We start from the raw sequence: 144,179 nt of genomic DNA, 5'->3' as shown, positions 1-144,179 counted from the left end.
CAGAGACTGCATGGCTGGCAAGGCCTAAAATATTTACCCTTTGACATTTTACAGAAAAAATTGGCCAATCCCTAGTTTAGAGGTAAAGTTTGGGCTGGGTAGGTCTCTGTGGAAGTTTGTAATAAGTATATATCAAAAGAGAAAATCCTTTTTATATTAAAAAAATTCATGAGAATCTTAATTCAATATGGAACTCAATGAAACTACTATTGCTCCAGTTAGAGGAATTCTAAAAATTTTTAAAAATGTTTTTGGCAGTGAAAGTCATGAAGCTTCTCTATGTTCAGGTCAGGCTATTAGTGATGACTGCAGGAGTGGAGAAAGAACTGTGGTTTAAAAATAAGGCGTTTATATTCTTTGTACACCTCTTTATTGAGACTGCAGTTAAGATAGAATGAACTTACCCTCCTCACCCAGAGCTGGGGGGCTGTTGAAAGTGCAGAACTACTTTCTGTATGAGGGCTCCAGGGCCACCCTCATACGCTGCTGCTCCACAAGCTTAGGTCCTGCCTGCATACCTTTTTGGTAAACACTTGAATTCAGCTCATCCATCTACCTTTCCAGTGTCAGCAACAAACACTGCTCCCTACGACCCCATGAGTGAGTGCACATCTGTGCATGTCTGTGTGTGTGCACGTACAGACACACGCATACAGAAACATACACACACACACACACGCATACAGAAACATACACACATACACACACACACACACACGCATACAGAAACATACACACATACACACACACACACACAGAAACATACACACACACGCATGCATGCACTGGACTGGCTGCATGAACTTCACAGCTCTCTGATACTACTACATGTGAACATCACGTTATTAGCTTCCTAGAGCTGCTGTAACAAATATCCCATGAACTTTCATGTCTTCTGTGTCTTTATTTTTGCTATTTTTGTGCCTTTTATGCCTATTGAAACTCCACTCATTTGCCCCAAAAATCTGGTTGTGGAGATCATTAAACCGCATTTATTTTCTCTTCCTTGGAGCATGTTTGAGAAATGCACCCTTCTGTTTGAGTCTGCTGTTTCTGAGCTTGCTTTCTGCATGCCTTTGAGTGAGTGAGAAGAAATTCAAAGCATTCAATTAGTGGGCTCTGGCACCTGGGCCTTCTAAACTACATTTTTAATATTATATTTTATTTAGATTGTTGTATGGCGTCAATGCTTGTCCCTTCTGAAACTCATGCTCAAACTTCATCTCCAATGTGGCAGTGTTGAGGGGCGGGGCCTTTAAGAGGTGATTGGGTGGTGAGAGCTCTGCCCTCATGAATGCATTAATCCAGTCATGAGTAATGGATTGTTGGATTATCATGGGAGTGGAACTGGTGGCTTTACAAGAAGAGGAACAGAGGTCTGAACTAGTACCTGAGCATGCTCTGCCCTCCCCACATGATGTTCTGACCCATCTTGGGACTACACAGAGTCCCCACCAGCCAGAAGACTCTCACCAGATGTACCTCCTTTACCCTGGACTTCCCAGCCTCCAGAACTGTAAGAAATAAATTTGATTCCTTTATAAAATTACATAGGAGAAGGCCAGGTGCGGTGACTCATGCCTGTAATCCCAGCACTTTGGGAGGCTGAGATGGGTGGATCACGAGATCGGGAATTTAAGACCAGCCTGACCAAGATGCTGAAACTCTGTCTCTACTAAAAATACAAACATTAGCCAGGCATGGTGGCAGGTGCCTGTAATCCCAGCTACTTGGGAGGCTGAGGCAGCAGAATTGCTTGAGCCTGGGGAGCAGAAGTTGCAATGAGCTGAGATCGAGCCACTGCACTCCAGCCTGGGTGACACAGCAAGACTCCATCTCAAAAAAAAAAAAAAAAAAAATTACGTAGGAGACTCCAAACAGATAAAATGTGGACATTCTATTATAAGCAACAGAAAACAGACTAATACAGATGTGCTGCCTGACATTTTAGTGGCATATTAAATGACTCTGACATGTCTGACAATTTCTCTTAGCTTGTTTGTCATCATTGCATTCTCTTCAGCCATTACAGGGCTGCTATCTTGCACAATCAGGTACATTCTGTGCACAGGCTGACCTGCCTTGTGCAGCTGGCCTGAGCTAGTGCTCAGTGCATAGGTTGCAGGGTACACTTTCCCAGATTGGATTCCCAGCTTCATTATGTGCTAGTTTATCAGTACTCTGAAAGTTCCTTGAAGTTCTTCAGACCTCTATTTCTTCCTCTTGAAAACTGGGAGAATTAGACATCATCATGTTGTTATGAGGATTAAATGAGGTAAGGTATGACACCCAAGGCAATGACAAATGTTTAATAAACCCGCTTTTCATGGCGTGTGCTTCTGGTTAGCTGTGACTCTTCACTAGGGACACTTGCCACTGTAAAGGATCTTAGAACAGAAAGGGTTTTGATGCTATTATATGTGAATGTCACTGTATTAGCTTCCTAGAGCTGCTGTAACAAATTGCCACAGACTAGGGGCTTAAACCAGCAGTCCCCAACTGTTTTGGCACCAGGGACTGGTTTCATGGAAGACAATTTTTCCATGGGTGGTTGACGGGGGATGGTTTCAGGATGATTCAAGTGCATTCTGTTTACTGTGCACTTCATTTCTATTATGATTACATTGTAATATATAATGAAATAATTATACAACTTGCCATAATGTAGAAACAGTGGGGGCCCCTAGCTTGTTTTCCTGCAACTGCAACTTGTTTTCCTGCAAGCTAGGATAAAACACACAGCTTAAAAAACAAAACAAGACGGAAAAGGTCCCATTTGGGGGTGATGGAGACAGTGCCAGATCATTAGGCATTAGATTCTCATAAGGAGCCGCAACCTTGACCCCTCACAAGCGCAGTTCACAATAGGGTTCGTGGCCCTGTGAGACTCTAACGCCTCTGCTCATCTGACAGGAGGCGGAGCTCAGGCTGTAGTACAAGTGATGGGGAGTTGCTGTAAATACAGATGAAGCTTTGTTTGCTCACCTGCTGCTCACCTCCTGCTGTGCAACCCTCCTGCTGTGCAGTCCATTATGTCCATGGCCCCGGGGTTGGGGACCCCTGCTCTAGAGGAGGATCCTCCCGTGCCTGTTTCAGCATCTGATGGTTGCCAGCAATGCTTGACTTGTAGCTGAGTCACTCTTATCTCTGCCTCTGTCACCACACAGCCTTCTTTCCTCTGTATATCTGTGTCTAAACTTCCCTTCCGTTACAAAAACGTCAGTTATTCTATTAGGGCCTGTCCTGCGGTATGACCTTATCTTAACTTGATTTAGTTCCCTGTTTCCAAATAAGGTCACAGTCATAGATACCAAAGGTTAGAACTTGAACATATGTTTGCGGGGGACACAATTTAACCCACAGCAGTCAGTGATTATGAATATGGTGTAGGGAGGTGGCAGGGAGGAGAAGATTCTCCCCAAGGACTTGCACTATGACCTTAGACGCATCCTTCAAACAGCTTTAGCCCTCAGTTTCCTCTTCTGTACCAGCTGTGAAATGCCCGCTAATTGGATAATGTGCTTGCCCGGATCCCTCCACTTTAACACGTGGTGATTCCATGAATGATCTCAAATTCTGTATATGCTGAACCTGAATTCATGAGGTTTCTCTGTAATCGGAGCCTGACTACTGAAGAAAGCACTGCGCCTGGCGTGCAGAGGCAGGATCAGCCAGGGTGCGTTCACTTGCTGTGCTCGCCTGCCCGGTATCCCGGGAACAGTACCCTGACAGCAGCCTGACAATGGTGGAGGCCCTTCTCACACCGAAACATGTTCTCTCTTTCTTTCTTTCATTCCTCAACCACTGAAATTAAAACACATTTTATTTTTACAAAACCTGCCTCCATTTTAGCAGATTACTATACGGTCCAGCTTTGTTTCAATCATGACTATTGGCAACCTTTTTTTTTTTTTGAGACAGGGTCTCATTCTGTTGCTCAGGTTGGAGTGCAGTGGTGCAATCATAGGTCACTGCAGGCTTGACCTCCCCAGTTCAAGCCATCCTCCCACCTCAGCCTCCAGAGTAGCTGGAACTACAGGTGCACAACACCATGCCTGGCTATTTTTTTTTTTTTTTTTAGTAGAGACAAAGTCTCACTATGTTTCCCAGTCTGGTCTGAAACTCCTAAGCTCAAGTGATCCCCCTGCCTCAGCCTCCCAAGGTGTTGGGACTACAGGCCTGAGCCACTATGCCCAGCCTATTGGCAACTTTCGAATGCTATTAAGAGCCAGGATAAAACACACAGCTTAAAAAACAAAACAAGACAGAAAAGCTCACACAGGAACTTCAGATGTGTTTGTATTCATTCTATGTCTTTTGAAGCCCAACTCTTCCGGGGGTAACACTGATGTCCATGTGGTTCACTGGCTAAAAATGGACTCAGAGATTCATATCTCATGTGAACCTGAAATAAGGGGAAAACATCCTTTAGTCTAGCAAACAATCCATAAAGAAAAATATTTGTTTCAAACTTATAAGGCAACTGAACATACTTTATAGCCTGGAAGAACCCTTAGGGTTTCCCTAGAGCTTTATTGTTAAATAACTTTTAAATTCCAATGCTATTGAAGTCTTAGAAGTTACAGTTTTTATTATGAATGATGTTATTACCTGGGAAATAACCAGCAGAATCACATTCTTTGTAAGAATAATATTGAATACAACACAAAGTGTAGATTTTTCTGTATACAGACATTAAACAACATAAACTTATAACAAATTGATTATGCAATTTTTTTAAATAACCAAATCAAAAGGCTTTGCTGTATAAATATATTTCTAGTAACTATATACTGTATTACACACAGTAAGAACTCTATTTTGCCTTTCTATTAAGTTTTACAAGTGTGGCTTAATATAATCCTAGTCAAAATAGAAATGTAGAATTTTAATGGAGAATGATAAAATGCTCTAGAATCAAATAATGAGTAAATCTCACAACTGTGTAATTAATTTCTTGATTTATGAGGAAAGGGTTTGGAAAGGTAAAATTCAGCATGGTTCCTGTTAATTTAACACTGATTATGAACTGGGGCATCTGAATTAATGAGGTTTAATTTTGAGTGAAACTTTATTTTTGAAAAAATTTGTTTTGATTATATTAATTTTTGTGGTTGCATTCAGGATGTCTCCCCTAACTGAAAATGCTCACTCATAGTAACCAAAGAAATTACCCCAAGGATCATAATATCAGGGGCACAGCTTTTAAAGACATGCCCGACTCTTATATTATTTGTGATTCTTGTGGGTTACTTTAACCTCGAGTTTGCAGTTTGTTCCAGAGCAGTCCACTCACTCCCGATAGCTGGGCGGTAGAGTGGTGCAGCCTAGAGAACTTGCACCCAGGTCAAACAGACCTGACTCCAAGTGCTCTTTCCATGGCTTCCTAGGACATAACCTTGGCCTTTCTTAACCTTGCAAAGGGTTGTGTTTCTTATCTGTAAAATGTGTCCAACTTCATAGGATAGTTAACAGGATTAAATGAGATAAATCCGGGAAGCGCTCTTTAGTGACCCGTATAAATGTTAGCCAGTGAGATAGGCCACTTCTTGCTCTTCTATCCCTGGCAGTGTCTAGCACTCATAATTGGCTTAGAAAATGTTTATTGAACAAAACTGAGTCGCCATTATATAGGCTGGAGGGTTCATGGAGGTAAAAGGAGATGGGATAGTTGGTTTGTATGAGATGATCTCACAGAGCCCCTTTAGGTTTAATGCTAGAGGAGCCTGTGTGGTATAAGAAGAAATGGAAATTTGGTCTTTGCTCTGGGTTCCTGGCACAGAGCTCTTAAAACTCTTGGGATCTACCGAGTGACACTGGTGATAGGAAACTCTTGTGTTATTCATAAGAAGCCTCTTTCAACCATACCTGAGTTTATGTTGATGACATAATTCTTGGTGGCCCCTAGATGGGAACTGGCTACCAGAAAGTTCAAGCCTGGATTAGAAGGTTGGAACTTTCAGCCCCATTCCACAGCCTCCAAGGGGATGGTGCATTCTGACTCCACAGGGACAGAGGCTCCCCAGCTAGGGACACTTTCAGACCTCACCCTGTGTAGCTATTCATCTGGCTGTTCATTTTTATCCTTAGAAGAAACTATTGGTAAGGTTAGCATTTTCCTAAGTTCTGTGAGTCATTCTCACACATTATGGAAACTGAAAGCAGGGGCCACCTAAGAACCCTGCAAATTTGTAGCAAAGCCAGACAGAACTGTAGCAAAGCCACAACATTCCATTTGTGATTGGTATTTGAGGTGAGGACAGTCTTTTGAGACTGAATCCTTAAGCCTGTGGAGTCTGATGCTGACTCTGGGTGGTTTGTGTCAGAATTGAATACGACTGTTGGACACCCACTTGGTTTTGAAAAGTCAGAGAATCTGAGAGCCTCTGAGGCTCATTTCTGCTAAGTTTTGTAACCATTACCTCTCGGCTGGGACCGGGGCAGGTGTGTGTGTTTCTTCTTGGGGTCTCCACAGTGTGTGTGCAATTGCATTGATGGGGGGCTGTCTTTCTCTTCTGGACTGCTGCTATTAGACGGGCATTTCAGGGTGAAAAATTAGTGGCCTAGATGAGCAATGATAGAGCTAACAGTCAAGAAAATAGGGAGGTTGGCTCCCATTGCCACGGTCACCCTTGAACTGCAAACATGAAGCTGCACGTAAACCACCTCACATGATCATAGGTGCAAAACACTGCCCAATCCAGACTGAAAATATCCCCCTCAGCCACTCGGATTTTCTCTTTCACTGTGAATCTTTTTTTGGTAATGGACAAGGTGCAGTAAATGTATGAATAAACACATGAATAAATAGGTCTCATCTTCATGTCAAGACTCAACTAGGATGAGTCTTGTTCTAAGGAGTTTCTATGTCCCCAGAAATCATGTCTCACCTCATGATTCATATTTTCCATTTTGAAATGATTTCCCACAAGCCATTTGCTTTCAGGTTCTGGGCCTATGAAGCGAAATTCATTTACTTGCCTCTTTTCTGTGGTGTCAGCTCAGCCCTGTTAAGTTGGATGCTAGAGGACATGTGTTACAACGCTCCATAAGAACTAAAAATGTTTTCCAGCTTGTAAATTGCTTTTTGTTTATTTAATTGTGTCTTTCATGGACTATATATTCAGCATATTCCTCTGAGGTCTCCTGTAAGTTAACAATTCAAAAACCACTGACCTATAATCATATTAAAACTCCCATTTTGTCTCCAGTTTACCCATAATAGAATCCTCATACAGGAGCTGGGCAGAAGTCTTGTGAATAGCCAATCTTGCCTCTAAAACACTAGTGCTTTGTGGAGTAACTAGGGATTGTAAATTCAAATTGCGAGCCATTTTATTATTGTAAATACTGTCATTATCATACAATTGCAAAACATTCCAAATTTTATTAATCTAGGTAGTCATCTCCTGATCAGTTTATTTATTTTCTTTTGGTCAGAGTTATAGACCTTTCCAACAGGTAAAAATGAAAGTAGTTCCTAGTGAAAAAAAGGGCTTCCAGGTTCTTTGCGGGTGATGAATGAATCCTGGTTCTCTCAGTGATTCAAAATCAAGAGGCCATTCTCACAATCTACCTGAGGGACTGGAATACATCACTTAAGCAGCTTGTCCTCTCAAAAAGTAGCTTAAGCTTGGGGCATTTGAAGTGTTAGTCGAATTTGTTTCCCTAGCTAAACTTTGTCCCTATTAATCTTCCAGGTTAGTCCCTTAGCCTGTTTCTGAGTAGAAAATTCAAAGTATTTGTTTAAAACAACAATGATGCTGAATGTCTGCCAGGTTTTGATTACCTAGACAAGTAATAACGTCTGTCATGTTAATGACAGCATGATCTAAATTTCATAATTCAGTTTTATTGTGAGTTATATGATGAAAAAAAAGGACACAAGTTGAAAGCTGCAGGTATACACAGCCGTTCATCCAGTCAGTCTCTGTGTGGTGTGGTTGTTTAGACTTTTCAACGATAATTAAGGTTGATTTTTGCACAATTATTTGGATTACTATGTGGTTAAGCCAATTCAGTCATTATGACTGCTAAGATAATAGACTATTCTGTTATATTTATATTGGCCATGTTAGGACAAATGAGGCTATATTTTAAGGAAATGTAACTGGCTAAGTGGGATGATCTCAGTGGATACAAAAGGAATACAGAGTTATTTATTTTTCTCTTCATGGCTTTGTCCAATCTGTGTTCCCTGACCCAGGATAGCACCTTAGGCAGGTCTCATTGCTTTTGAATGGCTCTCAGTTGTAAGAACAATCTGAGGTAGCTATGATTCACTTTCAGGAGTTATAATGTCTCCTCGAGTCTAAATCAAAACTTCAATCTCTCATTCCATCCAGAGCTTCTTCCCTTCCCACCCCTGGCCTCACCCTGGCTCAGAGACACAGTGTGAGGGGCCAGCTCCTTCTCTCTTTTTCTCCCTCTCCTTGTCCTTCCGACCTCTTCTTCAAAATGCCCTCTCTGGCCTCTGGGAAGGGGTCTCTTGGGACCTCCCACTTTGGGCTCAGGGCAGGAGGAAGAAGCTCTCGAACTGGTGCTTGATAACATTCTCTAATTGCTCTTTTCTATCTCTGGCCTTTCTTACATAAGCTCGAGGTGGACTTCAGGAATTTTTCTCCAATCGTTCTCAGCATTTGGGCTGTACTCAAACTATGTGATAAGAAAAGTCCCATTAAACATCCTTTTACAGATGCATATCTCACAGCACAGATATATGCCAGTGTAGAAACTTGTCTTTATATAATCAGAGACTTGTCTCTTCAGAGACAAACATTAGTCCTAGAAGTTCTTTAGTAGAGTCCCTAGAAGGGACTCTACTCTAGGGAGTAGAAAAGAATAGCCAACATGGAGCTTGGGAAACGACTGCTTTTCGCTTTAGGGCCTGGATGATCTGTGTGTCTTGTTAGATTGTGTCTGTCATGCACATGGTAAAATGATGCTGGTGTCCATATTGACACGGTGGTCCCCATTTGTTGGAAATAGAATTGGGACCATCTAGTTTTTCTTGGTACCACCTCTGGGGGAGAAGGTGGGTGGTCTGAATAATGTGGAGAGAAATTTTGAGCTTTGTGCTAATTTAATTTGTTTATATTTTCATTTAGCTATTCTGTTGGAAACATTAAATCAATGCAGATGAGTTTTTGAAGAATATAGTCTAGAAAATTCAATTATTTAGTGCCTGGAAGGGTTTTGAAGATTAAAATGCTATGTAAAAATGTGTAAATATTTATTATTACAATTAAATACATGTTTGCTCCATGCAATTAAATTGTATTGTCAAAATGGTTTGCATAACTCAAAACACATTTTGCATTATTCGTGTTTCATCTTTTCCTAATGCTCCCAGGCAGAATTAGAAATTGCTTTCCTCTGTTCCCATAGCTTTTTCGTTGTACCTTCATTTTAGTTAGATTCAATTTCATTTGATTTCTTTTCATTTCAAATAACACTTGTTAAGTGTAAACTATGTTCTAGGTACTGTGCTAGGCCTTGAAGAACAAAACATTGAATCATACCCTCCAGCAAGCATCGTGTGTGTGTGTGTGTGTGTGTGTGTGTGTGTGTGAACTTTAATGCAATTAGTTCCATGGTAGGAACAAAATTAAGGGAGGCAGTGGGGAGGGGATATTTATCATTGTTCCTGGTGCTGAAGAGTTTAAAGGTAAACAATTTTGAATGCTTTCAGCAAAACTGCATCCTTTCTTTTGTGAAAGGATTCAAATCTTTGTGGACAGATGGAGAAAGTTCTCCTCTTCTCCACTCCTAAAGAAGAGGCATAAGAGAAAACTATGGTGGCAAAATTTTCCTTTCACTAGTTTTGCCCTTGAACTTGATGAACACGGTTTTGCAAACTGGAAATATTTCTGAGGTTTCCACACTGTTCAGATTTCCAGCAGGTCTTGCCAATGGTAATGGCAGACTTCTTCCTGGAGTTAGGAAGTTTCTTCAGTTGCTCATAACTCTGGCTTGTTTACTGAGGAATTAATCCTGAATATTAAACAGTTGGTATTCTAGAGAAAATCATTGGTAAGGAACAGGACTTATGAGTATGGAGTCACTGCAAATGTAAGAATTAGAAAATCAAGATATGGGCTGGGTGCGGTGGCTCACGCCTGTAATCCCAGCACTTTGGGAGGCCGAGGCAGGTGGATCACCTGAGGTCAGGTGTTTGAGACCAGCCTGGCCAACATGGTGAAACCCCGTCTCTACTGAAAATACAATAATTAGGTGGGCATGGTGGTGGGCGCCTGTACTACCAGCTACTCGGGAGGCTGAGGCAGGAGAATTGCTTGAACCTGGGAGGCGGAGGTTGCAGTGAGCTGAGATCATGCCATTGTACTCCAGCCTGGGTGACAAGACAAAACTCAGTCTCAAAAAAAAAAAAAAAAAAAAAAGAAAGTCAAGATTTGGACATAGTTCCTTAAGAGGATTAGCAGAGTTTTTAAAGGGGAAGGACCTTAAATAGACTAAACTAAGCAAAATATATATATATGTATATTAAAGTTAAAATACAAAAAGGAAGGATGATAATTACAAACCATTTGTCTTTGTTTAAAAAGCAAGATAGAAGTCACCCACATTAAACATATTTATTGTTGAAATGTTAGATTCTGAAGAGGATAAGAAAAACACTTTTCTGCTTACTTCTTGTCTATAAACATGTTTCATAACATATTAAAAGCTCCTTAGAAGCAAAAACCTTTTTACACCATTTTGGTCAGGCAACAAGTTTGATGGAATATGGGGTTAACTGAGTGTAAAAGACCAATAAAATAAATAAAATGATGAAAGATAGGAACAAAAGAAAGTGAAGGGAAAAATTACAGAATAAATGGAGTAATTTTCATTTCTTACATGCCCTAAAACAAATTATAGACGATACAAATTTTTATTCCTCGAGAATTTGAAAAAAATCTACTAGCAAAATGATCTGGTTCCAGATCCTTTTTTGATAAGTAGTTCTTTGATTATTTTTTCACTTTATTTTATTGTTACTGCTGTAGCATATTTTACTGTTTCTGGTTTCAGTTTTGGAAATTTGTATTTTTCAGACAATGTCCAGATTCTGGAATGTATTAGCATAGGGTTAAACATGGTACAAGAATTGCATATACAAGCTTATACTAATCTATTTAGACAAATTCTCTTCCTATGAATTGTTGCATACTCTACCATTTCTAAATTTGTATTATTACTATTATTTGTCTTCATTTAATTCTTCAGACATGATTTATTTTGCTTATTTTTTCTTAAGTATAAAGTTCTTGAATTCGTTGACCAATTCCTAATGTTACTGAGATTTCTACCTCTATTATTTTCTTTTTTCACTTTATTTTAGGTATATGTGATGTTTTTATAGCTTCTAGATTTCAATAATTAGTTTTTCTTTTTTCAGCCTTTCTTGAATTACAGTGAAAGCTTTTAAAACTTCGAATTTGTTTCTGGGTACAATTTTGAGCAAATTCCTTAGGTTTTAATATATACAGTTCTAATTTCTGTTTCTTCTAAATAGTATGCATTTTTATAGTAGCACAGTAGGATGTATATTAAACATACATATACAAATACACATGTGTCTGTGTGTCTATATTATAAATCTCCAATAGACACTTATAAGCATAGATATATTGTTAAAATTTTATCTTCAGGGGGTGCATGTGTGGGTTTATTATATGCATGTATTGCCTGATGCTGAAGTTTTGTTTTCGATTGAACCCATCACCCAAAAAGTGAACATGGTACCCAACAGGTAGTTTTTTTCCTCCCCTGGTAAATATATATTCTTATTTATTTATTTATTTATTTACTTAATTATTTCGAGATGGAGTTTCACTCTTGTTGCCCAGGCTGGAGTACAATGGCATGATCTTGGCTCAATGCAATCTCCACCTCCTGGTTCAAGCAATTCTCCTGCCTCAGCCTCCTGAGTAGCCGGGATTATAGACACCCACCACTACACCTAGCTAACTTTTTGTATTTTTAGTAGAGACGGGTTTTTGCCATGTTGGCCAGGCTCGTGTCGAATTCCTGACCTCAGGTGATCCACCTGCCTTGGCTTCCCAAAGTGCTGGGATTACAGGCATGAGCCACTGTGCCTGACCATAAATGTAAATTCTTAAATGAATATAGACAGGTATTAAATTAAATATATTGGTCAAATATTCCTGGGCTTCTTTTGTAACTTTACAGTATCTCCCTCCTTCTCAGTATGTAAACATATTTGACCTTAGAAATTCTTCTCTCAATGCTGGTACTTCTTTGAGGAAGTGCTGCCTCTCCCCTTACATGCACTGTATTTAGAAGTGTTGGCCACACCTTCACATACCAGGACTTCATTACTTGCTCCCCTGAAGCAAAAGGTTTGCATCCTTAAATTTCAAGCCTTTTAGCATTCATTGAGAATCTACTCGAGGTAGGCAGTAAAGGTGTGATGAGATCTGTGATCTTAAAGAGCTTGCACTGGGTTTGAATTCCACGGCTCACATCAAGGTCCTCTGACTTTGCTTGGTAGGAGACAGCCTTATTCTGAAGCTAGTTAGGAAAAATGGAGAACAAAGGCAGAACAGTGGCTTCTCTGAGCAGTGGCTTCATTACGCTTTCCTCTTCTTACCCTTTTCTAGCCCAGAGAGGTTAAGAGTGGCGAGAGGAAATGTCAGGCTGACAGGTTTGAGCAACTCTGGCTTTGAGGTCAGAAGCATGGACAGCAGGACCAGTCTCCATGAATCTGGAAGGTGAATGCCATGACCAAGCTGCCAAGAACTTTTGTCTCTTTAGCAAGGGGTCAGTGGGACCCAGAGAAGGATATCCAGATGTTTGGCTGATAATTTGTAGCTGTCAGGTCTTCCACTCAGAGTGGGGGCCCTATTTCCTCTCCTTCTACTTATAGGAATGCAATACCCTTTTTAATGTACTCTGGAACCCCCACCTTAACAGATTATTCTATCTAATGTTACAGATCATGTTTTTCTGGGCACCGTCTTATCCCTTGTGTGACCCCCGAATTTTTAAGCCACTGCACTACTCTGCTGTATATAATCCAAAGTGCTTTCTAATTTAAAATCAGCAAACACAACAATTTATATATACAACATTTATTTATCTTGCCCTCCTGAAGCAGAGATTGATTATTATAGAATATTGTGGCTAGAAAAATGGCATCCCCTATCAGGGGAAACCCCACCTCCAATATTCAACATGGGTACTTTACTATTTCCCTAAGCATCAGCTGGTCTGAGAAATAAAGGGAAAGAGTACAAAAGCGAGAAATTTTAAAGCTGGGTGTCTGGGGGAGACATCACATGTCGGCAGGTTTCTGATGCTCCTTGAGCCGTAAAACCAGCAAGTTCTTATTAGCAATTTTCAAAAGGGGAGGGAGTGTACGAATAGGGTATGGGTCACAGAGATCACATGCTTCACAAGGTAATAAAATATCACAAAGCAAATGGAGGCAGGGTGAGATCACAGGACCACAGGATGGGGCAAAATTAAAATTGCTAATGAAGTTTCAGGCACGCATTGTCATTGATAACATCTTATCAGGAGACAAGATAACATCTTATCTTGAGAGCAGACAACTGGTCTGGCCAAAATTTATTAGGCGGGAATTTCCTCGTCCTAATAAGCCTGGGAGTGCTACAGGAGACTGGGGCTTATTTCATCCCTTTGTCTTCGACTGCAAAAGACAGCCGCCCCTAAAGCGGCCATTTTAGAGGCCTCCCTTCAGGGATGCATTCTCTTTCTCAGGGCTGTTCCTTGCTGAGAAAAAGAATTCAGCGGTAGTTCTCCTATTTGCTTTTGAAAGAAGAGAAATATGGCTTTGTTCTGCCCAGCTCACGGGTAGTCAGGGTTTAAGGTTATCGCCCTTGTTCCCTGAACATTGCTGTTATCCTGTTCTTTTTTCAAGGTGCCCAGATTTCATATTGTTCAAACACACATGCTCTACAAACAATTTGTGCAGTTAATGCAATCATCACAGGGTCCTGAGGCCACATACATCCTCTTCAGTTTATGAAGATGATGGGATTAAGAGACTAAAGTAAAGACAGGCATAGGAAATCACAAGGGTATTGACTGGGGAAGTGATAAGTGTCCATGAAATCTTCACAATTTATGTTCAGAGATTGCAGTAAAGGAAGGCATAAGAAATTATAAACATATTAATTTGGGGAACTAATAAATGTCCATGAAATCTTCACAATTGATATTCTTCTGCCATGGCTTCAGCTGGTCCCTCCGTTCGGGGTCCCTGACTTCCCGCAACAATCCCCTCTGACCCCGACTCAGACACCCGACCTTTCCAGTGTTTGGGGTTCAAGGCTCCTTTGCCATTCAGGTTCCTCTGCTCTTCCCTCTCACTGTCCAGCCGGGCAGCCCTGCACGAGCCATGCAGGACTTCTTCTGGGCTCTAGATCACCTGACTTTATGTATTTGCATCTTCTTTTCTTTCTGACATGCCTTTGAAGCCTGTTTTTACCTACATCTGACAAACTTCTGCTTGGTCTGCAAGACCCAGTTCCCTACATCCTCCTCTAGGAGCCAAGCCTCTGTTGAATAACACTGACAGTCATTGATCTCAAAGTAGCTTTTAGCAAATAAAAATAACTAAATGCAGAGGTGCTGTGACTTCAGAGAATCCCAGAATTGGTGAGGTCATCAGGACAGGCTTCTTCTCCATCTCTACTTCCCTCCATGTGGATGTCAGTCTCTCCAGGTCACGGTAAGGATGCTTGCTGGCAGCTCCACCAGGCTTGCATGTCCCTATCTCAGAAGAAGAGAGGAACTCTTCCATGAGTTCCAGCAGAAGTCTCTGAGGAGTGGTTTGCATTGGCCTAGCTTGTGTTATGTACCCATCTTTGAACCAGTGTCTATGGCAGAGAGACACTGTGTCCAGGGTGTAATTGGAAGGGTTCCTTCAAATGGTATAAAAAGAGGCACTGGATTACCAGAAGGCAGGGGAAAGGGTGCTGACTATGCAGAAACAACAAAGGTGAAACATTCTACACAAAACCTTTCCTGACTCTCTTATATTTAGCTACTTCTATCTCTGTTCTCCCATTGTACTTTCTTATTTCCCTCTCAGAGCACTTACTGCATTGTACAGCAATACCTACTTACTTGTTTCACTTTGCTATTTGTAGAATTAAGTGAAGGTTCTCTCTGTTATTTTTATCTATCACAATGCAATGCACATGACAGGTGCTCCATAAAGGCTTGCCAAATAAGCCTTGTTTTGAATTAAAAGACAAGAGAATGTAGGGAAGATTATGGCAAGTGAATGTGGTGGTTTTAAATACAGATGCTCCTCGACTTAAAGGGGGTTATGCCCCAATAAATCAACTTTAAGTCAAAAATATCGTAAGTCAAAAATGCATTTAATACCCCATAAACTCATTATGAGGTCAAAAAAATCATAAATGGAACAATAATAAATTGGAGATCATTTATATGTCCACAAATTCTTTAACACCGTTCCCTTCCAAAGCTGGAGCCAATTCCCTTTTTCTTGAATGTCGGCTGCACTTAGTGACACACTTATAACAAATAGAATAAAGAGGAAATATTGATGTGCAACTTTGGCAACTTTGGAGACTTTAAAAGACAAATGGCCTCCTGCTCTCTCTCTCTCTCTCTCTCTCTCTCTCTCTCTCTCTCTCTCTCTCTCTCATATCAGATGCTCAGGGGAAAGCCAGCTGCCATGCTGTGAGGATACTCAGGCAACCCTGTGGAGGGGCTCATGTGGCAAAGAGCTGAAACCTTCTGCTCAGGCCAGTGAGAAGCAGTGGCATCCTGTCAGCAGCCATGTGAGTGAACCATCTTGAGAGTAGGTCACCCAGTCTCAGTCAAGACTTCAGAAGAGGGCGGCCTCAACTGACACCTAAGCAACCTCATGAAAGGCCCTGAGCCAGAACCACCCAGCTAAGCCACTCCGTGCTTCCTAACCCCCAGAAACTGTGAGAGATGATAAATGTTTGACTCTTTTAAGTTGGTAAATTTGGGGTTAATTTGTTATGCAGCAATAGACAACTGTTACAGTGCATAAGAGTTTCACAGAGAAGTGCAATGAGGGTTAAAGAAGGGAGAGGTGATATCCACACACGAGGATAGACAGCAGAAAACTCTCCAAAGGAGAGGGGGCGTTGGAGATGGGTCTTTCAGAGGACTGACCCCCTTGTGCATCTGGAGAAGAGAAGTAACATTTCAGGAGAAAGAACAAGGAGATGGAAAAGTGAAGATCATGCTCAGGGCCTAGGGACAGTCTCAGTGATTTACCTCAATGGTACAAGTAAGAAACCAGTGGGAGATGATCAGGAAAGGTGGTGATACTCAAAAGTAAAGCACCCTGTGTGCATCCTCTTTCTCACTCAAACCCCTAAGGACAACCGTCTCTACTGTTTGGTCCTTGAACCTCTTCTCTTTCATTACTGAGTTGCTTGTTGATCTCCCCCACATCTGAGATGTTAATCAATTTCTACTGAATTGTTTAAGATGCAACCCAGTGATTCAGTCTCACACCACCAACGGTTTGCTTGTCTTCTGCACCTGCATATGCTACCAGCAACTCAAATACTTTGTCTCTTAAATCCATCTTCCCTTCCAGCCATCCTGCCTTCAATCTCAAGAATGGCCCTGCTGTGGTTGACATCTCCCAGGTTGTTACCCCATGGGCTATGAATCTGGGTATAGATGTGGAAATCCAAGAGGCAAACAGTCTCATGGAATGTTTCCAAGGACAGAATTTAGCACCACTGGATAGAAGTCTGTGGGACACTTCAGGGGAAGCATTGTCCATATCACTTCCTTTAGAGTTTGCCACCTCCAGCCCCAACTGAAGAACGTACATTTGTCGTTCACATACCTACGCTGTTTACCAGCTGTGGGATGGATGCCTGTTTTTGATCACATTGAAAGCAGCAACTTTCCTTTTATTCTAATCCTGAATGCAGCTGCTCCTAGGCATATGTGTATCCATCCTGGTCTGGTTAAAGATGAGGTTAAAGAGGTAGTTAGTCCCTGAGGCTAAAAACCTCATTGCCTTGGCATCTCTCTGCAGTTCAGTGTCAAGTCTCATCAATTCTGCCTTCCCATGGTCTCTGGCTTTCAGGCCCTGCCTTACAGCCAGGCTGTGCCACAACCCACAGGTTCTCCACCTGGCTACAGCTGAGAGTCCCAGAATGTTTTGAAAAACTCCCTTGCCTGGATTTCACCCAAGACCAATTAAATCAGAATATCTGGGGGTGGCGTCTAGACATCTCATTGTTTGAAAGTTCATCCAGCAACTGGAATGTGCGGTCAGGGTGGAGGAGAAAAAGACTTGCCCATGCAGACCTGACCTGGCTGCGCTCGTTAATTACTCCCACCTGGGAAATCATTCGCACTTTCCGAGAATCAATTTGCAATTCTATAAAATGCAATAATACTTTCCAAGCAGGATTACTGAAGGAGCAAATGAAACAGTGGTGTGAAAAGATGTGAAAATGTAAAGAACTAGGTACTACTGTTGTGATGATCACACTGTTACTGCTACTTGGTCTAATTCTAGTCTAATCACCTCCATGGGAACTGGGGAAATGGCTTTCTAGCCGCATGCTTTTCCTCCAGTAGCTGCTCTCCAACTCACCCTTTATACCAGGGCCAGGTCAGCTTTTCTAAATCATCCTTTTGCTCAAAAGCAATCCTGCTTTTTCATTTCTACCAAACTAAGTCCACCACTCTACACCTCCTTAAGTTGAAACCCAAAGAATTTTTCTAACCTTATTTTCTATTTCCTAAATATGGCCCATGTATGTCCAACCGTCACTACCCAGCTAGCCAGTCAGCCAGCCAGGGTTTCAGTTCCTATTATATGACAGCGTTGTGCTAGAACTGTGGGAAAATGCAAAGATGAACCACAGGCACATGAACCAAGAAGCTGACCATCAGAAGCTCATAGAAAAGATCAATTTTAGATCAATACAATCCCTGAAGCCATCTTTAATCTTCCCATCTCTCTGCCTCTGTATTCTCTAACACAAACGTGTGCCCAATGCTCACTGGCTCTTGAATAATTCTTGAAAAAGCTTTGAAAGATGAATAGACACAATGTTCAATTACCAAATGGAAAAATAACTTGTGTCTGTTCCCCAGATCACAATAGTTGGTAGACCTGGCTTCATGGGCATGTGACCTGAACAATCATACAAGGTCCCACACTCAGAAGGGTTCAACATGTGGTTTAATGCTCTGCTGTCATCATCTTGAAATTCTTAATAACTTTTGGGCAGGCACCTTATATTTCCATTTTGTATTGGGGCCTACACAATGATAGTGAGTGATAATTCACTACACAATGATAGTGAGTGTTTGATTATTCATCGATTTTCTTTTTTATTGTTTTAAAAAGGATTTAAGGCAGTATTAAAAATGGCTAAAATGAAGGAAGATAAAATTTAAAAGTAGTTCTTTAATGAGGCAAAGGAAAAACAAGATTAGGAAGTTAAGATGGAGTGGGGACTGAGTTCACTCCCTTGGAAAGCATGTCAGGATGGCCAATTCACCTGCTAGAAATTGCCCATGGCAATCCCAGCAGCCATGGTGAGAAGGAAGGAATGACCAGTTATAAGATGTGCATTAAACATAATCAGTGGCTAAGGAAGAAGCACAAATATCCTTGACAGGAGACCAGTGGGAAATTTCTCTCATTGGTCTTCATAATTGGGATACGCTAAAATACTCTTTAGGGACAACGTGACTGGCAACTTCCAAACCGTGAATCCAGCAACAAGTGGCACAAGGTCAGTTCTTTAGATGTTCCTCACACTGGAGGCAACACATAATTTAGTAAAATTGCTTAGCATAGCTTTGCCCATGGCAGGGGCTCAGCACATATGTGCCCACTGAGTGAATGAATGAATAAATATGATGGGGTACACAAAGCAAAGTAGGTGTCTGTCTCTGGTGGTCTGACTTAATTCCGGGATAGAGTTTAGAGTATTTGAAGAATGGATGGGGTCCATATTCTTTAGAGAATCCTCCAAAGAGAAATTCTGCTTCTCTTTTGTGTTTCAAAGGATACTATGCATCCTGCAGAATGGGAGAAATGTTTGCAAATCACATATCTGATAAGGAATAGTAATCCAGAATGTATAAAGAATGTCTAAAACTCAACATCAACAAAAACAAACAATTCAAAAATGGGCAAAGGACTTGAGGAGACGTTTCTCCAAAAAAGATACGAATGGCCAGTCAACACATGAAAAAATGCCCAACGTCACGAATCATTAGAGAAATGCAAATCCAAACCACTGTGAGACACCATGCCGTGTCCATTAGGATGGCCATTATTAAAAAATGAAATGAACAGGTGTTGTCAGGGTTGAGGAGAAATTAGGACCCTTGTGCATCGTTGGTGGGAATGTAAAACGGCATTTCTGCCATGGAAAACAATAGGAAGTTTGCTCATAAATTTAAAAGTAAAACTACCATATGATCTGGTAATTCCACGTATGGGTATACTTGGAAGAATTGAAAGCAGGGACTCAACCAGGTATTTGTACACCGATGTTCATAGCAGCATTATGCGCAGTAGCTGAAAGGTGGAAACAAGCCAGATGTCCATTGGCAGATGAACGGATAAACAAAATGCGATACACACATACCATGGACTATAAGCCTTAAAAAGAAGGGAATTCTGATATGTGCTATGGCATGAATGAATCTTGAAAGCATTAGAGGAAAAAAATGAACTACATATAAAAGAAAAATATTGCTATGAGTCCACTTCTATGAGGTACCTAGAGAAGTCAAATTTATAGAGACAGAAGGGGAAATGGTGGTTGCCAGGGGTTGGAGGAGGCAAATAGGGAGTTACTGTTTAACGAATACAGAGTTTCAGTTTGGGATGATGAAAAAGTTCTGGAGGCTGGGCATGGTGGCTCATGCCTGTAATCCCAGTATTTTGGGAGGCCGAGGCAGGCGGATCACCTGAGGCCAGGAGTTCGAGATCAGCCTGGCCAACATAGCAAAACCCTGTCTCTACTAAAAATACAAAAATTAGCCAGGCATGGTGGCCCATGCCTGTAACCCCAGCTACTCAGGAGAATGAGACAGGGAGAATTGCTTGAACCCCGGAGGCGGAGGTTGCAGTGAGCCAAGATCGCACCATTGCCCTCCAGCCTGGGCAACAAGAGCGAAACTCCGTCTCAAAAAGAAAAAGGAAAAAAAAAAAAAGTTCTGGAAACGAATAGTGGTGATGGATGCATGACAATGTAGATATACTTAATGCCACTGAACTGACACTTAAAGATGGTTAAAATGGCAAATTGTATATATTTTTTGACTAGCTTTAAAAAACACACAAAGTGTTGTTTCTCTCTGTTGGACCTTTGAAACTCTGTATAGCAGTGAATCTGAGGTTATTTATTTCTAATACTATGATACCTAAAAACTGCTCTTACTGTGGAAAATCAAAGCATATTGGTAGAAAAATCATATTGAGATGATTTCAGCAGCAAATAGCAGAAGACAACACAAAATGGCTTAAATAATAAGGAATTTATTATCTCACAAAATGAAAAATGGGGGTGGGCGGGAGCACCTGTAAGGTTGGTGAACTCAGGCAGAGTGGTATGATTGGTGCTGTCCCCTCTTCTCCCTGTATAATGTTCTTTGAGGAAACTCCGCTCTTTGCTACGAGGTGGTTGCCGACATCCTACCATCATATGCGGATTCGGTAACATCCAGCAGCAGAAGAGAAGCTGCCGCTTTGCGCATCTCTTTTCGATAGTGAGGAATGCTTTCTCTAGAAGCCTTCTAGTCGACTTCCTCTCATTTCTCATGATCCAATACTGGTCACATCCCATCCTTAAACCAATCATAGCACAGGAAATGGTACCATCAGAGGTTACTGCATAACTAGTTAGGATCGTCTGAGGCACTTGGGTTGGGGAGGACACTGGAACAGAAAAAGGAATATGCCACATGGGGGAAGGGCAAAATAGACAACCAACAGGACACAGCCAAGCCTTGAAGTTCACTGGAAGTATAATCCTGGGTGACTTGCATTAATATCTCTGAGCCTCAATTTCCACAACTGTGAACTGAGGCTAACAATACCCCCTGCCCCCAATTAGGTGGCTGGGAGGATTGAGAGAATGTTTGCAAAGCACCTAATATAGTGATTTCTACACATTACTGTACTGAATATCATCTCATTGTGGACATACACAATAATGCTTCATAATAATAGCTATCATTATGATTTTTCTTCTCCCAAAAGGGAGAACACACGATTTCTTGGTTATCTTCTTCGATTATCCAAGGAGGTAAACACTCAGAAAATAAATGGCATCTAGAGAAAGAACCGCTGCAGGTTGTGGAATCCAATTCTGTGTCAACCAGAGTCCTAGGACATATTCACTTGTAGGGCTACCATGATAAAATGTCACAGACTGGGTAGTTTAAACAGCAGAAACTTACTGTCTCACAGTTCTGGAGGCCAGAAGCTTGGAATCAAGGTGTCAAAAGGATTGTTTTCTTCTGAGGGCTGTGAGGGAAGGATCTGTTCCAGGCCTGTCTCCTTGGCTTACAGACTGCTGTCTGCTCTGTCTTCACATTGTCTCCCCTCTGTATTTGTCTGTGGCCATAATTTCCTCTATTTATTTATTTACTTAGAGACAGAGTCTCACTCTGTCACCCAGGCTGGAGTGCAGTGGCACGACCTCGGCTCACTGCAACCTCTGCCTCCCAGGTTCAAGTGAATCTCCTGCCTCAGCCTCCCAAGTAGCTAGGATTACAGGCACCTGCCACCACACCCAGCTGATTTCCTCTACTTATATGAACATCAGTCCTACAGGATTAGAGCCCATCCTACTGACCTGATCTTAATTCGATGATCTCTAATCTCCAAACATGGTCACATTCTGAGGTACCGGTGGTTAGAACTTCAACATTTGAATTTTGGGGGACATAATTCAACCTGTCACATAAGGTGAAGATTGGCATTGGGAAGTCCATATTCCTTAAAACCAAGAGTGAGAACTCTCATGTCGTGTCGTAACACTTTACCCTACCCACACCCATCCTTTTCTCTAATCTCTGTTTTAAATGAATTTGGAAAATAATCCTAAGTCTCACACTGACAGAGCTGGATCAACTGGGTTGTGATAGATTCGTGAAGAGACGATTTAGGGATAATTTCCCTAGAGGGGCATAGGAAACGTGACTCTGGAAGAGAAAATAGGAAGTCCCAACTGGTCATTTTAAAGAATGTTTTTCTTTTCTTTTTTCTTTTTTTTTTAGACAAAGTCTCACTCTGTCACCCAGCCTAGGCTAGAGTGCTGTGGGTCACTGCAACCTCCACCTCCCAGGCTCAAGTGATTCTCCCACCTTAGGTTCCCAAGTAGCTGGGATTACATGGAGCCTGGAGGAACTGAGTTGTAACAGATTTGTGAAGAGACAATTTAGGGATAATTCCCCTAGAGGGGCATAGGAAACGTGACTCTGGAAGAGAAAATAGGAAGTCCTGATTGGTAATTTTTAATGGACTTCTTTTTTTTTTTTTTTTGAGATGGAGTCTCACTCTGTTCCCCAGGCTAGAGTGCAATGACGTGATCTCGGCTCACTGCAACCTCTACCTCCTGGGCTCAAGTGCTCTTCCGCCTCAGCCTCCCAAGTAGCTGGGATTACAGGCGCTCATCGCCAAACCCAGCTAATTTGTGTATTTTTATATGTTGGCCAGGCTGATCTTGAACTCCTGACCTTAGGTGATCCACCTACCTCTGCCTCCTAAAATGCTGGGATTACAGGCATGAGCTACTGTGCCCAGCCCATTTTAAATGAACATTTATTAAGCACTGAATGCGTGCAGGGCATGAACACTTTATTCTGCATGATGCTGTGGGGTGTGGGTGTGCGTGGGTGGATGAGATGGGTAAATAACAGCTTAGGATCTACTGACCATTACAAATGTGTGAACAGCTAACTATGATATTAAGGCAGAATGCAAGTGCAAAATAAAACAGCAAACAATGTGTTATAAGAGTGCAAAGAAGGTAAAAATGAATCTGGTTGGGGAAATTTGAGTGAGCCTTGAAGGGGAGAAGGTCAAGGTGAGAGGCAGAGATGTAAATGCCCTCAGAAACTTTGAAATTACCATATCTTTTGGGATTGACAAGTACAAATGTGGGTTGCGCTGCTGCATAAGGAAAGGTACAAAGGAGCTGTGAGAGTGAGGATGAGGAGCAGATCCACTTGAAATCGTGGGGGAGATATGGGGTCCTAAAGTACCGTGAGCCGCAGTGTCAGGCACCCTGACCTAAAATAGGCATGGCTTGGAAGAGACTGAGTTGCATTTTAAGGCAAATCAAGTGCAATTGCCTGGATACTTTGGTCCATGGGAGGAATCAGTACAGCAACTAGGGGAAAGTGCTTTGGGTTCAGCAGGCCTGAGTCAAGTCCATGTTCACCATTTACTGGTTACATCATGTTGGGAAAGATGCTTAAATTCTCTAGGCATTTGTTTTCTCATCTGTAAAGTGAGGATAATCAAATTACTTCTAGTGATCTTGCAAGGACATGTATGGAAATACACAATCTGGTACATAGACTCAATAAATGTTTGCCAATAAAAAAGAAGTTACAGTCATCTATTAATTTTGGACATGGTTGATATGCTGAAGTTCCCTTGTCCTGTAGCAGAATAATTTGTGTCCTTTAAAACCATCAAATCTGCTGTGAACATTTAAGGAGCTGTGAAGAAATAGAAGGAAAAGGTTTGAGAAATAAACAGGGGGTCTTTCCTCCATGCCCTCTCCCAGCACACTTCACCCACTGGGAAGGCAGGGAAAGAATAGCAGAGGAGAAACACTGAAGTCAGAGTTAGAGGAGGTGGGTTTGTGTAGACGTCTTCCTCGGCATTTCCCTGTGCTGACCTCGTCAAGGTCTGACCTGGGTGGTGTGCAGAGGCTGCCACTTCTCCTCTTGACCACTAGAGGGTGGACTGACTTGATCCCCTCGATACAGGTGCAATATAAACAGATGCTCGGATTCCTTGAGCTTGAATGATGAGGGTAGGCAGTGGCTGAAAGCAGAGGCAGTGGGGAGGAAGAACTGCCTGAAGCTAGGTCTGGGCTTGGGGCAGGTACAGGGGTGACAGGTCCACTTGGATGGGGTGCAGGTGGATTACAGAAGAATAGATCCTGGAGAAGCTGGAGCCAAATTCTGTGGACCACCAGAGGGCAAGACATTGGATTCAGACTTGGGGGTGTCAAAACACAGTGGTGGGACCTCCTAGTTCTTTTGTTCCTTTTCTCCTTTCTCAAAGTGGCACCATTCCATGATCTGGCAGCTGGAGCAGCAGGTTTAGTTTCCAAATGAGGGGAGGGGCCAAGTGGATGCCAGGAATTTGACAGCCAATGGAAAGGAAAGATAAGGAGGACAGTTGGAACCACATGGGTGACAGAAGGTCAGCTGGAGGGAAGGTGAATAGGACAGATGGCGGAGGTGGCAGACAGTGGGGTGAGAGGGGAGCTCCACATTCCAACCCTTCCCTGGCTGATCACATGTGGTCACTCCAATCCATTAGGGAGGGTGAACACTGTCTTGTGTTGATTGTACAAGGAATGGAGCTCAGTGTATGATGATTCTCCTCTATTGTACTTATAGCAAAAACAGCAGCAATTTGCTAGTGGATGTGAGGATCTTACTCAACCCCGAACTGCACAAACATGATAAGAACACAGCAGATACCTGCTGTTTAGGAGGATGTCCAGAGGACTTTGGCATCATAGTCTGAGCTGATGTTTAGCCAGGACACACACCATAAAGGCCATACTGATTGTGTATGGCCATTGCCCAAAATGATAGGTGGAGGCCTATGCCTGCAGGTTGTTAAACATGTTGCATGGTGACTGACCATCACCCTTGGCAATGGTCACATCATTCTAGCCAACTGTTTTGGAATGTGTGTTGTGCATATCGAAGATGAGGTTACAAAAAAATACAGAGGCGGGGTGTGGGGACTCATGCCTGTAATCCTAGCACTTTGGGAGGCCGAGGTGGTTGGATCACTTGAGGTCAGGAGTTCAAGACCAGCCTGGTCAACTGGTGAAACCACGTCTCTGTTAAAAATACAAAAATTAGCTGGGTGTCGTGGCACATGCCTGTAATCCCAGCTACTTGGGAAACTGAGGCAGGAGAATTGCTTGAGCCCAGAAGGCCAAGATTGCACCACTGCACTCCAGCCTGGACGACAGTGGGAGACTCCATCTCAAAAACCAAAACCAAAACAAAACAAAACAAAATAGAGATGGCTTTGTTCAATCCACCACTACTTTTAGAAAGCAGTCTGGGTTATTTCCTATTCAAATCTTTTGAGGTTTCCAAAATACTTGAGTATTTTTTTCTAGATGAAGTTTCATTGTCCTAAGTAGCACTGGGTTCTAAATAGGAAAAAGATTAGATAGTATGTCAAATTAATACCTTTTGCATTCAGAACACCTTACCAGAATAAGAAGTCTGTTGGATTGGTTTATATAGGGCCCCAAAATAAAAACAGTTTTGAAATGTGCACTATATTGAGCAATCATTACTAGTAAACTTTCTGAGGCTAAATAAACTTAAAGATTTTTTTTTTTTTTTTTTTTTTTTTGAGATGGAGTCTTGCTCTGTTGCCTAGGCTGGAGTGTAGTGGTGTGATCTCGGCTCACTGCAGCCTCAGCCTCCAGTGTTCCAGCCATTTTCCTGCCTCAGCCTCCCTGGTAGCTGGGATTACAGGCTCATGCCACCATGCCTGGCTAATTTTTGTATTTTTAGTAGAGATGGGGTTTTACCATGTTGGCCAAGCTGGTCTCGAACTCCTGGCCTTAGGTGATCCACCTGCCTCAGCCTCCCAATGTGATAGGATTACAGGTGTGAGCCACCATGCCCAGCCTAACTTTAAGACTTCTTAGACTTTTTAAGACTTCTTAGACTTTTTAAGACTATATATACTTTAAGGTGGCTAATATCACATATGGGAAAAGTAAATTTGCAGATCAATTTGGTTTAAACATCTATTAGGAAGGATGATAATGTGTTCAGTTAAAGATGACTCTGGCTTATCACTGACAGCTTGTGAAAGTTGTCTAAACATGGGATTCCCACTTCAATGCTTTTAAACAATTTTTTGAGGTATAATTTACACACCATAAAATCCACTCGTGTTAAGTGTAGAATTCAATGATTTTTAATAGATTTACTGGGTTGTGCAACTACCACCCTAATTCAGTTTCAAGGTGCAATTTTAACATGTAAAATTCAAACATGTTGAGTAGAAAAGTCACTCTCAATATTGGGCTGGATTAGGATCTACAGGGATATCAAGCACTGAACAGGGTTTGCTTGTTTCCTCATCCCAGTTCCTCTCTCTCTCTGCCTTCTTGCCCCACTGTCGGCCTTCTTCTTAGTGTGTTAGGTGCTAAGGATCCAAGTTGAAAGATGATCTCTGCCCTCCCAGATCAGGAAGACAGTAATGAAAAGCGACTGAAGTGATCATCACATTCTTTTGTGAAAGTGTCATCCCCGACAGAAGGGCTGCCCTGGGTATTATGGGATCACATTAATCTCAGCTCCATGCCAGGTTCTCAGAGATTTAAGGGCTCAGCTCAATAAACATTTATTGGGCACCTGTGCTCCATGCTGCAGGTACAAAGATGAAGAGCTCATCCCTGCCCCAATGTAAGCAACTCTAATACAACCTCAGGTGACTCAGCATCAATCAATGTTATAGATCTGACTGACCCTGTAACCCAGTTCTAGCATCTCGACCTTTGCCCGTGGGGAAGTGCAGGCACCCCCCACTTGTTCCCTCTGATCATGGGAACAGGCTTTCCCTATTTACTGGCATGACACTTTCCTTTTCTTCCTGCAGTTCTTAGCTCAGAAAACTCCTCTTCAGGGAGGCCCTCCCTGGCCACTGATCTAAAATTTCCCCCAACACACAGACTTCATAATGCCCCAGCCCTGCTTTGTTTTCTCCCTTACCTTTTTCACTCTCCAACCTACAGATTATTTATTTATTATGGGACTAAATTCCAACTTTTTTTTTTTTTTTTTATCTTGCCCAGATTCCTATCTAAGGGGTCTGGGGGAGTCATGCCCTACAAATCATAAATTCTCATCAGATGGGTTTTATTTAACCCTGTATATCATGATTTACTTTCCAACCTGACTCTGGCATAACATTATGAGGCAAAGAAGAAAATCAAAATATTTTACCCCAAAACATGTTTCTTTGCCATATTTTGAAAAGGCCCCGCAAAGCTGTTCTTTGTGGAGGAAAATTTGCATCTGTAAAGAATCTCTGTTAACATAGCAAGATACTTTTCTTCCAGACCCTCTCAATCCTAAAGAGATTAACTAAGATCTTGAATAGGAAACATTTGTCATTTACTGTCTCTATGGGCAGCCGCTATAAGACTTCAGAAGAACTGTGGTCTCCACAATCTTGATCTTAACCTGAACATTCCCTTTCTATCTATCTCAGGTCTTTAGACAAACTCAGCCAATTGTCAACCAGAAAATGTTTAAATTCACCTATAGCCTGGAAGCCCCTGCTTTGAGTTGTTCCTCCTTTCTGGACCAATATTTCTTAAATGTATTTGATTGATGTCTCATGCCTCCCTAAAATGTATAAAACCAAGCTGTACCCCAACCACCTTGGACACATGTTCTCAGGACCTCCTGAGGGCTGTGTCATGGGCCATAGTCACTCATATCTGGCTCAGAATAAATCTCTTCAAATATTTTACAGAGTTTGACTCTTTTTGTCCACAGTTGTATTGTCTGATTCCTCCATTAGAATATAAGTTCTGTTAGGGCAGGAATTTGGGGGTGTTTTCTCTATCCTAACCCTAGGACCAGGTTCCCAGTACATAGTCCATACTCAATGAATATTTGTTGTATGAATTCACGAATATTTGGATCTTTATCTCGGTACCCAGTGCTGGGATCCCATCTTGATGGCCCATCCTTCAAGACCTGGGATGTAGCCTTGATTCCCTCTCCCTCTCCCACACATGGGCAGTGCCCAGTCTCCAGGACAATGCCAGATTCTCCCACCATGCTGCCTGCTGGCTCACAGCTCTAAACACTGCCTGGTCCTAGCGGCCTTGATCCTGGAATTTCTCACTGAAGACTCTGCTTGGACATGTTGTTGCCTGTTCCTCCTCTGACTCAAACTGTTCTTGCCCGCCCCAGTGTTGGCCTACGACCAGCCTTAAGAACTGGCCTATCCCAGTCTGCCCCAGTTAATTAACCTTCTCTGTGTGACAGCTTTACAAGACTGGACAGAAGGCAGAACACCCATGATGCTCTGTGAATTAAAATCCCAGCCAGTGGAAGCGAAAGACTAAGGATGGGGGTGGTTTTTCCACATCATGGTGAATGCTTGAATCCCCCAAATAATTGTTTCAAAAGCAGCTGAATAAAAGAGCTGAAAAATTTTGGAACAATTACTGATCCCTGAAATTAGCTTCTGAAGAGTAGTCTTTAAAGTCACTCTTGTATAATCATAACATTTCTAGGCTGAACTTTCCTAGTAAAATCTTGGGATGTTATAACTTACCTTCCTCATTCCAACTCCTTGCCAACGTCAAAGAGTTTTCAAGACCCTCATTAACTTCTCCTTAAAGTGAATTTCAGGAGCTGGGCGTGGTGGCTCATGCCTGCAATTCCAGCACTTTGGAAGGATGAGGCAGGAAGATACCTTGAGGCCAGGATCAAGACCAAACCAGAGCAACAAAGAGAGACCCCTATCTCTACAAAAACAAAAAAAAAATACAAAAATTAGCTGCGCATGGTGGTACTCCTGTAGTTTCCCAGTTACTTGGGAGGCTGAGGCAGGAGGAGGCTTGAGCCTAGGAGATCGAGGTTGTGGTGAGCCAGGATTTTGGTCACCACACTCCAGCCTGGGCAACACAGTGAGACCCTGTCTCAAAAAAAAAAAAAAAAAATTATCCCTCCTGCCCTGACGTTGAGGCTTAAAATAAAGACTCTCGAAGTCTTCTACTTCAAGATTACCTTAGGCTTCTAAAACGTGGGTACAGCTTTCACTCTTTTCAGGTGTACCAGAGGTTTTAGCTTGGGCAAACAAAGGGATAAGGATCAGTCAGATGACCATAGAAGGCAACGTTTTAATTGGGATCCCAGGGACACCTGATACCCATGCAGCTTTATCTGTTTCTAGATGACCAGTTTTATGTATGTGCTTACGGACAGCACTTTTGGAAACCCCATCAACAGGTCGTAATTGTGGGACATGACAAGGGTGCTCTGAGTACATTGAGAGTTTTATGGTAGGTTACCTAGATTCTCCATTGGTTCATAGGGTTTCCTCTGAAAAAACAAAAAAACAAAAAACAAAAAAAAAACCCCGGCGCGGTGGCTTATCTTTGTAATCCCAGCACTTTGGGAGGCCGAGGTGGGCAGATCACCTGAGGTTAGGCGTTCGAGACCAGCCTGGCCACCATGGCAAAACCTCATCTCTACTGAAAATACAATAATTAGGTGTGCATGGTGGTGGGCGCCTGTACTACCAGCTACTCGGGAAGCTGAAGCAGGAGAATCGCTTGAAGCCAGGAGTCGGAGGTTTCAGTGAACTGAGATCGCGCCACTGCACTCCAGCCTGGGGGACAGAGCGAGAGAAGGTCTCAAAAAAAGAAAAAAAAAAAAAAAAAAAGAAATCTTGGCAGAAGCATTTCAGTAAGCTACTTGGGGGAGTGAAACTGGGAGCTTTTTCCTTGCGGATACTACCGTAAGACAAAGACGGCTCCACTCCAGCAGTGGGGAAAGGCGGTAAGTACCGCCGGAATCCGTGGGGATCACACACAGCTGAGCCCTACGTTCCCTGCGGGAACGTCCGCAGGCTGAACTTCATCTGAGCTCTAGAAGCGAGTTTTAGGTTTTCATTCTGCAGGGAAATCCTTTAAGAAGGCACCAAAGGGCATGGAACCATCTTCTACCAAGGACCTTTCTCCTCCATTCTCCTATTTCGCAGTTAACTCAAGAGGCGGGAGATTTTCTCCGTGGAACAAGACATTCTAAGCACCTTCCTAGGTCGAAGTTAGGTTTTAAGGTGTGGAATAGGGTGGGCCCCGAGTTTCCGTGGGGTTCGCGCTTCCATATAACCCCTAGGACTTGCATCTCCTTACTCCCCTGCTTCTTGTCCCTCATTCGAGGGATTCAAGCAGTGGGGTGTCCATTCGGGCCTCTTTGGAAAGCGGGGCCCTACCCTGACTGGACTAGGTGAACTTTTAGGGGCAGCCAAAAAGTTTCTTCGGTGACGAGGATGCAGGGCAGCTTCTGGAAACCTGATGATCTCAGCTCCTCCCGCTCGCTGTTTGGGACCTAGGCACAGACTGGGCACCCCCCAACCCGCCCACCGCGGCCCTGGGCCCCCACCCCGACCCCGCCCCTCCTCCCGGCTGCCCCGGCCTGCTTTCACACCTGCCGCCAGCTCGGGACCCGCTTTTGCACCGTAGAGAGACGGCGTCGAGATCCTGGCCTAGGGTGGGCACCGGGGGCAAAGCCGAGGGAGCGCGCAAGAGAGGGCCGGCAGCCCCTCACCCCGGGGGAGGTGGGCGATTCGGGACTGAAGGACAGAAGTCCCGGGCCCGCCGGGCTGGGGGCGGGGAGGAGGGGGTGGAGCCGCCGGGGAGGGCGGTGCCGCGGGGAGCTGAGCCCAGCCTCTCCCCCCACCCGCTTTGGTGCCGGAGTCTCAGTGACAAAAAGCTCCCGCACGGTGCCCAGCGCCTGGCGGCGGTGTCCGACCGCGAACGCAGAGGGCGGCCAGGCAGGTGAGGGTGTCGCCCGAAGGGCCCGGCCGGGAGCTGGGGCTGCAGGCTCCGCCGCTGCGCTGTCAGCGCCTGCCCCGTGGCTCTCGGCTGGAGGAGCGGCCGCTGCCGGCCCGGGGCGCGCGTCTGGCTGAGCCGGGCGGGCGCGCCGGGACCACCTGGCGATGCTGTCGCCGCTGCCGCCGCCTCTGTAGCGAGCGCCCAAGCCTGCCACGGAGAAAGGTCGGTGAGTTTCGGTTTGTTTCTTTGCCCGCTCCGGGTCGGGGGCGCACAGAGTGGCGCGCGGGGATGTCTGCGCCCCCACGGCAGCCGCGCCGGAGCCGGGAAAGCGGGAAAGGGCAGCTGCCGCCTGCTGTAACTGGGGGGATCTTCTGGACGGCGGATGGGGTGGCGGGGCCACGGGGTCCCGGGGAGAGGAGCGCGGGGTCTGGCGGGGCGCGCGGGAGGTGGTCCCGGGAGTTGCGTGTCTCCCGAGCGCTGGCGGAGTTGAGCGGGCGGCCGTGGGGCGGGGAGCGGCGCTGTCGGCGGCTCGGCAGAGTCCTCGGATGCCCCCTGGAGCTCCGGTCCGAGGGAGCTTGCCTCGTGCCCGCGCCGCGCGCGCCCCTGGGTGTGCACGTGCGCGCGCGCTCGTCCCAGCTGCGCCCCCGGCCCGCACACACCCCAGCTCGTCGCCCCTCGGTCCCCTTGTCTCGCGCCTTCTCCACCCCTAGAAGTTGCCCCGGGGCCCCTCCTGGAAGGAGAGGACGCTGTGACGGGCAGATGTTGGGGGTCTTTTGTGCAGACACATTCGCCTGGGGCGCTTGCTCCTGAAAGGACAGCGGCAGGACAAAGCCAGCTGGACTCGTGGGGCGCTGCGCGGAAGCGGCGGTCTCCAATCCCGCCTGGGGTGGGGGCATGGCTTGGGGAGCGCTGCCCGGGTCTGGAGAGAGTAGGGAAATCGCCAAAACAGAGTGACGGTGACTTGATGAGGTAGCGGACAGGGGCAAACGAAAGAAAGATGCTCCAGATTGCCGCGCTGTGTGTCTGCGCGGGTAACTAGGCGCCCCGCATTCCCCTATGACCGGGTTACCTAGTAGATTTTGCTAGTGTGTCTTTGCCCCAAGATGTTATTCTCCACCCGCTCCGATTTCTTTTTCCTAGGGCTTACTGTTGCTAGTAGACGCTCTGCCACCAGAGGGGAACTCGTGGGCGGGGGAGACTGCGGAGGAGAGGGGAGGTGGTTATTTATCCTATAGAGACAATTAGGAGCCGTGACGCCCCCTTCTCAGCCGCCAGCCCTCCACACCTCAACCGCCTTGCTCCACCTCCCCAGTGTACCCGCTCCAGCCCCGCCGGCACGGGAGGGCGCTTGGATTTCCTTCTCTGAGGCGCGTATCTAACCCCTCCTGCATGTATTTCACTGCAGGCTGAAGAAAGCTCAGTCTCAATTGTGTTTCCTGCCTGTCAGCCTCTTGCCTCCTAAACACGTACCATTTCCACTTGATGTCATCACGCAGAAGGGGGTGAAAGAGACTCGGTGACAGATTCAGGTAACCCCCCCCACGATCTGGGTAGCCGCCTGGGTGTCTCTGGGTCATTTGGGCCGACAGTGCTGGCACAGGGCTGTTTGGGTGGTTTCTGCATCAGCATCGTTCCTATCTGTGAGAAGGTGTGGGGGCTGCTAAAACTCCAGGTTCAGAGAAAGAAATTGCAAATGACTTTATACCTTCCCTTTGAAGAAGCCATTGGAGGTAGGTGAAGGGTGAATTTGAGATTGTAGAAATCCCACCTGGTTTCCTTTGATGGGAATTTTGATATAATTAATACACAGGCGGTTGTATCTGAATGTGAGGTTTCCATAGATGCCTGCTTTCTTATCTGTAGTAATATATTTAGGCTTCAGTCTAGAGGTGGGGTATCCTTTGTTGAAAAGATGTCATTGGAAGGCTGATTGTACTTTTGCCCAGTGCTCTAATTGAGCACTGGTCAAATGAGGTGACCTTCTTATGAAATACTGTCTTTCTCCTGTTCCTTCATTGTAATAGTGTTTGTAATATTAAGAGAGACACGCTAGCAGTGAGTACTGGGAGGTGGAAGGAAGGGCTGTTGGGGGCAGCAGAAAAAGAACAGAGAAAACAGCTTGAGTGAAGTTTCCATTTAGATAGCCATGAACCAGTAGACTCTCATTCTGCATTTTATCTTTAGGTTATTGGGGCTTTTCCAAAAACTCTGGCCTGTTCTTTTCTTTCCAAGGATAGTTCTGTTTTGATGTCAGCCTAACCGGATCTGGGGTTATCTTGGTAAGAGTGCAATGAAAAAACATAACCTTCAGACTTAGCAGGACACTCCGGCATTAGCATTTTCTCCTAGAGGGCAGAGTCCTACGCATCCTACACTAGTAGCAGGGAATAAGGATGGTTATGGAAATGGGCTTTCGATTTTTCTTGTAGGAAGACAGATTGCTGAGGGCCAAAGGCTCCTGGTATACTCTCATTTACACTGCAGTAGCACCTTGGTATCTGTGACAGATTCTCTCTTCACCATTTTCCTCCAAATCCCTTGAAAAATGAAGTTAAAAACTTGAAAGATTTATTATTCACCTCTAATATAGTTTTGTTTTAGAAGGTGACTTTAAAACCATAGGTGACACTAGCATTTATCCTTCTACTACAAGCATTCAGGAGTCACTAGTAAAAGTAGTTGGGTTATCTAGTTCCAGGTGAAACAAAGGCCAGTGCTTTGCAAAGATCAGATGAGTAATATGGTGCTAAGCTAGAGGTATTTTTGACAAGTAATTTTTATGTCAGCAATAGTACAGGGTGTGTACTGTGTTGCTGCAAGAAGAAAACACATATGATGGGATAATAAGGAATATAATAGTGCAATAGAAACAAGGGTGTGGTTTTCTTTTAATAGAATAAACACTTCACACACAAAATTCCATATGGCAAAACAGTAGCCTGCGCATGTAAATGCACGTCCAAGAACAAAGATAGCCACAGTGCAGTGTTAGGTTTCATTGTGGTTTTAAATTGTGTACAGTGATAAATCATAATAAAGTGTCCATTGATGCTTAATTTTTTTTTTTTATAAGAAGGAGGCTCCCCACCCTCAGATGTGTTTAGCTTTAGGCTGGAGGATCCCTAGACACTATTAGACTGATCTTTGCCTCCAGTGCCTGCTTCCTTTCTACAATGCTCATTTATTCATTTCGCAGATGTTTATTGGCACCTGATAGATAATGGACTCTGTGATAGGTAATGGACTCAAGGGGTTGGGATTGGGTGTAGGGGGAGACACAAAATTCAACTCCCTATAGGAAGACCTGATTCTAATTAACTTCAATGGAACCTCAAGAGAGGTAGGATTGGACTTCTGGGGAGATAAAGTATGGTCATCCAGCCTTGACTTAAATGCCTTTTTCACTGAGGAGCTCACTGCTTCATAAATGGCTGTTCCTGTTGTCAGAAGGTGGCCTTTTCATTGTAGTCTTTTTAGCTGAATTCCATACAGTTCAATCCTTACATTGTTGAGGGTCATTCTGTTTTCATTTCTAATTCCCTCAGAGTTGTTTGAACCCACCTATACTGTCAGCACCCTCTGCTTTTCAAGATAGTGTTCCGTTCCTGATGAAGTTGAATTTTGAAACAAATGCTGTTTTTCCCTATTATCTGATTTAGAAAACAGATTGATGGGATGCTTTTGCAGATTTTTCTCTTTTTTAAACAGTGACGTGCCAGCAAGATAGGTGAGGTTATGCTGCAGTAACAAATACCTCCAAGTCTCCATGGCTAACTAGTTTCTTTCCTTCCCGTGCTGCATCCTGTGTGGTTGGCAGGTGGACCCTGCTCATCGTAGTCACTCAAGGACTCTGATGGAATCTTGGTCTTGATGTGAGCTTGCAAGATCATTGCAGCATTGAGAAGGAAATGCTGCAGGGTCTTGTTCTAGCAATTATGTGATCTCACCTAGAGGTGAGTTCCATCACTTTGGCCAGAACTCGACATATGACCCTGTTTAATCCCAATTCAATATTTCTTGTGCTGAAAAAGGGAGAAGTGGTTATGGGTGAGTAGCACTAGTGACTTCCACAGTGATCTAGTCTAGGTGAGGTTAGAAAGTGTGTCCTACGGGACCTAGCTCAGTGCTTGGTAGGTACTGGATATCACAAGAGTATTGACTGAATCAACAACCTGTAATTTACAACCTGTATATTTACTACTCCAACCTGTAATTTACTAATATATGGTCCGACCCCAACCTGTAATGTACTACTAATATGCTGATATATTATTTACTAACATGGTTGTACACCGGTCATCAAATAAAATAATTATAATCCTCTTTACTGATTTCAAGTGCATGTTTACTCTGAAGTGAAAGGCCATTAGGTATTTTCAAGGCTGATTCACAAGGAGGTTGTGAGCTTAGCATTATGTAATAGAGAGGTGTTACTTACAGACTTTCTCTTCCTCACCATCTGCCTCTTGTTTAAGGCTTCCTGAGTTTGTTTGGAACAGCCCAGGGTAGAAAAAGAGTGGCAATGGGCCTAGGGCCACCCAGGAGGTGGCCTCCTGCAGCAGAGACCACAGGGCAACAGATAAGATCTAAAGGGGGCAGGAATGTGTTTAGGGTAAGCTTGGGTCACCCTTTTGTTACTTTGATGTTTACAAAAAGAAATTTGGACAAGAGGTTTTTTCTGGTCACAGGACTAGTAGAACACCCAGAGAGTTTGGGGACATTTGTGCTTCCATCAGCAACTGTATTGACTAGGAGGGTGGTGAGTTTTAAAGCCTTCCTTACCTCACTCTCCCTAAAAAGAGTTGGATGCTATGGAATAGGCATTGCAAGGTGCTCTGGATTCAGCAGTTGGTGGCTTGCAGAGATTTTGCTTGGGGAAGAGCTTTTCACTCATACATCTTTGTTCACATTGTGATAACTGCATGCACAGATGAGCATTTTTAAGATTTGATAAATACCTTAAGCATAAGCATAGAATTTAACAAAATGATATTGCTTTTGGTTCAGTAATCACCTTGGCAAAGTCATTTTTATAAAGATAGCTCTCCAAATAAGGAAGTGGTATGGTAAACTATGTTAGTCTCCAAGTCACAGTGACTGAGGGGATATCAGTATCAACCTAGGGAGGCTGAGACCACCCGGCTTCATTCAAGTGATAAGATGTGGCACCCAAAGGGTTTCTGAATTGGGAGATGAGCAGCTGGGGGACCAGCAGGAAAAACCAGATATAGACCATCCAAAAACCCATTCAGGGTGCCTGGGGTTGGGCTGAGGGCCAGGCACAGACTGAGGGAGAAGGAAAATGAAGCCCTGAGGGATAGTCTTGAACTATATTTGGGAAGCCCCAAAAGGTATTTCTATATTTTCTCTGGCCTCTGCATCCCTACCACTTTAATTTCATACCCAAGTCAGCTGGTCAAGTAGAGGACACTTGTGGCCTGAAAGTGGTTTCTGGCACTGCCCATTGTGACGTCATGGAAACCGGAAAGGAAGAAGGCGTTGGTTTTCCTGCTCCTTTCCCCATGGCTTCGAGAGTTACACTGTGTGATCCTACAGTCTGACTCCATGATTGAAATCACAACTGGGATAAAGTTGGTAGAGACGCTTCTTAATTTACAGTGGGGCTACATCATCATAAGTTAAAATAAGTTAAAAATATTGTAAGTGGAAAATGCATTTAATACACCTAACCTACTGACATCACAGCTCAGCCTAGCCTACCTTAACTGTGCCCAGAACATGCACATTAGCCTACAATGGGGGCAAAATCATGTAACAAAAAGCCTATTTTGTGTTAAAGCATTGAATATCTCATGTAGTTTATTCAAAGTGAAAAACAGATGGGTTGTATAGGCACTCAAAGTACGGTTTCTACTGAAAGTGTATTGTTTTCACACCATTGTAAAGTCAAAAAATCAAAAGTCATAGGTGAAACAGTTGTAAGTAGGGAACCATCTGTGTTTGTTACATGCTTAAGGATTTTCTATTTCTAATTGACTCACTGTCATTGTAGGATTTAAAGAGGGAGGCCTCAAATAGTGTATCTGTGACCTGCATCTCCTTTGGGTGGTTCTTGACATCCATGATTTCTTGGCCTAGATCATGTTTGGCTGCTGAGGCCTGGACTGTGTTCTTTGTGGAGTTGTGAGGGGCCTGCTTGTGATCTCCTGGGAGTGGAGAGGATGGCTTACTTACCCCCTCATTGCAAACATCCTGCATGATGAAACTTACTCAAACATCACATAGACTTCCTGGGTACCTGCCTTTCATGCAAAGAAGGGGTTGAGCAAATGAAGATGTGCTGCTGGTGGGAGCAAAGTTATGAGGAAGTGGAATCTCCAAATGCTGTGTTCTGTGCTTGTATTTTCTCTTTCTACAGCCTCCTCTCTCCTGCCACTGTCGCATTCCCACCTACCAAGGAAGTGTAACCTTCCCGGCTCAGTTCTGATTTAGACATCCAGATAATCACACTTAGTGCACTCCTCACTGAGGTTTGACAAGAATTGATGAGATTTTGGTGAAAGCTTTGACAGATACTATGGAAATACGGAACATTCTTTTTTTTTTTTTTTTTTTTTTTTTTTTTTTTTTTTTTTGAGATGGAGTCTCGCTGTCACCCAGGCTAGAGTGCAGTGGGGTGTGATCTCAGCTCACTGTAACCTTTGCCTCTGGGTTCAAACAGTTCTCCTGCCTCAGCTTCTCAAGTAGCTGGGATTACTGGGATAATTGTTTTCTATTTTTAGTAGAGACAGGGTTTCACCATGTTGGCCAGGCTGGTCTTGAACTCCTGACCTTGTGATCCACCAGCCTTGGCCTCCCAAAATGCTGGGATTACAGGCGTGAGCCACTGTGCCTAGCCAGGAGCATTCTTTTTAATATTGCTGTTCTGCTCCTTAGCAGATTTACTGTTCCCCCTTAGTGACAGTTCCCACTGCCGCATCTTAGTCAAGAACCTTGTTTCTCTCTGGGCTATGACAGTGGTCTTGCTCACTTTCTGGCTTTCCCACCCTCACTCCAGTTTGGAAAATGCTGCCACTCTTAGACCACTAGGCTGATGAATCCTTCATCCCCTCACTTAATAACTTTTCGTTGCTCTTGTGGGAGGAAGCTCATATTGTTCAGTCTTGCTTTTCAAGTTTCCGCAGGTTGACCCCAAACTTCCTTTCCAACCTTGACTTTTGCTCTGCCTGACTTTAAAACTGAACATTAGCTGGGATGGTTAATCCACTGTTGCCCAAAATGTTTTTCATCGCCTCTTTCTTATTCTAGCACATTCTGTGGCCTAAAATGTCTTCCTCCTTCCTCTGCCTCTCTCCTATTGTTAAAGCCTCAGTTCAGCTCTGAACTCTTCTGAAAAATTTATCTTGATCACGTTAGCCTTTAGCAATTCTTTATAATCCAAAGTTCCCTGGCAAAATTGCCTCCATGTCTCATTTCATTCAACATTCATTCATTCATTCTACAAAGGGCACTTGTCATAGATTGTCTTGTATTATCACCTAAGATTGAAATGTCTTTTTCTTTCTGTTTAATTGCAAAGAATAGAAATTCACTCAAGCTAGTTTGCATAAAGGGAGGTAAATTGAAAAGATGTCCCAGGATGTCTTGTCATCAAGCCACATTTCCTAAGAGTTCCAGTGAATGGGACCCTTCCAGTTATCGCTCACCCTGGACCTGCTTAGCTGCAGGAGAGGGTTGGGGGCACAGTTCCTTCCAAGGGGGCCTGTGGCTGGCTGATGTAGCAATTGTGACCTGCAATTAACCTACAATGGGGGCAAAATCATGTAACAAAAAGCCTGTTTTGTATTAAAGCATCAAATATCTCTTGTAGTTTATTAACGCTGTATTGAAAGTGAAAAACAGATTGGTTGTATAGGCACTCAAGGAAATGTCAGTTCTCTTACAAGCTCCTTAAAGATGATTGGATGAGGCTTTACGCCATTGTGTATTTGCCAGCATGTTTGTACACAGGAAGGGCTCAATAAACAAATCATTGGTGACTCTTTGACAACACAGAAAATGATTTTGATTTACAGTGATTTAAAGGAATTTTAGACCCGTTAGCTTGAAGTCTCAGAGGAAGTTAAGAAGAGAGAAACTTATTTTTAAGAGCTTCCCCTACTTGCATTCATAATGATTAAATGTTGAATCAAATTAGAATGACCAGGCTGCAGTGAGTATACCAATGTTTGGGAGGTGAATGAGGGTCATCATTCTAACAAAATTAGTTATTATTCAAAGTCTGTTTTTCAACTTCCATTTGCCTCCTACTTTGCCCACAAAAAAAAAAAAAAAAAAAAAGCAAAAGAAAAAAACCTCTCATTGGTGACATATAACAGCAGCTTTAGGACTTTACAGCCCACCAGACCACCCCACAATCTAAAGGAGCAGGCATTGATGTCTGGATTTGCAATGACTGGGTGTAGCTGCCCACCACTGACCACCCCATCTCCCTTTATAATTAAGGCTTCAATGCCTTTGTGATATACATCTGTTTTTCCTCACTTCTTTTGATTGTGGAATACTCATTGACATGATAGGAACTCTTCTTTGATACTCGAAATGCTTGATCATTATGAGAGTGTTATTATGAAAGAGGGAAATAAGTTCAGCTGCTTGAAGAAAATGACCAAAAATACATTAATATTAAAAATAATACTCTCAGCTGGGTGCGGTGGCTCATGCCTGTAATCCCAGCACTTTGGGAGGCCGAAGCAGGTGGATCACTTGAGGTCAGGAGTTTGAGACCAGCCTGGCCAACATGGTGAAACCCCATCTCTACTAAAAATACAAAAATTATCCAGGCATGGTGGTGTGCACCTGTAATCCCAGCTACTTGGGAGGCTGAGCCAGGAGAATTGCTTAAACCTGGGAGGCAGAAGTTGCAGTGAGTTGAGATCATGCTACTGCACTCCAGCGTGGGGGACAGAGCGAGACTTCATCTCAACAAAACAAAACAAAACGAACAAACAAAAAAAACCACTCTCAAGTTTGAAGGGTAGTGAATGGGGTTGAGATAAATGTCTCAGGAACCAAGTATTTGTTGTGATATTCCTTTGTACTTGTGTTGTACAAGTATTTGTTGTGATATTCATTTGTACTTGTGTTGCTCTGGGGTTGATTTGCAAATTGCTTCCTCAAAGATTAATCATATGAGATTAGAAGTGGTTGGTGAGCACGTTGACAAATTTGTGTACTTTGGAGAATTTACTGCTTTGTTGCATGAGACATAGGATTACTGCTGTTTTAAGTGAGTAATAGTTAATTCAACCATGCAGTTAAAGAGGCGTCCTTAACTGGGATAACTACTTCTCCATCCACTCCCACTCCTTCGCACTGGTACTTCAGAAACTGAAGGTACAGATCCATCTATTCACCTGTGGTGGTGTGTAAAGCATCATTTGAAACACTGAGCATCAGGGATTTAAACCACTTATTGGGCAAACAATTGCATTCATTAAATGTATTTGAATGACTGGGTGTGGTGGCTCACACCTGTAGTCCCCGCACTTTGGGAGGCCGAGGCGGGCGGATCACCTGAGGTCAGGAGTTCAAGACTAGCCTGGCCAACATGGTGAAAACCTGTTTCTACTAAAAAATACAAATTAGCCAGGCATGGTGGCGGGCACCTGTAATCCTAACTACTCTGGAGGCTGAGGCAGGGAGAATTGCTTGAACCTGGGAGGTGGAGGTTGCAGTGAGCTGAGATCTTACCACTGCACTCTAGCCTGGGTGACAGAATGAGACTCTGTCTCAAAAAAAAGAAAAAAAAAAAAAAAAAAAAGAATGTTGAATGCCTATGTTTTTCCATGTATAATTCTAACAAAAATCCCTGCCTTCTAGCTTTCTGTATGTATTTAACTCATAATTTGGTTTTCCGCTTTTTTTTTTTGTAATGGCAAAGCTAAAAGGATAGAGAATAAAAGAAATGTATCTGATATTCTCTCAATTCTTGATACCTTAGCATATATGCCTGCCTTACATGGCTCTAATTCAGGTAAGTAATTATGAACTGGAATTTTAAAAAGTAAGATGGGTTTGGGTTTAAATTTCACGTCTGCCGTGTGACCTGAGTGCACAAGGTCTGAATGAGCTTTGTTCTTCAGCTGCAAAATGGGGGAGAACCAACCTCATTAAGTTCGTGTGAGAACAGGAGAGACTTACATAGAAAGTGTTTAATGTGTTGTCCTCCACATTGTAAGACTAAATAAATGGCAGCTGTTGCTAAGTCATTCTACCCAGCATCTACCATCCACCAATCATTGGGCTCCGTTCTGGAAATATCGGGATGAATAGGCATGGTCTCACCTGAAGAAGCTCTTAAGCTAGCCAAGGAGGTAAGGACATCCAAATAACTACAGCCTTCAGCGTTTACATGGGAGCTTCTTTTGCGTGTCATTATTATCAGAGTCTTTCGGTTGGAAAGTCTTTGTAAAGCTTTAAGTGGCTCTGAGTTTAAAATGATAGGCCTTCTCAGGAGGAAGCGGGAAAAAGCTGGAAGCAACTGGAGGAGAGGATTCTGAGAAAGGGTTCTGAGCTAGCCCACAGGCAACCTGGGCCTTCCTTAAGGGAGATGAGTCGCCTTTCTCCTGTGGCTTCACTCTTCCCAAGTGAGATGAAGGACATCCTCTTTCCCAGGGTCTGCTTTCTTGGAAATAGAGTGACTCTCAGATTTGCCCATGACTAAGAGCATACCTGGGTCATGGAACTTTCACATTTTAAAACAGTCCCAGAAAAATTGGGATGAGCTGGTCACCCTCCAGTCTTATTCTGTGATTGTTGTTTGACATCCTGAAGCAGGCTTTGTAGAGATCTAACATTGTTAGTAGAGATACAGCCATCCTACAAGAGAGGAGCAAACGGGGCAGAAAAAGATGGGAAAAAACATCGTGGCTTTGGCAACCCCTTTATTTAGGAATCTGCTTTTTGGAATGGGATATTTATTATTATTATTAAAAAGAAGAGAACTGTTTAATAAAGGCAAGGAAACTAGGCTGTACAATATAAAGTGAATGAGACCTTTTAGAAATTCCTCTTAAAAAGGGGTAGCTGCTTGGGGCCTGGTACACAGTAGACACTCAGTAAAGACTTATTGAAATGGTGGCATCAATTTTTTCTTCAGAAATATTTTTGAAAGCTGCATAGAGAAGTGCAAGGGGCCTCTGAGACCTGCGTTCCAGGACAGGTTGAGTGGCTGAACGCTGTGGGCTTTGAACCACTCTGTGCCTCACTCTTCTGGGCCCTTCCATCACTCATTTGAAAATGCGTGTGTCTAGATATGCTCTGGGTTTCCTGTGCTGATATCTGAGTGTGTTTATGTATGAGCTGATGCTCTTCATGACTGTTTTTTTCTTTCTGGTGGAACCGCATGATGCTAGCAGACAAGTTGCTTTGTCTTTTGTTTGAAGCTAGGATGCCTCTGGAACGTTCCTGGGTTGTAAGCATGATGGCAGTGTGGGCTGGCTGGAGTGGGGCATTGTGTACTCAGCACCCTGTGTTTTCTTTCCAAAGATTCCAGAGGGTTTTTGTGATGAGTCTGTAATACCAAGTGGGGGTTGGGAAGGGAACCAGGCCTGGTTCCACCCTATGGCAAAGATCTTAGAGATCTCAGGAACTGGGCTCCAATTTGCCAGCATTTCCTCTCTCTCTGAGTCTCCATTACTAACATGTGGGATTGATGGAGACTGTTAAGGCCCTTAGCCAAGCCACCGATTCTTCTAGTATTTCACTGATGCCTCAGATGATAACCCTTTGTGCTCTCTGTCTCCTTGGAACCTTAGCAAATTGCCAGCAACAATGATTAGTTTGTCGGTTGCCAGTTCTGTAAACCTCATGCGCAGAGCACCTGAAGGCAATTGCCAGACACTTGCGTGCCTCTTTCCTATGTAATCATCATGCACACCAAGATACTGTATTCACTGTGTTCCTGGCATGCCAGATTTCTTCATAGTCTATTACTTCACCGAATAAAAAGGCAAATGACTTGTTTTTGGAAGGGGAATCTTATAGGCAAACAGAATGCATTTAATAAATTGCCTTTATTTTTACACACAAAGTGCTAAATATTAGTACAAAGAGTTCATTTCTCTGCAGATTAAGTACAGGCTAATCTATGTTTTGGATTTTGGATTTTTTTTGATTTTGTAATATTTGCATTACACTTAACATTCAAACATTATATTTACTGGTTGAGCATTCCACGTCTGAAAATCCAAAATCCAAAATGCTTCAATGAGAATTTCCTTTGAATGTCGTGTTTGCACTAAAAAATTTCTGATTTTGGAACATTTCGGATTTCGGATATATGAATTTGAATGCCCAACTGTAGTTTACTTTTCTTTTTTCCAACAGGAGCGTCAGATCTATTAAAAATTAATTGTTCATACAAGCTACATCTTATAACAAAATAATAAGTTATTTAAGAATGGCATCTCAAGGCAGTCCACACTGCCCTATAAGAAGTCTGTTAATTAACAAGGAAAAATGTCTTCACTGGGAAGGAAATAAGAATATGTCAGATTTCACCCCAAATTTATTTCATCTTATTTGTAGAACTTGTGCATGGAGATGCTAAACCCTCTCTTTGTGCTCCTTAAAATAACATTCTCTTGGGTCAAATCTAGTTTGCAATGAAGATTGAAAAATGGATGCCATCTAGACAATTTAGAATTCCTTATAAATTAGGAGGACAGTGACAATCAATTTTGGATTCTCATCCTGATTCAGCCTACTTATAGTTGCCTCAGCATTCATTTGATTTCATGTCTTTGACTGTTGCAAAGGGCAACAGTATTAGCTTCTGTTGCCGCTTTTAGTAAAGGTGAATGTGATTTTACTGAGACAAAAACCCTAGAAATGGGTTGTTTGCCTGCAATCTGTAATTCTCCTCTCCCCATCAGGGGAAGCAGTTCTGAACAGGCTCTTTGTCCTCTGGGCTCTGGAGTCTGTTTCCCTCATTTTTATTTCTCCCTGGAGATTCTGACTTGTAAAGAAACAAATTTCTTCCTTTTATGAGGCTTTTTAGTACCAGGTGACTGGTGTCGTTCGATATAATCTATAGTACTTAACAGCTAAATACACTTTGTTTTCCCCAAGCTGATTACAGTGAAAATAAGAAAATGAGAGGGAGAAGGCCGGGCATGGTGGATCACGCCTAATCCCAGCACTTTGGGAGGTCGAGGCGTGTGGATCACCTGAGGTCAGATGTTTGAGACAAGCCTGACCAGTCTGATGAAACCCCATCTCTACAAAAAATACAAAAATTAGTTGGGTGTGGTGGCATGCACCTGTAATCCCAGCTATTTGAGAAGCTGAGACAGGAGAATCGCTTGATGCACTTCAGCCTGGGCAGCGAGAGCGAAACTCCGTCTCAAAAAATAAAAAATAAAAAAATAAAAAATGAAACTAGAGAGAGAAAGACAACAGTTTGAGGGAGGAGGAGTGAGTAAAGAGAAGAAAAACGGTAAAGTACTGTGTAGGTGTACAGTATTTTTAAAATTCAATTTTAGTCAAAATGAAGAACAACTGTTGTTTACATAATGGTGTTGGCTTCATAATTAAAAACATTTTTCCCAATGTTTTACAAAATGACATGGAAATTTATCAAATACCTTTCCTTCCCTAACTATTTTGGATTCCACAATGTATTTCATGACAACCAAAAGACAATTTGAGAGAGTAGGGGAGATAACTGTAGTACAAATATAGCCGTAGATAGTGTTTATTAGACACTTGCATGCTTTCAGTTTAAAGTGCTTTAATCACATTACCTGGGAGGCAGTGGAACCTGGAAAAGTCAGGTGGCTTGTCCAAGGTTACGTGGTGAGTTTGTACTGGAGCTGGAACTGGGATATGTGACCCTGGGCAGTCTGGCTTGAGTCCTTCCTCTTTACTGCCTTTAAACCACACTCACAACTGGGATTAGGGTTCAAAAGCATTTTGAAAACTGGTTCAGTGTAATGTAATTTAGGAAGAGATCTGACTTCTTTGCCAATCTGTCTTTGGGAACAAAGATGGACAATTTTGGCCACCCATCTGTTGGATGTGTTTGATGTTGACTTAGAGAATGGGTTGTTTGAAAACATGGGTGTCAAGTTTTGTAGGGAAATTTGCAGCGAGATTTCTGGCTATTACCTGAGCTTTGTCCTGTGCTAATTCAGGTTTCTGTGAAGTCAGGTGGTATGAATTGTTTCTAGAAGGGCCACTTAACTGAACACCAGTGTATGTAGCTATGTGAGAGATTCTGTCAGATGCTAGGCGCTTAGGACTTTTGGGAATACACTACTAAAAAGTGTGAACAACAATTTTTTTTTTTTGAGACAGAGTTTCGCTCTTGTTGCCCAGGCTGGAGTGCAATGGCACGATCTCGGCTTACTGCAACCTCTGCCTCCTGGGTTCAAGCGATTCTCCTGCCTCAGCCTCCTGAGTAGCTGAGGTTACAGGCGTGAGCCACCACACCTGGCTAATTTTGTGTTTTTTTAGTAGAGACGGGAGTTTCTCCATGTTGGTCAGGCTGGTCTCGAACTCCTGACCTCAGGTGATTCGCCCACTTCGGCCTCCTAAAGTGCTGGGATTACAGGCGTGAGCCACTGTGCCTGGCCTCAAAAAACTGTTTTTACAATCCTCCTTCCCTAGTTACTGTTTCCCCCTGACCCCATACCAGAAAGTGGAATAAATCATACCCTTTTGTATTCCCATTCCTTTGTGTAGTTCCCTTTCCCTGGAACACCCTTTCTCCCTATCCTTCCTCTCTGCCCTCCCACAAAACACAGCACAGTGATGGAAAGCTGTAAGTACCACATATACAGTTGTCCCTCAGTATCTATGGGGCACTGATTCCAGGAACCCCCTTAGAAACCAAGATTCATGCATGCTCAAGTACCTGATATAAAATACCATAGTTTTTGCATATAACCTATGCACTTCCTCCTGTACACTTTAAATCATCACTAGATTACTTATAAAGCCTAATACAATGTAAATGCTATGCAAATGTAATGTAAACATGATGTTAATGTAAACGCAATATAAATGTAAGTTGTTATACCATATTGTTGAGCAAGTAATGACAAAATGAAGAAGTCCGTGCATATTCAGTGCAGAGGTAACCATTTGGTATTATTTTTCCTGAATATTTTTGATCCATGGTTGGTTGAATTCACAGATGTGCAAACCAGATATGGAGGGCAGACTGTACTTTCTTCGATACTTCATTCCCATTTCACTTGTCCTATTGATCCTCCTCCAGCTCCCTCAGGCGGACTTACTTTTCTTTCCATTTGTTCTTTCTAATCCCACTTACCCTGGGCGTGATAATTCTGCATATGGTTGCCTCTGCAGCTCTATTGTAAGTTCTTTAGCTGTAGGAACTGCTATCATTTGAATGTACGTGCCTCCAAAATTCATGTTGGAACTTAAACCCCAAGATGATGGTATTAAGAGCTGGGCCTTTAGGAGTTGATTAGGCCATGAAGGCTCTGCCCTTGTGAATGGGATTCATGCCCAAAGAGGCTTCAGAGAATGCCACGCCCTTCCATTTCTTCTGCCACGTGAGGACACAACAATAAAGTGTCATCTTGGAAACAGAGGCCTCTCACTAGACACTGAATCCATGGGTGCCATGATCTTGGATTTCTCAGCTTCCAGAACTGTGAGAAATAAATATTTATTATTTATAAATCACCCAATCACAAGTATTTTGTTGTAGCAGCACAAACAGACTAAGACAGAAATCTTGTCTTGTTCAAGAGTTTGGATGAATGAATGGAGGCTCGAACAAGCAAAGGAACAGACAAATGATTAACGCGTGAGTTTGTTGGGATTGCTTAGGGTGTGTGTTAGTGGACAATGATGTTAGAACTGAGCATGGACCTGTGACTGTGGCAGAGGCTGGCTAGATGCTCACCAGAATCTCGGCATTTTGACCTCTGGGGCTGGATAATTCTTTATTGTGGGAAGACCGTCCTGTGCAGTGTGGGATGTTTAGTAGCATCCCTGGATTCTACTCACTAGGTGTCAGTTGTCCCAGTTCAATCAAAGATGTCTCCAGATATTGCCAGATGTCCCCTAGGGGACAAAATTGCCCCTAGTTGACAATCACTCTACTATACCACTTTCTGTACCTAGGTGGGGCCATGTGACTGGTTCTGACCAATGGGATGTATATGGAAATGAGAGACAGTTCAGAGTGGGATACCTTTTCTACCCTCGTTTCTTTCTAATCTGCTGGTCAGTTTCCAGGGTCCAGGGGAGAAGTCTGAAGTCCTAGGATATGACAGAAGGAACCTGGGTTCCTAAGAGACCTTGTGGAGCAGATCCTCCCTTGCCAAGTGTCATTGGAATACACGGTGAAGAAGAGAGTAAACCATTACTGCATTTGGCCACTCAGATTTGGGGGTGTTCATTTTGGCAGTCTACTGTCTGACCTTCCCTGACATTTGGGACGAAGGAACCTTGCTGAAGCAGCCATGCCAGTGAGTAAAAATAGAGATTCCAAACACAAAAATGGGACAGATTTTGTTTGTTTTTTCTTGTGCAGCATCAGCCTTATTGCTATAATTCTTGTAATTTCTATATTTTATCAGAAAATGAGATGATGATAAAATTTGTTATTCCTACCACTCTAATAATGTTGACGTGTGATTAACAAGCAGCTTTGAGCTGTAAATACTTTTAGTAGAAAGTAATAAAACCTCAAGTGTACTGGCAGTTTTCATTTCACTGTGTATGTATATATATCTGCAACACAAGTTCAAGTTGAGATATTTGCGGCAATTTATGTATAATGCATTTTAACATTTTTTTTGGGAACAGTGACAGATGTGGTTACCCTGCAGTCACAGCTGTTTCCCACACCATTAATAAATACATCACTGTATGATATGGCAGTCTTTGAAATGGACTCTTACATGCTTAGTCCAGCTGAATGCCATGGATTAGTGTCCTGTAAAATGCTGGACCTGAGAACTTGCTTATCAGACTAAATTCAGTGCACCATTCTAAATTTATTCTGCCGCAATCAATTGTATTTGTCATTGTGTCTACGCAGAACCCCTGACCAAAATACGTAAGTCAAATGGTTTCATTTGGTGCCCATCTGGATGACAACAGCCGAGTTGTTTGTGGGAGACAATGGCTATTTGTGGATGAGTCTTTCGGTGGCTGGAAGCTCTGTGTTTGGTTCAGTGGTCTGCATGCCTGCTCTATTTGCACAGGATTCAATCCTTTGTACAAAAAGCAACCCCAGTTGAGTTTCACCATACCTGTCAGTCAAAATCCCTGTCTCCAGGGAATATAGCAAATGTGGCTTGAGGATACAATGGTCAAGTCCCTTTTTCTAGTAAATACCCTGCTAGGCGTCTTAACTTCCAAATATCTGAGTCTAGTGTTTTGTTCCACCGTATAAAGCGTTTGCACAATAATTAGCATAAGACTGACACTTATGCCATGAATCGTGTGCCAGGCTCTAAGGGTTTTGCTACAGTACGTGCATACTCCTCACAGCAATCCTAAGGGGAGAGTAGACAGTACTATTAATATCTCTATTATGTGGGTGAGGAAATTGAAGCACAGAGAGCTTAAACGACTTGCTTGAGGTCACAAAGCAAGTAAAAGCCAGAGCTGGGATTAGAACCCATGCAGGATGTCTCCAGCATTGATGCTGTAAGCCCCTGCAGTGTGCTGCCTCAGCCTTGTCTTTCTGTTAAGGAGATGTGCTTTTCCTGCGATCTCTTGTATTTTCATGACTTTGACTAACATCTGTATATGATGCTTAAAAAGAGTTGTTGATATTATTGCTTAATTTTTGTGTGGGCTGAGTGTACTTTCTCAACTTCATTGTCAGCTGATGCTCTTGTATCTTCCCTAACTCTTGGCATAATGCTTCCATGTTAGAAAGTAGTTCATTAGCATGTTGATTTGGTTATTTTTATACCAAGATGCTCCTTTAGGAGGTTACCCTGCAGGAGTAAGAACATGTGTACAAAGGGATGCAAATGCCAGGTGGCATGGGAATGAAATGGTAGTGGAATTCGAAGGATTCAGAATGCTTTCACAAAAGGTGTAGTATTTGACAATGCCCGTGAAGGGTAGCTAGTAATTGTCTGGACACGTGGCAGTGAGGAATGGCATTGGTGACAGCATGGGGATAGGTGACTCCTGTCTTCCAGACAGTGAGTAATGCTTTATGACTGGGACTGGGAGTATGGGAGTATGAGAGTAGGAATAGTATGAAAAAAGATTGGAAAGGTTGGTGGGAGGGGGACTTAGGGATTTATTTGCCAGGAAGCCATTGATGGTTTGGGGACTGGAGGAGGATGTGGTCATAAAGCTATGTTTTTAGAAGCTTAATCAGACAGTCATCAATATGGATTGGAACAGGAAGGGACAAAGGTGGGTAGACCATGGAGGTGGGTGGGGGAGGTCCAGAGAAGTAGTGAAGACCTGAACCCTTGGAGAGGGTGGCAGGAATGGGAGTGTGAATGAATGCAAGAGACGTTTCAGAGACAGAACTAATAGTAGTTTGGAGATTAACTGAATGAGTGATGAGACATACACAGGTTTTCAAATCTGAGGTATTGGGTGAATAATGGTAACAAATATAAAACTGCGGGGAAAAAAAGAGATTTGGGAGAAATTAAGAGTTTGCTTTAGAAACAGCATTGAGTGGACAGGTCAGAGCTGTACCTTTGTGGGTAATCCACGCCCAAATGGTCATTATGAATGTGAGGCTTAAACACCTTGCCATCAGGGAGACAAGAGCTGACCAGGCATAGGTCTGAAGGATTGTAGGAACGAAGAAAAAAAATGTGTTTTCTGGAACAGAGGACACTTGCATGCACTGACAATTAAATTATATGTCTTATTTAAAGTTAATATGTAGCTTAACTTATATTTATTATCCCCAAATTGGTTATGATTTCAACTGGATTTAAAATACTGAAAATATTTTACAGACTGTGCTTAAGGACTGTTCCATATAGGACCCTGTCTGGAATATTGGGAATCTGGTTGGCAGATCCCTTCTCATACAAATTGGTTAACTCATTAGCCTGCAGATGTTACCCAAGTTGTTGCCTCATTTAGAATGCCTGCCTTCCCTTTCTTCCTCTATCCTTCTATTCAAACCCTAACTCTTCCTTCAGTACCCTGTTCAGATCCCATCTCTGAATCCCTGATTCCGACTGGAAATGGCCTTTGCTGCCTGCAACATCTTGCAGACCATGACATATCACTGGGGATGGCCAGGTGCTGGCCAGTGATTCAGGCGGGTCTTTGAGGGCTGGACTTATCTTATTCATCTTTGCATCTCAAGAATCTTACTTATTTTTTTCACCAGGTCAGCATAAAAAGTGTTTAAGGTCTGTACCTAATAAAGCTAAACTTCATCTAAATTGTAAAAAAGCCCAGGTGAGATAAAATACACTGTGGAAGTGACTTTAATATCCTGAAAACACAAGAGCTAAGAACTAGACTGGGATTAGATACCCCACTATGCTTAGCCCTAAACCCAAGTAGTTAAATTAACAAAATATTCACCAGAGAACTACAAGCAACAGCTTACACCTACTTGGCGGTGCTTTATATCCTTCTAGAGGAGCCTGTTCTATAATCGATAAACCCCGATATACCTCACCATCTCTTGCCACTCAGCCTATATACCGCCAGCTTCAGCAAACCCTAAAAAGGCCTTAAAGTAGCCATGAGAACTGTTATGTCTCTCACTAGTTCTGCCTTCTTAAGGACTGTGGTGATCTAATGCTTTTTAAAATAGTCCCACACTTTTTTGAATATGATTTCTTCGGTGGTCCTGCTTGGTTGATTGAGGGCTCTTTCATCAAGAAACGTTCTTGCCACTCTGTGCATGCTAACTGCACTTTGGTAGCTGAATCCTGTGTCTGTAATCAGAAATGCAATATGTTGGCTATCACCAATGTCTAGGTTTATATTTGTCTGCTCTTCGAAAGACACTGACTACCTTGATGGATTCTTCTCTTTGGTCTGTTCATGCGCTGTTAAACTGCGGCAGCGAGGAAGTAATATTAGGGGAAATTATTATGTCATTTTGCCTTTGGTTTTACCTAAGATGTCAGGGTAGCTTTTCAGGGACTGAAGTACACTCAAGCCCAAACAAGTAAAATAGTAGTAAAGTATAAAATTAGTTTTTGTATTTCTAAAATTAAATTAATTAGACAAAGTACACTTATTATGGTATGAAGAAGGATCATGAATAAGCAGAATGAAACTATGCTTATTAAGATAGATTAGGAAAATACTTTAGAGGATGCAAGGGGTTTACTGTTCCTTTTATGAGATTTGTTTACTAATAAAATTTCATCTCCATCAGCCTCAACAAACTCCCAGTAATTAGTACCGATTAGCTAAGATCTGTTACTCTGGGCTTGGACCGTTTCATTTTCTCAGGAAAACAAGTCCACTTTCCTTGGGTTGTGGGGAAAGAAGTTTTATTTCCTCAGAAAATATGTCAGGTAAATTGATGTTCATAACTGGACTTTTGAATAATTGGAGTTTACTATGTCGGCAGAAGAAGAAACAAATGGTGGTGGTAACCCCACTGCTGTAGGATGTGAGGCCTGCCCGTGTTTAAGAATGGAGACTGAGGCTGGGCATGGTGGCTCACACCTGTAATCCCAGCACTTTGGGCGGCCGAGTGGGTGGATCACCTGAGGTCAGAAGTTCAAGACCAGCCTGGCCAACATGGTGAAACCCTGTCTCTACTAGAAATACAAAAATTAGCCAGGCGTGGTGACTTGCCTGTAATCCCAGCTACTTGGGAGGCTGAGGCAGGAGAATCACTTGAACGCAGGAGTTGGAGGTTGCGGTGAGTCGAGATCTCGCCATTGCACCCCAGCCTGGGCAACAAGAGCGAAACTCCATCTCAAAAAACAAGCAAGAAAAAGAAAGGAGATTGCAAAATTTTGAGTACAATTTTAAATATTAAATATCTCTGATATTCGTACTTGTGTAAGTTAAAAAATTACTAAATACTTGGCAATAACGAACTTTTAAGCATTTTGTGAAACTCTACAGAAGTTACCCAATTTCATTCTCCTAATAATTTAGGAGTAGGGTCTGTCTTTGCCCTGTGTTTTTTGATGGGCAGACAGAAAGCGCAGTGAACTTTAGTAGCTTGCCCAAGATTGTGTTAGCAAGTGGCAGAACCAGAACAGAACCCCAAATCTGGTAAGTAGAAGCATTGATATGTTGTAGTCCATTAAAATATGTTAATCTTTCAAAACTTTGCTGTAAGTTATTGAAAAGTACCAACAAAAGGAAGCTATTATCAGAAACAAAATAAACTAATAATAAACATCTTTAGAGTAATTATTTACTCACTACAAAAATGAGCATGGTATTAAAAATGAAATACTACAAATGTTAAGAGTTTTAATTTCAGTCATGGTGTGCTGTAGTAATAATATAGTTGTAATATCTTATTGTGGCTATTTTGTTTCTATACCAGAAATTCATCAGGAAATTATAGCACAACAAATAGCTGTGAAAATCATGATGGTAGTAATTATACCAATGACATAGTTGTGGAAGAAGAGAATAATGAGGTTATTTTGAGGGAAGTCCACTACAGTAGAATAGCAAATGCTTTTCAAATGTAGAACAAGCCAGAAGGGAAAGAGACCTAACTTTGGGTTTGTAATGTATCATGAAAATGGGGGATTGGGAGCAGGGGGTGGTTTCAGGAATACTTTGGCGATTAAAAATTGGACTGCGAGGAGTTAATTTGGAATTTTTAACCAGACATTTTCAAGGCTGTTAGCAATAGTTTTGGCTCTGATAGTAAAATTTTTAAACAAGCATTGTTAGTCTCTAGCTTGTTGCTCTAGGAAGTTTCCACCTGTAGGACTGGAAGGAACTTCAACCATCAGGTTTGCTACCTGATGTGGTTTGGATCTACGTCCCCACCCAAATCTCATGTTGAATTGTAACCCCCAGTGTTGGAGGTGGGGCCTGGTGAAAGGTGATTGGATCATGGGGGTAGATCCTTCATGATGGTTTAGCACTATCCTTTTGGTGCTGTTCTCCTGATAGAGTTCTCACGAGACCTGGTTGTTTAAAAGTTATAGCACCTCCCCCACCCTTGATCCTGCCATGTAAGACGCCTATTCCCACTTTGCCTTCCACTGTGTTTGTAAGTTTCCTGAGGCCTACCCAGAGCCGAGCAGATGCCAGCATCATGCTTCCTGGATAGCCTGTGGAACCGTGAGCTAATTAAGCCTCTTTTCTTTATAAATTACCCAGTCTGAAGTATTTCTTTATAGCAATGTGAGAACTGACCCATATGCTGCCCTTAATATAGGATCCTTTCTTGGAGGCTCCCTCACAAGAGGTTTTAGTTGTTACCATGAAGATATGTATCTGTCAGAGGCTTACTACCTCCTAAGTAAATTGCTCTTATTTTATAGTTGAAAAACCTGAGACTAAAAGAGGTAATTCGATAGACCAAGGGCTCTGCAGCTCCGAGGTGGACCATGAATTGTCCCTGCCAGAACAAGCCAGGCTGTTCATGCTCCGAAGCCCAGTCTTACCTTCTGAAGGTTTGGCATCGGGATACCATGAACCCCTGCCATACAATCCCACAATCTGCAGAGTAGCCTGGTTTTACCACTAGAGATTCATTTCTCAATGATGTGGTGAAAACAGCATGAATTTTGTTCATTTGGTCAGCTGAGGGCAATAACCCTTCTGTTTATTTTCAGCCCTGTGATCCTAAGTAAATTACTCAGCCTTGCTGAGCCTCTCTGTTCTGGTTTAAGGTGAGACCAGCAGTACCTATCTCGAGAGGTCATGGAGATGATGAATCCTGGTTATTGATGTGGTGGAGCACTTGCAAGGTATCTGGTGCTGTTTTCAGTATTGTATATGTGTTACCTAATTCTCAGAACAGTAGTCTAAGGTGGGAATCCAGAAGCAGGCCCAGAGGAATGAAATGATGTGTCTGAGTCCAGAAGCTGGTAGGTGGACAATTCAGTGTGAATCAATTCCCTTTTTTTTTTTTTTTTTTTTTTTTTTGATGGTGGGGTGTGGGGCGGTTCACTGTCTGTGAGTCCTGTCCTAAACTGACAGTGTCCTTGTGGAGGTAACACGCACACACTTCCGAGAGGTTGTAGTAGCCAATGATTTCAATCGAAGCCTAAGGTAATAGCCTCTAACAGAAAATACAAATGCTTCTAGTAAATTCTAATAGCTCTCTGGGAAGCAGGTGCAGGGCCTTGGGATGCCATTATCAGGATGGGGTTGGGGTAGTCTGATGGAGGGAATGTGGAAAAGACTAAGGTGGCCCATTATCTAGACAGCTGGGCTGAACTGATTTGGGGCTGGAATCATGGGTGTGATGTGTGCGATGGGTTAGGAGTCAGGTGGGTGTCGGAGGTCGAGAAGGAGTTAGGGGAACAGAGAGAAACAGGGATGCTCAGTTTCCCCTGGACTCTTTTGCCTGAACTGGACCTGGCTCCTTATGTGGGTTTAGCTTCCTTTCTTGTTGGGCCCAAAGAAGGGAGGTCCATAAACCATAGTAGGAAAATAAGACCTTGATCCTTTTTCTTTCTTGGTTAACCTTGAAATAACTCCCCTTCTCCCTGCATCCTAAAAAAGGAGAGGAAGAATGCCCTGATGGAAAACCTACAGGGGGTAGCTTTCAGAGTTCATGCTTGGCCAAGAGGCAAACAGCATAGCAGGCTTTGGAACCACAGAGTCGGCAGGGATTTGAAGTCTTCTCTCGAGGGACAGCAAGCTAGGGGGTAATGTGACAGGCGTGGTCTCCCCTTTCTTCTGGGGTGGAAGAAAACCAGAGCAGGGGAGAGCCCAGAGTAAGAAAATACCACGTGGGAGATGAGGCCAGGAAATGCATCAGACATGAAGATTTCCAAGCCTGTGCGTATTTACAGTAATCAATCCCACCCTCATAGGCTGGGATCAGGAGAGCCTGTTTCTCTTTGGAGTGCAGAGGCCACATCACAGCTGCAATGGGATTTGACCACCAAAAGCTCCCTGCTGTGTTTTCCACACCCCCACCCCAACACAGCTTCTTTATAATCCTAAAAGCAGGATATTCGTGATACCTGATGTGGGTGCAGGAACGTAATATTTCCAAGTTTTCAAATTATTTCTTTCCAAGAGAGTGTGAGGTGTAAAAGAAATGGAAATACATTTTTTATGGTATAACAAGTTGTATGGTGACTTGCCTGTCTTTTCCTTCATGGATAGAAATCAGAGTCAACAAGCCCAAGTTAAAAGCCTCTATCAAGAAATGCAAATGCTTCTAGCAAATCCTAGTGACACTGTTTCTCTCATGGTTTCCTGTTCAAGGTACATTTGCTTATAAAGTTTCTGATTTTCCTTTACATCATTGTTGTGCCAAGTTCATGGACGCATGAAAGCTGAGGAAGTTGGTGGGTAGGTGGCTTGTCTGAGTTTATGAAGATGATAAGCTTCCAGGTGTGTGGATATGTGTGCATGTGTGTGTGTGAATGTGTGTGTGTCCACTCAATTATATGAGTTTTCCTTTTCATTCATTTAGTGGACACTCATTTATTTTGAAGTTCCTTCTAAAACCTATACTTATTCTAATGATGTGTGGTGTCTTCCCGGCACCCTGCAGGATCAGCTAAGTTCTTGATGCCAAACTTTGCTGCATCCTTTATTGAAGGTGTGGGTATAAAGTCAACCCAAACAAATGGAAATAACACAAAAGTTTGTGTTCCTTTATCAAGTGGGTCTCTGGGTGTTCGCCTTTAGTGCTGTCTGTAGTGAGGTGACAGGGCATTCCACATTTAGTTCTTTTTCAGTAACAGAATCTCTTTTCAGGTGCAGGAGACAATACCTCCAGGGCCCACATTTATTTGGAAGTAGGGGTTGTTTTTATGTATCCTAAAAGATGAATCTTGGAGACCAGTTTTTCTGAACACTTGAGTTGCTTGGAAATATGACTGGAAGAAGGCCTCTGACAACTTTTTACCCCACCTGGTGATTTTGTGGAGTTAGCAGTTGAAATTTGAGGATAGACATTCCCTATTTCTTTGCATTTTACTAATTAGGGTTTTGTGGTCAGTGAAATGATTAAGACTGGGCTTTCCTTTAGCTCATCCTACTTAAAGAGACATGGTGAACTTAGGAAATTTTATATAACAAATGAGATTACCTCTGAGATGTTAGAATATTCTCAGAATCTTTTCTGATAACCTCAAATGCTTATGAAAAATGTGTGTTCTTACAAATGATGAATGCTTTTTAGTTACTCTAATCATGAAACTGGGAACCCTAAGAACCTCAAGTATGGGCGATTTATTGTCCATTTGATTTTAGGTCATCTATGAAGATGTGTGGATGCCGCTGGTCTTTTCGCACTGTTGCTTTGTGATGCCTGCTCCTGACTTGGCTACATGCTCCACTGCTCTGTCTTTCCGCCACATAACTACAAGGCACGCTACTGATTTATGCTTTTCATTCATTTCCTGGACATTCATTTACTTTGAAGTTCCTTCTAAAACCTGTACTTTTGTTTTTTGAGACGGAGTCTTGCTTTTGTTGCCCAGGCTGGAGTGCAATGACGCGATCTCGGCTCACTGCAACCTCCGCCTCCCGGGTTCATGCTATTCTCCTGCCTCAGCCTCCTGAGTAGCTGGGATTACAGGCGCCTGCCACAACGCCCGGCTAATTTTTTTATTTTTAGTAGAGATGGGGTTTCACCACGTTGGCCAGGCTGGTCTCAAACTTTTGGGTAATCTACCCGCCTCGGCCTCCCAAAGTGCTGGGATTACGGGCGTGAGCCACTGCTCCTGGCCTAAAGCCTGTACTTATTCTAATGACCTCGGTGGCTTCCCAGTGCCCTGCAGGATCCGCTGAGAGGTGGCTGGGCTGGGTTTACCTCTGTCCTGTGGTCTCTGAACTCATACTGAGCAGTGTAGCGGCTCTTGAGACTTGGAATAAGCTGGGAGGAAAAGAGAAATATTGGGACAAATTTTTAACATGCTTTTAAACATCCCTGAAACATAACACAGATATATGCTGTAGGTTTACAGCAACCCCTGAAGGCCAACCTCTACAGTGGGCAGCTTGTTCTGAATGCCTGTGTTGGCTGCGAGGAAAATGGGGAGAGGAGCCAGGAAAAGCTCAGCTGCCCACATTACCGTGAATCTCCTCGTACTGCTTTGTAAGTGAGGAGCTGGGGTATCTGAATTGCCCCTAGGAGGCTCGTTAAGTTCTAAGAAGGTGAGCAAAATTGATTTAATATATTATTTGTGTTAGCTAGCATATTCATTTAAGGTTAAATTTGCATAATAGTAAAGTTGTATTTTTATGTGCGTTTTGTGTATTTTTATAGTACAGTGGGGGTTCCTTATAGAATTAGTGTGCTCTGGACATTTGTGGCCATTTTATAGGATTTAGGAGCAGTATTTTACATTTTAAATGATTACTGTGAATCCAGTTGTTATTTTTATTTTTCCTGCTGCATTGCTGGTAATATCTAGGTTTATCTGATGCTGAGTTTATAGTCAGAAATGTATCCCAGGATGGTGAGGCCAGCGATGTGGAGAGTTCAGCCTGGTTTACATATGGTTCACCCTGGGTTGGGGGTTGCCATACAGTTTCATCAATAGTGGGTGCTCTCCCTCCTTAAAATTAAAAAAAATAAAAAACAGAACATCCAAACTCCTTTCAAATATCTCTTTGACCCTGCTCCGCCTCCTCCCAGGAAACAGCTATAAAAACCAGACCAAGCTGACGATTCAGTTTGTCATCTTTTTTTTTTTTGAGATGGCGTCTTGCTCTGTCGCCCAGGCTGGAGTGCAATGGCGCAATCTCCGCTCACTGCAACCTCTGCCTCCCGGGTTCAAGTGATTCTGCTGCCTCAGCCTCCCGAGTAGCTGGGACTGCAGGCACACACCACCATACCCAACTAATTTTTTGTGTTTTTAGTAGAGATGGGGTCTCGCCATGTTGGCCAGGCTGGTCTTGAACGCCTGATCTCAAGTGATCCACCCGCCTCCCAAAGTGTTGGGATTACAGGTGTGAGTCACCGTGCCCAGTCCCCAATCTCTTTGTATTTGTCATGCATGGGTGACTCTTGAGTTCCCACCTCTTGCTGATTTAAAATCTGCCACAGGCTTTCTTCCTACTTCAGCTGGTGAGATTCTAGGTGTTCTCCCCTCTGTTGATTGCAATGTTTGATGTTTGGTGAGAAAAAAAATTCCTGATGTGCAGTGTTTAATAAGGCCACATAAGCCCCTTCCCATCCCTCCACCCCTGCTTATAAGGGATCTGACAGTCATTTTGGGACAAGCCCCTAAGTCTGTTTTTTTGTGTTGTTTTGCTTTTTAAACTTTCACTGATGATTTGCCTTAATGCATTCTTTGGTGCCAAAGGTATGGGCTGTCTTGTCACATGTTGCTCAGCTGGTGGGGACAGCGGGCAACTGGGGAAAAGCCAGAGCCGCTGCTTTGAGGTCATACCCTCCGTGTCACCGCCAATGTTGGGAGAAAGTAGTGAACGGTTGATGAAGGGATGAATGTGGCACTGTAGGAGCACACAGCGGGGAGAGGAGACACGGAGGAGCACAGGGAACACCATGTGCAAGTAACTGATGGAGATAGAGGGCAGATGGAGGGCAGGGGTCAGATGAGGCTGGTAACATAGCCAAGTCACCAAAGGACACAGAGACCCTGCTGGGGTGTGTGTCCTCACTCTTGGTACTAAGGAGCCATGGGATGGCATGATCAGGTGGCTCAAAGCACAGAAATGCGGGCCGAGAGTGTGGGTGTGAATCTTGGCCTCGTAGATCCTCACTCTATAGCTTGGGGGACTTTTTGAACTATCTTTGCTGCCAGCTCCAGGTCTGTAATAAGACAATGAGGGTGACTTCCTCAAGTTGTCCTGAGGATAAAGGAATCCCCGTGTATAAGACACCTGGTGGGGAGTAGCTGTCCATGGGGCTGCCTGGGCCCAACTTGCTGTCTAGAAGCAGTAGATTGGATGGTTGGCATTGGGGAGAGATGGGAGGCAGGGAGAACCTAGTTTGCAGGGCTTTGTGATGATCTGGGCAGTGGTTACCAGAGGGGATGGGGCCCTGTGCCACTCAGCCCTCCAAATTCCCTTGGAGGTGGGAGTATGTGGCGAGGAATATTCCTGCCTGTTTCTCCACTCAGCCATAAGAGTGAACCCAGGCAGTGCGAGGAACAGACCTGAGAGAAATTTTAGGAGGCAGAATAACCAGAGCTTGATGAAATTTAGGAAGCCTTATATCATCTGTTGGACAACAGGGTAACTCTAGTGCCTGATTGTTCTAACAGGGAGATATGTAATTGACACTCAGCTGACTAGCCTTCCTTGCAGACTAAAAGAAAACAGGCATTTAAAAAAATGGTTTTAAGCAGATTTTTGTAGGTTTCTTTGGGGATTGGGACAGCTTTCATGGGAATATTTGCCTTCAACTTAAAGTGAGTTTCCTTAGAAGTCCATTGGGCTCTACGTCTAAACTCTAATGTTCAGAAAATTCTTTTCTGAGGTACAAAGTATTAGTCTATTGTGAAACTCTTTGTGGCAACAGAGACTCTAAGAACTAAATTTCATAACGGAATGGAAGCTGCTAGCAGGGGATTATCTAGTACTCGGGTTTAGGCAATTTGCAAAAACAATTCAGCAAAGTCTATAAAGGCAATGGGGGACAAATAGTATTGCTTTCTTTGTGCTGCCAACCAGGTTTGTCACATGGATTAGTAATTTAGACAGGAACAGCCATGAATCACTGCTTAGAGTTTTGCATTTAATTTTATCCTGGAAGCAATTTCCTTTCAAATTCTTGAGCTGTAGTTATTAATGAATTAAACATTATGAAACCCAGAGAACTATTAATTCATTTCGAAATAAGTAGACATTTAAATCTGAAGAAGAAACCTTACATTTTGTCAGTAGTGTTTAATATTTTCAAGCTGACAAAATGTGGCATGGCATTTTGTAGATGTGGTTTCCCCAGAATGATTATTGGTAGGTATCAGAGTATATGTGCCAGACAGTTTGGCTGCAGGTTCTACGGGTGTGATGTTGTGATATAATAAGAAACATATATATTTGGTTTTTGTCCTCCATTTCCTGGTACTGAGCTCCTAAAACCCTTGTAATTTCCTGTGTGATAGAGGTGACAGGAATATCTTTTGTTTTTCATCATAAACTCCTTTTTTTTTTTTTTTTTTTTTTGAGATGGAGTTTCGCTCTTGTTGCCCAAGCTGAAGTGCAGTGGTGCGAGCTCGGCTCACTGCAACCTCCGCCTCCTGGGTTCAAGTGATTCTCCTGCCTCAGTCTCCTGAGTAGCTAGGATTACAGGCACATGCCACCACACCCGGCTAATTTTTTGTGTTTTTAGTAGAAACAGGGTTTCACCACCTTAGCCGGGCTGGTCTCAGACCTCAGGTGATCCACTCGCTTTGGCAGGCATGAGCCACCGTGCCCAACCATAAACTCCTTTCAACCGTACCTTAGCTTATGCTAATATGGTGACTCTTGGTGGGCTCTTAGCTGGCCTCAAAGTGCCAGTTGGTTGCCCGAGGAACCAACCCTGTGATTAGAGGGTTGTGACTTTCAGCCTCATCCCAGACCTCCTGGTAGGGAAGAAGGGCTGAAGACGGAGTTAATCCAGAGTGGCCAATAATTTAATTGACCATGTCTACACAATGGAGCCTCCATCAAACCCCTAAGTGATGGGGTTCTGGGAGGTGAACACTTGGAGGAGCTGGGGGAGGGTGACGTCTTCTACGAGGTCATGGAAACTCTGTGCACCCAACTTGGCCCTATGTATTTCTTCCATTTGGCTGATCTGAGTTGTATCCATTATCATAAACTGTTCCTGAGTTCTGCCAGCCATTCTCACAAGTTATTAAACCGGAGAGGGGGTAGTGAGAAACCCCATTGATAGCCAGTCAGTCAGAAGCACAGGAGGCCTGGGACTTACGCTTGGTGTCTGAAATGGGGGCAGACTTGTGGGGCTGAGCCCCTGACCTGTGGGGTCTGTGCTGACTCCGGGTAGTTAGGGTCACAATGGAATTGAATTACGGGACACCCGATTGGTGTTGGAGAGTTGGAGACTTGGTTGTTGAGGTGGAAGACACCCATGTGTTTGATGTCAGAAATGTTCTATGGGTAGAAACAGACTGTGGCTATAAGGGGCAGGAAAGAGAAGTCAGGTTCTCTTGAAGACCAATGACTGGGTGTTTTTCAGAAAGAGAAAGATTAAAATATATGGAAAAGGCAGCTGATTAGAGTGGGAGCTCCCCACCCAAGTTCCTTATCATCAGTGCTGCTCAGCTCAACCCTTTCAGTCCTGTTCTTACCTTGGACACCTGCCACTCTGCCCTGGCTCTGCCTTCCTTACTCTTGTCAGGTGTTGCTTTGGGGAAAAGATTTGTCCAGTCATCAGATGTCCTTGGACATCAGTGTGTAATGCACCCACCACTCAAGCACTCTTCAAAGCCCAGCATCAGGAAAACGTTCTTTTTACGGCATGCTAGTTGAGGACAGGCCATACAGTTAGACAGGATCGCTTGAAGATTTGGAAGCACAAAATAAGACAGGATGCAAAAGCTGAAGACTTGGCTTTTCCAGCCTGGAAAATGTGCTTAGTTTTTTTCCTCAAAGATATTAAATACTTCATGTAAAAAGTCAGTAGGAGAATCTACAGATTGTGTCTGCGGTGATGTTACCTGAACAACTGAAAAAATTCAGGGGACTACTTTTTTTTTTTTTTTTTTTTTTTTGAGACAGAGTCTCACTCTGTCACTAGGCTGGAATGCGGTGGCACCATCTCTGCTCACTGCAACCTCCGCCTCCCAGGTTCAAGTGATTCTCCTGAGTCAGCCTCCTGAGTAGCTGGGACTACAGGTGCCCACCACCATACCCGGCTAATTTTTTGTATTTTTAGTAGAGACGGGATTTCACCGTGCTAGCCAGGATGGTCTTGATCTCCTGACCTACGGATCTGCCTGTCTTGGGCTCCCAAATGCTGGGATTACAGGTGTGAGCCACCGCGCCTGGCCAAGGGACTACTTTTCAAGAGCAGATGTTTTACGGGCAACACATTTGGTTTGTTTTGGACATGGATGGCTTCCAGAACCTTTGGTTAACCTGTCTTCAAAATTTTTTAAAGATAGTATTTTGGGCTGTGTGTAGGGAAAACTCTGTTTTTTTCTTTGTTTTCACACGACAACATCATCAGCACACAACTAGACACTAGCTGAGTGTCCTCTAATTCAGTTCCAACACTGTCTACCCAGGGATAGTGTCAGATCCCACTGGTTAAGGGGTTCAGTCCCCAAGACCGCCCCTACCCACACACCAGCGATAAGTCTGGGCCTCTCTGGAACTTTTGGCCCATGAGCTTCAAGTTGGAGTCCCCAGAACTCCCACTTTGGCTTTGATGAATTTGCTGGAGCGGCTCACAGAGCTTGGTGAAACCCTTACTTATGTTTACTGGTTTATTGTAAAAGATATTGCAAAGGATACCAATGAAGAGAATGTGGGATGTGGGATGCGGGACAGGGTGTGGAGCTTCTATGCCCTCCCTGGGTGCCACCCTCCAGGAACCTCAGCGTGTTTGGAGGCTCCTTGAACCCTGTCCACTGGTTTTTAAAGGAAGCTTCATGATGTCAGCATTCCTTCCTCCAGGTCACAGGGTGGGACCCCCTCATTGGAGGGTCTTAAGACCCTCCATCAGAAAGACAGTAGTGTTCTGCCCTGGGATAGGTGAAAGGGAGGCAGAAGGTCAGAGGCCCGCCCCTGAGACCACACATACCCAGCATTATAACAAAAGACGATAACAAGGGCTATGGAAGTCATGAGCCAGGAACCACAGAGGAAAGCCAGTACGTATCATAACACCACAGACGGTTTCTTACCCTTCCCTGCTACCTTTTGAAAAGCCTCTTGCTCTTACTTCACCTCTTGCTCTTGCTTTGTCAGCTGAAGTTCTTCTCAGGATGGTCATCTCCTCTCTGGGCAGTCTCTGATCCCATCTGAGCCTTAGTTTCCTCGTGTGTGAAATGGGATTGAGAATTTTTGCCTCCTTCTCTGCCATGCACATTGTCGTGAGGATTAAATGAGATGATAGCTGCATAGTATTCCATGGTGTATATGTGCCACATTTTCTTTTTTTTTTTTTTTTTTTTTTTTTTTTAATTATACTTTAAGTTCTAGGGTACATGTGCATAACGTGCAGGTTTGTTACATATGTATACTTATGCCATGTTGGTGTGCTGCACCCATCAACTCGTCAGCACCCATCAATTCATCATTTATATCTTGTATAACTCCCCAATGCAAGCCCTCCCTCCTCCCCCCTCCCCCCTCCCCATGATAGGCCCCAGTGCGTGATGTTCCCCTTCCCGAGTCCAAGTGATCTCATTGTTCAGTTCCCACCTATGAGTGAGAACATGCGGTGTTTGGTTTTCTGTTCTTGTGATAGTTTGCTAAGAATGATGGTTTCCAGCTGCATCCATGTCCCTACAAAGGACGCAAACTCATCCTTTTTTATGGCTGCATAGTATTCCATGGTGTATATGTGCCACATTTTCTTAATCCAGTCTGTCACAGATGGACATTTGGGTTGATTCCAAGTCTTTGCTATTGTGAATAGTGCCGCAATAAACATACGTGTACATGTGTCTTTGTAGTAGAATAATTTATAATCCTTTGGGTATATACCCAGTAGTGGGATGGCTGGGTCATAAGGTACATCTAGTTCTAGATCCTTGAGGAATTGCCATACTGTTTTCCATAATGGTTGAACTAGTTTACAATCCCACCAACAGTGTAAAAGTGTTCCTATTTCTCCACATCCTCTCCAACACCTGTTGTTTCCTGACTTCTTAATGATTGCCATTCTAACTGGTGTGAGATGGTATCTCATTGTGGTTTTGATTTGCATTTCTCTGATGGCGAGTGATGATGAGCATTTTTTCATGTGTCTGTTGGCTGTATGAATATCTTCTTTTGAGAAATGTCTGTTCATATCCTTTCCCCACTTTTTGATGGGGTTGTTTGTTTTTTTCTCGTATATTTGTTTGAGTTCTTTGTAGATTCTGGATATTAGCCCTTTGTCAGATGAGTAGGTTGCAAAAATTTTCTCCCATTCTGTAGGTTGCCTGTGGCACATATACACCATGGAATACTATGCAGCCATAAAAAAGGATGAGTTCATGTCCTTTGCAGGGACATGGATGCAACTGGAAACCATCATTCTCAGCAAACTATCGCAAGAACAGAAAACCAAATACAGCATGTTCTCACTCATAGATGGGAATTGAACAATGAGATAACTTGGACACAGGAAGGGGATTATCACACACCGGGTCCTATTCTGGAGAGGGGGTTGGGGGGAAGGATAGCATTAGGAGATATGCTTAATGTAAATGACAAGTTAATGGTTGCAGCACACCAATATGGCACATGTATACATATGTAACAAACCTGCACGTTGTGCATATATACCCTAGAACTTAAAGTATAAAACAAAATAAAACGAACCATTAAAAAAAAAAAGCAAAAAAAGAAAAAAAAAAAAAAAATGAGATGATAGACATGAAAGTACTGCATCTAGTGCCTTTCTGTAAGCATATGAAGCAGAGAGGAAATAGGGGCGTCAGGATGGGCAGGGCTTTGTATTAACATGTAAATAGGGAGAAAAAAGCCTCAATTCCTACCTTTTCCCACTCATGGTCCTTCCCCAACTTAGTACCTAAATTAGATAGAAGGTCCAGCTTCTTCTGGGAAGGAAGTTTCTTCTGAGGGCCTCAGGGAGTTGTCTTCGTTTTTCCAATTTAACCAAGCCACTGCTGTGAAAGGTGTTCCTTAGTGGTATAGTTTGGATGTCTGACCCCTCCAAATCTCATGTTGAAATTTAATGCCCAGTGTTAGAGGTGGGGGCCTAATAGGAGGTGTTTAGGTCATAGGAACAGATGCCTTGTGAGTAGATGAATGCTCTGTGGGTTGGGGAGTGGGTTCTCACTCTGTTAGTTTCCATGAGGGCTGGTTGTTACAAAGAGCCTGCCTCCTCACCCTTGCTTCCTCTCCGGCCATGCGAGCTCTGCACATGCCAGCTTCCCTTCGCCTGCTGCCCAAGTGGAAGCGGCTTGAGGCCCTCGCCAAATGCCCAGTCTTGAACCTTCTGACCAATGGAACTGTGAGCTACATACACCTGTTTTCTTTATAAATTACCCAGCCTCATGTATTCCTATCTAGCAACACTAAAAGGACAGACACTAAGCATAACATGTACAGTCGCGCCTCACTTGATGACAGGGATATATTTTTAGAAACGCATCTTTGGGTGATTTTGTTATGTGAACATTATGGAGTGAGTACGCTTACACAAGCCTAGGTGGTGTAGCCTAGTCCACATGTAGGCTATACAGTACAGCCATTGCTCCAAGACCGCAAACCTGTTACAGCATATTATTATACCAAATACTGCAAGCAGTTGTAACACACACAGTATTTGTTTATGCAAGCATGGAAGAGATACAATAAAAATATGGTATAAAAGATGAAAACGGTACATCTGTGTAGGACGCTTAGCATGAATGGAGCTTGCAGGACTGGAAGTTGCTCTGAGTGAGTCAGGATGTGAGTGGATGTGAAGGCCTAGGACATTACTGTGCACTCCTGTAGACTTTACAGACACAGTACACTTAGACTACACTCAATTTATAAAAAATAGTTTTCTTCCATAATAATCTTAGCTTACTGTAACTTTTTAACTTTATAAACATCTAAATTTTGTTTAGCTTTTTGACTCTTTGGTAATAACACTTAGTTTAAATTACAAATATTATACAACTGTACCAAAATATTTTTCTTTATATCCTTCTTCTATAAGCTTTTTTTATTTGTAAAATTAATTTTTTTTCTTTTACTTTTTAAACATTTTTTGTTAAAAACTAAAATACAAATACACACATTAGCCTAGGGTTACACAGGGTCAGGATTGTCAATATGACTGCCTTCCACCTCCATATCTTGTCCCACTGGAAGGTCTTCAGGGCAATACCATGCATGGAGCTGTTATTTCCTAGGACAGCAGTGCCTTCTGGATACCTTCTGAACCTCTTGCCTGGGGCATTTTACAGTTAACTTAAAAAAAAAAAAAAAGGAGTACACTCTCAAATAATGATAAAAGTATAGTACAATAAATGCAGAAACCAGTAGCATAGTTGTTAATTATCATTATCAAGTATTATGTACTCTACATGATTGTGTGTGCTAGACTTTTATGCAACCGGCAGCACGGTAGGTTTCTTTACACCAGCCTCACCATCAACATGTGAGTAATGCATTGCAATGCAACGATGCTCTGATGGCTGTATCACCAGGCAATAGGAAATTCCAGCTCCATTGTAATCTTATGGGACCAGCATCTTCTATGTGGTCTGTTATTGACCGAAACATTATGTGGTACATGACTGCATTTTCTCTTTGCTATTTGGTGCTGCTTCTAAATTGGGAGGGTTTTATGATTTCTCAGTTGCTTGCTTCCCCCTTATATGAGTTTTCTAGGGCTGCCTTAAAGTAGGTGGCTTCAAACAACAGAAACTCTGTCACAGTTTTGGAGGCTGGAAGTCCACAGGCATGGTGTCGGCAGGCCCATGCACTTCTGAGACCCATGGGGAGAACCCTTCCTCCCTTCCCTGGCTTCTCATACTATTGGCAGTGCTTGGTATTCCTGGCTTTTGGCTCCTGTCATCACATGGCTGTCTCTCCTTGTGAGTCTTTTCTGTATTGAAGGACACTAGTCACATTGGATTAAGGGCTAACCCTACTCCAGTATGACCTCATCTTAACTAATGACATCTGCAGTGACCCAATTTCCAAATAAGACTACATTCTGAGATATTGGGGGTCAGGATTTCTTTCCTTTTTTTTTCTTTGAGACGGAGTCTCTGTTGTCTAGGCTGGAGTGCAGTAGTGTAATCTTGGCTCACTGCAACCTCCACCTCCTGGATTCACGCCATTCTTCTGCCTCAACCTCCTGAGTAGCTGGGATCATAGGCGCCTGCCACCACACCTGGCTAATTTTTGTATATTTAGTAGAGATGGGATTTCACCATGTTGTCCAGTCTGGTGTTGAATTCCTGACCTCAAGTGATCTGCCCGCCTTGGCCTCCCAAACTGCTAGGATTGCAGGCATGAGCCACCGTGCCCGGCTTAGGTGTCAGGATTTCAACATCTCTTTTTGGGAGATACAACTCAGCCCATTCCCCTGCCCCACACAGGTGGGTGATGCTCCTTTGCTCTGCAGCCTCCAGGCCCTTCTTTGAGGGCAGCATCTCCTGCTCTGCATGGGAATGAAGCTCCCCAACTCTCCAGAACGCTTAGCCTCGCAATTATGTCTCTGACGCATGTGTTGGGAGCCTGGGAACACTGTGTGAAAGAGACGTGACGTTTCTGAAGCACGTCAGGTTTGAATTTGCACCGCAATAGAGCATGCCCTCTCATGCTCTGTTACCTATTTCACTGCAGTCAACTAAGCCTGAAACCGAGGGCCTTTGATGGTACCAGTGGGAAGGACAAAAGTCCTTCCAGTTTTATTTGAAACAATTGGTGTGGTCAGAAGTACCGAGGTGGGAATTTGAGCAAGTGCGTACTCATCCCAGTCTGTGGGGTGGAACAAGTGCACAGTGGCATCTGAATGGTGGTGATGACTTGTAGGCAGCCACCAGCCCTCATCTGTAATAGGGGGTCATGGCTGAGGGACATCAGATGGGCCCATGTGGGTTAGAAAGGGCTTCCTTCACCCTCCTGTAATTAGATATTGACATCACCCAGTGCGTAAGAAACATGGAGTTTCCCCAAATATGATTTATACAGTAAGAACAAAGCCAGGGGACCCCAAATTTAGTTTTTGTTTTGTCTCAGGCTTGCTGACCGAACTTAAGCACATTTCCTATTAAAACGGGATCTCCGTTTTTGTGAAAATAGTGAAATTTGCTGCATCATGATGTCTGCAAGGCAATTAATAGGTTGCTGAATGCAAACTTCTGGCAGACCTCAAGTAAATAGCCAGGGGTGATGATGAGGATGGCCATTCTCCAGCTTCGTCTCCATGGAATACAGAAGTTTTAGGCTGGGACACAGGATTTCAGTAAGAACAAGGCCGACTAGGAATGGGTACTGGGGGAAGTGGAGGGGCTGCAGTAGAGTTGGGGGCCTGGGGCATCCTTCAGGGTGATGGGTTGGGATGTGAAATCTAGGGAGAAGGTATTGGGGAAATATTTCTAGAGGTGGCTGTATCTCAGGGGCAGATTCCTCATCTAGGGTTTATGGTTGCAGGGGAGATAGGTCCAGAGAGCGTGGGGGAGGGAAGGGCTGGCAGGAATCTAACAAGTGGCTGGATCTCAGGGGCGGATTCCTCATCCTAGGGGATACAGTTGCAGGGGAGATAGGTCCAGAGGGCTTGGGGGAGGGAGGGGCTGGCAGGAATCTAACAAGTGTCAGGTTCAAAGAGCTAAGGAATCGAGAAAGCACTCAATGTCACAGAGCTCTGGGCAGGAGGTCACAGCCAAGCCCACAGTCAGCGGGACCTGGGTGGAGTCCCAGAGAGTTATACCAAACTACCTAAATGTCCCTACTAAGTTTAGGGCTGGTCCTGGAAATTGGGGTAGAGGGTTTGCATGTGACTGCAGAGGGGGATTTCAGAAAGACAGACAATTGCCTTTTTCAGTCTCTGCTGGGGTGGCTCTGCTTCATTTATTTAATAGATTATAGCAGAGGAGACCCAAACATAAAGCTAAACCCATCCCCACTACCTCAGATTGACTAGAGTTGTTTTTTGCTCCTGCTGTTATTGTTTTAGTTGTCTGATTATTTATATAATCACAAGGCAAATGTGTTATTTTGGAAAATGCTCTTGAATGTAGATGTTTATACACTTCCATGACAAATTTACTTTAAATGACTATTGATTAACAGGACTGAGGCTGAAAGGTGTTTTGTGATAGGCTATTATCCGAAACTAGAATGAACAAAGGCCCGTAGTTTCTTTTTTTAATTATTATTTATTTATTTATTTTTATTACTGGTGAGTCCCCGGAGGATATGGAACTTGTGGGGTCATTTGCTACTTCTGTGCCCCTGTATTGTTTGAACACGGCCATGAGATGGAAGGTGTGGTCATTTAAAGGAAGTAACAGTGGGTTTGAAGAAAAATTATAGCAATAACGACAGACTGTGGGGAACATTCTCTTGCCTATTGCTGTTTGAAGAGAAAAAGCCATTTTTATGGCTTTTGAAAATTTGCTTCATTCTGCCAGGATTCAAACTAGACTATTCTGAGGCCCTAAAGGTTCTAAAGCAATTCCCAGGCAAAATAGTTGGCAGCTTTTAGTATAAAAATTATTTCAGTTTCACCATGAAAATAAAATCATGTGGACACAGTGCGTGGTTCCCAGAGCAGGTATTGAAGATCTAGGCTTTTGACATGAATTGACTTTGGACAAATCATTTAATTGCCTTAAGTGCCAGTTTTCTCATCTGCAAGATAGAAAAGTGTCTGCACTTTCTCCCTGTTACAGTGTTGGGGGTAATGGAGACAGAGCTTGAACCCTGACATGTAATGCAAATCAGGGTAGGAATTATCAGCACAAAGTAAAAAGTGAGATTCCGCTCTTTTATGCCTGTTCCCCTGCCTATATTTTAATTATATTCACTCTAGAGTTTTGATTGAATAATGCTGGTTTCTCCTTGTTTTACTACTTAATTAATTTAAAATGTTGCCCTGGGTAATAGCTCTGTATCTAAATGAGGGCTCTTAGAAGAGGAAGGATTGTGTGTACAGATGCTTGTAAATAATGCTTAGGTGACACTATTGTGATAATTATAGCTTTTTGAAGATGAGCTTTATAGCTAGTCCTCAATTTTCCTGTCTCTTTTTTCCTGGGCTCTCCCACTTCAGGGAGCACATTTGTTACATAGAGCTAGCTGTTCGGGGAACTGAATCCCAAGAGACGTCAGCAGCTCTGTGAATCCACTTTTCATTTTCTGTGCCTAACTTTGCAAATCCTCAGAAGTACAGAAGATTGCTCAACCAGCCCTCCCCAAACTCCTCACCTCTATTAAGGATGTGGAATGAGTCAGGACAGCAGAAAGAAGGGGTATCAAATCTCCTAAACACTCCAGTTTTCAACTCCCAGGAATAGCCATCCCTGGATCCAAGAGACCTAGAAGTGATGCTGGGTCCTTGGTAGCTAGAAGGGTCCTAGCTATGATCCTTTATGTGGGATTTACATCTCATGACTGTCTTCCCACCCCCTCCCATCCTTTCTGTGCCTGTACTCAGGGGACCCTGAGTGCTAGAGCTGGCATGAAAGAAATAGGCGCTGTGGCAGATAAGTCCCCAACAGGCATCTTCGAAATTAACTCTTGGGACCCCCAGCCTTGTAGTGTTCCCAGGAGAGGAACCCATTGTGTATTTCCCCGTGTCGTTTTCCAGCTTATGTGTCTTCTCCAGCATTTAGTTTTCAAGAGTCTTCGACATTGAATCGCTTTACTCACCAACTCAATTAGAATCTCATTTCAGATAGAAATCAGTCAGTGAATTTTGTTAATGGATCTTTTGGAAGCTTTTAGAGTCAGAATTGGAAAAGACCTTGGAAGGTCATCTCATCCAGCCCTCTCCCCTTGCAGATGAGAACCCTGACACCCAAAGAAATCATGTGACTAGGCTAGTGAGTTAGTGTCAGAGTGGGGACTAGAACCCAGGGTTCTTTAAGTACCTCATTGTAGGGAAACATGGCGTGGTCATATTAAAGTATGTGGAGTAGTGAATACTTAGCAGGTGTACTCTCTTTCAGTTTACTTAGTTTATTTTTGATGCTATTGTCACGGGATCCTTGGGGAGTCGCTTCGCCAACCGGAAACCTCTGTGGGCAACGGCACCTTCTGCCTGACTATTGCTCGTGCCTGCTGGGCTCATTCTGCCCACTTGGCCTGGCGAGCTGCGCTCAGTTCATGCTACTGGCCCAGATCCCACACCTGCCAAGGATAAGCCAGGCATGGAGTGATGAGATTGTATGGTGAGCAAGTGTGGGGTCCAGCCACTGTGCGCAGCCAGGCACACCCGGGGCTGCGGTGGGGCAGGCAGCTCCAGGCTCTGGCACAGGTGCTGGCTCCTTGCGAGGCTGCAGCTGCACCATATGTACTGCGCATGCCTTCCACTGCAGGCACCCATATCTGGACGAGAACGCAGTGGCACCCAGAAGGTTGGAGATGCCAGGAACCACAGAGCCCCAAAGAGGGTGTCACAGCCCTGGCTCGGGGAGCCCCTAAGTCTGGGCTATGGAGTGCACAGTCCTGGCTGCGCCTCCCCCACTACAGCTGGCGTCCCTGCAGTGGCTGCTCCAGACAGGCCACTTCTGCCATCACTATGATATCATCAAAATAATGAATTACATGAACCAGAACTTCCTAATTTTATTAAACTTTTAAGGTTGACTCCTAGTAAACCAGAATTCTCTTACAATGACATCCTTATTGAAAGGCTTTACAAAATGCATTGTTTTAGTTTTCTGAATTAGTGACCACAATTGACTCTTAGATATTGGGGAATCTTGCTGTCCTTCAAATCATTCCTCCCCCTGGTTATAATTGTGTAAGATGATAGCTTCAGAACATGGCTTTGGCGTGAACACAAGTCAGCAGCTCCCTCTCCCCACCACCATTAGCTTATTTAAAATATAATATTTAGGTTGTTTGAATTCTTCCACACGACCTTTAAAAGCCCTGTTGCTGGTATTTTATAGTATTTGAGACAGTCTATGAGTTATCTGGAGTTCAGGAAAGTCATGTAACTTGCTGCTATTATACCAGTTGCATTTTGATGTGACATTGATTTTTTTCCACCCGCTATTTTCAAGTCAGGTCGAACACAGACATAGGCGAAATATAAGCCTGGCAGCGAGCTTTGCTTGGCTTGTTTACTTCTCTCGTTGGTAAAGTGGCCATGATTCAGCACTGGGTTCTTTTCTACCTGATGTGCTAGTGGAAGGAGAGAGAGAGGAAATTCCAGGTTACCAATAGCAGTATGACCATCATAGTAGAAAACTGAAAATTGTAGTCACTACCTTCTGATTACCCCAGCTAAAATATAGCCCATTCAAAAAATGACTAAATGAGGCTCCAGATACCACCTTCCAGCCCTCTTTAATTCCCTCAGTTGAGAAAGAGGAAGAGGGGAAGAAGCTATGGAAAATCATTGAGAGGATGGTTTCCTGTGTAATTTTGAATAGATTGTGTTGAACATGGAAAACACTGGTGTTACCTATTGTGCATTTCCTTCAAGGCTGTTGCTGTGTGGATGTCTTAGCAAATTCAGATTATTTTGCACTCTCAAAACTGAAAGCTTACTTTTTACCCCCATATACTTTCTTGCATGACCAGTCTCTTAGATTGTTGTGACATTGTAGTCTGCATAATGAATTCCTGCCTTGGTGGGCTTTCTGGTTCCTTTGAACCTTAGGGAAAGGCTTGGTTAGTTTTCATTTGGTATGCATTGGCTGAGAAGCAGAGATAACTGAGGGAAAGTAAAAACCCTTCTTGTTAACTGTATAGTGGAAGCTTGGAAAATAAAAAAATATTGCAAACATCACTTTATCACAGGGAGTCAATAAGCAGTGGCAGAAAGAAAGTATGGCTTGGAATTACAAGATTAGGTATCAGCTTGGACCATTTCCATGTGTGGACCTAGGCAAGTCATGCGATCCTGAGCCTGAGTTTTCTCAGTTGAAAAATGGGCAGGTTCACAGGGAGGATGGGCACAACAGGGGTGGCGATATTTGCCTTACTCTGTGGTGAATAACGGACCCCAGAGAAGTCCTTGTCCTCATCCTTGGAACCTCATCCTTGGAACTTGTGAATATGTTACCTTACATGGCAAAAGGGACTTCAAGGAAGTGATTAGGTTAAGGATCTTGAAATGGTGAGTTTATCTTGAAATATCTGGTTGAGCCCAATCTAATCACAGGGGTTTTTATGAAAAAGAGGTAGAAGAGTCAGAGTTAGTAGAGGAGATACAGTGACAGAACAAGAGTAAGGCAGGGAAAGGGCTTGTGAGCTGGGGAACGCGGGCAGCCACTGGCAGCTAAAAAAGGCAAGGAACTGGCTGGGTGCGGTGGCTCAGCTTGTAATCCCAGCACTTTAGGAGGCCGAGGCAGGCGGATCTTCTGAGGTCAGGAGTTCAAGACCAGCCTGGCCAACATAGTGAAACCCTGTCTCTACTAAAAATATAAAATATTAGCTGAGTGTGGTGGCATGTGCCTGTAGTCCCAGCTACTCAGGAGGCTGAGGAAGGAGAATTGCTTGACCCTGGGAGGCAGAGGTTGCGATGAGCTGTGATTGCGCCATTATACTCCAGCCTGGGCAACAAGAGCAAAACTCCGTCTCCAAAAAAAAAAAAAAAAAAAAAAAAAAGACAAGGAACCAGATTCTCCCTTTAGAGCCCCCCAGAAAGAACCAGCTCTGCCAACACCTTCGCTTTAGCACGAGGAGACCAATTCAGACATCTGGGCTCCAGACCTGTAAGATAATCAATTCATGTTCCTTTAAGCTGCTAAGTTTGTGGTAATTTGTTACAGTGGCAATAGGAAACTAATAAACTAGCCTATGCCAGTTCTTGTAGTGGTTATATGTGATGTTGTATCTTATATATTTATACATTTCAAAGTGCTACATAGATGTTACCACTTTTTAAATGGATCTTTTTATATTCATCTAGATTTCCAGGTTGTGATTAGAATGAGTCAGGAAGACCAGGAGAACAATAAAAAGGGCTTCTTAATTAGGCAGTGAACAGATTGTCTCTGAAAATGTTAAACCCATGTTATTGAATGCTTCTTCATTGTGAAATTATTCATGGCCATTAGTACCTGTGAGGCACTTTTTAGGGGAGCAGGCAGGTGTGTGCCTCACTTTCTGTAGCTGTGGATCTCAACCTTGTAAGCTCAGTGGAGTCATCTGGAGAACTTTTAAAAGTCCTGATGTCCAGGCAGCACCCCCAAGACAATTGAATCAGAACCTCAGGAAGTCAAACCACAACAATGGAATTTTTTAAATCTCTCTAGGTGATGGAAGTGTGCAGCTAAGTTTGCAGAGGTATTGTGTTTGCTGAATAAGATTATAAATCAGTTTCTCTTTGAAGACTGACAATCTAGATGTTCTTTTGAGTTTTGGGGGAAGTGGGTGGTCTGTTGAGGACTCTGTCTTATATCTTTCAATGATATATACAGTGAGCGATGACGTAATTGTGGCAGGAAATACAAAAGTATTTGTTACCTAACACTCTTGAGTATGTTCAGCACACAGATTGGTATGTCCTGGTGGCAAACACATTTTTAATCAGCCAACATTTTTCTCTTCTTGTTGCCCAGAGGTTTTTTAAAAAGCAGTAGTGAGGGGAAAAAAGGAAGATGTCTAGGTCTTTTCCTCAAATGGGCTAGTCCCTTGAGACTTGAGGAATATTGTTTTTACTTCTGTCTTATGTCCTTATGTTTCCAGTTTGGAGGAGAAATAATCATATTGGAATGTTTTCCTTTGGAACCACTGTTTCTAGAAGCCACGGTTTTTGAAAATTACCATTGCTGCTGGCCTCATCATATTCCTGGGTGTTTTGAGAGCAGATGTGCCCCCTGGCTGGCCCTGGGCTGCCTGTCACTGAGAGCGCCCTGGCCTTTGACAGTAGGTGATGTCATTTGCCTTTTATATGTCACAGGGAGGATATTATAGATAAAATTGTTTTAATAAGCCACAAGGTGCTCTGCAGATGTCGTTGTTATATTTTCAATGAGACTTCCAGGTTGAGGTTGGAAAGATGATAGAAAGCCTGTAGAATAAGTTTATTATATTCATGTACTGCTGTATAAGAACAGATGGGGATTGTTATTTTCTAGTATCCTGTGGTATTAACCAAGTAGAGGCTCTAGTGCCATGTAACTTCTTACTGGTTATTTAAGCAATTGAGTTTAATTTTCTCAACTATAAGTGGAAACATTAATGCTTGGCTTTTTTAAGGTTGCCCTGGGTGAACTTGGGTGTCCAGACAGTCTGGATTGTATTGTCTCAGTTTAACCCTTGGCTCTGAAACTTACTGTCTGGGGGATACTCAGGTCGTTACTTCACTTATATGTACCTCCATTTCCTCTTCTGTAGAAAATGGATAAATAAGATCCCCTCCCATAGGGCTGTCGTAAGGAAGAGATAAGGCACGGAGAAAACTGGGCACAGTTCCTGAGTGTCTCACTGTAGCCTCACCCCTGAAGCTGGGGCAGCTCAGGCACTTGCGTGTTTTCTCCTCTTTTCCTTCCTCCCTCCTCTCTTCAGTAAGCATTTATTGGACACCTACTACTGGTAGAAATATGGTATAGATGCAGTGTTTATGCAAAGTAGACACCCTTGTGAAGGACTTCAGTGATTTAAAGTTTGATTTAAAAAATGAAAATAAAAAAATAAAGTTTGATTTAAAATATTGACACAAAGTAGTGATGGGAGGGAGGGATGGGGTGAGTACAGCCTGTCTGTTTCTAATGGGTCAGAAAGATAAGACCTCAGAAGGTTTATTTGCACCGACCAGTGTCAGATCATAAGTCTTTTTTGTTTTGTTTTGTTTTTAATCATTGTGTATATCAGCAGATGGTCTTGAGGACCAAGCAGAGAGAGGTTGCTGGCTGATGCACCGGGTGGTAGGTACCCTGGGGAGTGGCCGTGATTCTCTGATTTGATTGGCTACACAGCCAATCATGTATCAAAGCAAACATGGTGATTGGGCATTTCCATGTGCCCAGAGCTTCACTAGCCACTCAGGGGTGCAAGCTGTCTGCCTGGCTGGAGCTTCCTGAGTATCTGCACACCTCACAGCCTAAGGGTGAGGTGCTCAGGGGGAGGATGCAAGGTAGGAGGTGAGTAAGCTCTCATCAGTTCCATGAGCTCAAAGAAGTGGTTTGGATAAACCATAAAACTGTCTATATTTTAACCTCCCTGTTTTTAGAGTAGCATTCACATACAGGTTTACTTTGTTGTCCTGAATTTATATCTTTTTCATAGCAAACAGTCCAAACTGAAATCCTCCTTTTTCCAAGATTCCCTTAGTAAATATTTATTGTGCTCTAATCAAGTATATGGAGCTTGAGTCTGCCTCTCAGTAACTTGAAATTTATTAGTGATTAGAACTGTTAACCAAGTTTGATGGTGATCATAATCACAATGTGTTATTTTTAACTCTGCTTTTCAAGAGTAGAAAAGAATTATTTCAAGGGTATAGAATAATTCTAGCAAATGCTCAAAGAAATTTTGTTCTGTCACCAATTTCACTTAAAAACCACATATGAAAAATGACAGGATTGTAATAATGATAATGATTGCATTCTGCATTCAAGGAGTTATTCTGTGCCAGGTAATATGTCAAGGGCTTTGCACACATTTCTCATTTTATCAGCCAGAAACTGTATGAGGTCGTGCTTTCTTAGTGTTCACGTTTTACTGACAAGGGGCATTGAGGAATAACAAGGTTAGATAACGTGCCCACGTTCAAAAGAGCTTCTCAGTGGAAGGCCTTCCATTTGATTTCATACTCATGTGTGCTTTCAACACTACTGTATTATTGCCTTGGGTAGAATCCACAGTTAGGTGGTTGAGAGAGAAGAAGCTCTAAAAGAGAGAGGAAGAAAATATTGGCTAATTCACCCCAATATGTCCCTGCCAGGTTTGGATGAAGAGGAACCATATTTAGACATCTTAGAGATACTCAGTAAGCACTGAGAAAGAGAATTGCCTCAGGTCACACAGTACTTGATAGAACTTAACCCAGAAGCCAGGTGCTCCTCAGACTCATTTGATGATGTCAGGGCATGGTGGCTCAAACCTGTAGTCCCAGCAGTTTGGGAGTCTGAGGCAGAGAATTGTTTGAGGCTAGGAGTTCAAGACCAGCCTGGACAACATAGTGAGACACCTTCTCTTAAAAAAACCCAAGCCAAACCAAAACAACAACAGCAACAACACTCATTCAATGAGGATTCAGTCCACACAATTGCATGCTTTCAAACTAATTGATAGAGGAGAGATCCATTTTGTTTTGGATAATCTAAAACCATAGTTTTAAGAACTTTCCATTTGAGTTAAATTTTGAAATTTCTTTCTGCATATTTTGGAACACTGCATAGGGTTGGCATCAGCTCAGTGGCACTTTGGGTAGGTTACTTCAACCCCCTTCGTATGGCTGCTGGGAGGAAGAGGCGCTAATGACACCTAAAGCTTTGTAGGTATTGGTTGTAATTGCTCAGGGATTGGCCACTTATGATACTTTTGACATAATTTTAGAAAAGGGAACCAAGTTCTCAAACGTAATTATGGGTCCAGGGAAATTCCTCAGGGTTAACTTCAAGGTAGCAAAAATGTAGATTTTCTAAAAAGGAAAATTTCTGGCCATGCCACAGAGTGATTGGGTCTTGGTTTTTATGTGTTATGTACTGGAGACCATTTGCCCCAGACAAAGGGTTTAGTACTCAGGTTATGAGCTGGTAAAGCCCCGCAGGGCAGTACTCCCCCGATTCTCCACCCATCTCCCCTCAGTGGAGTGAGAGAGAGGAGGCAGGGAGTCAGTCATAGCAGGGGTTGACACAGACTTGGCTCCCAAATCCCAGGGGATTCACAGCTGACAATGATGGGAAAGTAAGGAATGATCGAAGGCCCCCTCCAGGCTCCCCTTCCCTGTTCTTCCCTGGGCTGGTGTAGAGTCCAGGATCTCCATGGGCTATTGGTTTGTGCTGGAGATTCTGCATCCCTGTGGATCATTCTCCAGTCTTGAGACCTCTGTGGGCTGTGTCCTGGTTCTCCTGCCCTCTGGCTTCAAGTTGGGTTAGGCCACTGGCAGGAGACTGAAAGACAGGCTGGAGAATTCTGAGTACTTTCCTCCTCCCTGCCTGAGCCCCTTATTCCCATCTGTACATCATCTCCTGCCCGGCAGGCCTCTTCCATGGCTCCAAACTTTCAATGCTTCTGGTGACAGCTGCTGTCTTGCCCCCTCCACTCTGAGGTCAATAGGGGCTTTCCACAGGTGCTGGTCTCTGGGGGCCTTGTAGAACCATTAACCCTGCATAGACCTACACACAGTTCCTTCCAAAGCCTCTCCACAAATACTACTTAGGAAGGTAACTGTGTTAGGCTTAGCCCACATACAGTCTGGGGGGCTGTGTGTAGAAAGCATACGGATGTTGCTTGCTATTCTCTTACTGACTTCTGATATTATCTGGGGGAAGGTGATGGTAGCAGGGTGGTATTGATTTTTTTTTTCTTTGACTATATTTGACATATAAACTTAGAACTTCTCTTTTAGGCTATGGAATCATTCAAAAATGTGGCATAATTACTAATGGTTAGAAAAATTGTGGAAGCACTGATATCTTGCAAAAATATTGAGAAAGCTAGAAAACTTTAGTTGTTGTGGTGGGTCAGAGAGAGAGGGAGAGGGAGAGACAGGGCAGAGTTAGTTAGAGCCTGCTCTTCCTGCTACTTCATAGGGTTTTACTTAGCTGATATGAGAGGAGCCCAGAGGCACTTTTAAAATCAGGTGTCTACTGTGTGCCAGGCACAGTTCAAGATGCTGGGAACGCAGCCCCAAATGAAATACACAGGGGGCTTATGTTCTGGGGAGATAGTGGGCGACTCCAAGTAAAATCAGATGGGTAGATTACATAAGGTGTTAGAAGATGATCCGTATCTGGAGAAATATAATCACAGAAAGGGAAGCGTGAGTGTTGTGAGAGTTTGCAATGTGTGAAAAGGCAGTCAAGGAAGACCTTCTGAAGAAAGTGGTATTTGAGCTCATACTTCAAGGAGGTGAAAAGGAAAAATACATCAGCATTTAAGAGAAGAGATTCCAAGCAGAGGGAAGAATAGGTAGGAAGGCCAGGCCATTGACTGAAGGGGAGGACTGTGGGTAGAGCAGGTTTGGGAAGTGGATGGGAGGGAGACCAGGAATTCCATTTTGGAAATACTAGCTTTGAGACACCTGTGAGAAACCCAAGGAGTGATCTCAAACGCATGACTGTTGTCGATGTTTAGTAGTTTTAAGTTTCAAATTGTATCACCTTTGGTGGCTTGCTTTCTCTGAGGTGTGTTTTAAGAAACATAAATGTGTACGCCATGGTTTCGGTAGTGATTTTGAGAGTAAGCCTGGGGCAGAATATGCAATGCCTGTATCCTCCCTTGATAGGAAAACCACCTCTGCATAGTTAACAGATTTGAGGACACTTGCGGGAATTTTTTCTGAGCTGAGAGATTTTTGCCACTGTTTGACCAGCTCTTACTGTAACAATACCAAACCCTTTTTTAGAGCAGAGTTGTGTTTTATGGCATTATGCAATGACAGTTTCAAGTCGCCCACAAAAGCAGACCCCATGCAAATAGAAATAGCACATTTCTCAAAGCCCCAATTTGCTTGTGTGTTAAAGCTTTGCTGCCCTTTTAGATGTATTTTTGCTTTTAAATGTTACTCTGGTACTTCTTTTTGTGTGTGTTTTTCTCTCCACTTCTCTCTTTTTATTTATTTCTGAAAGTTCTGTTTTTTTGGTGGCAATGTTGCAGTTGCTCTGAATAGTGAGGTGAGACTAAGTACGGGGGAGGAGTACCAGTGTTGGCTGAACAGCTACTATGTGCACTTCTGGGCTGGATACCTTGCTACTTACCCCCATTTAATCCTCATAACAGTATTTTGATGGAGGTGTGATTGTCCCTGAGTTACAGATGAAGAAGCAGATACTCAGTAAGGTTAACTTGCATAAGGCTACATTACTAATTGGTGACAAGAGTTGAGACTCAAATCCAGACTAGTGGATTTCCAAGCTCCAGAGCTCAAGCAAAGCTTTCTCTGCAGGCGGTTCAGTGCTTCTAGATATCAGTGCATTGCATTGTCTGGCTTTCTTACTAATGAAGGTGAGGAGAGCAGTATTAATATTTCTATGTCTGGTGCTTCTTTCATAAATGTTTCTATGAATTTCCCAGAATGTACAGAACACCTGTCCGGTGCCAGGTGTTTGCTCAGTGTTGAGTTGGTGGCAGCAGGGACTCCTAGAGCTTCCACCCTAGCAAACATTTAGTAAGGAATCACTCAGGAGAAGAGTGTTGCGGGGAAAGGAAGGAGTAGGTGCTCAACGAGTGTGCCTCTGTGAGTTGGGGACCACTTTTCCCCTTACCTCAACCTGTAAGACAATGAATTGTCCAGGTCAGGGAGGTAGAGAAGAAACTCTTGGCAGCAGAAGCAACATGAACAGAGGCTCAATGTAGCGATGAGATTGAATGAGATGAGATTGCACAGGCACAGTGGATAGAGGGAGATGAGAAGGGGGCCTACTATTTGGTAATAAGTGACTGTGTGACTGTTGTACCTTTGACTTTTTATTACATGATACCATGGAAGCTCCCCAAAGATAGTTTTTTGGGATTGTTTTTTATTAAAAAAGAAAGAAAAGATTGAGGAAAAGGCAAGAACAAGAGAGAGTGATTGGGTCGAGAATTATGAAGTGTGTATCTTTGTCCTTTGAGGCTGGTATAAGAAAATACTGTAGACTGGTGGCTTATAACAACAGAAATTTCTTGCTCACAGTTCTGGAGGCTGGGAAGTCCAAGATCAAGGCAGATTTGGTGTCTTGTGAGAGCCCATTTTCTGGTTCATAAAGGGCATCTGCTGTGTCCTCACGTGGTGGAACGAGATAAGTGAGCTCCGTTGGACTTATTTTATAAGGGCACTAACCCCATTCAGGAGAGCTGAGTCCCCACGACCTAGTCACCCCCCCCCGCCCCCCACCCCCTCCCCCACAAAGCCCCACCTCTTAATACCTTCACATTGGTGATTAGGTTTCAACATATGCATTTTGGAGAGACACAAACATTGAGACTGTAGCAGTGTGCATTGACTAAATTTTTGAACAGGCTTATGGTCAGGTTCATCAAACAAAAGTGATTCCTGAGAGGAAGGTTTCAATGAGGAGTACTATTATTCAGACTGCCTCTGCTACGGGAGGTCAGTTCCTTGAAGAATGAAGATGGTGAGTGCATTATAGGGCAGTAATCTATAGCCTTGTTTTGGTGGAAAATTGACTTCACATAAACGCTTCAATGTCTTAAAGTACAAGTGTATCTACCATTTAAAAATGAAACATTATAAAAACTTTCCAAACCTGCTTTAAGGGAAGCAGCTGTTTTGACTATAAACTTCAAACTTCACCTGAATAGGAGAGAGATTGATGTTTTCCTAGCACAGAAGCTTCCAGGTGGCTGAGTAAGTTTGAGCTGGCGGCGGCCTGAGTGGTCTGCTCTGCGTGCCCAGCTGGCTGGGGCTGGTGTGTGGGCTTGGCAAGAGGTCTGGCACTCTGAGCAGACTTCATTGTTTAATGAGGTTTTATTTGAGATCCCTAGCATTGCTCTTCTTACATAGCACAGCCAAAACTGTCACCTCTACAAGTGAATAAGAAAATCGTCTTGGGTGGGTGCAGTGGCTCACGCCTATTATCCCATTGCTTTGGGAGGCTGACAGGGGAGGATAGCTTGAGCCCAGGAGTTTAAGGCTGCAATGAACTGTGATCAGGCCACTGCACTCCAGCCTGGGCAACAGAGTGAGATCCTGTCTGTAAAAACAAACAAAAAACCCTACCACCCACCAAAAAAATAAAATCATCTTAACCTCTGCACTTGTATAACAATCCTACAGTGGCACCAATGTTTTCAGCCCTCATGTCCACTTATGGCCCTCAGGAGGAACAGAAGGAATAAAATGAATGAAATAGGCTCTTTGTTAGTTGCCCTCCATAAATTGTTAATCACTGGGGCTAGTAGGTGAATAAATGCCTTTTTTTTTTTTTTTTTTTAACAAAGCCATTGTGAATATCTAAAGGTCATCAGAACCTTTTAAAACTAGGTTAAAATGCATTTTGCACCTTCCCTTGATAAATCAAGTTTCATCGCATCTTACTGCCCTCATTGGACATACAGGTTTTAAGCACATGTGACCTACCAACCCATGCTGTGGTTACGCTTATTCTCTCATAAACCCCAGTCATTGGGTAGACACAAGATGAATAATTTGTTGGCCTGTTTGTGCTAGTGATTTCAAAAAGGAAGCTTGGCTTTTAGATAAAAAAAAAATGCTACTGTAAATATTCTGCAGTCCTGAACATGTTTCTTACCCACAAACAATAATACCAACAAGCACATAAAACTCACCAGAGCCAGCGTGGCTTTTTCCACCAGATCGACATAATGGATGGTTTTCTTTTGCCAAGGTGAAGGATGGTGGTAAGGTATTGTTTTTATGATTTTCCAATAGTCTGTTACTCATAACTCCTCTCAAGTTTGTTGGTGTGAGATTTTATAAAAGATATTTGCTCATGAATTTGACTTTGGCTTTCATACAAAATGATTAGTATCATCTTTCTTTCTTTCTTTCTTTCTTTCTTTCTTTCTTTCTTTCTTTCTTTCTTTCTTTCTTTCTTTCTTTCTTTCTTTCTTTCTTTCTTTCTTTCTTTCTTTCTTTCTTTCTTTCCTTTCTTTCTTTCTCCCTCTCTCTCTCTTCCTCCCTCTCCCTCCCTCCCTCCCTCCCTTTTTTCTTTCTCTCTCTCCCTTTTTCTCTCTCTCTCTTTCTTTTCGCTCATTCTTCTTATCTGCTTATCTATTTATTTTTACTGTAGCAAAATACAAATAACATAAAATCGAGCATTTCAACCATTTTTAAGTATACAATTCAGTGGTGGTAAATACATTCACAATGTTGTACAACCATAACTTCCATCCATCTTCGTAACTCTTTTCATCTTGTAAAACTTAAACTCTATGTCCATTAAATAATAACTCCTCCTTCCCCATTCCCTGGCAGCCGTGATTCTATTAATTCTTTCTGTTTTTATAATTTTGACTACTCTAAGTACCTCATGTAAGTGGAATAATATAGTATTTGCTTTTTGTGACTGGCTGATTTCACTGAACATAATGTCCTCAAAATTCATCCATGTTGTAATGTGTCAGAATTTCCTGCTGTTTTAAGGCTGAATAATGTTCAATTGTATGGACATACCATATTTTGCTTTGCCATTCATCTGTCTATGGGCATTTGGGTATTTTCCCACATTTTAGCTGTTGTAAATAATGTTGCTACAAACATGGGTGTAGAAATACTCATCGAGACCCTGCTTTCAATTTTTTGGGGTAAATACTCAGAGGTGGAATTGTTAGATGATAGGTTGATTTTATTTTTAATTTTTGAGGAACTGCCATACTGTTTTAAAACAACAGTTATTGCTATAGATTTTTAAACAATAGCCAACAATCCTGAAGAATGTTAATATCTAATTTAGTGATGCTTAAGTTGAGAAACCAGTGAAACTGACTAGAAACACACCACTGACCATAGTCATTTCTAATGAGAGATGGCTATTCTGTAGGGTGTGCAGGAGTTGAAAAGAAAATAGTTTTCTCAGTCATTCAGCAACAGTTGTTCAGGTGCTCTTGGCACATACCTGGCATTCTAAAATCCTTCCCACAAAGCAGGTTATCAGATACCTGGCTAGCTCTGAACTTTAAAATGCAAGACACTTGGAAGGAAAACACATTTAAACCACTTCCATTCTGTAGAGTCAGGTTGCTGTGAATGGAGAGGTTACCAGAAAGAGTCATGAAACAGGATGATATGGTTTGGCTCTGTGCCTCCACCCAAATCTCATCTTGTAGCTCCCATAATTTCTCCATGTTGTGGGAGGGACCTGATAGGAGATGCTGGAATTATGGGGCTGTGTCTTTCCGTTGCTGTTCTTGTGATAGTGAATGGGTCTCCTGAGATCTGATGGTTTTAAAAATGGGAGTTTCTCTACACCAGCTCTCCCTTTGCCTGCTGCTATCCACATAAGATGTGACTTGCTCCTTCTTGCCTTCCACCATGATTGTGAGGCCTCCCCAGCCATGTGGAACTGTAAGTCCAATAAAACTCTTTCTTTTGTAAATTGCCCAGTCTCAGGTATGTCTTTATCAGCAGCACAAAAATAGACTAATACATGGGAAGAACAGAAACTCACTCATGAAGGTGCTCAATAGTCCAGCATTTGACTTTTTGCCATGAAGGAAAAGAAAGGCCAGAGAAGAGTCTCTTGCGGGTCCTAATTTTTGTGAAAACAAGTCTCCAGGGAAACAAAGCCCTTGTGACTACTGGCTTGGGTGTGACAGCTGCCAGCCTTGTTCCAGCAATGACAGGAGCCTCCAGAAGAGAAATGGGCCACTGGAGAACGCGAAAGAATGTGTTTTGCTTTTATGTCTGGTATGTGGTCAGCTGTCAATTAATAGAACTGTGCTGTGAGTTAGAAAACTAGGCCACAAAGGGGCTTTCAGGAAATGTTTATAATGTGGAATTATTCTGACACTCACTGTGATGGCTAGAAAATGGAACAATGGCGTGTTCATGACAAATTGTTCAGTAGGAAAAAATGTCATAAGCAGAATTGCTGGTTAAGAAAATAACAAAGTGAATATGATAAACTTGTGGTAAAAATACATGTGATCCCTTAATAAAACTCAGAGCTGAATTTAGTTTTGTGATTTGCTGTTAGATTCCTTGTGCTAGCTTTAAAGTGATACCTTTTAGTATAGCCCAGGGGTCAAATGCAACCCACCTCATGTTTTTGTAAATAAAGTTTTATTGGAACACAGTCATGTCCATTTGTTACATATCGTTAATGTCTGCTTTCTGTAACAGTGGTAGAGTTGAGAAGTTGTAACAGATGCTATGTGGCATACAAAGCCTAAAATATTACCATCTGTCCCTGTACAAAGAGTGTATTGACCCATGTTCTACAACCTTGCCACTGAAAGCAGGATTAGTGATTCACTGGCATGTTGAAGTTTGAGACCAGTTCTTCACTTGTGGTTTCATGGAGAGGCTTAAGTGATTGCACTCCATGAAATTATACACACAATTCTGTTTTTGTACAAATGTGTATTTTTCTGCATCTCTACCCACTCAGAAGTAGTGGGGTCTGTAAGCCTTATCACTTTCTCAGAGTGACTTGTAACCCCCAAAAGTTAAGAATCCCTAGACTAGAAAGGGTGGCTTTGACTCAGTACAGGTTCATGTCTGAAATGATGGTTGGAAAGATCTTATTCTTCTACACCAAAAATAGATCCAGCTCAAGTTCATTTATTCATTATTCTTAAATAAAGAGTATAAATTTGCAGCACAGCACAGAGGTGGGCTATGTCATTTTGTAACTATTATTAATGGAGAAGGGACTATTTCATGAATATTGTCTCCTTGTGCCTTAATAACTAGTGTCATGTTATGTTGCAGGTCTGGAGATATTTATTACATGCCTCTCCCACCTTGATAAAGTGAAAACTCTCTCATGTCCAGAATTTTAGGACTTTGTAGTGACTTTTAATGGGAAACTAGAAATCACAGCTAGTTAGCTTGACAGTGTTATTAAACTTCCATCATGTATGGAACCCTGCAAGAATTTCTAAAAAGCAGAAGATGAAATCTGAAATGAACCGAGCCTGACTTCTGATCAGCTTCCCCGTGAACTGCTGCTCCGTGTGCCCCATGGGTCTTTCTCACCCCATGCCAGCCTCCTGCAGTAGGTGGTAGGAACCAGATAATTTATGTGTGGTTTTGTGTTACCCAGGTGGACAGATGCTTCTGGAGATGGAAGCTGGGGAGAGCAGTTAAGGGAGGAATAACAATGGTGCTTTTAGGAAGCTGCGGTTTCACAGGTAGGGAAGGGAAAAAGGCTCCGAAATGCAAAACTAGCCAAAGAGAACAGACCTTGCCACTTCCACAAACCTAGAAAGGTACATGCTACACTGTCTATCCGTTAGAGATTAATATAGGGAAAGATAGACTATTGCTATTAAAAACATACATCCTTTTTGGATTTTTCAATGGGAGAATTCTCTAGAACAAATAGGTCCCTGGGTGCTAGGCCCTCATTCTAGGAGCTGGATTCTGGGAGCTGGAATGGAATTGTGCAAGGTTCAGGACTAGTTCTCAGGCTCCCTGGAACCCAGGGACTCCAAAAAATCCATCTGTGAAGCCACAAGCTAGAAGCATATGCACAGAGTGTGGCAAGGATGATGCAGTCAGATAGAACTAGGAGTTTCCAGACTAAAATGTGAAGAGAAGAAGGAGCACTTAGAGACAGAATACCCACCCCACCCCCATCCTCTGCCCTGTACCCACAGCCCCTTGGGGTTCTGGGTTATGAAGAAGAGACGGACCAGGATCCTAGGAGATTTTACAGATGTTGAGGCTTGCCTACTTTGTGGGAGCAAGACTTTGGACACTGTGGTCCATTCAGGCTGCTATAGCAAAATACCATAGACTGGGTGGCTTATCAACAACAAAACCTTATTTCTCACAATTCTGGAGGCTGGGAAATCCAAGATCAAGATACTGGCACATTCAGTGTCTGGTAAGAGCCCATTTCCTGGTCACACACAGTATTTTCTTGCTGTGTTCTTACATGAGGGAAAGAACAAATAAGCTCCCCTGGGCATTTAGGTTACATGTATTTCCTCGCCGTGCCCATGGGCATGCAGGGGAGTAGTGATACCCAGTGGCAGTGAGCACACCTGTTACCCAGGCCTTGGCTTCTAAGTGACATTTTTCACTAAAAGGAACCAGGGCTCCCTGGAGAAATGGCTGAATCTGGGCCTGGGGATGGGAAATACAAATTGAGCCTGAAATATTTTTTCATGTCACAAAGTAAGACAGTGCTCAAAGAATGATGGGGACATATCAAAAGCACACAGGAGCCAGCTTGGAGGTGGTTGCCCTGGCCAAGCACCTTGGCCTGAAACCTGAAACCTGGGACAGTTTCAGCATCAGAAAAAAATAGTGTAATAGATCATAACTCACTGAATAATATGAAATCTATGAGTGCATATCACTATAAATATATAGGAAATAAGTGAGAATGTTCTAACTTCACTAGAATGCCAACTAATAAATGTGGAAGAAAAGATGGGATTTAAAAAATCATTTGGCAATTATTACAGTTGTAATTAATTTAGGTGAGACATTTTTAAGAATGATAGATTAGTGGGCAAAAGTTGGATAAAGAATAGGATATTTACATAGTCAGGGTATTGCTCCACAAAATACTTCTTAAATGTAAAAAGAGGAGGAGAATCCAAGGAGGGACAGGGGATCAAAGTTACTACAACACAACCACCTGCTAGGATGGAGTGGGAACATTATGGCATTGCTTCTGTAATAGCTCCTCCTCTCCAAAATAAAAACAAAAACCAAGGCAAACCTGAATCCATTCATGAGAAAACATCACACAAACCCAAACTGAGGGATATTCTATGAAATATTAATAACTTCTGGAAATCTTTAAAACTGCCTATGTTATGAAAATCAAGGAAAGACTAGGAACTGTTGCAGATTGTGGAAGACTAAAGGATTATGACAAGTAAATGCAACCTGTGATCTTAGGCTCGATCCCTTTGCATTCTTGGAGGAACACTGGGTGAAATGTGGATGAGATCTGTGGTAGTGCACCAAAGTAGATTTCCTGATTTTAATGACCGTACTGCAGTTATGTAGAAAATACTTGGAGCATATGGGCATAACGGGACCTCAGGCCTGCAGCTTACTATCAAATCATTCAAGGAGGGAAAGTTATTAGTATTTTTTTTTTTTTTTTTTTTTGCCACAAAGTGGGATCTGATGGGTGAACATTATGTTTATTGAAGTTATAGAAGATGACGGCCAAGTTCAGCTTGGATTGGTGAAGTGTAAGGAAGGTGAGAGTGAATGGGCAGTTTCTAATATTGTCAGCAGAGAAGCAGGTTCTCACAGGGACAAGGAGGATGAGAGGGCAGGTGGGATGTGCTGTAGCCAATTTAGGGTCAAGAAGCATCAGCTGACAAAAGGAGGGAGTCAAGGAGTCAAGTCATGAGAAAAGGCTGGATGAAGACTGATAGATCTGAATGTGGAGGTGAACAGTGGAGGGAGGTGCATCAGTCTTTGTCAGCCCTCTAGTGCCATCCTGATAAACGGCAGCTCTTCCTTCTCTTCCCGGCCGTGAATGTTAGTGCTGTCTGGGGACCGTCTGTGGCTATCTATAGATGCTTTGGGACCAAGTTGGGGGGTTGCCAGGGACTTCAGAGGAATGATGACTGTTCGTTCTAGAAAAGGAGGTTGGTTTAAGCTCACACTGAGGTCCATTTCATTGAATCTTCATTCTTCGAGATTCATTTCTGCTAATGTTAATGGAAATTTGGCTGGCTGGAAGTACAGATCCAAAATGGGAGGATGTGAGTACGACTCCTCTGTCTCTGGTTACAGGGCTGATCTCTGGAGTCTTTTATGATTGCTACTTTGGTCCCTTGAACATGCCAAAGCAAATGAAAAGCCAAAAGAGGAGTCTGAAATTGAATTAGGATTGTTTGTGTTTCATATTAATTCAATTCACCAAAGGATATGAATGCCTAGTATGTGCTTTGGATGCTGCAGTTTACAAAGATAATGAACATGTGTTTCTTGCTCTACAGGAAACAAAGTCCAATGGGGGTGAGAATGGTGAATGAACAAGTAATTATCATGCAGCATGGGAATTGTGTAATAGAGACTGATAAAGGCTGAGGGTTTGGGAGGGAAGGAACCTCTACTTTTGTGTGTGGGGGCGGGAAGCCTTCAAGTCAGAGGAACCATGTGTGTGTTTCTTTAAAGACTGGCACAGAGGCAAGACTGACGTCAGAGGTTGAAGTGTGTGGAGCCTTGGTGAAGATGGGAGGGCAGGAGATGAGGCCTAGGTTTTGTTGGATCCAGATCCCCAGGACCTTGTGGGCCATCCTTGCAAAGTCTGAAGGGAAGAGTGCATGTGGGTGCTGTGAGCCAGGAACTCTGCTAGACACTTTGTCTGCGCAAAATAGAAATTATATCAAGAACAGCACTAAGTTAGGAAGCGTTATTTTTGTGGATCCTCACACAAGTTGTTTAAAGGGCTATTGGCAGCTTTTCTAGAAGCACAAGAGGCTTGCTATCCCTGTTTTGAGGCTTTCTCCTATCAAGAATCTTAGAAGTAAAAGGAACAGGTGGAATGGAGATCTGTGTGAGGGATTTTGTTATATGGGGATGCAGGTAAGTCCATAGTAATTAAAAAAAATACTTTGAAAAATGTAAAATATGCAGAAATGTGGAGAGACTGGTACAAAGTCAGCAGTCTTAACATTTCATCTCATTTGCAGACATCATGACCCTTTACCCTGGAATACTTCCAGTAAATATCTCCTGATAATAAAGACATTCTCTTACATAATCGCACCATTATCACACCTAAGAAATTCACATTAATTCAATAATATCATCTAATATGCAGTTCATATTTTAAAATGCCTTGTATCACTGTGGGCATTTTCCCCACTCAATCCTGGATCTCATTGTGGTTCGTGAATAAAATTTGGTTTCCATCTTCTTAGTCTCTTAAAATCTAGAACAATCTCTTTGCTTTTTGTTTTCCTTTCCATGACATTGACAGTTTTGAGGACCCAGGACTAGTCCTACATGTCTCATCATCCCTGTCATGACTGGATGCAAGACGAACATTTAGGCCTGATACCTCATAAGGGATGTTGCCTTCTTCCCATTGCATCACCTTGGGAAGCAAGATGTCAGCTCTTCCATTATTGAGGGTGCTAAAGTTGATCTTCGGTTAAGGTGATATCTGTAAAGATAACTCTCTTTATCATTTAATAAGCAATCTGTGAGCTGATACTTTCAGATATGTAAATATCCTGTCTTTCAAAACCTTTAATCCAGTGATTTTAGCATCTATTGATGATTATGCCTAAATTGGTCATTACATTGGAGATGCTAAAATGGTGACTTTCAAAAAGTTTAGTCAATCGTAATCCCCCCTCTATTCCTGCCTTTCTCTCCCCTTCTTTTTCTGTATGTTTCCCTCTTTGAATGTTACTATGGAGTCAAGGATTTTTTTTTAATTCAATGTCTTATAAAACATTACCATCTGTCTTAGCTAGCTTGGGCTGCCCTAACAAAACAACATTGACTGGGTGGGTTAAACAAGCATTTATTTCTCATAGTTCTGCAAGCTGGGAAGTCTAAGATCAAGGTGCTGACCATGGTCAGATTCAGGTGGGAATCTTCTTTCTGGTTTGCAGACAGCCACTTTCTTGCTGTATCCTTACTTGGCAGGAGAGAGAGAGGGTGCTGATCTTTTCTTCTTCTTTTAAGGGCACTAATCCCATCTTGGGGCCTTACCCTCATGACCTCATCTAACCTAATTACCTCCCGAAGGCCCCACCTCCAAATGTCATCACATTGGGGGTTAGGGTTTCAACATATGAATTTTGGGGGGACACAGACATTCCGTCTATAGCACCTTTTTTTTTTTTTTCTTTTTAATATTCAGATGTTTCCAAATTTGGCCACTCCATTGTGAGCTGGCTCCTGGGGCTTTTTGACATGTCCCCATGTCCCCACTTGATGGCACAAAAGGACATTCCAGGCTCACTTTGTATTTTCCCTTCCCCAGACCTGGAATCAACCATTTCTCCAAGGATGTCAGCTTCTTTTTAGTGAGAAATGCTATTTAGACACCAAGATCTAGGAACTAAGTGTGCTCATTGTTACTGGACTGTCACTGTTTCTAGGCCTTTCAGTTGACAAGGCTTAGAAATTTATGTATTATTTTAAATCATGCGCATAATCTGTTGGTTCCAATTTAAATTTAATGTAACTATGTTCCTTCTCACCTTCTCCTATTCTAAAATTTTTGTCTCTCCTTTCACAGTGAGAAAGCCTTGGCCTTGTTTTCTGACAATATTAATCAAGTTGCTTATTTGTTTTAGCATATGGTCTATGCAAAATAGTTTCAGAATTACTACTATACTAGTCTCAATACCAATACCAACAACTAACCAACTAGGTAAAGTTCAAGACTGCTTTATAGTTATTGTTGTTACAGAATGTACCCCACTAAAGGCGTATAGAGTGCTTGTATTCAAAAGAGATTTGAATGTGGTTCTATTGTTGAGTTGAATCCAGTTTACTTGTTTCTGTTTGTATTTAATTTTAGGGTTTGATTTTGTTCATCCTTTTTAATTTATTATGTTTGATATGTAATATATTTACATGGATCAAAAGTCAAAAATTCAAAAAAGGCATATTGAGAGAGGTCTCCCATGCCTTTCCTCTCTGTTCCCACCTGCCTCCTTATTTGTGACCCTTTCCTTTAATTGATTTGTCCTTTCTGTGTTTATTTTTGTAAAAATAAACAAATATATATTCTCACTCTTTCACCTTGAAATAAGGTGAACTCTTTCATGTAACAATATAACCTGGCTCCTATTCCAAAGCCATTCATAAACATCTTTCTCATTCTTGTTTTACAAACACATACTACTCCATCAGGTGGAGAGACATAGTTTAGTCAGATTCCTATGGATTGGAATTTAGAATTTTTTCCTATTGCAAATAATGGTGAAATGAATTACCTTGTAAATACGCTGTTTTGTACTATGGAGCTGTATTTTCAGAATGAATATTTACAAATGGAATTGCGGGGTCAAACGTTAAATCATATATAGCTCTATTGGATAATGCCACATTCCCCTGCTACCATTTTGTCTTCCCATTTAGCAATGTTTGAGAGTGCCTATTTTGGGGCAAATTGTTAGAACCCTTTTTAGTTGGAGTGAGGAATTATCAGTGACTCTCAACCCTCAATTGGCATCAGAATCACCCAGGGAACCTTGCCGTTTTGCAGATCTTTGCAGTGGGACCTTACCCCAGACACTGATTTATCAGGTTTTCTGTGGACATTATGAAGCATGGATTCAGATTATTTTGTGGAAGTACTAGTTTAACATCTAAGTTTAGTTACCTACCTAGTAACTCTTTCTTTTAACTAACCATTCTGCGAGGAGATATAATAAAAGCATACTGATTATGTATGAATCTTACTATACTCATGATTTCTGAATTGCCTGCAAATACTGGTAGCCAGATATGCCTAATTTTTTTAAAAAAATGCCTAATTTCAGTTAGTTTTCACCCCTTCTACAAGCATTTATTGAGCACTTACTGAGTGCCAGTCATTGCCTAGGTACTGCAGAAAGAATACAAGCCAGACCAGATCCCTGTCCTTGGGGTCTTCTTTGTAGCCAAGGGAGATGAAGGTAAATAAAGGTCAATAGAGTCCATCAGGCTGGGCGCGGTGGCTCAAGCCTGTAATCCCAGCACTTTGGGAGGCCGAGACGGGCGGATCACGAGGTCAGGAGATCGAGACCATCCTGGCTAACACGGTGAAACCCCGTCTCTACTAAAAATACAAAAACTAGCCGGGCGAGGTGGCAGGCGCCTGTAGTCCCAGCTACTTGGGAGGCTGAGGCAGGAGAATGGCGTAAACCCGGGAGGTGGAGCTTGCAGTGAGCTGAGATCTGGCCACTGCACTCCAGTCCGGGCGACAGAGTGAGACTCTGCCTCAAAAAAAAAAAAAAAAAATAGAGTCCATCAGTTGGCTAGATGCTGGGTGTGTGTGTAGGTTCCTGCCCTTTAAGGAACTCACTTTTCAGTGTGGGAGACACAAGGACACAGAATATGATCATTCTAGAAAGGGGTCCTAGGAGAACATAGAAGTGGTGTCTAAGCCAGCTGGTGGGGAATGGGAAGGCTTCTTGGAGGAGGTGATAGACATTTGAGCTGAAAGCAATGTACCTTTCTCATCTGTAAGCCATTCTTTCTCTTGGCTTGGGATGCTGTCCTTCTCTTTTTTGGTTCCAGGCCAAAAGGACAGCATCCCAAGCTAAGAGAAAGAATGGCTTAGAGATGAGAAATGCACGTTGCTTTTTGAGATGTGCAAGTGACTCAGAATTGCTGGAGTGTGGGATTCAAGCCAGGACATAACAAAAATAAGATTGAACAACTAACCAGGGGTCATATCTTTTGCTCCAGAGTCTGGTCATATCTTTTGCTCCACCTACTATTTAAGCATAGTAGGTGCTTAATAAAGCACTGGATGGTTGATTGAGTGAATGACGACTTGCTGATTTGTGGAAAAGAGCAGTTTTGCATTAGATTTTTGCTAACCACACATAATTAAAGGAGTTGGTGTTCTTAGCGTATCTGATATTTTATCGTGTGGATAAAACATGTTTTTTTTTTTTCTAAAAAGCCCAAATGGCAACCAGATTATGAAAGTAGCTATAATTGAGAGAGGTCACCTGAGGTGATATATCACCCCATTCTAGATCTATGGACAGAAAGAAAAATCTCTTCAAATTGTTGTCACAATGCTTTTGTCTCTTTATCTGCTTATTATAATCCAGCTTCAGGGATGGATGACATTTTTAAAATGCATAGTCCCTTTGGCCCTGAGAGCTCTTGTAATGTTTCCCATCAACCAAAGAACAACAAACAGATGAGACTAACAGGCGGCCCTCGTGTTCAGTTATGTTAGCCCTAGAATCACTTCCTCAGGAAATCGTGTTTGTGTGTGTCTGTGGTTCTGTGGTTTCATTGATATTCCATTAGGGGGAAACGCAGAGGAGTTTCGACAATTAAAACAATCATTTGAAGGACAGCAGTTCTTGGTGGAAGCTGGAATTGGATTTGCAGCTGTGGCAGTGGGGCATTGTGAATCACCTTAAACTTGGATTTCTTTGAGGCTTTGCTACCTCTTCCTTCTTTCTAATGTAGGTTAAATTTGACCGTGTTTTATTTTAAGTGACTCAATAACTTGATAGTATTAGAGAATTATTTTCTGAAATAGACTGGCTGTCTCAATAAGCCAATTTATTCTGATTCTTGAGAGCTGCATCAGCTAATGGTTTGTGAGAAAAATCTATCTTCATTTCAATCTGTACTCGTTGTTTCACTGCTAGTATTGCTGCATCTCCAGGAAAGGCATCAGAATATGCATAAAGCAAGGAAGTAATAGTTTTCTCTGTTGGTAGAAGTCAGTGAATTTTCGTAGAGACACAGGCTGAGGAGTGGAAGAAAGCACGCTGCCATCCCTTAACTGGCACAGTGACTGAATTAATATATGCCTTACAATTTCTTCTGCTTTGATAAATATCTTGAATTAAGCAGATATAGATTTTCCATGTTATAGGTACTCATAAAATGGGAACAGACTGACAAAAGCCATAGCAATATCCCTGTGTGGAGTGAAGGTCATGATATGCCGAGTGGCAAGATGTATTATCATCTAATTACTATTTGGTGATTGAAACCATGTTCTTTGTATCTGGCAAGACCTAGTAATACAGGTGGGCTCTAAACACAGGGTGGCTTTTAAAATCCTGTCAATTTTATTTGCTGGCCCAGAAGATTCTTGTAAGGATTTTCTGCCTGTAAAATGCATGCCTGTTAAATGAGGCTGTTTTTTAAATTCATAGGTAGAATTAAATATTCTACCTATGGGTAATTAAAATATTTTGGGTAATTAAAAAATATTAACTGATTGATTTTAGATACTTTTCATGACTATTCTGAGAAAGATAAGTTATTGAGAATATTTTCACAAAGAAAATGAAAGCTGAAACTCAAGAAGTTATTTGTGGATTAAACAGGCTTAATTCTACAGGGTATGCATAGCTATTTGGGAAATATTTTTGTCTTACTGAATTAGGATAGCAGTTTTTACCAAGTGAAACTTAATTACTTTAACTAAAATGACTAGCTTAGGACAAATAAATATTATATATTGTAAAAATAGACATTTTTATTTTTAAAGTAGTTTTAGTTAAATAGTACATACATACATGTGCACTTAAAACAAAAACGAAAATCCATATACTGTGAATAACAGCAGTATAGACTTTCCTACTTGTGCACATCTGAAATGCTTTAGAATGAATTCACCCCAATCAAAAATATATCCTTTTGCATTGGTAGAAATTACTATTAAGTGTTGATCATTATCGATTAATTCAGATGTTTAATGGCTCTCAACAGTTTACAAATATGACTTGAATATTTTACTTCCTCTAAAATTGAATACATTTGATGTTATGAAGGACAATTGTAACGACTGTAACAAAACCAGTTCAAGGCTTAGGAACTGTGTCTCGTAGTTTCAAGAAAATGAATTGGATTTTATTTGGCCTGTATGTGTGAGTATGATTATAGATCATGACACACTCCCCTACACACACCCACACCCCCCAACACATAATACCATATTTATAATAATATTTACATTTTAAATAAGTTACATAATTTTTTAAAATGTTCTGGAAGTAAATCGTTTCTTTTTTTCTTTTCTTTTTTTTTTTTTTGAGACAGAACCTGGCTCTCACCCAGCTGGAGTGCAGTGGCCCAGTCTTGGCTCACTGCAAGCTCCGTCTCCCAGGTTCAGGCCATTCTTCTGCCTCAGCCTCCCAATTAGCTGGGACTACAGGTGCCCGCTACCATGCCCAGCTAATTTATTTGTATTTTTATTAGAGACGAGGTTTCATGATGTTATCCAGGATGGTCTGGATCTCCTGACCTGGTGATCCGCCCACCTCGGCCTCAGAAAGTTCTGGGATTACAGGCGTGAGCCACCGTGCCCAGCCAAATTGTTTCTTATTGATGACAGGACTCTAAGTTTTTACCATTTGACAGGACAGTTTTTAAAATAGAAGTCATTAACATGTAAAATTTTTAATTAAATGGATTATTGTTTTCTATCTGACATAGAAATTGTATTTACAGTGGTTTTTGTTTGTTTGTTTGTTTTGCTTTGAGGGTAGTTAGTGACAGTAGGAGGTGAGCATTGTGTTCTAAATTGCTTATTTTTTTTCTTACATCTTAAATACTTTGTGCATAGTCTTGGATATAAAAGTGTGAATAATCCATAACCTCACATTTCAGTTCCTGGATCCTTAGAAAGTTGAATATTCTTATTACGGAGATAATGAGGGAGACAGTAAGAGCAGGACGCATTTTCATCCTGGTGTTATTGAATAAATTAGTGCCCAGTGTGTGCCATCTACTGTGCTGGGCAAGCTTTCATTAGTCTGTAAAATGTGTCCACTCAGAGAGGAGGAAGGCGCTCAAGCTAAATAAGCAGCAAAGGGAAAGATGATGAATCTGAGCTTTTCCCCTGGCTGATTCTGTAATCACAGCCCAGGGTTTAGAGCGGGAGGGATTTACAAGACGAGAAGTGGCTGTGGACTAGAGACAGTGGTGATCTGAGGACCTAAAGACCAGCTCCAGCCTGGTGCACAGAACCCCTTGTAAGTACTTAGCTGCAGCTTTTCAAAGATGAGAAGAATTTGAGTGCTGTTAAGGTTTAATCTCTATAAACATAAATATTTGTGATTCATAGTCTCTTTCATATCCTTTGTTTCTTTCTAGAAGGCCTATTAATGGAAATACCTATTTCTTTATTGTCTAGTAATAGACCTGGTGAAATATAACTTCATATAAATAAAAGTATAGGGTAAAGCTAGTTTTCCAATAGTTGTCTAAATTACACATACAAGTCCAGACTTTGCTAGTTACAAAATCTCAAGGTGCAGGAGAGTATTGGCCATCTCTGTAACCTTCAGATACCACTCTCTTTGCTGAACTTTGTCACAGCTGTGCCCCTCAGAAATGCTTCCTCCATCCAGTTGCCTCACTGGGAAATCAGGGATCTTTTCTATACTCTTCCCTTACTCTCAGGTCTCTGTACTTGAAGCCAGTCTCCAAGCCTTCTTCCTCCTCCTTCATCCCTACCTTCATTCCAGCCTTGCCCCTCTCTCCTTTAGTTTAGCCTCTGCCAATTCATGTCTCACTGTACTGCCAGAGTGGCTTAAAAAGAAAAAATAATACACAATCAAATATTACTCAGCCATAAAAAGGAAATTCCAATACATGTTACAACGTGGGTGGACCTTGAAAACATGCTTAATGAAATAAGCCAGACAAATATTAGGACACTGGTCGAAGGACAAATGGTGTACAGTCCAACTCTTAAGAGGTACCTGGAACAGGCAAATTCGTAGAGCCAGAAAAGTGACAGGTTAGCAGGGGCTAGGGGCGGGAGAAACGGGGAGCGGTTGTTGAATGAGTATGGAGTTCTGTCTGGGATGGTAAAAAAGCTCTGGAAAGGGCCGAGCACTGTGACTCACGCCTGTAATCCCAGCAATTTGGGAGGATAAAGTGGGTGGATCACTTGAGGTCAGGAGTTCGAGACCAGCCTGGCCAAATAGCAAGACCCCCCCCATCTCAATATACAAAAAATTAGCCAGGCACGGTGGTGCGTGCCTGTAGTCCCAGCTACTCGGGAGGCTGAGGCAGGAGAATGGCGTGAACCCAGGAGGCGGAGCTTGCAATGAGCCAAGATCACACCATTGCACTCCAGCCTGGGCGACAGAGTAAGACTCTGTCTCAAAAAAAAAAAAAAAAGAAAAAGCACTCTCGAAATAGATGAGGATGGCAACACATGATGGTGACTTAAAGCCATCAAATTATACACTTTCAAATGGCTAAAAGAGTAAGAATATTAATAGCAATAATAACACAGTTATAACAGTTACGCTTGCCCTCCTGAAGTCTTCACAAGCCCCACAGCCTACAAGACAAAACCCAGATTACAGAATAGGAGGGGACTGACCTTTCTCTTCCATTCCTCAGATTCTCACTTCTCACAACATAAGAACTTCTGCTTCCAGCTCGTCCTGGAGGCCTGGCCTTTCTCAGCACCCCTTAGTTTGGATTGGAAGAGGAGGGGAAAGGTTTGGATGGCATCCTGCCTCTTCTCCCCTCTTCACTCACCTTCAACTGCCCTACGATGTCTCTCACTCTTTCTCTCTCTCCACCATATCTCTCTCTCTCCCTCCCCCAATCTCTCTCTCTCCCTCCCCCAATATCTCTCTCTCTCCTTCTCTCTCTCTCCCTGGGCCTTGTTTTTTTGCTCTCTGCTTCTGCTGCCCCCTAGTGACCTGGCCCATCCCGGCTGCAGGGACAGCCGCTCTGGTCCTTGGGACCACCCCTGCTTTAGAGCGCTGGGGCCAGCAGAGTGGACCTTAACCCCCATCTGGGTCTGTGCCTCCTCTGGCCGAGCTGATTAGTCATCCTGAGAACTGTCACACCGCACACCGCACACCGCTGGGCAGGCCAGTCCTCCAGGCTGTGCCCTGCAGTCTCCTTCCCGCCTCCCCTTATGGTGATATTTGCTGTGAGAAGAGCTAAACCACCTGCCGTGTGCCGCCCTACATGCTCAACATGTATGAATGCATGTTAATCTTAACAACTCTGTTGCAGGGGGATTTGACTTACTGGAGGGCCCAGGCTCTGGTTCCTGCCCGTAACCACCCCAGGCACTGCCTCCCTTCGTCTTGGTCTCTGTGCCTTTGTGTCTTCTGAGTCCTCACCCTTGAAATTGAAATATTTTTTTCTTGAAAAATCCTTCCTGGCTGCCCCAGACAGACATAAATTCTCCTTCTTCCAGTTCAACCTGATACTTCCACGTGAAGCCCAATCACACGACTGCAGTTTCTTCATGTTGAGCACGGCTGTCTGTATTCCCCACTGGCCTTAGCAGGAGAGGATCCTATCTTTTTCTCTTTAGATTCCACAAACCTAGAGTAGTACCTTATACTCAATATGTATTTGAATATGTCTGTGTTAATAGTTGTATTTGTTACTCTATGGCTTTCTCTGGGAAATACAAATATGAAGTTGGATGAAAACTTTGTTTCTAAAAGCACACTAAAGTACCCTGAGAATACCACCACTTTTTTTTTTTCCCTAAACCAATACCTATGGATTGGGTTTTAAATACACAAATTTGCCAGTGAAATGGTGTACATCTGTAGTCCCAGCTACTCCGGAGGCTGGGGTGGAAGGATCACTTGAGGCCAGGAATTGGTGGCTGCAGTGAGCTATGATTGTGTCCCTGCACTCCACCGTGGGCAGCATGGCAAGGTCTCGTCTCTACAAAAAAATGTTTTTTGGAAAAGTAGCTGGGCATGGTGGTGTGCATCTGTAGTCTCAGCTACTCAGGAAGATAAGGCAGGAAGATTGCTGGAGGCCAGGAGTTCAAGGATGCAATGAGCTATGATCGTGCTTATGAATAGTCACTGTACTGGCTTGGGCAACATGGCAAGACCCCGTCTCTTAAAAAAGAAAGGAAGGAAGAAAAAAACACAAATTCAAATTCTTTGGAAAGCAGAGCAGTGATCATTAGTGGCAGAGATAGGGGTAGATGGATGAACTGCATGAGGCACGAGGGAATCTTTTGGGGTGGAGGAAATATCTTGATTGGCATAGTGGTTACACAGGTGAGTACATTTGTCAAAACTGGTTGAACTGTACACTGAAAATATGTGCATTTTATTGCTGATACATTTTGCCTTAAAATAAATTTAAGAAAGCAAGAGGAGAAATCTGTTTTTTTTTTTTTTTTGTTAGGTTAGAAAAGGTGGATTAATGATGGATGGTGTTGGGTTGCACCGCTGTTCCATATCTAGTTTCAAGGTTTGTACTTTTTTCTTTCCTTGTTACCTTGCCTAAATGGAAAATCAACCCTCATTGAGTTACTGCAGCTGGAAGTAAGAAAAAGCAGAAGTAATGAGCAGACTGACAGCTGACTCCCTGTAGTGCTTAATTTTAGTACCAATGCCTTTAGGAATTCTTTGCAACTTCAGTGTAAGGCTTAACTCGCGCGATGAATCATCAATATTGAGGGTAGGTAGAGAAATTGCAGCAATAAACACTCTGTGCTCAAAGAAAATAATGTTATGAATGGCTTTTGAATAGACTTATTTAAAGAGATATCTATAAAACCCACTGGGCTTTTACTTTACCATTCTTTCCAAATGTTCATATAGAATGTTCTCTGGGTAATTTGAGGAAATTTAAAGAAATACATATTTTTTAATGTGTGAAAGTAAATGAGTCTTAACAATTAGGTAGGTTTTTGTTGTTGTTGTTGTTTGTTTTTTCATTGAGCCAAGATTTTCCCTCTATGCATCTCCTTCCAGTCTTAGGGTACCTCAAATTAATGAAGCTCTACTCATCATAAATCTTACGTGTTCTTTAGTATTTTGAAGGAATACTGAATGTGTTTGGGCAATTTATTCAATGTCCCTTCTTGATTGTCAAGGTGAACCACCATACGCTACTGCTGTGTAGAGTGAGATTAACCTGGCCAAATCGAAATTTATTCAGCTATTTTGTAGCCTGCTATAGCTATGCAAGGGAACATGGGAATTATGGCCAAAGTTCAGACTATAAGGAGGATTTATCATCATGTCTTTGTGAAGTTTCATCAAATAAGGAATTAGCTTTAATCTGGAGCTATTATTATGACTTTTGGTATCATTGCACATATTGTTGAAATAATAGATCCCTGTTTCAAAGGATGAAGAAAGCTTGGACCCCTTCCTATATGTTCTCAGTAATGGCAAATAATGGCCATTGTTTATGTTCTTTGCTCAGCTCTTTCTGGTTGTCTGAAAACAGTTACTTAAAAACAAAGTTGCATCTGTAAGCCTTATTGTCTCCAAAATAGAATGCACAATAATTTTGAAACTATTTTGCATTCTGGAGCTTGACAGAAAACTCAGGTAAGGTAACCACTGTTAGAGCAACAAGCTGATTTCCAGGTAGGTGTCTCCAGAGTAATATACTAAATTTAGGAGAATCAGGAAAGGGCTAATGGACAATGGTATAGATCTGAGGTCAACAAATAATAGCCTGTTTTTATAAATGCAGTTTTATTAGAACTGTTGGGGAGGAAAAGTTCTTGTCCTAGGCTCAGTGTCACGGACATGCAAATGAAAGTAACCAAAAACATGTAAAGAGAATAAAAAGTTTATATATGCATACAACATGTGCCCAGATGAATGTAAGGATTACATACCTAACTTAGTAGGGGAAAGGGACGGGGGTGAGAAAGGCCTCTATGGGAAGAACAAATAGGTATCTTTAGGAAAGACAAATGGGTTTTTAGGAGTTCAAGCGGGAGATAAGAATGTTTGTGATTTGTGATAAGATGTGTGTTTGCATGTGTGAGTGGTTTTTCTGTCTTCTTTGTGGCCGTGAAACTACCCTGGAGAGGGGATTTATGGTGGATTTCTCTTGGTTTCTCTCCTGGAAATAGACCTGCCCTAAAGAGGGAATTTATGGCAGTTCTCATTTCTCAGAAGTTTCTGCTTTTGGTTAGATAAGGGATGTTCCACAAGTCTTCTTTCTGCATCTATTGAGTCTCATATGCCTCCAGCTTAAAATAGTCTTTATGCCAACTCTGGGGTTTCCATTGGGTCCCCACAGAACACAGCCGTGCTCATTCCTTGAGATACTGTCTGTGACTGCTTTCACACTTGGATGGCAGCGTTCAGTATCTGTGAAAGACACTGTAGGGTCTGCAAGCCTAGAAGCTGGATACACTACCTGCCCATTTCCAGGAAAAGGTTGTGGGTCCCTGACATAGATAAAATATAATGGGAAAATATTTTTGAAAGCCAACAAATTGACTTAAGGTTTCAATTTGTTCTGGAATTTGTGGTTGGTAAAATAAATTAAGAATATCTCTGATGGCGAGTGATGATGAGCATTTTTTCATGTGTCTGTTGGCTGTATGAATATCTTCTTTTGAGAAATGTCTGTTCATATCCTTTCCCCACTTTTTGATGGGGTTGTTTGTTTTTTTCTCGTATATTTGTTTGAGTTCTTTGTAGATTCTGGATATTAGCCCTTTGTCAGATGAGTAGGTTGCAAAAATTTTCTCCCATTCTGTAGGTTGCCTGTTCACTCTGATGGTAGTTTCTTTTGCTGTGCAAAAGCTCTTTAGTTTAATTAGATCCCATTTGTCAATTTTGGCTTTTGCTGCCGTTGCTTTTGGTGTTTTAGACATGAAGTCCTTGCCCATGCCTATGTCCTGAATGGTACTACCGAGATTTTCTTCTAGGGTTTTTATGGTATTAGGTCTAACATTTAAGTCTCTAATCCATCTTGAATTAATCTTCGTATAAGGGGTAAGGAAAGGATCCAGTTTCAGCTTTCTACTTATGGCTAGCCAATTTTCCCAGCACCATTTATTAAATGGGGAATCCTTTCCCCATTTCTTGTTTCTCTCAGGTTTGTCAAAGATCAGATGGCTGTAGATGTGCGGTATTATTTCTGAGGACTCTGTTCTGTTCCATTGGTCTATATCTCTGTTTTGGTACCAGTACCATGCTGTTTTGGTTACTGTAGCCTTGTAGTATAGTTTGAAGTCAGGTAGCGTGACGCCTCCAGCTTTGTCCTTTTGACTTAGGATTGTCTTGGCAATGCGGGCTCTTTTTTGGTTCCATATGAACTTTAAAGCAGTTTTTTCCAATTCTGTGAAGAAACTCATTGGTAGCTTGATGGGGATGGCATTGAATCTATAAATAACCTTGGGGAGTATGGCCATTTTCACGATATTGATTCTTCCTATCCATGAGCATGGTATGTTCTTCCATTTGTTTGTGTCCTCTTTTATTTCACTGAGCAGTGGTTTGTAGTTCTCCTTGAAGAGGTCCTTTACATCCCTTGTAAGCTGGATTCCTAGGTATTTTATTCTCTTTGAAGCAATTGTGAATGGAAGTTCATTCCTGATTTGGCTCTCTGTTTGACTGTTACTGGTATATAAGAATGCTTGTGATTTTTGCACATTAATTTTGTATCCTGAGACTTTGCTGAAGTTGCTTATCAGCTTAAGGAGATTTTGGGCTGAGACGATGGGGTTTTCTAAATATACAATCATGTCATCTGCAAACAGGGACAATTTGACTTCTTCTTTTCCAATCATTAAGAAGTCAGGAAACAACAGTTGTTGGAGAGGATGTGGAGAAATAGGAACACTTTTACACTGTTGGTGGGATTGTAAACTAGTTCAACCATTATGGAAAACAGTATGGCAATTCCTCAAGGATCTAGAACTAGACGTACCATATGACCCAGCCATCCCACTACTGGGTATATACCCAAAGGATTATAAATTATTCTACTACAAAGACACATGTACACGTATGTTTATTGCAGCACTATTCACAATAGCAAAGACTTGGAATCAACCCAAATGTCCATCTGTGACAGACTGGATTAAGAAAATGTGGCACATATACACCATGGAATACTATGCAGCCATACAAAAGGATGAGTTTGCGTCCTTTGTAGGGACATGGATGCAGCTGGAAACCATCATTCTTAGCAAACTATCACAAGAACAGAAAACCAAACACCGCATGTTCTCACTCATAGGTGGGAACTGAACAATGAGATCACATGGACTTGGGAAGGGGAACATCACGCACTGGGGCCTATCATGGGGAGGGGGGAGGGGGGAGGAGGGAGGGATTGCATTGGGGAGTTATACATGATATAAATGATGAATTGATGGGTGCTGACGAGTTGATGGGTGCAGCACAGCAACATGGCATAAGTATACATATGTAACAAACCTGCACGTTATGCACATGTACCCTAGAACTTAAAGTATAATAAAAAAAAAAAAATTAAGAATAGGGAACATGTGTAGTTCATTTTATTAAAATGTAAATTTGTACATAGTAACTTTGGGCCTTTAGGGGCCCTGTATGTCTTGGACATGAAGAGTAGGGGCACTGGAGGGCTGTAGCAGAGAGAAGCCTTTGCTCTCCAAGGGAGCCTAGCTACTTGGAGGCCCTTGCAGCCCCTAAGGCACAACTCTCAGCCCTCAAACCCTTCACCTCCAGTGATGACTTTGTGTGCTTCCCTGGTCTGTGGCTGCCTCCAGACCTTAAGTTACCATCTTAATATCTTGCATCTCTTGAGGTTTGTGGTTGGAGTCTGCCTGTATGATGCTGACAGGGTCAGTTGTGATGTTTAATCAAATAGAGGAAATGCCACTGTCCTTCCCCTGAGTTTTCTTCTCTCTCCAGTATCTCCAGAGTGGAAAGAACAATGGGCCAGCTTGTAGGCTCCTTAAATGCCAAATGTGCTTTCTGGCTCTGACAGGCAATGATAGTTCTGTTTAATGTTTCTGCTTAATCCCTACGTATGATCAATTGGACGTACAGGCTCAGTTGAAGTAGAGTCTCCTTCCAGTGTTCTGCCTACCCTTCTCTCTTTCCCGTGGTTCTCTTTGTACGGTTCTTTCCTTTTGGTTGTACATCCAGGCTCCTTGAGGGTAGGACTCTTGTTTGCCATGGCAACCCCAGTGCCTTGAATAGTACACTAGGTGAGTTCACAATAAACATCTGCTTACTCACCACTATGTGCTTTGCAGCCGTTCAGCTGCTGGTAAGACTTAGTAGGATTTTTGTTTTTCCATCTCTTTGGCTTTCCCTGTGTGCTTGATTTGTCAGTTTTTCAACTCTATTCAGAATTCTAGCAGTCAGGGTAATTGATCATCTTTATTTGCTCTACCTGTCTGTCTGTCTGTCTGTCGGCATCTTTTATCACTTCCTCTTTCCAGGGAGCCTGGGGATCTCCTGACAGTCTTTCATAGCTCTTTCCTTCTTTAATGACCATGAGCAACGTTTTCTTGACTGTCACTGAGTGATCAGAGCAAATGAAGATAAAGCCATGTGTTTGATGAATGCCAGTGCTAACCTTGGCTTCCTGCATAAGCCAGAAAACTGTGCAACTTCTTTTCAAGGTAGAGTTGGGAACCCCTTCATCCAGTAACAAGTTTGGGTAATAGGAATATCTTTCTTCATCTGGGAAGGATACTGATTAGACTTGAAGGAGTTTTTCTTTTTCAGTTGCTAAAAAATTGAAGTTGCAGCATTTTCTTTTAGGGTATGGGCTCTAGCTAGATGCATTCATTAAGTTGAAGGCATAAAGGGAGAACTTTCTAAGTAGTTTATATGCCCACTCCCCCATCTCACATAAATGTGCATTCTTGCCAGATCACTAACAGATAATATTTGTAAATCATCTGTCAGGGATGAGAAGCATAGAATAAGTGGCCTGGTAGTACTGCCATGCGGTTGGAAACCGAGCAGTGTTTTCAGCAATCATTTAGGTCACAATATTTTTACTAGAAGGTGCTTTAGGGGACCATCTAGTCCAGAGTCCTCATTTGTCAGGGGAGGAAATAGGAGGTTCATCTAGAGGTTATTTGCTTAAGGTAACCTATCTACGTGAGGACAGAATAAGAGCTAGAATCCTTATCTCCTGATTCCTAATAGTAATGATTGGCAGATGTCCACACAAAAACCAGTAGTTATCATCATCATTGCAATAATGACATGTGGCTTTAATTCCTAAAAATGTCTAGATTCCAATATACTTTGATTTTTAAATATGCATCACCAAACCATGGAGGGGTCAAATTCATTCATTGTTTGTTAATTTGACGTAAATGAAATGCACCCGGGGCTGGGTAAATACCTCTCTGGTGACCGTGGAGCTTGATGAGTTGAGTTTTGTAGTGACAGAATTGGCACTTGCCCTAGCAGAGTCCCCTGGCACAGGATGCCTTTGGCTCCATGGCACATGCAGACAGGGACAGCACCTAGGCTGCAGCCAGGCCAATTGGGCCCACACTTTTCCTAGTGGGCTGTGCTGGCAGGGCCAGGCCTTCAGTTGTGTGGTGAGTTCCTGGGGTGACCTTGGCCTTCTAGATGGTGTGCTGCTTTTGTCTGGGTCAGCCACTAGTATTCTCTGTGTCCCATCCTGCCTGCCTCCGCCACCTCGGCCAGATGGCCTCCAGCACTGTCAGCATCCCCTGCCCTATTCCCTGTTTAAATATTTAAACATCTTAAATAACCAAAAGGCCGGGCGGGGTGACTCATACCTGTAATCCCAGCACTTTGGGAGGCTAAGGCAGGCAGATCACTTGAAGTCAGGAGTTCGAGACCAGCCTGGCCAATATGGCGAAACCCCATTTCTACTAAAAATACAAAAAAAATTAGCTGGGCATGGTGATGCACACCTGTAATCCCAGCTACTCAAGAGGCTGAGGCAGGAGAATAGCTTGAACCGAGGAAGCAGAGGTTGCGGTGAGCCGAGATTGCACCACTGCATTCCAGCCTGAGTGAGTGAGAGTCCGTCTCAAAAAAACAAAAAACATGTTTAAATGACAATTTTCACTTTCTGGATTCTTTGCTTCATCAAATACAGCAAAACCAGGATGCTCATAGGAGGAAACTGTGCAAATATTAGAGCTCGAGCCAATGGAATTCTCAGTTGAGATTTGTCAGAGTCCTGCTCCATTAAAATAATGACTGTAGTTACATCAGTTGGACTATGCATGTGTGCAGCAGTTGTGTCCTGGAAGGATTGCTCTTTGCTACCAGAGGACAAAAAGTCAATGACACATCTGTCACCGGGCATTCCCATTCTTGCCACTAATTGGAGTGTTTGCTAAGATCCAATATAACTAAGTGGCTGGCAAGCCAGCTGAAATACCAGATGAAATGGAATTGTGATTATTTTGTTTAATCCCATTTCAAATATTTATATTTTATTGAAGATTTAAGAAGATGGCCTGTATCAGAAAGATGTGCTATTTCAATAGGAAAAGAAAAGCAACGTAGTGCCTAGTTTAATCTCTGCATCTGAGTTTTTTCCCAACACAACCATTGAATTTAAGGTCCTCATAGACCTTCAAGGTCAGCCAGATGTAATCAATATCAGATCAGTCCACAATTCCACAGAGAGGCTTCATAATTAAACCCACTGTCGCAGAATGTATGAAGGTTCTTAAGAGTGTAAGCAGAGTAAAACGATCTGGATTATCTACTTCACTGGCTTTTTTTGTCCTTGGGCTCATATGCCTGGACTTCTAAAAGCAACTGGGATTATAAAAATTCAATGTTGGAGAGCTTTGCTATTTTACCACCTACCAAATGAATGGGCGCACTTTGTCACACCCATACCTTTTCAAAAGATGAATAAAATTATTTATAGTTTTTAAAAAGAAATTTTATTTTGTGAAAGTAAATCGTTATTGTAAAGGACTTTCAAAAGTACCCAATATCTATGGCTTCAAAATAACAACAGCAACAACAACACAAAGACCCCCTTTGTTTATCTGTGTATTGTTCAATTAATATTATTTATGTAACTAGATACTGTTTTATGAGGTTATGTTTGAAATAAGTTCTATCTTGGGAGCCATCCGTTTTTTGAGAATGCCATCCCTGAGCTACTGTTCTTCTCTTTGTGGTCTGTTTTTCTCTTTGATCTTGACTTTAAGTTATTTTCAAATAAATTGTGGTGGCATTTAAAAATTGTTCTCATATATTTTCTTATATACTTATGCATTCTACTGAAGTACTCTTTCCCTTTAAATCTTAATGAGTATTTTATTGGAGTATCATATCCTGCTCTTCCTGTAAGGAAAACAAGGCCAAACACAGGTCTCTGAAGCAGCAGTCCCCAGCCTTTTTGGCACGAGGGATGGGTTTTGTGGAAGACAATTTTTCCACAGGATGGATGGGTAGGGAGCCATGATTTCAGGATGAAACTGTTCCACCTCAGATCATCAGGCATTAGTTACATCCTCATAAGGAGTGTGCAACCTAGATATCTCACATATGAAGTTCACAATACGGTTCATGCTCCTATGAGAATCTAATGCCATCGCTGATCTGATGGGAGGTGGAGCTCAGGCGGGGATTATCTCTCACCAGCTGCCCACCTTCTGCTGTGTAGCCCGGCTCCTTACAGGTCGTAGACTGGTACCGCTTGGTGGCCTGGGGGTTGGAGACCCCTGCCCTAAAGTAATCACTGATATGTGTTTATTATAACACACTTGATGGGGAACTCTGAATTTCTTTTCTGGTCTACATGGACTTTGTTTCCATTTTTTCTTCTATAGTTGATGCACATCTTTAGACTTTATGATGAAAGGGGGAAAGTGATTCATCATTAGCTTCACTCCATAGCCTCATAAATTTCCTTCTCTTTACCTAACGAATCATCATCATTACTAATTATGCTCCAGAAAATAAACTGGAATGCAGTACAGGCTGGCTTCCTGTAAAACAAATCAGTGCATAAATCAGAGAGGCTGCTGTCAAAATGGCTTAAGTGGCTGAGCATGGAAAATAGGAACTTTTTCCCATTCTGTTTTTGTGTTCAGCTTGAATTGTAAGGCCTAGAACTTACTTGGATAGAGTTGGAAATTGAATAGGATAATCTAATTTTAAGGAAGCTTAACACAAATTAAGAGAACATTACTTGGAACATAAATTTATGAATAAAATTGCATATTGGTTTTGTTGACAAATGATGGTGCGTAGGTCTTGGGGCAGGGCCAGGAAGAACACTTGCATGCCTCCTCCCAGGCTGTTCCAAGTGGCAGCTCTTTGATAGCCAGGAAGTGCCTCTGGGCAGATCTGTGCCTCAGCGCAGAGCACTAGACTGAGTGGAGAGGAAGTGGAGAACAAGCACTGTCCTCTCTGAACCTTTCACTGTGTGGAAGTATGTGGATCCCCTGAGCTCGCTTGACCTTCAACCACAGCTTCCATCATCCCTGCTTGGCTAGGGAGAAAGCAGCCTCAGAGAAGGTAAATGACTTTGGTCTGGTGTCACAGCTGGTTAGTGACAGAGCTAGGCTTAGAGCCCAAGGTTCTTTGAGTCCCAAATGTCAGTTCTTCCCACTCTGCTGAGCTGCTTCCCACATTGTTATGTAGAAGTTAAGGCAAATAGTATGGAAGGAAAGAAGGTTAATAAGTAAATCGGTGGTCACTGTTTTGATAGGATGTCATGAAACATTTTTGTCCCCAACCTCATTTACAATTGAGGGTGGTTGTCCTGGGTGCAATTGTTAAGGAAAAGTCTCTCCAAATTCATAAAATTGCAGGAGTCTGTAAAATTTTATACCCTGCCTCATTTTATTGTTTCTACCCACCCGTAGCTCAGCGTGATCAATCCTTCCCAGCAGGCACAGCCACATCTCCGTAGAGTCAATTACAGTCTCACCTGATCTCTGTCTGCGCACTTTAACCTGGAGAGAGATAGAAAAGGATTCACCAACAAACCCTGTATTTTGTTTTAAGAAAAAAAAATGTATTACCTTGGATATAAAATTATAGAATAATTTTATCCTACTCTCTTTGATTCTTTTTTTTTTTTTTTTGTGAGATGGCATCTCACTGTCATTCAGGCTGAAGTGCAGTGGTGCAATGTTGCCTCACTGTGGTCTCCACCTCCCGGGTTTAAGCGATTCTCCTGCCTCAGCCTCCTGAGTAGCTGGGATTACAGATGTACACCACCACACCCAGCTAATTTTTTTTATTTTTAGTAAAGACAGCATCTCACTATGTTGGCCAGGCTGGTCTTGAACTCCTGGCCTCAAGTGATCTGCCTGCCTTGGCCCCCCAAAGTTCTGGGATTACAGATGTGAGCTACTGTGCCTGACCTTCTCTTTGACTCTTTAATATCTTCCTGATTAATTTAAATACCTTCCCCAGCACCTCCAATGGAATATGGCCCGAACAGAACTCATTGTATTTCTCTTCGTGATCCCTATTTCTCATAATGACACTACCTTCCTCTAAGGGCTTCATTTTTGACTTCTTTCCCTGTACAACCTCATTGTAATACCCTGAAAGATCCTGCTGGAATTCTGTGAACCTCTTCACACATCTCATCATTCCATGCTAATCATCACTGTTCACTTTAGCTACTCATTAACTCTGGCCTAATGTTGTGATAGCCTCCCAATAGGTCTTTCCAGTCTTCCCTTGAATGAATTGTTCTGCTACTCTTAACCTTTCTGGTGTCTTCCCATTGCTCACTCCTGAATCCTTGGCCTGGCACTGGGGGCTGCCCATGGTCCGCAGTCTGAGGCCTATGCCTAACTAAGCTCATTTCTCCCCTCCCTGTGTGATCTGCTATCCCTGGTTGGGTCTGGGGAGAGTGCTTGCAGGTTCTCTGAGAGTTTTATTTCTTTAAAATTAGGCATCTGTATCAGAGACTGTTAAGGGCTAAACCGATCAAACTCTTAGAGAAGACTTCTGTAAGTTGCTCTAGTATTAGAAACAATCCTCTAGCCAGTGTCCCACATAGAGTAGGAAATAATTCTGTAATCACTCAACCTTCTTTCCTTTGCTCATGCTGATTCCATAACACCAAATCTCCTGATTTTATGTGTCTAATTCCATAATCCAGAGTTTTCACTAAACTCTCCCTGATTCCTTCGGCTCCCTTAGAGTACCTTGTATTTACCTTACAATTGTCTAAGTACTTAGCACTCCCATCTCTAGGCCAGGACTTTCTTATGGGCAATGACAAGATCTTAGTTACAAGGGACAAAAAGAAACATCAAGCTTGACACATAGCAGATATTCAATGAAAATTTGAATGAATAAATGAATGAAACAAGAAAATACATTCATGTGTTCCTTCTTACCTAAGTTTAAGTTATTTTCAGGTAGAATCTGGGTCTGATTTATATCCTACAGTATTTAGCATTGTGCTTTGTGCATAATAGATATTCCATAAATATTTTTTGAGTTAGTGGATAGCTGTGTAGTTGATCCTGATATGAACTTTCTGAATGCTACATTATTGTATTTCACTTTCGGTAACTTAAGTGCTTTTAATATAGCTAATATATTTTATGTTAAAGTATGTTGATCTTTTGATTGCTACTAGTTTTTAACAGTGGTTATTTTTGTCTTTGAACTGGTTTTTTTTTCGTTGTTGTTTTGTTTTGTTTGAGACAGGGTCTCACTCTGTCATCCAGGCTGGAGTGCAGTGGTGCAAACACGGCTCATTGCAGCCTCAACCTTCCAGGCTCTGGTGGTCCTCCCACCTCAGCCTACTGGGTAGCTGGGACTAGAGGCACATGCCACCATGGCTGCCTAGTTTTTGTATTTTTTGTAGAGATAGGGTTTCACCATGTTGCCCAGGCTGGTCTGGAACTCCTGAGCTCAAATGATTCCCCTTCCTCAGCCTTCCAAAATGCTGGGATTGCAGGTGTGAGCCCCCATGTCGGTCAGGTTGGCTTTTGCTGCATTCTTAATTTTGATTGTTAACACATTATGTATCATGGGTGGAGGTGCTTTCTTACTTTCACAAAGGAAATTAGAAAGAAAAAAGAAGAGTTACTTTTAAGAAAAATTTGAAGGAGCTTATCTATTTGTTATAGCTCCCATCTCTAGGTGTTGGTGGGGTTCTAGGACTAGCAATTTTTTCTGCAATAGTGGTTGAGTAGTTCTTTCTAGAGTCATCATGGCGCCATCCAGGGACACATAATTTGCATGCTTTCAATGGGAAACTGAGTCAGGCAGCCTTTATTGAAATGCCAGTGGAGCATTAGAGGGCATTCCCAAACTTCAGTGAAGTTGAACTAAGTTTCTCTGCCTCCCTTCCGTACCGGGATGCTAACAGATTTTTTGTTTGTTTGTTTTTGTTTTTGCTTGTTTGTTTTTTACAATGAGGAATGCTTGCCAGTCTTCCCTGACAACCTTTAACTATAGAATATTTGATTTCAATTAGTAAATTAATGGTTCAGTCATCTCTCTATCTGAGGGCATTGGTTCCAGGACCCCCATGTATACCAAAACCTGCAAATACTCAAGGCCTACAGTTGGTGCTATAAAACCCAAGAATATGAAAAGACAGCCCTTGGTATACAGGGACTTTGCATCCTGAGAACGCTGTATTTTAGATGTCATTTGGTCGCAGATGCAGAACCCACTCATAGAAAGGGCTGACTGTATCTATTCAAAAAATTCGTACTTAAGTGGATCCGTGTGGTTCAAACCTGTGTTGTTCAAGGGTCAATTATACTTGCTTTTAGTCATGCTACTTGGTACACGCCTAAGTAGTAATGAAACAAAAAGAACTGACTGGAAAATGTCAGTGATGCCTTTGTGATGAGCGTGCCTTTGTGATCCACACTGCCTTAAGGTTCACTGCTGCTTTTGGTTTTGTTGCTGTTTGGGGATTTTTTGTTTTGTTCTCTTCAAATGGTTTGGTGGGAAAGATGAAAGATGCCTTCACGTGCTTCTTCTGTAGTGTCACTTTAATTCTCTGTGAAGAGGAGCAGTCCTAACCCATATATGTAAACTGAGCAAGCTAGTTATACCTAGGTTTGTGAAGTTGCCTAAATCTTGCAATTAAGACTTACAAGTGGGTAAACAGAGTCAGGAAAAAAGGTCAGAGGATCTAAGGAGAGAAATTTACTTCTAGGAAATGCTATGAACTTATTGGAAGCAGGAGAGTTTCTCCAGTATATTTTAGAAGGATGACCCAGAGTTTGCTGAAATGTACAAAACAGAAACAAAATAGTCTCTCTTTATGAAATGCGGAGGCATCATCTACACCTATTGGAGGTGTTCATTTTTTTAGAAATGAACGAAGTATTTGCCATGACATGCTCTTGGAGACAACTTTCATTTACCTTTCACTGGGCGTTATGGGAATCCTGGAGTCTCAAGAGTGGTACATTTTTAGACTTTTGGCCCAGTGTCAAGTCTTTTGAGCAATGGTATAAATCCATTAGATATGTTGACATCTCAACTTCTTTGAAATGATTAAGATTGTTTGCATTGTTTGTCTCTCTCAGAAATGAACACACCTGTGAGTACTGGATGCCTGTGAGCTCGCCATCACCCGCACTGCAAAGACACAGGGCGGCAGCCTCTGAGAAGCAGCTCCTTCCCCTTCACCTTGGCCTTGCCATTCCGGCTCACAGTCCACCATGGAGACGCTGTCCCAGGACTCTCTGCTGGAATGTCAGATCTGTTTCAATTACTACAGCCCCCGGCGCAGGCCCAAGTTGCTGGACTGCAAGCACACCTGCTGTTCAGTGTGCCTCCAGCAGATGAGGACCAGCCAGAAGGACGTGCGGTGCCCCTGGTGCCGCGGTGTCACCAAGCTGCCCCCCGGCTTCTCCGTGTCACAGCTCCCCGATGACCCAGAGGTCCTGGCTGTCATCGCCATTCCACACACTTCCGAACACACCCCGGTCTTCATCAAACTTCCCAGCAATGGGTGCTACATGCTGCCCCTGCCCATCTCCAAGGAGCGTGCGCTGCTGCCCGGAGACATGGGCTGCCGCCTGCTGCCCGGGAGCCAGCAGAAGTCCGTCACCGTGGTGACCATCCCTGCTGAACAGCAGCCTCTGCAAGGTGGGGCTCCCCAGGAGGCAGCGGAGGAGGAGCAGGACAGGCGGGGCGTGGTGAAAAGCTCCACCTGGTCAGGGGTGTGCACTGTCATCTTGGTGGCTTGCGTCCTGGTCTTCCTCCTCGGCATCGTGCTCCACAACATGTCTTGCATTTCTAAGCGCTTCACTGTGATATCCTGTGGCTGAACAGGGCTGCAGGGAAGTCTCTTGTGGGTGCCAACTTAGGAGTTGAGCAAGTTGATGATGAGATTCCGATGAGAAGGTGTGGGGGCGACACTGACCATTTGGTGCTGAGCGCTGGCCTCTGCATTGCCTCTTGATTACCCCAAAACAGACACAAAGGGCAGAAGGTGAGGTCTCAACAAGATACCAAGTGAATTGTTCTGAGTGTTGATGGCAACAGCTTGGAAGATGATTGCATGCATCCTCATAATCATGTATTCAATGGACTGTAATTTATGATTTTTCAAAATCATGTTACGAGATAGACATATTCTACTTAGACGTGAAACTGTACAAGTGCGTACAATGTGACCTTCTCTAAATGTGGTAGATTCAAACAAAGATGCTATGTAGACAAGTAGAATTAAACCTGCAAATCCGTGTAAAAATTCAGTGAAGACATGCACTGCTGGCTTCTTTACTTTTATTTTTCTTTTTATTGAAACCCAGTCTTCATTTAGTTGCTAACGCTTTTATATGTTTTGAATGGCACCAAAACAAAATAAGTCAAAATGGACAGTCATTTTTTTTTGGAGAAAATATTTGAACAAGTGTCTCCGATGTGTTGTGTTTTGTCATGAACCTTCATTTTCTTCACTTGTAATTAGAACTCGCTACGTGTTTATGAAACTGAAAGCTCAACAGGGGAGCAATAAACCGAGAAATCATGAGAAATGTCTAATCCCACAGGAAACCTGTATGCCAATTTTTCTCAAGCCATCTCACAAAACAAGAATTTCAAATGTAAATACTGTGTATTTGTGTGTGTATGTATGTGTGTCTACTTTGATTTACCTCAGGTGTTCGAGTCTTTGCTGAAGAATCCTGGATTAAGACTTAATTGGGCATGAATAAGTCCGGTCTCTGAAGCGGTGGCCACTTCGTGGACATCTTGACCCAGCAGGGAGTCTCCTGCCCGTCCCCTGCAGCACTCACCCCTCATCTGTGTACTGAAGTCCTGCCTTTTGTAAGAGGCAAATGGAGAGTAACAGAAGAGTGTCTTTTCTCCTGGTTTTGGAGTCTTGTGCTGGCCATGAGTGTTGTGACTGACGGCCAACCCTGGCGGGCATTTTAATAGATGGTCTGTGATTCTTTTTTGAAAGATGCTCTTCCACAAGAGTTAAGCCAGTTAGAATTCCAGTTTCCTCTTGTTGATATAAGAGGGAAGATCTCCTGCATTTTAACAGTTTTTACAGAGAAAAGTGGCAAGGTAAACTAACAGCTCAAATTCCCAATATAAGTGGACCAGTTCCTCATAAACTGTCTAATATTCTTAAATGTGTAATGATCTATAGATGCTCATGAAGAAAGATCTGCCAGAAGTGAGTGATAAATTCCTATCCCTGGGTGCATGTGCATTCAGAAATTAGCTGTGAGCTTTACAGCTCTCATCTAACTTCTTTTAAGGAATTCATGAAGCAAGTGGTATGTGACAAGGACTCTACATATAAATGTAACTGTTTTTATGTTCCACTGAATCCCTGAAAATGGTGAGGAGGGTGGGGGGAAGTGAAGGAAAGACAAGCAGGGCTAATTCCAAAAAACAAGGCTAGAAAATAGCCCTGTGAGGTCAAGACAATTTAATTTATTTACATGCTACCTGTTATTTTCAAGCAGCACAAAATATGCATATAAAAGTGATGGAATTAATGTGAAATAAAACAAAAATATAATGACTACAATACCAAGCTAATACCGCTAATTGGCATGAGAATTTCAACATAAAATTATGAGCTATGATTTTTCAAATTTGTCATAAAACCTTTAGGAAATGTATTTGAAAGCTCAAAATAGAAATTAGGTTAAAATGCCATTTTATTGTGTAAGCTCTTGGGCATTATACAACAAATAATCTAGGATTTATTTGGTATTAATAATTTAGGTATCATATTAGCTGAGTACTATCCTCTATTACATAACATAATATACTGTTGGGTTAGTGTCAATTTCTCAAACTCTCCCAGGCTGCTGTAATGCATGTCTGACCTAATTTCTATTTCTCTTGGAGGAAAATACACACACACACACACACACACACACACACACACACACCACAGAAATGTTGCATTAAGAATGCTACATTTCAAATAGACTTTACCCTTGCAATTTTAAGCTATGCCATATTCAGATTAATTTTGTGAGTGATATCTGCATATGTTTCTGTACAGTATGAAATGACTGACTCTGTAGTGTAGTACGTGATAGAGTTCTACTTGTTAAAGTAGGTTAGATATAGACACTAATGTGTGTAATGATAGTGTCCTGTGTTTCTTAGTGCAAATCTGTAAAAATGTCCATAGAACTTTTACTTAAAAACGATCCTGTGCTAGAGCTGCCATGAAGCATACAAAATTAATCGGCTGTATGATGGATTCTTGTTAAATTTAACAATAACAACCCAAATCAGATTATTAATTTTTTTTTTGCGAGTCTTACTGACCTAAGAAACATTGTTTAAATTGTTTAAATGGATTCTACCTGCAGTTATTTGTGTACCTGTTTGTTGGGGTGTGCATTCTTGTGTGTGTGTGTGTGTGTGAGAGAGAGAGAGATCGAGAGAGAGTGAGAATCTCAGTCTGCCAGATAGAATTTTATAGGCTTAGTGATGTTTTAATGTTGCTTGACATCCCATTGCTGTGGCCTCTTCTGGAATTTACCAGTGACCCTTACCAAACACATCTACCCATGTGACCAAAGTCCACTGACACAAGAGGCCAGAATTCATACTTGCACATTAATGAAAAGTCACAACTGGAAAGCACAGAAAGTTAGAGGTGAAAGCAGCCTCCGGTGGCTTCATTTTGTAGATGAGTCCATTTTGTAATTCTGCAGACAAGGGGGGATATGAACTTTGCACTGCAGTGTCTTCTTGTTCCATCCTAGGTCTGTCTACATCTCTATCTGGCTATCATCCTTTCTAGGGTTGATGAATACCCTTTATTGAGTCAACTACTGCTTTAAAGGGTTTGTTTTGTAGGTTTATGTACTCATTTTAGTTAGCATCTACCTCTCTGGGAAAATGAAAGGAGGGTTGACTTAGGGATGAGTATAGATGTTGAAAGACAACTATCAAACCATGTGGTTTGAGTTTTTAAAATTGTAAAACATTGGTGTCCAAACCTCCCACCCTACTTGTATGTAAAGGACAGTGAGTGTTGTGTAAATAGTAAACTATAAGAAGCATGAATTTTCATCTTTATTAATGATCTTGAAATAAGTAAGAGAATGCTTAATATGTTAAGTAGAGCCAAGAATGCTACTAAGAAGCATTGTCTTTGGAAAAATTTTGTATAATGACTTGGGGCATAAATTGTGATGAAAAGGCAACTCGGTTTTCGGTTCCAGTCATACTTAGTGATCAGAAAGCTGTAAGATATTTTCTTTAAAAATAGAATTAAGTTTAATTTTTTGCATGGCTTACAGATTGGGTCCCTTGAAGGTTAAACCACGTGATGGTATAACCCGTGAGATCTTCTAGATGGGCTCTGTTCAATAGGGCTTTCTGTGATGATGGAAATGCTGGAAAACCTGTGCCATCTGGTATAGTAGCCACCAGCTACAGTGACTTTTATGCAGTTAAAATGGGGTTACTACAAGGTAAGAACTGGATTTCAAATTTTATTTAATTTTAATTAGCTGAAATACAAATAGCCGTATGTGTCTAGTGGTTGCCATATTGAACAATGCAGTTCTGGGTGATTGTGCTTGGAGAGCTAGCATCAAGGTATTAATGGAGTAACGGTGAGGCTAAGAAAAGAGTTTGTGGGCTAGGAACATGCAGTTGGAAAAAGGCAAAAAATTCCTTTCTGGGCTTAAAAAGTGTAAAAATAATTGTTGCCCTTTGGAACTGTTGCTTATAGACTTTAGACCAAGGAATGATCAGTGAAGCTTAAAGAGTGCTTTATCAAGCCACTTTTCTGGGATCATTAGTTGCATGTGAACCTGTTGTCCAAAAATAGTAGTTAGACAGTAGCTGTAAAATGTTTGACTTGCAAGCTATGCATGATCCGTACTGTGAAATTGGGTCTTGTGGCCAAAAAGTAATGTTACGGGGGAAAAAAAACCTAATGAAATCCCTGTTCACTTCCAATATCTTATCCAAACTTCATTGCTGTATTAGTAAGGTGCAAATGTAAGAGCAAGCATGCTTTGCAGTGTTCAGACTGGTTTTGTTTGCCCTTGAAGGCCAGCTTGTCATTGTATTTGGTGTGGGCATATGTGGGCATCATTTTTCAGATGCCAGACTAAAATGTAGATACTATTTTTAGAATGAGATTTGACATTGTTTTAGTCACTTTCTTTTTTAAGCAAAAATTTCAGTTATCACTGAGAGCTGAAGATTTGAAGCTTTGCACAAAAACACTTCTTTTAACAGTAAAAAGTATTGTCCACGAAATTTAAAGACTTGAAGCTTACTAAAGCTACAAGAATTACTTTTTAGCTAAATAAAAGGAAGCAGAAAATTCAGTTTGAGATATATTTTCCTATAAAGACCTGATTCTTACTGATAATCTGGTATTTATTCCAGTCTAGATTTTGATTTGAAGAGTTCCCATCCCTTTATTTGAAAACTTACGTTGTTTCAAAATTGGTTAGTCTACTTTTCACTGTTTTCCAAATGGAATATATACAAAATGCATTTACTTCATTTTAGCAGAAATAGGTTGTTTTGTTTTTTGGGTTTTTTTCCTAGAACTCATCCATGGGCAAGACTTTCCTTCTTAGCTTGCCTTTAAAAATCATTTATTTTATTTTATTTTATGCCAAGATAGTATCTTTCTTTAGCCTTAAGAGGAAGATAGAAGTTCAAAAGTTATCAGTGCAAGAGGAGTGATACACAAAAGACTTCAATTTCTATCTTTTCTCAGAAAAATGATGCTGCCCACAGGTCAGCATTTTGTTTCAGCGTAAGAAGTGTCGGGCAGTCAGTCTGTCATCCCTGACCTAGATAGAGAAGCTGTTCCTTGACATTTCCATCATTCTCAGTAAATTGTCACCCACATGGTAATTCTTACCAAAACAGAAACTACTGAGAAGAATAAGGTAGTCAAGATAATTCAGTAGCTGTTTTGAAAGTAATAGTCTATTTCAAAAGCAATGATGTTCAGTTGCCGAATTTTGTTCAACATGAGACACTTATTTATATATTTATTTATTTATTTATGAGATGGAGTTTCACTCTTGTTGCCCAGGCCAGAGTGCAATGGTGTGATCTCAGCTCACTGCAACCTCCGCCTCCCAGGTTCAAGCTATTCTCCTGCCTCAGCCTCCCGAGTAGCTGGGATTACAGGCATGCGCCACCATGCCCGGCTAATTTTGTATTATTTTAAGTAGAGACAGGGTTTCTCCATGTTTGTCAGGCTGGTCTCCAACTTCTGACCTCTGGTAATCTGCCTGCCTCGGCCTCCCAAAGTTCTGGGATTACAGGTGTGAGCCACCACACCCAGCCGACATGAAACACTTCTAAAAGATAAGTGGAAATTCAAGCCATTGATTTTTCTGACACAGCTGACTTACTACACACACACACACCACGATTTAGCTGTAATTGGAGTTAAAAATCAAGTAAAATCTGTTATTAGTCATGTTTTCCAGTTCGTGAGTTATACAAGATTGGATTAGATGTTAATTTCTTAACTATTGCTATGGGCTGCATACATTACGTCAAACTACCTTTGGGAGTGTCCATATAAACACTTGAAACTTTTCAAATATATGAAGAGGTAGGTTTTACTGTATACATTTTATTGGAAAGCCGTTGATCATTAAAGAACATAAGCAGGTGGGGCATTTAATTTCTTCCAAATACCTTATTTTTGGATCTGCTCAAGTGGTTAGGGCAAGTGCACCATTATTCCTGAACCCCTGCAATTTGGGTTCCCATTTTTCTGCACAAATTTTCTTGTTCAGTCGAGCCAATGACTTTTTTTTTTTTTCAGAATTCACTGCCTGGGGTATCCCACTATATATATCTCACCTATGATGTAGTGGTGCTTGAAACACTCATCTCATTAGCTAGATTTTATTATTCTAATCCAAGGTTTTTTATATTATTCATACTATGATATTTTTAGGGACAATCAGTAATATTTGGGGCAGAGTACTGAGGGACCTCTTGAAGTCTGCAACAGCATGCATTTTCTTTGTTTTTCTGGGAGTGCTTCCCTGTAGCTGTCTTTGTTCTAGAACACTGCTCTAAATTTATTGCCATGGGATGTAGGGCTAGTAGCCCATGGGAAAGTCTTCTGTAATCTCCTTGGGGTGTGAGTTATTGGGTTATTCTAACAGGAGTTTTCCAAAGGGATGGTCCATTTTTAATTCAACATTTGCTTTTTGAAGATCCAGAAGTAGACAGTTGGATATAATAGTGGTAGAAGAGCATGGGCTGTAAACAGAAGGAAACAGAGATGACAAATGCCTCTTAAAGGGGATCTAGTTGATACCTCTGTTAAATAGTGGCAGAACACAGGAGCTGGTACCTTACACTGTGCTTTAGGAAAATTCTATGAAGATTTCATTTACAAATCCTCATGGGATTTTCTGGGTTGAGGGACAACCCAACTATTAAGTAGAGGGAGAGGGAGAAGGAGAGGGAGAGGGAAAAGGAGAGGGAGAGGGAGAGGGAGTGGGAGAGAGAGAGGGAGAGGTGAAGCATTGGGTCTGTGTCAAGGGACAGGCAGATATACCCAGAGAGGGAAAAAATACTTAATAAAGGAAGAGTATAGCTGCAAAACAAGATATATAGGAGCTGAAGCAGACATGGCAGAAACCAGCTGGAGAAAGCACAGGACAACTAGGACAATTTAGTTAAGCACAATCTGTCATTCCAGTATGGACTACCAAGTTCAATTCAGGATGCTTCAGTTGAAGACACATGGGGTAATGTGCTCAGCTGATGAGGGTCCAAGGAGGCCCCGTTTTTCCTATCACCCTATCCTATGCTCGTGGTTTGGATCGTTAGCACACTAGGCAATTTCAGAGCCTGCTCTAGAGTTGGTTGCCACGTCAGTACAGACAGACTCTAGAATCCTCTTAACCATGGAATGCAAGGCCTATTCCTGTGGATCTATCCTGACTTGATTATGTCAGTACTGTTGGGAAAATGAGTTCAAGAATATTTCAGTTTATATATACTGGTTGCTGTCATATATTTTTTTCATTTCACCACTTGTTTGTGTTTGCCTCACTCAACAGTCATAGGTGTGGAAGCTGGTTTCAGCTTGGGACTGTTACAAACTCCCAACACAAGCCATCTAGCTGCAGCCCAGGGTTTCTCCCACCCTACAGCGTTAGCGGTGGGTTCTCTGGCCCTCTTGATAACAAATATTCCAGTCTAATGGCTAGATGAATGCTGCTCAGAGGCTATTAAGTCAAATCCTTGATGTGTTTCATTTACAATTATGTGGATTATTTATTTTAGGAGCTTTTTTTTTTTAAGGGCCAAATAGCCCGACAGATAAATGAGCTGCTGGGCTGTGTAGAAAATACTGTCCAAATGTTGCCAAATATTGACTTCATAAAGGGGATATCAAGCTGCTGTTTATAAATCTGAATGTCTTAAAAGCATTCTTGCTTGCTCTCTCTGTTATAGATGGTGTCTTAGCCAGTCCTGAGTTTTCCAATGAACCCAATTTTAATATATGGTATTTTTGTATGCCAAACTGGTGTCTTGTCCTTTGTATATGTGGTAATGTTGATTTTATGACTACTGTAAAAACACATTTGCTATGATTAAAATTCATAAAATGATTTCAAATAGACTCACGTATTGTTTTTTCCCCCCTCCTAACCCCAGGAAAAGAAAAAAAATTGGTGAGATTTTCATCATCAGTTATTCTAAGGATTTTAGTAGACTTGGGTGATAAAGCAGTGAGAAGATCCTGAGCCAAGGATTTTATTTTTATTTTTATTTTTTTAATTAATTAATTTTTTTTTTTTTGAGACGGAGTCTCACTCTGTCACCCAGGCTGGAGTGCTGTGGCCGGATCTCAGCTCACTGCAAGCTCCGCCTCCCGGGTTTATGCCATTCTCCTGTCTCAGCCTCCCGGGTAGCTGGGACTACAGGCGCCGCCACGTCGCCCGGCTAGTTTTTTGTAGTTTTTAGTAGAGACGGGGTTTCACCTTGTTAGCCAGGATGGTCTCGATCTCCTGACCTCGTGATCCGCCCGTCTCGGCCTCCCAAAGTGCTGGGATTACAGGCTTGAGCCACCGCGCCCGGCCAACCAAGGATTTTAAATGGAGGTGACTTTCAAGTAGATCCTCTGAGAGGCCAAAGAACACATCTTTAATGAGCAAGCCCAAGCTTGTCTTTGCAACTTGGGTTTTCATGGCTTCTGGTGGCCCTTCCTTTATCCTCCACTGTTTAGAAATTGTGCTGCATGCTCCAGGCCCCAGAACCCTCTTGTTGCACCGTATACAGAACAACTTCATGCAGCCCCTGTGTAGTCAGGTAGAGTGACTTGGCCTCTTGGCCCTGAGTCTGGAAAGGTGTCCTTCAATTAATGTTCTCATCAGTAGGGTATTTTGGAGAGCCTTTTTTGACAAAAAGCATCCTGTCTTTCAATAACTCTATCGTATCAATGAATTTCAATTTAGTTTAACAGGTAGCCTACTCCTAATTAAGGGCTATCAATGCCCTGGTATGCTTGGGTGCAGGTGTAAGCATGCTCTGGCTTTCTGGGAAATTATAAAGTAATCCCCATAGTTTTAAAAGTGAGATGTGGCCAGGCACAGTGTCTCATGCCTGTAATCCCAGCTTTTTGGGAGGCCAAGGCTGGAGGATAACTTGAGGCCAAGAGTTTGAGACCAGCCTGGGCAGCATAGTGGGACCTCTGTCTCTACAAAAATTAATGAGGAAATTAGCCAGGCATGGTGGTGCACACCTGTAGTCCTAGTTTACTCATGAAGCTGAGCCTAGAAGTCACTTGAGCCTAGGAGTTTGAGGCTACAGTGAGCCTGATTGTGCCACTGTACTCCAGCCTGGGTGACAGAGTGAGACCTTCTCTCCTAAATAAATAAATAAATAAATAAGAGACATTACTGTGATTCAACACCCACTTCTTATGCCAAAAACGCAAGGAGTATTGTATTGTCTATATTCTTAAATGTGCAAAATTTATTTCTGATCTGTGAATTTCCCTGGTTTCAAGTAGCGTGGGGCAGAGGTGGGTGGGTGGGTAGGAATTTCTTTGCTAGAGTTGGTTACTCATTCTTGAACCTCTCTATCAGCTACAGAAGAACTTGATTAGAAGAAGGCAGAGAGACATTTAAGGAAGGCATTTAGATGCCCTGGCTACTCCAGGTCTTAGCTCCTTCATGCCAGGAGCCAATGGTATCTACACTCTTATGTTATCAAGACTCACCTGTAGACTTGATGGGGACAGAGCAAAGGAGAGGGGGTCTTGGGAAAGCCCTATAGGTGTATCTTGCCTGGGAATAGACACATTGGCAACCTCTTCAGATGACACTATTGGTGGTGGCACAGGTTTTCTGCCTCTGGATGTGGGCCTGGAAGGAGAGGATGAGGCCATGCTCACTCCAGGATCCCTGCAGAGGAAGAATGTGTGTGAGTAGCTGAAGATCAGACAGAGGGACATGAAGGTGCAGAGAGAGAGGGTAACCAGGTCTGGCATTCACTGCATGCCATCCTCACCCTCAGGCCTTCCACACACACAACCCTCCAACACTCCGCCTAATTTCCTGAAATGAAAGCCCGTCTACCTGCCAATACACTTTTTCTTAATGCTTTTGTTTTCAGAGATAATTCTTGGAAGAGAAACCCATTTTCAGTGTACACAATATAGCACCAGGCTGTGTAAATGGCAGGGGAGAAAAGGAAGGGTTTCTAGAATCAAGACTGAATCTCTGCTTTTCTTTTTATAGATTTGAAAACTTTTGCACAATTTTACTTGATCCATATAATGACACAGCTATAATTCGATTCAGTCTCTCTCACTCCCCAAAACTGCTCCTTGAATCCCCTCTTTATTGTGTTGGCACATGCGTATTTGCTTTTATTATTTGCAAGAGTAGGTGAATGTATAGACATGTACGTGTGCATGTGTGTGTATACGCATGCATATGTGAACATTTCATGGACTCTTGGCATAGATTTTTTTCAAGGTTAAGAGGGTGAAGATCTTTAAAGAGGGATCAGAAAAATACTCTGATTTGGGATTACTTCTTTTATTTTTTTAGATGGAGTTTCACTCTTGTTGTCCAGGCTGGAGTGCAATGGTGCGATCTCAGCTGACTGCAAGCTCTGCCTCCTGGGTTCAAGTGATTCTCCTGACTCAGCCTCCCAGTAGCTGGGATTACAGGCATGTGCCACCACACCTGGCTAATTTTGTATTTTTTAGTAGGGACAGGGTTTCTCCATGTTGGTCAGGCTGATCTCAAACTCCCGACGTCAGATGATTCACCTGCCTGGGCCTCTCAAAGTGCTGGGATTGCAGGCATGAGCCACGGTGCCAGGCCAGGAAAGGATTATTTCTAAGGAATAATGAGGAAAATTAGGGAGAGGGAAAGCCCCTTCAACCTTTTGTTACTTCACGCAGAGTTTCCATGATGGCCAGGGACGATGGCTGCTGAGATGAGCAAGGTGGGAACAGCCCCTGACCACATACGGGAGAAAGAGAAACTTCTTTTCTCACCCATCACAAGGTTTATGGCTGACACCCATTAATAAGATAAATGCATACCACATTTATTTAATATAAACTTTATGTGACATGGGAGCCTTCAGAAAAAAGACCCAAAGACTCAGAAGAAATTATTTTTATGGACACTCATACAGAAGTATAATTGGAGGACAAAAGGGTCTAATCTAATGGTAATAATCTGGGGGTTGGGGGAACTTAGTAGGACCCGTTTGTTCAGATTCCTCCTGGAATCCCTGCATGCCATTTCTTTTCTCTGGTCATAGGGTGACATGTCTGTCATATGGGGATCTTCAGGGGAGAAAGGAGGAAGAAGATCAGAGAGTGAGCTTCCTAGGTTTTAAGGTCTGCTTCAGAGAAGAAGGGGCAGGTGGAATTCTAGTTTCTATGACCCAGTTCAAGCGAAAGAGGGTGGAGAAGGTCAGAGAGACCTTCCTGCTTTTGAAGTTTTCTCAATTTCCTGTGGCTTAAAATACTCAGTATGTCAAGGTGCCATACATTGGGGTATCATGTTCTGAACCCTGACTTCATGTGAACCTTAGAGTCTTGTAGGAATGACAGGCAATGATAATAATGGCCAGGTCCAGTGCAGAGGTGTAGGAGATTTGAATGCATGTAACAAAGAAGACAGATGGAAGGCTTGCCTGATGGGCTTGCCTGATGGGTTTGGGGTAGGAGCAGAGTCAGAAAAGGCATTCTGGAAAAAGTGGCTTCGAGGATAAGAGCTAAGGGATGAATTGGGATCAGTGAGGAACATTTCTGGAAACACACTCAAGAAGGGATCACAAGAGAAAAAGGAGGCATCGGGCATGGAGACTTCTCTGTGGCGTAAGTTGGCTTCTCTTGTCAGCCTCCCTGCAATTTGTACATTGTCTTGTGCCAATTGCACTGCAATTGATGACATTTCAGTGTGACATCCCAGTCCCCAAGAATATCCATTGTGATGGTCTCTATGTTGTGTCCCCCTCCAAATTCATTTGTAGAAATGCTAAACCCCAAGATAATGTTACTAGAAGGTGAGGCCTTTGGTGAGGTGATCAGGTCATGAGGGTAGGGCTGTCATGAATGGGAGTGAGGACCTTATAAAAGGGACTCAAGGGAGCTGCTTTGCCCCTTCCACCATGCGAGCACACAGCTGGAAGTCACCATCTATGAACCAGGAAACAGGCCCTCACCAGACACCACGTCTCTCAGCACCTTGATCTTGGACTTCTCAGCTGTCAGAACTGTGAGAAATAAGTTTTTGCTTATAAGTCACCCAGTTTGTAGTGTTTTGCTATAGCAGCCCAAACAGACTAAGATACCCATAGAAGAGCATTTTACAAAAGCACAACTATAGGGTTGATTTTATAGGTAGATACTTTTTCATAAGATGTAATTACGTGTGAAACTGGCTCTGCAATGGACATTTGCTTCATCATGTTCATATAACATGTAATTATTTTCTTCTGCCTATGCTCTGTGCAGAAGAAAAGAATGCACAGAATCTTTTATTCCAATAGTTGTGCCACTAATTTCCGAATCAAACAGATTCAGACTCCAATATTGCTGACACGGGCTGCAAATAAACCTCTGTCTAAGGTACAGTCTTGAAAAGGGCATTTTCCAAGCTGTGTTTTGAGATATTATTAATAGTAGGTATTTTATGAAAAATATTTTGTGATTAAATAAGCTGGGAAAGCACTGGGTTAAACAGTTTTTTTTTTAGTTGCATAACTTTTCAGAGCCTTTAATATGTACATTAGTCAGAGTTCTCTAGAGAAACAGAACCAACTGTGTGTGTGTGGGGATGGGGGTGGGGAAGGGGCGAGAGAGATATTTTAAGGAATTGGCTCACATGATTGTGGATTGCGGCAAGTCTAAAATCTGCAGGGTAGGTCATCAGGCTGGAGACCCGGGGGAAAAATAATGCTGCAGCTTGAGCCCAAAGGTGGCCTATTGGAAGAATTCCCCTTTCCTTGGGGGAGGTCAGTCTTTTTTCTCTTAAGGTCTTCAGTTGGTTGCATGAGGCCCACACACATAATGGAGGGCAGTCTGCTTTACTCAGAGTCTACAGATTTAAATGTTAATCGTATTTAAAAAATGTCTTCATAGCAACATTCAGAAAGGTGTTTAACCAAATATTTTAGTATTATGGTCTAACCAAATTGACACATAAAATTAACCATCACAATATGCTAAGGGGCCCTGGATATCTCTAAAATGGGAACACAATATGTATCACTTTCTCCCAATTTATATGAGTAAAGAATCCATCATCTGCACAATATCTATTGATGTCTAGTAGAACACGGTTGGGGGAATACTGGCCTTGAATGATAATTCGCTATTTTGACTTACTCCATTCATTTCTGGGTTGAAGTGATACTCAAAGACTGGCCCAAAGCAAACCAACCACCAACCTATAAATTAAGTGCCCATATTTACATAAGAAGATTGAACCATTAGCCTGTGTTTTGTTTTTTATTTTAAAACAATATCATGTAAACATAAAATAACCTGATACTTATATTAGATTTACCTTGATGACATATTGTAAGTAATTTGCAAGCTAATATGTACTGCACACATTACCGATGAAATTTTCTTATACGAGTAAATTATGGGGGAAATATGTATACATCTGCTTTAGCAATAAGAGTATGGATGAATCATACTTAAATGCAGTGCAAACATATCAGAGTCTAGTTTTAGAAAATTATAGCCTGAAAATTTATAAATATTCATTACTACATATTGTGGGGTTAGAAATAACCCACAACAAACTAAACTGATAATGATGAGCAAAACCAACAATAATTTGCTATTAAGCAAGAAGAATAGCAATTAAAAAACATGATCAATTCAAGACAGCACTGATAATAAGTATCCTTCCCACAAATTGTAGGAATTTCAACTATTTGCACATGCAGTAGGAGCCCAGCAATGTTGGGAAAATATCCAATTAACAAAATACAGAATTGGAGCCATTGCTGAACTCTCTAAGCTCTGAAAAGCACTCATTTTCGTTCAAAAATGCAAAATTTAGCAAATCATCTGTAGGCAGTTATTAATGAGTTGATCTCATTCAGGCATTTAACAAGTTTTGGGGTTGCTAAGCAACCTGTTAATAAAACCTATTGGCCCTCCCAAGTGGGCAGGGGGCCATGCATTGAGAACCACTCCCTAGAAGATTAGGCAAACAAAAACAAGGAATTTATGAACATGGGCAGTACATATAAATGAGAAATGGAGCAGTTTTCCATTTCATAAAACATCACTTTAATAGAAATAAAATTTCATGGAATAAAATCAATAGTTGTAATATTTACTTTCAAATATGCTCAGGATATAGTCAAGACAAGAACTATCCATGTTCTATACATTTCTATCAGTTTTATGTACTTTAAACACATAACATCCCACTATGCATTGGCTAAGTTCCCTATGAAATTTTACCCCCCACCCCAACCATTTAGGACAAATCACAGCTTCTTTCTAGCTTTATGTCAGACAACCAAGAAATTGTCTACTTTTTAAAAATCCCATATTGTTGCCTCATCACCCACATTTGGAAAGGAAAAATTCATTCCTATGTAAAATGTTTGTACCTCCTTAAGTTTCAGTCCAGCTTCTCCAGCCCTTCACAAAGAAGATATTGATAGTTTTGTATATTTATATGGAAATGGTTATTAATTTTACAATGACTTCTGTTTATGTAAGTGATGTTTTGCTTGCAAAATATAGGATAGACTAAATAGTAAATTTTGCGGAGAAGCAGAATTAGTGAATGTGGTGTGAAATGGGGAAGACTTCCTATGAGAGATTTTGAAGTAAGCACCACTGGTAGCGGAGAGCCTGCTGCTGCTACCTGGAATGTCACTGATAGACTGCATCTATCCATTCTTGCCACTCACCACTGCATCCTGTGGCACCTAAGAGAATAATTGCTACTCAGTAAATATTTGCTGGATGAATGAGTGTCTAAGTCATACTGTCTGCTGAGACAATTGAGTAACATTAGGCTTTGGATGCACCAACAGTTTTGAAATATTCTGGGTGGCTGGGTCTCTTTTCTTGGCGGATCTCATCATTTTCTGCACTTTAAGAGCCTTGCAATTGCTGTGGGGAATAGTTCGCTCTCTCTTTCCCGCCCATCAAACCCATTTTAATGAGCTGTTTCTGTTCTGCTGTCTTCCTGAAATAAAATCATTTCCTCTTCCTCAGAATGTTCATGCTCAAGGCTGACTGGCTTGGCAACTGGGTTGTTAATCAGAATTAACTAATGTCAAGTCTCTATCTCTCTATCTGCCCTATTACTTTGACCGTTTACAGATGCTCTGCATTTTCCCCATAGTCCATTAATTTGAATACATGATCACACTCCATTCTGTTGTGTTCAATTTCGGTGCTTGCTTGGTATAGGTTTAAGAGGGAGGGGGCAGGGCTGCACTAGGGTGAGGCAGGCAAGGCGCCTAGGGTGGAACATTTTAGGGGGCGCTCATTCCTTCGGAGGTCTCCCTTGCCTCTCACCCCATCCTGGCACTGGGAGGGGAAAGATTTGAGTGTGTGTGAGCATGTGTTAGTCTTGACTGTAACTAGATCAAAAGTAAGATCAGATACACATCGCTGGCTTTCCCAACAGTTGCCAAAGCAATCTTCTCGACATAGTGCTCGGTAAATACGGCATATGCCAAAGCATAAAATAATCCAAATTACAAGGTGATACCTTATCTTTCCAGTGAGAAGACCTAACAAACAAAGCACAATATGATTTAGGCCAGCTCGAAGATGTAAACTTTTGTAGATGTAGATGTGAAATGTTCACTTTACATGTGATTCACCTTCATTGTACAACAGGTTTTAAATCTTATGTTTTTCTATTTGCCTTTTTAAAAAACCAATTATATCAGGTGACCTGTGTAAGAATCTAAAACTAGCAGTTTCTGGCCTGGTGCAGTGGCTCACACTTGTAATCCTAGTACTTTGGGAGGCCAAGGCAGGCCAATCACGTGAGGTCAGGAGTTCGAGACCAGCCTGGCCAACATGGCGAAACCCCATCTCCACTAAAAATACAAAAATCAGCTAGGCATGGTGGCAGGTGCTTGTAATCTCAGCTATTCAGGAGGCTAATGCAGGAGAAACACTTGAACCTGGGAGGCGGAGGTTGTAGTGAGCTGAGATGGCACCACTGCATGCCAGCCTGGGTGACAGAATGAGATGCTGTCTCAAAAAATAAAATAAATAAAGTAAAATAAAACTAACAGTTTCCTCATATTACAATCGGGATAGTAATAGCAGCTGATTTAGAGGGTTGCTGTGAGGATTAAAACAATCAAAGCAAATATAAGACTTAGGACAGTTCCTGGCATATTGGGAGACCTCAGCAAAGCATTGCTACATGTGTGCATGTATGCTCACACGTGTAGGTGTTTCTAGCCCACGCGTCTAACCCAGGTAGAACTTTGTTGTTCAAAGCATCTGAACCTCATACTAGAAAAGGCAATGACGATGTAAATGAGGGCTACCTTTTCCTTTCTGAGGGCAAGATCTTGAGGGGAAACAACCTTCCTTTTTCTCTGGGAATATACAGTATTTATCAAGTAACCAACTGACTCCACTTGAGAAGACCTGCATTCAAATCTCAATGGGAGGTTCTAGAGAGATAAGCTGAATTGAGTCTGAGGAAAAGGCAGTTGGGAGACAAAGCCCCCAAAATAACAACGACTGATTCTCTGTGCACATAGGACTTCCTTGAATTTTTCATGCCTTTGGAGAGCTTTTTCCCCCTTTTCTTACTTTTCCCTCAAATAAAGAGCCTGTTTCTCATGTCATTACCATCTCCACTTTACTCTTTAAGACTGAGTGACTAGATACATCTAATTCAACTGGATTTATTTGAGAAGCTTAGGAACTAATTTATTCCATTGATTCTTACAGCTTGCCCACTAGCCAGGAATTCTGGGCACATACAAATGATCTGCTTGAGATTGGCAAACAAGAACTGGTGATAGATGAAGAGTAAGCAAACAGTCTAAAAACATTAGTCAAAAGGACTCTTCCTTTCTAGAAATGCTTGGTTAAGCAAGTTGGTCTTATAATTTTCTTGGATCTGGGCATTTAGGCTCACACTGCTTGTCTTTTTACTGACATGCACAAGAGAAGTGTTGCTAAGCCCTAGGGTAAGAGTGGAGTAATCAGAGAGGAACCTCGTGGGGCAGTGTGAGGGCAACCGGAGGCCAGGGGCACCTGCCACCCTGCAAAGGTCTGGGCTCTTCCCCTGGAGGGCTGTTTTGTGATTCAATAAGGGAAAGGCTCTGGGGCCAATGATTGTGTGTCCTCCAAAGGTCTCTAATAGTTTCAACCTGGATTCAAGGAGAAAAAGGGAAAGATGCTAGTCCGCACTAAAGAGAGGCCAGGAAGGAACAAAACTCTTTCCTTGTTGAAAGGAACCAGAGTTGAAGATCGTCTGAAGATTCCCATTTGGGAGAAAAGCACTAATACTGAAACAACAGAAATAATACCAGAATGCTGTTTTTGGTCCTCCTTTTAAGTCCTTCCTGGGCTGAGGAGACCTTGGGGATACCATACTGTTCTGTCACTTGCTGTCAGTCTTTGAGCAGGCCGCCTAGCTCTCTGGGCCTCCATTTTCTTATATGAAAGATGATGAGGTCGCCCTGCAGTAGAAGTTTTCAAAGGATGTTCCCGGAGAGCCCTAGGAGCCACCAGGGAACGAACGACTAGGGAAGGCTGTGGCCACTCCAGCCAATCCAGCATACATTTTTTCTGGGAAAAGGAGTTCTACTGGAAAAAGGAAATGTGAAAATCACTCCTCTTGGTTGATTTCTAAGGTGCTTTCCAGTTCTACTATACTTCTTCTCTAGCCAGTCTTTTCCCACGAATTTGTTTAACTAGTTTGGATCCAAACGTGGATTTGGGCAGCTTCTCTCAAAGGGATTCTGGAAACAAACTGCTAACATACCCTTCTTTAAGGTCATTCCCTCTACCAGGTGGGTCAGAGGCCTTTTGTTTTCTTCACAGTCAAAGTTCGATGGGATAAACTGGCTGATTTTTTAAAAGGCAGCCTCAGAACAATGAGGCTTTGAATGGGCCTCTCAGCCCAAAGTGCTCTCTAAATGGAAAATATTATTACAGCAGGACTAATCCCTTTTTATAGCAATAAACGCAGACCCAGTCATGTAAATACATTGGCAGAATCAGCCAGATTTAACTCTCTGAATGGAAAACGTTTTTCAACAAGTAGGTCCGGGAGCAACAAATAAATGATGTGCTTAGCAAGAGGGGAAGATGTGACCTTGGCCTTTTGAATGCACTCATATATGGGATGCAGGAGAATGGAGACACCAAACAAAATTAGTGTATATTAATGTGCCAAACAACAGCACACTTCTCATGATGTCAGTGAAGCCTAAAAGCAAATTAAGCCTAAATAGGGCACCAGATGCTTTTTGGTTTTCTTAGTGATGGAGACAGATCTTCACAGCCCTATTAGCCTTTCCATTTAAAGCAGAAATTTTACCCCAGCAGCAGAGAGGAGGTGAAGTCCTCCTGCCAAGCACCTCATAAATTCTCATTCACTGTGCCAGAGCCATGTGTCTGTGCAAGTGGATTCACTGTTTATTTGAAAAGCAAACCAGAGGCACTCCTGCATTTCTTCCCATTTGCCAGGCCATGTGTGTCTCGATCAATAACTCTGAGACTCCTACAGTCTGCTAAAAGTTTCAACTTTCTTTAAAATTTTTCATTCCCATGACTGATAGCATATTGTTGAGCAAACTTTTATTTTCTGGGGATGCATAAGTAGGAAAATTGTGGGGAGGGGAGGTTTGTTTATTTGTTTGTTTTTGACACAGGGTCTTGCTCTGTCACCCAGGCTGGAGTGCAGTGGTCCAAACACAGCTCATCAATCCATGGGATCCAGTAATCCTCCCACTTCAGCCTCCCATGTAGCTGGGACTACAGGTGTATGCCACCACACCTGGCTAATTTTTTTATTTTTTGTAGAGACGAAGTCTCACTGTGTATGTTGCCCAGATTGGTCTCAAACTCCTGACCGCAAATGACCCTCCTGCCTTGGCCTTCCAGAGTGCTGGGATTACAGGTGTGAGCCCCACCACACCTGGCCAGGAAATTGTTTTGAGCTGATTATTCCATGGAGTGATGGTGGAAGGAAACCTGGACCACAGTAAGCAGATTTGGGTCTAACTCATACTTTTCAGTTTGCTATCTGTATTAACCTTGGGAAAAATGAGTTCATCCCTCTGAACCTCAGTTTCTTCATCTGCCAAATGGGGATGATAAAACCCATTCTTCTTGCCTGTCATAATTACTCTGGGCATCAAGAAATATAATGAAGCCTCCAAAAATGCTTCAAAAAGCTGAAAAGTATAACATAGGTTAAGGAAATGCTTCCCTTAATAGCGAAAGCTCATTAAATGCCTGTTAAATGAATGACTATAAAGACCAATAAAAGAAGCACTGTCTTTGTTTATTTCTCTTTTATTTCTTTATGGCCACTGCCCTGATTTAGATGTTCATCAGGAATTTCCAATCTCCTCCTGACTAATGGCCTTGTCTTCTGCTCTGTCTCTACCACTGGCTCTTTACTAAAGCTTGTACGTTCCTTCAAAGACCACAGATTTCTGAGGATGCCCCTCTCTTCATTAAACCCTTTTCTGGCTCCCTGTCGTCAATAAGACCAGGGTCCAGGTAGCTTAGCATAACAACACCCAGGTTCCTTATGAAACTCCTCCTACCTGTATACCCCTCCAGTCTATTCCTAAACTCCCACAGCGTTAAACTATTTTAAATGTTCCCTGGATGCATTCGTTCATATGCTGTTTCTCCCTGCCTGTCAGTCTGGTCTGACTGGGAAAGTCTTTCAATTTTCAAAATCTAGCACAGATGTCATATGCACCAGGAAGCTTTCCTGACCCTACAAGAGAGACCTCAGCTGTCTCTCCTCTGTGTTCCCTGGTACATTAAGGATTTGTATTCTCATGCTTATCATCTTAGCATTCATTGGCTTATGTGTCTCTGTCCACTACTAGATTGTGATCTGCCTGTAAAGAGGGATAGGATCTTAGTTACATTTTTTCCTTCTGTCCACACCACCTTGTGTAGTCCTTGGTTATCAGAAAAGCTGATGCTCTCAGGGGCCATTGAAAGGCAAGTCAGGATTTCTGCACCTACATTGAATGGCTGCAGCTTATTCTACTTGGATTCCTTTTTGTTTGCTTGTTTTTGTTTTTTGAGACAAGGTCTGACTGTTGTCCAGGCTGGAGTGCAGTGGTGCAAACACAGCTCATCACAGCCTTGACCCCCTGGGCTCAAGTGATCCTCCTGCCTCAGCCTCATGAGTAGCTGGGATCATAGGCCCCCACCACTATACCCAGATACTTTTTAGATTTTTTTGTAGAGACAGAGTCTTACTATGTTGCCCAGGCTGGTCTTGAACTCAGGGGTTCAAGTGATCCTCCCACCTTGGGCGGGATTACAGATGTGTGCTGGGATTACAGGTGTGAGCCACCACACCAACCTGGATTCTCCCTCCCCCACCTTCCTTCTTCTGTTTCTCCCTGCCTCTTTTCCTTCTTTCTTTCCAAATATTTTTGTCAACTTCTCTACTGAGAGTTGTCCCTGTGAGCCTGCTGTGTAGTGTCCTCTGTTTCGAACTTTCAGTGTGAAGGCTGAAGATGAGGCCACTGTATGTCTTATGGGGAAATGTGCATGGGCCTGGGTAGCTCTTATCTTTACCATTAACAATCCTTTATAAATCGTTAGTCTCTGCAAATTGTCTGGATTAACTAAAAGGACTAATTTAAATAAATTGTCTAGAGTACTTAAATATATTTACATATTTATAAAGATCAATAGTTCTCTATCCTGTAACCAGTCCCTGAAATGGAATGAAATTACAAAAAGTTTTCTGAATAAATACATACTACCATGTACATGTATATGCATGTTATGTATGACATTGGCTATTAGAATTATTATTATCCTAGTTTTTCAGATGAGGGTGCTAAGGCACAGAAAGGTTAAATAACTTTTCTAGGGCCTTATAGGTAGCCAATGGTGGCAAGGTTAAAATCCAAGCTGTCTGAAAATCATAGATTTCGATAAATCAATATCCTTTCCTTTTCAGAGAATTAAAGCTTTGAACGATGTATAATCAGTCAGTTTTAATGCCCAAAGCATTATTCCTTTTGTATGTATTTACAACTAAAATAAGAAAAAGGTTAAGAAAATATGGGGGAAAAGAACAGTATTTTTAAAAAGTGGGATACATGCTACAACACGGATGACCTTGAAAACATGCTGAGTGAAATAGGCCAGGCACAGAAGGACAAATATTGAATGATTACATTTCTATGATGTTCCTAGTATAGGCAAATTCGTAGAGATAGAAAGTAGGATAGAGGTTACCAGGGACTAGGGGAGGGGAAATAGGAAGTTACTGTGTAGTGGTTACCAAGTTTCTGTTTGGAATGATGAAAAAGTTCTGGAAATTGATGGCAGTGATGGTTGCACAGCACTGTGAATATACTTAATGCTACTGATTTGGCAATAGCACTCAAAAATGGTGAAAATGGAAAATATTATTTCTATTTTTCCACAATAAAAAAAAAATTAAAATAGGCTGGGCGCGGTGGCTCACGCCTGCAATCCCAGCACTTTCAGAGGTCGAGGCGGGTGGATCACCTGAGGTCAGGAGTTCGAGACCAGCCTGGCCAACATGGTAAAACTCCATTTCTACTAAAAATACAAAAATTAGCCGGGTGTGATGGCGTACGCCTGTAATCCCAGCTATTCCAGAGGCTGTGGTGGGAGGATAGCTGGAACCTGGGAGGCAGAGGTTGCAATGAACTGAGATTGTGCCACTGCACTCCAGGCTGGGTGACAGAGCGAGAATCCATCTCAAAAAAAAAAAAAAAAAAAATTAAGATGAAAAGCAAATGAGGAGGAATGCTAAGGAATGCTAGCAGTTTTGTAAGACTAAAGCTTCCTCCTGAGGCAGCCAAAGAGATGGGAAGTGTAATAGAGACCCTGACACTTGCTGTCAGCAAACAGAGTTCTGACACTTGCTCTCAGCAAACAGAGTTTAATTAATCAGGGCAAGGCCTTTTTCACCAGCTCTTACCAGTGCACCAAAGGCTCAGAACAATTACTGTTGACAGAGCAAAATCATGTGGCAGGCAGAAAAATATCTTAAGTTTCCTCTTTAAAATTTGGGAATTATCCAGAGTAAATGCACTGTGTCTATATCAGGGTAAGCGAGGTTAAATATATTCGTACACTAAAACCGAAGTCATTTGAAATGCAAAGTGTTGGATGAGAGAAGAAGCTGCTCATTTAGCTGACCTGGGTTGGAGCTGCAAAGCAGTCGTCCCATCCAGCCAGAAACTGTGTTTCATTTGACGTACAAACGTGTTTCTCTTAGTTGCCAATACTTTAAAATCTGGCTATTTCTTACAAATATTTGGATTTCTAACTTTTCTTGAAAAATCAGAAGATGCATGTTACCAGTATCATAGAGTGGGTATTGGTTCTTCCCCATCTGCCCTGGATGCGCAGAATTAATATTTCTAGTCTATTCTTAGTCTCATTCACTTATGTTCTCTGGTTGGCCTCTGTGGCCATCTGAGTTCCCTATATCAGATTTAAGTCTTAAATTTCCCTTTCTGTTTTAATACATTTTTTGTAGAGATGGAGTTCTCGCTTTGCTGCCTAGGCTGGTCTCGAACTCCTGGCCTCAAGCAATCCTCCTGCCTTGGCCTCCCAAGGTGTTAGCATTACAGGCATGAGCCCCTGCGCCTGGCCTTCCCTTTCCTTTATCTCACCTCCTCAGTAAAACTTTTCCATCTTTCAACTTTCTTCCTTCGTGTCTCTTCATTCCTGTAGTAGTTATTATGTCTATACCATTCTTGGTTCTTATCACATATTGTTTTTTATAATGTAATGTAGGCATGCCAGAAAGTTCCATATTTTCTAAAAAAGAAAATTTAATTATTTTGCCTCACTCTCCATTTCTGTTTCTGAAGACAGTCAATGAATATATCTGTCTCATGACCCCAGCTAGATTGTAAGACCCTCAAGACCATACCTTAAGACATGTTTTTTTTTTTCCACCAAGCATAGGTTGAGTTGTTGTCAATAATAAATCAATAGGTTTGGGAATGTCTTTAAGAACAAACATGACTCATGAGTGCAGACTGGCTAGATTATCCATGGCTGGAGCATAGATGAAGAAATGGACTTCATCTCTTGGGAAGTCAAGGCATTTTCCATATCCGATGGAATTAAATTATCATGTCTCATCCTTTTGTCAATACCTGTCCTTGTTTAAAGGGCAGAAAGTATGATGGACTCATGCAAGTTCATCCTTCAGTCCTGGGGGAGGAATTCATGGCTTCTGGATTGGCTTGATTATTTTTGCACAAGGAGACTCTCCCTAAGATGACAAAGGCATTTTTACCAAAAGAAGATAGCAGCTGTGTAAGTTCATGCTATAGCATTTTCAGTGAATCAATGTTTAATTATGATTATAACTCTGTAACTGATATGACTTATGTGTTAGGAAGAATGGTGGTTTGGAGATGAAGAAGGGAGGCTATGACAAACAGAAATTTTAAGAGAGGGTAAATAAAGTTCATTGTTATTGAGAAGTCACAGTAATTTATATTAATAGGAAAAGCATTCTTGAAATTTAAAGAAAAAATGTGAAACTAAATAAAACGTTGCAAAAATTGAGTTCCAACGTCTTGACCCTGTGTGGTTTAATACTCTCTAGTAAAGTCAAATACAGGGAATCCTTGCTTTGCATGGCCCCAATTAGTGTGATTTTGAATAAATTATTTTTCACTTAAAATATTTTTTAGTCCTCATGTGTGGAAGGCACTGTGGGGCGTGAGATAAGATAGGGTTATGGTATAAATTTTGCCCCCAAAGGAAGGAATTTTAGAATGAAGAAAGGAGATGGGGAATATACAAAGGGATTATAATATAAGTTAAATATGATTTTCTTTAACGATAAGAATTAATATTTACTATCAGCTACGTGCCAGGCTCTGGGCTAAATACTTTCCACGATTTAACTTATTTAACTTTCACAACCACTGGGTACCTCCTTTTTCAAAACAAACAAACATAAGATGTGACTTAAAGATGGTAAATGATTTGTCCAAGGTAACACAGCTAGAAAGCTGTGCTCTTAACCATTGTGCCCTGTTGACTTGTCTAAATGTGATAAATATCAAGACGAAGGTGTAACTGGTAGGCAAGAGTCTGCTTCTACTTAGGAGAAGGGAAATTAAGGGAGGCTTCTTGGAGGAAGTGGCCTCACTAGTGGCATTTGACTCTACTATATGCAAAATTACTTGGATTCAGGGAGAGGACATTCAAAGAGGTTTTAGTATAAACAGAGGCAGGGTGCTAAAAAAACTTAAGAGTGCATTTAGTGAGGACAAGAAGTTTGTGCTTGGCTGGAATTGGAGGATAAAAAAGGGTACAAATAAGCTTAGAAGGAAAATTTGAGGTAAGATCACACAAGAAGGCTTAAATGCCAGGCAAAATAGTTTGAACTTTGTTGAAATCAATCAATAGTACCTACTGAAACTTTTGAGCAGAGAGGAGGAATGAGGAAAGGCTGTGTCTTGCAATGAATACGCTGGCCAACTATGCGAAGGGTGGATTTGATCAGGACAGTTTGGTCAGAGAGACCAATTAGGAGTCCTGAAAAGGGCATTGGCAGTGAAATGGAAAGGCAGGAAATGAGACACAGAATGGATGGCATTTGTGATGACTGTGGCCGGGGAGGGTCCGAGAAAAGGGAGGGTGGAATAAAAGATAACTCAACCTGGTGAGAAGTCTAGATAATTCTGTATTTTCTTCCAATTTACACTTTGTTTCCGCTTTAACATTTATCTTTGATCCCCAGACAGAAGTCAAATCGGAATTTTCTTGCAGAATTCTTTTGTGAGATTCAGTGAATGCCAATGGAACAAAGCTACTTAAATTATGAACTGTAAAGCTTCACGTCTCTTTTCCCAGTGAAAATCTCATTAGCCTACCATTTGAAAAGTAGCACATGCAAATCTGACTTTGTTTGGCTTGTACAATTTGATCCCCTTAAAGTGATAGTTTTTTAGGAGTGTGGCAGGTAGCCTGAAATTTCAATTAGATAAGCTGGAGGTTTACGTGTTGGAAGAGAGAGATATTATCATCCTGTTGCTAGGTGATGGGTCTCTGAAGCAATAGTTCAGTCTTAAAGGAACAGGGCTGTTTTTAAATTCCTTTTCTTTTGAAAACAAAGATCAATTTAAAACTAACCCCAAATGCTCTGCTCGAGTTCTACACAGAATAAGACAGCCTGCCTGCTGTAGATCCACCAAACCTTCCATCTACCCCAAGTTTTCATGGACAAGCCTCCTTTACTGTAACTATAGGGGTTGGGCAACAATAATAATGACTAGGATTAATGCTGGGAGCCATCCTCATTGCTTTGTATGCATTGTTGCTTCCTAATTTTACGATATAGGTACTATTTTTTCTTCCCCTTAACGATAGTGTGACAGTTAATTTTGTGTGTTGACTTGGCTAGACTATGGTACCCAGCTGTTTTGTCAAACACAGTCTACATATCGCTGAGAAGATATTTTGTGGATGTGATTGGCATTTAAATTAGTACACTTTGAGTAAAGCAAATTACTCTCCATTATGAGGGTGGGCCTCATCCAACCAGTTGAATTGAATCTTAAGAGCAAAGATTGAGGTTCCTTGAGGAAGCAGAAATTTTCCTCAACACTGTAACATAGAAATCCTGCCTTGAGTTTCCAGCATGCTGCCCTGTGGAACTCAAATTCAAGACTTGTAACATCAACTCTTATCCTCTCTTCTCACCTTGCCAGACTGTCCTGCAGATTTCAGACTTGCCAGCTCCCACAACTGTGTGATCCAATTTTAAAAAAGACATCAATCTCTTTTTCTCTCTCTCCATTTCTTTTTTTCTCTCTAGAGCTATCTGTATCTCTATCTGGAACTGCATGAAAGATGGTGATCCTGAAAGGTGCCATCTTCCCTGGACTATATTCACCAGGAACAATGAGAACTCAGTGTATATGGGGCCCAGGACCAAACTGGGAACTTCTCCTATAAAAGAGCAATTTCTGGGGAATTCGCCCCTAAAAATCTATACCCTAGCAATGGGATTCTGGGGTAGATTGTTTGTGCATATGGCCACGATAATTTCCTTTTCTGTCCTCGGGTAGCACCCTCCCACACTAACTCTGGATTTGGCCACATGAGTTGTTTTGATTGATGGTACAATAGCAAACACGACGCAATCGGAAACTAGAAAAGTAGTCCCACTGAATGTTAGGATCTGCTCTTTCTTTCCGTTTTTTTTGGAACCTTTAGACTGCTATGTGAAGAATCCCAGGCTAGCCTACTGGAGGATAACAGGCCATATGGACCTTCATGATAAAAACCTTAAAAAAAACTGGGTATAGAAGGAACATGCCTCAAAATAATAAAGTCATATATGACAGACCTACAGCTAATATTACGCTGAATGGGGAGAAACTGATAGCCTTTTCTCTAAGATCTAGAACAAAACATGGATGCTTACTTCCACCACTATTATTCAACATAGTAGTGCAAGTCCTAGCTAGAGTGATCAGACAAGAGAAAGAAATAAAAGGCATCCACATGGGAAAGGAAGACATCAAATTACCCTTGTTTGCAGATGATAGAATCTGATACTTAGAAAAACCTAAAAAGTCTACAAAAAACTAATACAACTGATTTTTTAAAAATGTAGTTAAGTTGCAGGAGGATACAAAATCAACATACAAAAGTTATTAGCATTTCTATATGCCAACAGTGAACAATGTGAAAAAGAAATTTTAAAAGTAATCCCATTTACAATAGCTACAAAAATTAAACATCTGGATCTCTATAATGAAAACTGTAAAATGTCAGTGAAAGAAATAAAAGAGGACACCAAAAAATGGAAAAATATTTCATGCTCATGAATTGGAAGAATCAATATTGTTAACGTGGCCATACTACCCAAAGCAAACTAGCGATCCAATGCAGTTCCTATCAAAATACCAATGACATTCTTCACAGAACTAGAAAAAAAATCCCAAAATTTAGGATTTGTTTCTGCATTCTTTATTCTCTATAGCCAAAACTATCCTAAGCAAAAAGAACAAAACTGGAAGAATCATACTACTTAACTTCAAATTATACTACAGAGCTATAGTAACCAAAACATCATGATACTGGCATAAAAACAGATACATAGGCCAATGGAACAGAATAGAGAACCTAGAAACAAATCCATACACCTACAGTGAACTCATTTTCAACAAAGGTGCCAAGAACATACACTGGGGAAAAGACAGTCTCTTCAATAAATAGTGCTGGGAAAACTGGATCTCCATACACAGAAGAATGAAAGTAGACCACTATCTCTCGGCATATACAAAAATCAAATCAAAATGGATTATAGAGTTAAATCTAAGATTTCATACTGTGAAACTACTGCAAGGAAACATTGGAGAAAATGTCCAGGACATTGGTCTGTGCAAATATTTCCTGAGCAGTACCCCACAAGCATGGGCAACCAAAGGAAAAATGGGACAAATGGGATCACATCAAGTTAAAAAGCTACTGCACAGTAAATGAACCAATCAATAAAGTGAAGAGACAACCCACAGAATAGGAGAAAATATTTGGAAACTACCCATCTGACCAGGGATTAATAACCAGAATATATAAGGAACTCAAACAACTCTATAGGGAAAATCTAATAATCTGATCAAAAAATGGGCAAAAGATCTGAAAAGACATTACTCAAAAGGCATACAAATGGGAAACAGGCATTTGAAAAGGTGATCAACATCACTGATCATTAGAGAAATGCAAATCAAAACTACAATGACATAGCATTTCATCCCAGTTAAAATGGCTTATATCCAAAAGACGGGCAATAGCAAATGCTGGTGAAGATGTGAAAAAAAGGGAACCCTTGAATGCTGTTGGTGGAAATGTAAAGTAGTATAACCACTATGGAGACAGTTGGAGGTGCCTCAGAAACCTAAAAATAGAGCTACCACAAGATCCAACAATACCACTGCTGAGTACATACCTAAAAGAAAAGAATCAGTATATGGAAGAGATATCTACATTCCCATGTTTGTTAGAGCAAACTATTCACAATAGCCAAGATTTTGAGGCAAACTAGGCATTCATCAAGAGATGAATGGATAAAGAAAATGTGGTACAGATATACAATGGAGTACTATTCAACCATAAAAGGAACATCCTGTCATTTGCAAAACATGGATGGAACTGGAGATCATTCTGTTAGTGACATAAGCCAGGCACAGAAAGACAAACATCACATGTTTTCACTTATTTGTGGGATCTAAAAATCAAAACAATTGAACTCATGGACATAGAGAGTAGAAGAATGGTTACCAGAGGCTGGGAAGGGTAGTGGGTGGTTGGGGAAATGTGGAGATGGTTAATGAGCACACACAAAAAACAGAAAGAATGAATAAGACCAACTATTTGATAGCACAACAGGGTAACTATAGTCAATAATAACTTAACTGTACATTTAAGAGTAACTGAAAGAGTGTAACTGAGTTGTTTGTAACACAAAGGATAACTGCTTGACGGGATGGATTCCATGATGTGATTATTCTGCATTGCATGCCTGTATCAAAACATCTTATGTACTCCATAAATATGTACATCTACTATATGCCCACAAAAATTAAACATCAAAAAAAATTTTTAAAGATGCCATCTGGAGCAGAAGTGATTCATCTCAGTGGAGGACCCTGGACCAATCAGCCTGCCAGCTGCCAGTAATCTGAGTGAGGCCATCTCACCAGATTGGCCATAGTGCATGGGAGTGCTGGACAGATTTAGCTTAGCCATTCCAGAGGAAAATCCCTGCTGACCCACAGAATTTCAAGCTAAATCAAATGTTGTTTATTTTCTTCATTTAAGAGATACTTGTTATGCAGCAAAAGCTAACTGATAGATACCACTGCCCTTCATTAAATGGATACCATTTCTGTTTTGGAAACTCAGCAAGTTTCTGAAACAGATGTCTATCAACTTAAACAGACCCAAGATACCCACAAGCTGTTAACCTTAAGAAAGGGAAGGGCCGGGCGCGGTGGCTCACACCTGTAATCCCAGCACTTTGGGAGGCCGAGACCGGTGGATCACGAGGTCAGAAGATCGAGACCATCTTGGCCAACACAGTGAAACCCTGTCTCTACTAAAAATACAAAAAACTAGCCGGGCGAGGTGGCGGGCACCTGTAGTCCCAGCTACTTGGGAGGCTGAGGCAGGAGAATGGCGTGAACCTGGGAGGCGGAGCTTGCAGTGAGCTGAGATGCACTGCACTCAGCCTGGGCGACAGAGCACTACCGCCACTGCACTCCAGCCTGGGCGACAGAGCCAGACTCTGTCTCAAAAAAAAAAAAGAAAGGAACTTGAGTTTATTTCTTTTCTATACTTTATATAATTTATGATTTATGCTTAATCTAATTGTTACAGCACACCAATATCAAAGCATATTAACTTTTTCCAAAGCAAAACTTCAACAATTAAGAATATTTCATAGTAATTTTTGGAGTTTCTTTTATCTTGATGTTGGTATGATAAAAGGACATAGCAACGTCAGTATTGATGACATTTACAATTGAGATAATATTTACATTTCCAAAAATATCCAACTGCTGTTAGACAATTCTAACAGTATTTTGATAAATAGATATAAATATATATTCTAATATGTTATCAGAATAAAAGTTTTATAAGAGCCACCCTCTTGCCTGTTTGAGTCATTGCTTATCCACAGCACCTAGAATCTGGAGCAGAGTAGATGTTCAGTAAGTATTTGTTTAATGAAAAAATGAATGATTATGGACCCAAATGACTTGGTTAAGTGTGTAGCTCCTTTAGGGTACTATAGAACATTTTAAAACTTTTTCTATTATTTATCAAAAGGACTGATTGCTGCCTTCACACTGCTTAAACACACACATACATACACACACGCAAATGCTGATTGCTAGTTCCCACTCCAAACCAAATGAATCATAATTTCTGAGGCTGGGGTCTGTGCATCAGAATTTTTTTAATGTTCCCTAGAGGTTTCTAATATGCAGCTAGGTTTGTGAAGGATTGCCTTAAATGTACTGTAGCTTTTCTGGCTAATGGAGTAGCCCCTTGTTGGCAAATGGGTAAAGGAGTTTGATTTTGCTTTAAAATGTCTATTGGATGTTGAATGGAAATGATGGATAGAAGCATTATAGGCCTAGAAGTGTGCTAATGTCTGAAAATAGGGAAGCACTACTCAGCAAATCATTAATCACAACTGTGCTTACACGGAATCTTCTAAGAAGGAGCACCGGTGAAATCAGTGATCTCCTTACTGTGTGACAGCCTCTGCTGCCTGTCTGTGCAAGACAATAGGCCTGAATTTAGCAAGCTATGTGCACAATGTGTTCAAGGGGACAGCTCCCGCCCATTCCCATATGTTTACAGTCAGATAGCCTAAGGGTTGGCTTTGGGTCCTAATTACGGTGATATCTGAGCATCCTTCAAGATAAACTGCAGGCAGGATTCTAATTAATGAGCTCATTTCATCTGAAGCAAAAAGTCCACATACTGCACAAGAGAGACACGTATCCATCAAGTATGAGTGAGGTTTGGGGCCCACAGAATGTGTTCTATTCATGCCACTTAACGTCTTTTATCAGTGGCTCTCAGAGCACTTTATAAACATTAACTCTCACTGCACTCTTAGAAAAGTTACTGATAATGCGGGAAAGCTCTAGCCTTGGGTCACCCCAGGAGATCCAGCTGCTACTGCTCCAGATCCTTCAAGAGCTGCTCACAGCCCAGCCTGGGGGAGGCAGGAGGAAAGAATGAGCAGTGCTTGGTAGGGAAAGAGAAAGTGTGGAAAGTGGTAATTCTGGTCCATGTTCTGACTCAACATTGGCAAATCTCAGACTTCAGCATCTCCACTGAGAAATAGGATGATGTCTCTTCTTCTCAATTTCAAGGGATTGAACCAAGGTGAGGACTCTGCCTCTCTTAGGGGGTCTACTTGCTCCTTCAAGCCCTCAACTGTGGTTTCCTCCCAGGCAATCCGGTACCAGTGAGGAGTGTGAGAGTTAATCTGACTAGGTTCAGGTTCTAGCTCTGTGGCCTCAGGCTATTGAGTCAACTTGTCTGGGCTGCAGACCCCGCTCCACACCACACCCCCAAATGAGGTTGATCCTATGACTCATCACACAGGCCTGTTGTGAAGATTAAGGTAAGGAGAGTTAAGATTCTGCCTGTGCCTTAAACTCTATGCCAACTATTTAAGACACTGTCAG

At 42.1% G+C, this 144,179-nt stretch overlaps 1 protein-coding gene across 5 annotated transcripts; it reads left to right on the top strand.

The window, feature by feature from the left end:
• Nucleotides 1-30,749: 30,749 nt before the first annotated feature.
• Nucleotides 30,750-120,864, top strand: RNF152 (ring finger protein 152). Of its 5 annotated transcripts, none has more exons than XM_010388816.2 (3): nt 30,750-31,034; nt 32,218-32,341; nt 112,322-120,864. In XM_010388816.2, exon 3 carries the CDS (start codon nt 112,457-112,459, stop codon nt 113,066-113,068), a length of 612 nt encoding a protein of 203 aa, XP_010387118.1. In that variant the 5' UTR covers nt 30,750-31,034; nt 32,218-32,341; nt 112,322-112,456; the 3' UTR covers nt 113,069-120,864. The 5 variants fall into 5 exon arrangements, with proteins under 5 accessions (XP_010387118.1, XP_030781960.1, XP_010387119.1 ...); XM_030926100.1 differs by having other exon boundaries at nt 30,750-31,038; XM_010388817.2 differs by lacking the exon at nt 32,218-32,341.
• Nucleotides 120,865-144,179: the final 23,315 nt, after the last annotated feature.

Source organism: Rhinopithecus roxellana, chromosome 21 (assembly GCF_007565055.1).
Source record: "Rhinopithecus roxellana isolate Shanxi Qingling chromosome 21, ASM756505v1, whole genome shotgun sequence".
NCBI classification, from domain to species: Eukaryota; Metazoa; Chordata; class Mammalia; order Primates; family Cercopithecidae; genus Rhinopithecus; species Rhinopithecus roxellana.
Note: the sequence above shows the minus strand (reverse complement) of the source record. Positions and strands in the feature narration are given on the sequence as shown.

Excerpts from the sequence above, each read along its gene's own strand:
- RNF152 (XM_010388817.2), top strand. The coding sequence starts at position 112,457 with ATGGAGACGCTGTCCCAGGACTCTCTGCTGGAATGTCAGATCTGTTTC.